The sequence below is a fragment of the Mytilus galloprovincialis genome, chromosome 7, assembly GCF_965363235.1.
Source record: "Mytilus galloprovincialis chromosome 7, xbMytGall1.hap1.1, whole genome shotgun sequence".
NCBI classification, from domain to species: domain Eukaryota; kingdom Metazoa; phylum Mollusca; class Bivalvia; order Mytilida; family Mytilidae; genus Mytilus; species Mytilus galloprovincialis.
This window is the reverse complement of record NC_134844.1, coordinates 30911844-31043702: the sequence shown is the minus strand read 5'-3', so window position 1 is coordinate 31043702 and position 131859 is coordinate 30911844. Positions and strand designations below refer to the sequence as shown.

General features: G+C 31.9%; 3 protein-coding genes and 1 long non-coding RNA gene across 4 annotated transcripts; 3 read left to right on the top strand and 1 right to left on the bottom strand.

Moving 5' to 3' along the window:
• Positions 1 to 14721: 14721 nt before the first annotated feature.
• LOC143082753 (uncharacterized) lies at positions 14722 to 77950 on the top strand. The gene is made up of 46 exons (XM_076258594.1): positions 14722 to 14865; positions 19718 to 19934; positions 21343 to 21504; positions 22597 to 22945; positions 23877 to 24171; positions 24639 to 24762; positions 25230 to 25454; positions 27816 to 28016; positions 29094 to 29368; positions 30616 to 30754; positions 31747 to 31965; positions 32253 to 32409; positions 34276 to 34556; positions 37339 to 37539; positions 37883 to 38012; positions 38322 to 38356; positions 41222 to 41363; positions 42571 to 42800; positions 44646 to 44804; positions 45068 to 45263; positions 47486 to 47737; positions 48550 to 48770; positions 49136 to 49241; positions 49724 to 49840; positions 50846 to 50981; positions 51746 to 51926; positions 52451 to 52727; positions 53392 to 53578; positions 53859 to 54070; positions 54578 to 54810; positions 56363 to 56516; positions 58889 to 59067; positions 59484 to 59627; positions 61263 to 61431; positions 66439 to 66580; positions 68336 to 68461; positions 70961 to 71099; positions 71534 to 71681; positions 71934 to 72137; positions 72513 to 72719; positions 73167 to 73949; positions 74949 to 75161; positions 75410 to 75505; positions 76043 to 76374; positions 76724 to 76934; positions 77662 to 77950. The coding sequence occupies exons 1-46, from the start codon at positions 14759 to 14761 to the stop codon at positions 77946 to 77948; spliced, it is 9300 nt and encodes a 3099-aa protein (XP_076114709.1). The 5' UTR covers positions 14722 to 14758; the 3' UTR covers positions 77949 to 77950.
• An 8106-nt stretch (positions 77951 to 86056) lies between these two features.
• LOC143082751 (uncharacterized) lies at positions 86057 to 109165 on the bottom strand. The gene is made up of 17 exons (XM_076258593.1): positions 108370 to 109165; positions 105203 to 105340; positions 103873 to 103941; positions 103449 to 103478; positions 101899 to 102084; positions 100583 to 100678; positions 98554 to 98674; positions 97812 to 97920; positions 97373 to 97466; positions 96624 to 96728; positions 96072 to 96186; positions 95272 to 95396; positions 94568 to 94655; positions 94044 to 94113; positions 92144 to 92211; positions 87334 to 87503; positions 86057 to 86531 (listed from the first exon to the last, which is right to left on the bottom strand). Exons 1-17 carry the CDS (start codon positions 108613 to 108615, stop codon positions 86493 to 86495), a joined length of 1869 nt encoding a protein of 622 aa, XP_076114708.1. The 5' UTR covers positions 108616 to 109165; the 3' UTR covers positions 86057 to 86492.
• LOC143082752 (uncharacterized) lies at positions 105569 to 108237 on the top strand. The gene is made up of 2 exons (XR_012980465.1): positions 105569 to 105629; positions 108019 to 108237. It is a non-coding gene; the product is annotated as an uncharacterized LOC143082752 (long non-coding RNA).
• Positions 109166 to 126284: 17119 nt separating the features above from the next.
• LOC143082750 (large ribosomal subunit protein eL32-like) lies at positions 126285 to 130628 on the top strand. Its single transcript, XM_076258592.1, has 3 exons — positions 126285 to 126442; positions 128912 to 129064; positions 130447 to 130628. The coding sequence occupies exons 1-3, from the start codon at positions 126350 to 126352 to the stop codon at positions 130603 to 130605; spliced, it is 405 nt and encodes a 134-aa protein (XP_076114707.1). The 5' UTR covers positions 126285 to 126349; the 3' UTR covers positions 130606 to 130628.
• The last annotated feature ends 1231 nt before the right edge of the window (positions 130629 to 131859 follow it).

Sequence of the window (131859 nt, the reverse complement as noted above, 5' to 3'; positions counted from 1 at the left end):
TAAAAAAACCTGTATAGGGGTGATGTGAAATAATAATTATTGTATACACATAAAGCACTAGAAAGACATTTGAGAGAAATAACATTAGTCTATTTTCTCTTGTTTTTTATGAAATTATTTTCTAACAATTTCTCCCAAACTAGCTCTGAAACTGATGTCCTTATGATGTTCTATATTGTCAACATATTTATTGCGTTTGAAAACATGATTTTTTAAAGAAACAATTGCTATTCCAATAAGACACAGCGTGCTTCTGTTCTGGAAAAAAATATTATTTCATGCATACGATACAGACTTCACATAAGGAAACAGGCATTATCCTATAACTTTACTTTCGGCAAAAAAGCGGATGTCTTGTCACAAATATATCCAAACGAAATTATTTTGAACGCATCTATATCATTTAACTTGAAATTAAGGAAACCAAGTTACACATGTGGAGCAGGATCTGCTTACCCTTCCGGAGCACCTGAGATCACCCCTAGTTTTTTTGGGGGGTCGTGTTGTTTATTCTTTACTTTTCTATGTTGTGTCATGTGTACTATTGTTTGTCTGTTTGCTTTTTCATTTTTAACCGGATTTTTGTGACAAAAATGTCGGTTATTGATTTGGGGATGTACGGCGGGCGGGCGGACGTGCGGGCGGGCGGCTATCAAATGTTGTCCGTGCATTAACTCATGAACCATTCAACCAAAGCTTTTAAAATTTTAATATGTTGTTACTGACAACTAAATGAAGGTCAAGTTCAATAATGGCGATTTTGACTTTTACTGTTCAGGAGTTATGGTTCTTGAAAGATTGAAAAATGGAGTTTCCAGTCATGTCCGTGCATTTACGCATGAACTGTTCTTCCAAAGCTTCCCAAATTTTAATATGTTGTTACTGATGGAGGTTAAGTTCAATTATGACGATTTTGACTTTTACCGTTCAGGAGTTATGGTTCTTGAAAGATTAAAAAATGGTGTTTCCAATTGTGTCCTTGCATTTTGTCATGAACCATTCAACCAAAGCTTTTGAAATTTTTATATGTTGTTACTGATGACAAAATAGAGGTCAAGTTCAATTATGACGATTTTGACTTTTACCGTTCAGGAGTTATGGTTCTCGAAAGATCGTTAAATGGCGTTTCCATTCACGTTGTTACATTTACTCATAAACCATTCAATCTAAGCTTTTCAAATTTTAATATGTTGATACTGATGACAAAATGGAGGTCAAATTTGATATTGACGATTTTCACTTTCATCATTCATCAGTAATGGTTCTTGTGATATTGCCAGGACACAAATAAATGTTAATAAATCCGGTTTGCTGTCGTTGTGACAGCCTCTTGTTAGCCATGACGTTGTCAGTTTATTTTAGATTTATGAGTTTGACTGTCCCTTTGGTATCTTTCGTCCCTCTTATCTTAAATTTAAATCTAGAAATTGACAAACTTGGTTAACTGACAGAGACTAACATTTAAACAAAAATCAGCTTCACCTTCACAATTGTAAACTTTTATTTCTGTGTTGCAACATTAAAGTAGCACCTGTATGTAAAGTAATTATCTTCCAGTTGATACGGTATACCAGTGGCTGTGTTTAATATCACGAATTCCTTGATTGCGTGCTTCTGAATTCGTTGAAGCTAATTGACTAAAGGGAAAGTTCATGTCATTCCTTTGAAAGTTTCACGGACATCATTTACCAGTTTGTTGACCGTTATGGAATAGCTGTGTCAAAATGAATATGTTATAATTGCGGTTACCACAATCCCGTCATTTTTTTATATCTTAATTCTTACTTACAAATAAACAACACGACAGTTGCCACTTGCAATGTTGGTCTTTTTCGTCGAAAAATGACTTGTTTAACGGTTTAAAAAGTCTAAATGTAGTTTTCCCTTTTTCGCGGGAATAGTCTATAAAAAATGAATTACATACTCTATATATTGAACATTTTATTTGAAAATATAAGATTTGGCAATTATAACCTTTCGTTCCTTTATTTTCATTGATAAATAAAATACAATATAATTGTCCAGTGCCCAGTTTGAAGGTCATTGAAGTTACTGTACACAGTCTATGGAAGAAGCGATTCGATAAAAGCTTTTCTTATATCAACGAGCGATATTGTCTTATATCAACGAGTTGCATTGTGGGAAATTTCAGACGAATGTAAGCATTTGTACGAAGAAAGGCAGATTTCTCGGTATAAAGTAATGACTATTTTCTTAAAACAGGGTGACATTTAACATGACATACGTCTGGTGTATAATTTTCATTAGTTATTTTATGTAATAACAAGCAAGGTGTATTTAAACGAGAAAATTGAATTATTGAATAAATGAAACATAAATGCACGATTTATCATTTGTAGATGTACACATTCTATAAATATCATGTAGCAAATTCAGTGGAATGCAATTGAGATGAATTCAATTGTTTGCTACGCCAAAATCACATATAAGTCAACGATACTGCTATATTTTAAAATACCAATGCGATGTTTGTCTTATATCATAGCGATGATTTTTTAATATAAAAAATTTATGAATGCGATACTTTTCTAATATAATTGCTATAGTTTTCTAATATAGAATTAATACGATGACACGTCACAATGCATGTCAAGAAAACTGCAAACATAATTCACAAACTTAGATCATGACCAGTTCAATGTTTTAGGATCAACATCACTAAAATTTCGTAACTGTTACACAATTAACGCTTACATGAACTTATCATTCCGAAAATGTTGCTTGACCCTATTGATAGTTGAAAGTGTTAACAACCTGTTCAGTCTATTGTTTTGAATCACATGGTTTAACCAACTACCTAACATGTTTAACCCCGCCACATTATTTATGTATGTGCCTTTCCCAAGTCAGGAGCCTGTAATTCAGTGGTTGTCGTTCGGTTATGTGTTACATATTTGTTTTTCGTTCATTTTTCTTTTATATAATAAGGCCGTTATTTTCTCGTTTGAATTGTTTTACATTGTCTTATCGGGGCCTTTTATAGCTGACTATGCGGTATGGGCTTTGCTCATTGTTGTACACCGTACGGCGACCTATAATTGTTAATGTCTGCGTTATTTTGGTCTCTTGTGGACAGTTGTCTCATTGGCAATCTTACCACATCTTCTTTTTTATAATTCTATTTGAAGTGATGATGCAATGGCAGAATTTAAAAGCGGTTGCAAATTTAAATGGCTATCCAGGAATGGAGTATTTTTTAATCAACAGCATTGTCCTATATTAGTTATCTTAGAAAGTCTTGCTGATTGCTGAATAAAACTACAATAGGGAACAATTTGACAATGATTGAATTTAGTAGAGTCAGCCCTTTGATTATGACCCGTGTATATAGCAAAATCCTAAATACACCGTTTGGTGGTGCGCCTGTCAAATGCGGAACGTACAGATAAGGTAATAGCTAACAGGTGAATATACTATTGGTATCGGTATAGGATTCGACCCGGAACTTGTTAATTATTGGCAATATTAATTATGTGGAAAACAAAAGGGTCTGGAGTGGTGTAATTTTTAATCTACACCATTGTCCTATATTAGTTATATAAAGAGTTGAATTCTTTGATTTGTCGTTTTTACCCGATGACGGCTGACAAATTGGACCTCGTAATTTTAGTATTATAGATATACGTGTTTCTCGTTTCTCGTTTTTTTATATAGATTAGACCGTTGTTTTCCCGTTTGAATGGTTTTACACTAGTAATTTTGGGGCCCTTTATAGCTTGTTGTTCGGTGTGGGCCAAGGCTCCGTGATGAAGGCCGTACATTGACCTATAATCATGGTTTACTTCTTACACGACCGCAAAAATTTTAATTTTTCGTCGTATATTGCTATCACGTTGGCGTCGTCGTCGTCGTCGTCCGAATACTTTTAGTTTTCGCACTCTAACTTTAGTAAAAGTGAATAGAAATCTATGAAATTTTAACACAAGGTTTATGACCACAAAAGGAAGGTTGGGATTGACTTTGGGAGTTTTGGTCCCAACATTTTAGGAATAAGGGGCCAAAAAGGGCCCAAATAAGCATTTTCTTGGTTTTCGCACTATAACTTTAGTTTAAGTAAATTGAAATCTATGAAATTTTGACACAAGGTTTATGACCACAAAAGGAAGGTTGGGATCGATTTTGGGAGTTTTGGTCCCAACAGTTTAGGAATTAGGGGCCAAAAAGGGGCCCAAATAAGCATTATTCTTTGTTTTCGCACCATAACTTTAGTATAAGTAAATAGAAATCTATGAAATTTAAACACGAGGTTTATGACCATAAAAGGAAGGTTGGGTTTGATTTTGGGAGGTTTGGTCCCAACAGTTTAGGAATAAGGGGCCCAAAGGGTCCAAAATTGAACTTTGTTTGATTTCATCAAAAATTGAATAATTGGGGTTCTTTGATATGCCGAATTTAACTGTGTATGTAGATTCTTAATTTTTGGTCCCGTTTTAAAATTGGTCTACATTAAGGTCCAAAGGGTCCAAAATTAAACTTAGTTTGATTTTAACAAAAACTGAATCCTTGGGGTTCTTTGATATGCTGAATCTAAAAATGTACTTAGATTTTTGATTATTGGCCCAGTTTTCAAGTTGGTCCAAATCGGGGTCCAAAATTAAACTTTGTTTGATTTCATCAAAAATTTAATAACTGGGGTTCTGTGATATGCCAAATCTAACTGTGTATGTAGATTCTTAATTTTTGGTCCTGTTTTCAAATTGGTCTACATTAAAGTCCAAAGGGTCCAAAATTAAACTAAGTTTGATTTTAACAAAAATTGAATTCTTTGGCTTTTTTGATATGCTGAATCTAAACATATACTTAGATTTTTGATTATGGGCCCAGTTTTCAAGTTGGTTCAAATCCGGATCCAAAATTATTATATTAAGTATTGTGCAATAGCAAGAAATTTTCAATTGCACAGTATTCAGCAATAGCAAGAAATCTTCAATTGCACAGTATTGTGAAATAGCAAGCAATTTTCAATTGCACAGTATTGCGCAATAGCAAGAAATCTTCAATTGCACAGTATTGTGCAATAGCAAATATTTTCAAATGCACAGTATTGTGCAATAGCAAGAAATATCTAATTGCACAATATTGTGCAATAGCAAGACATTTTCAATTGGAGTTATCTTTCTTTGCCCAGAATAGTAGTTAAATCAACTTAAATCATTGTTTTATACAATATACAATGTATATTCACTTTTACTACCAACTGATAAATTAAAACAATCTTTACCATTCAGTGATAACAAGCACTTTATTTTACATTTTAATATTTTATGATGTATTTAAATGAGTAGTTATTGTTGCAAACTCCATTTGGAATTTGAATTGAGATCAGTTTTGGAAAAAGGGAAAGGGGGATGTGGAAAAAAAATGGGGGGGGGGGGGTTTAAATTTTTCTCATTTCAGATTTCATAAATAAAAAGAAAATTTCTTCAAACATTTTTTTGAGAGGATTAATATTCAACAGCATAGTGAATTGCTCAAAGGCAAAAAAAATATTTTAAGTTCATTAGACCACATTCATTCTGTGTCAGAAACCTATGCTGTGTCAACTATTTAATCACAATCCAAATTTAGAGCTGAATCCAGCTTAAATGTTGTGTCCATACTTGCCCTTACTGTTCAGGGTTCAACCTCTGCGGTCGTATATAGCTGCGCCCTGCGGAGCATCTGTTTTTTAAATTGTTATTTAGATGGAGAATTGTCTCATTGGCACTCACACCACATCTTCCTATATCTATATATCTTTTCTATATTCATAAATTTAGATTGTTCAGTTGGAGGACTGGAAAGCAGTTATTTATAAGGGGAAATTTTAAAGATTTATAGATATAAGAAGATGGTGCATGAGTTCGAATGAGACAACTTTCCATCAAGTAATAATTTGTTTAAAGTAAACCATTATAGATCAAAGTAGGTCCTTAAACATGGATCCTTGGCTCACAGCGAACACCACGCTATATAGGAACAAGAACATTGCTAGTGTTAAACCATTCAAACAGGAAAACCAACGGTCTAATATAAAAAAAAAGGAGATTCAAAAGTACAGGTCAATCATTTTGATACTTAGCTTTTTGATTATTTGATTACGGCATTGTTTATTAAACTCTTATTTGATTAGATTTGCTTCCAAAACCAATTGAGAAATTTGTAAGATGTTACCAAAAACAATTTGAATTTAAGCATTATGGTCTTAAAACTGCTTATTTACATACAATACTACTAAGAAGTAAAATTTAAAAAAATACTGAACTCCGAGGAAAATTCAAATCAGAAAGTCCCTTATCAAATGGTATAATCAAATGATAAATCACACCAAACGAATGGATAACCACTGTCATATTTCTGACTCGGTACTGGCATTTTCAAATTTTAAAAATGGTGGAATGAACCTGGTTTTATAGCACTTCACCTCTCACGTGTATGACAGTCTCATCAAATTCTGTCATATTTACAACGATGCGTGAACAAAACAGACATAATAGGTAAAATTGTCAAAATATTGGTACAACAGTCTAATATTAATACTAATCGGTACTAAAATTGATATAACAAAAACACCGCTATGATATTTTAAAAGTATCGCATTGATATTTTAAAATCATCGCATTGTTTATTTATGTATATGTCGTGTACAAGTTGCGATTTTGTACAGGTTATAACATGTACAAAAATATTGTCCATGTTATAACTTGTATAATGCAAAAATACAAGTTATAATATGTACAAAAGTACCTCGTACATGTTATAACCTGTACAAAATATTGCTTAAAAATGGTTTTAACTTGTACAAAATCGAAAAATAAGGATATGTTTCTATTATCGCAACAGTTGTTATTGACCTCAATAATATTTTCATAACGTTTTTATTATTCCTTCATGTTAGTGTGTTTTGTCCTTTTTTGATACAGTTAATGTCCAGGGGTCGGTATTACGAAGCATTCCTAAGACTTGTCATAAGATATATCTTCGGACATGTCTTATGATCCTGTAATGACTATCTATGGACATATCTTTATTTGATGAATTATAATTGTGAGTGTCCACTTTGCGGGCAATAGTAAAATACTTTCATTCTAGTTCACACTAAAAGACATAAGAGGATAGCCATGACAGATGAGTATTACCCAAAATTTTTAGGCATCGTTCTTAAAATTATTGGAAGCATTTAGTTACTATTTAATGTAATTGTCATTGAGGAAATGCAAGCTTTTAGTAAATAGTGTCACTTATTTAAGCCATGATGGACTACATAAAAATACAATTGCATGAAAACACATTTTGCCAACATAATTCATGAAACATATATTTTTGAAACTTTGTGATCATTGTCCTCTAAAGAAAAAGACACGTTCTGGTCTATTTATTGTTGTTCTTTATGCATTGGTAAATTTAAATGTATATTTTACTTCATTAAGATTTATCTTAAATTTTGTACAAGTTAAAACCATTTTTATGCAATATTTTGTACAGGTTATAACATGTATGAGGTACTTTTGTACATGTTATAACTTGTATTTTTGCATTATACAAGTTATAACATGTATAATATTTTTGTACATGTTATAACCTGTACGAAATCGCAACTTGTACACGACATATATAAGAAAAACACAGCACTTCAAATTTTACACTGACATAAACGTAAGCTTCTAACTAACTTCTGCATGTATATTTAGACTCAATTGTTGTTTATATTTGAATAATAAGTTTTAAAATTAGTATTTTCTTAATTTTTCGTTGCCGAAAACAACATTTTCCGCATGGAATGTCTGCATATTTACAATTGATATTGGACAATATCGCTATGTGATATAAGAAAAGTTTTTATCGATACGCTTCTTCCATAGACTGGTACATATCCATTCACTGTCTGATTTCATCAATATACACGAATAAAAAAATAATAAACAGTTTTCGGATCCTTTTATCATATAGAAAGTTGTGGCGTTAAAAGTCCACATAATTATTAAATTCATATAGAACTTTCTACCTTTGAAACATTGAATGATTAAGAAATAAAACATGTATGCAAAGCAAAATCATTTCTTAAAACACAACAATTGATTGGTTTAGTGATATTGATGTCCGTTGACATAAACCGTGGTATAGCAAACACCGAAATCCCTCACAAAATCACCATGATCACACGCTATAGCTGAATAATTTTTATAAAGTTTAAGATGTCACTATCATTCATTTTGCTTACATGTAAAAAATCTTCATTCATATCTTAAATAAGTTACGATTAATGAACTTTTTTTTATTTCTATCAAATATGCATCTTGCTATACTTTATATAGACAAAATTTAATCAAACTTTTTTAAAATGAAAATCTTACAAAAGTCAAAAGATATAATAGGAAATGACGTATTACATAAAAAAAATAAGTTAAGAATGCAGTTTCACACATTCACCAAAACAAACACTAGAAGTTGATAAAATCACTGACTATAGCTTCTCTAAATTGTTCATGAGAGATGGAGGTTACCCAACGCAATCAGTGGTCTTTTAGTTTATTGATCACATTGAAAAAGCTATACTGAAACTGTTGGTTAATTCAGAGCATTAATTAATTTGCAACAATCAACTTTTTTTAAGTTTGTCCATGGATTGACCACTGCAACCATAGACGATGCCATGGATACGATGACAACCATTGTGTATATTGTGAAGGATCGGTAATTGCGAAGAAAAATTGGGAAGCATACACTTTATCGTCTGATAATAAACATTGTAATAGTAAGTATGTGTTAGATAAAAGGAGTGGTTTAATTTATTTGAATGTATACCTTTATAGCTTGCTGTTTGCTGTGAGCCAAGGCGTCGTGTTGGAGACCGTACTTCGACTTACAATAGTGTACCTTTACTAATTGTTACTTGGAAGGAGAGTTGTCTCATTGGCATTAATACCACACCTTCGTATATCTACATTTAGAGAGTAACCTGTGTTAGGATTGTAAATATGTCTTTGTAAAAAATCATTTTATTTGATAAGAAAATCTATATTCTTTTTTTTTTAAATTTCCTCAATGTCTCCCGTAATTTCAGAGGCTTGTTCATGGAGATCTGACAGCACTAGATGCTATCCTGGGTACTGTGACGAAAAACTGGCCTCAAAATGCAGATGTACAAGAGGCTTTTCGGGAATTCAGTGTGATGAAAGTAAGAGTTTTAGAATTATAATTTTTAATGCGTGGCAAAGTGTGTGAACTTTTCTGGTCTGTCTGATTCCTATATCCTATTTGCCAATTCTTTGTATTTTGCAATATGTTGAATCACTTTAAAACATTTTTCTTCGCACTTTTCTCACAAACTCATGAACGGTATGACTTCATATTTAATTGTAATTCAGCAGTGTTACGAATCTTTTCGAATTTCCAGAAACATCCCGTCTGCTTTCCGATAGATGCATTATAAGTAGTTAAGTGCTGAGCACGAACAAACGTGCATTCTTGTTTTGAAAGTATAGTTTTTTTTTTTTTTTTTTTTTTATCAAAAGCATTTTAAGTGTGTTCTCTATATTGTTCAATTCGATATCATTTTAAGGAAAATATTAAAGTTCAAATGGAACACTCAGGGTCATTTGATAACCCTGACATTCAAAAAAGAAATAAGTATTGCAAAATTAAATCACACATAATTTACGTAATAGTCTTGAATTAAACCTTTCTGAATAGCGAAAGATGTACGTGACATTCGATATGGCTGTAAAAGAACAATATGTCGATGAAACGTATGGAGGGCTAAACAAAAGTACGTGCGGCTTAAGATCTGACATCAATACCAATGCACGCGAGAATTGTTAACGAAGAGTTTAGTCTGATCATGGAATCCTTTCTTTGTTAGTTAGTATTATCACATGAATAACAATCCTCATTTTGCAACACTTCTCCGTACACAAAAAGATGCTTAATCGATTCGACAATTGGTAACTGCAACACCATATGGTTGCAATGCAAAATTGATGCTATAGACCTTCTATGTGGTCCTTCGTGTAGATCGGTGAAGGTGGTTATTATTTCTAATTCTACTTCTCGGCGTTGATTTAGTCATGGTCATTGTCATTACACATCAAATACTCTCCGTGCCGTCTCTTCCAATAACCTTCTGCTGGTTATACGAATTCCGTGGGGGTATTCATCCCATTCGCACGAATTTTTATTTATTAACCCTTTCAAAACGTAATTATCCCTTCAACCTGTGTTTGGAATCCACTGTTTCAAACCGCCATTCAAGCCAATACAAATTTACAATTAGTGTCTTAGATATTGCAAGTCAAAGTCTCTTAAAACCAGTTCACAATGGAAAAGATAAAGAGAAGAAAAGATTCTTGTTTAAACTTTCAATCGATAACATAGGTCTCGATGCCATCAACTTGGACAGTGTCCTTAATCATAAACCAATTCACTTGAAACACCTTCTTATTTTAAAGATCAGTTTGAACCTATCATTTTTAATACCTATACAAAACTAATTGCAACTAAAATTTCAATTACAAACACGTATTGCAAGATCTTTCTGTTGCTGAGTTTAATTCGGAACCTCCTGATTGCACCTGCTTTAGTTTTCTGTTCGTGTATAATCCAGCTGGCCACGTTATTACTATTGACCTACACATTGTAAATAACTCTTCTCTATAAAATGAGTTATCCAAATCCCCGAAATATCGTAACCCTAAATCCGTCAATTTTGAAATACTGGTGGTTTCGGTCGGGGATTATACCAGGCAGTTGATTTAACGTGAGAAAGAAGACGAATATATCTTCCCTAATGGAATAAGTATAAATCATAATTAAAAAAAGTTATTATATGCTCATGAATATCCGTTCTACAGAAATCTTAAAAGATATTTATGTTTCAAAACACCTGTCCTACCTCAAAGACAAATGTGCTGTTATCCTCGCAGATATTTCTCAAACTGGAGAAAACAAATACTAGTAACCTTAATTGGTTTCATTAAAATTCACATTTGCATTTGTGCTTAAATATTACAAATAAATCAAAAACAGTCCTTTTAATGGAATATGAAATTAGTGACTTCCCAATTAGTATTTTGTAGTGTTATCTTTCCATCTGTTTGATTTTTTGTTCATCCTGCATATTGGATATATGATGTTTATTGAATAATTTATAGTTTATTTGCCAAATATTCAAAGGTTCTAGCTTTTAATATTTTTTTTAGTCAATTCAAATTTGTTTTCAGTAACAGAGTATGTAAAAATTATGCATGCAGAGGCTAAGCTATCAGACGAATCAAATACGATCCTTACAACACCAGATGATCCAAATGTTCCATACAATCAACCAGTCAAATGGTCAAACAACAACAAATGGAAATTTTTAGAGCTAGATTTTAGTCTAAAATACCATACCTTTGAAATGCCACCTAAACCAGACCCTACTGGAGATAAACATTTTGTAACATATTTTAAGTATGACATTGAAAAGGCTCTCCTTGTGATTGAACACAGAAGTATGGGTAAGTATTATGTATCATGTATCACTAAAAGTGTGGTTGGACTAACTATTTTTACTTTAAACGAAATTTTGTGGCTAAAACCGATAAAATCAACACTCAATAAATAGCATGCGTCCAAAGCGCTTCCACAATACTATAAGTAGCATGCAGACCATGACTGACTTGCTAGACTAGCATTGCTAAAACCATGGTTGCACTCACGTCATGTCTTTTTGGTGATTAAGTGGTTCTAATTTTACTAGTGGAAATCGTCTTGCTGCTTGTGACTTGTAACACAAATCCTAGTTTTAGGTCGCCCATTAGTGTGAAACAATATCAAGCAATTATCATTTATTTAGTACACCCACCAAACTCGGCAAAAATGTGTTGTTGATTTAAAAGGTTATCATTTTGATTGCAACGTCCCCCATGCAATTTGTTTTTGAAACAAGTATGGTTCAAAATGAAAAAAAAAAATCATCAAACAGGTCATAACAGTAAGATCTCTTTTCGTTTTGTTAGTGTGAATCAAAATTAACATTTGATCTGCATGTATACTGTGTCTGTTGTATTATGTATTTAGATGCGATAGATATGATCAACATATTTTTCAAACGTCGACCTTGTTGTTCAAATAATATCGTCTATGTAGAGTCAATATAGCCTCATTATATCAAATTAAGGGTAATGATATCTTTATTCCTTCTTTCAAAGAAGCCTTGACTAGGGACTTTCCATTTTGAATTTACCTCGGAGTTCAGTATTTTTGTGATTTTACTTTTTTTGTAAGAATCTCATAAAAACTAATGAAGAAATACTGATTATGATACGCGAAATATGGAGCAGAGTAGTTCGAATAGCATCTCCGTTGTATTTTTGAGGAAAACAACTGTCAAATGTAACAAAACGGTAACGTCGGTGGTATTAGTTTATGATTTAGTAATTTTCTTCTGAGGAACCATGTATAGTGGGTTAATGATTATAAGTACGCAGGGGTATCAATATTTATCCATGGAGATTATTTGGCTCTACCCCAAGTCATAGTCTGTATCCTTTTAGTGTTTTATAAACTGTTCCAGCGAGGTATGTGTATTGATTCTGTTTACCTTTTAGCGTCTTAAAAACAATAATATCCTTTCTGGAGAAAAATATTTAAACTTTTATGAAAAATGTGAATTTTGGAACATATGTTTTGTTCATCGTTACTCAGCAATTCATATTGTTAAAACTGATAAAATATTCCATCTATTTTCCCCCTCAAATTCTATAATAATCCCTTCCTTTCTGTGTTCCTAAAATAACCAACTCCACCCGCGCATATAATTCCTTTTTATGGGTATCAAACAGACTAAAATTTTGTTGTTTGACTTATGGTTTTTATGGACTGGCGTTTATACTAAAGTAAAGGATAAGAAGACAGAATAAGACATAGAACTACATTGCAATCTATCGCAAAGGTCATCACGAAATATTATTTCTATAGTAACATTCAGATTTTGTTTTCAACCTCTTTTTGCACATATTTGCATGACAGGTCACATTTCCGTAGAGTTTATTTCTTTTTTGCACGTATATCTCTGTCTTTTGCTGTTTGATTCCAACGATGACCGTATTTAAAATCTATAGTGTCCCCACATTCATTATTACAAACCTATAACATTTCATAACATGCAAGTTAACTTTACGAAAATTCAACTAAAATGCTTTCCTTAAAGCTATTGAGGGAAAGGGGACTTTTTCATTTTTCACAGGAGGAAAATTTTGGAATTTCATGTAGAGTTTGCCTATTTAAAGATTCAAATGGAAAAACCAACGGTTTAATCGATATAAGAAACGAGAAACACTTATGAACCACATCAACAAACAACAGCCACTACACATCAGGTTCCTGACTTAAGACGGTTGTAAACAAATGGAGCGGTTTAAATGTTTTAATAGATACCAACTGTCGCCCTTACCTGAAACAATAGTGTAACATCACAACAAAGAACGACACATTATAAAATATCAATTGAAATGGCGTAACTCAATCAAAAGACATATATGATCACAAGTTATTATACATTGAAGGAATACATTTAATCTAAGTCACACTGTTAATATAAACTCAATGAATTAAGGGCTGAGATGCAAAACAATTTCAGATAGTCAACCGTAACCTTAAACAGAAGCCACATTAAACATGTAAAAGAAATGTACACAAGGAAATGAAAATAACTTTGTTGTACGGTAAACAGTAAAAATGGAGAACGAATGTACGTTTTACAAAAAAAATAATTTTGTTGTTCATTATATTCATAGGACAATAATAGAAGTGAAACTTTATAGTCATAAGAAACGCTTATCAAAGCTGGTATATATTTAAAATAAAGAGAAAAGATATAACACTAAATAAGTAAACATTAAATAACAAAAAAAGCATTACAAAATTAGCAAATGGTCGCATTACCTGTACAGATCAAGCGCCCTAATTGTAACCTTCATCCCCAATATATCTTAATTCTAATATTAGTTATATTTGGGAAGGTTACACCTCTGTTTATCTTATATTTATTGATAAAACAATCTGTTCAATCAGTAGTAATCTCCCTTGTGAAATCGATAAAAAAATACACAAACATTTTTGGAAAATAATTAGAGAAATATAAGTTTAATGTATGCTGTAATCAAGTCTTTATTTTGCAATTACATATTTGTTATTTATTCCTTAGCACACTGTATTTTGGTCTTTATCATCGTTATATTTTACTGCTTCTTGTTTATTACTTTTCACCCTGTAAATTTTATTTTGATTCTAAACTAAATTTACTTGAGAAAAAAATTTAGAAACCAACTATTTTTATCGCTCTAAAGAAAAGTAACAATTACGAAAGCTATATTTCATTGTCTCTTGGCCTTTTGTTTCGTTACTTTGTGATAAGTCAAGTATGTCCAATCGACGAACATGTTTTGATTTACCGTTATCACTGGCCCTTCTATCAGTCGGCGTTACTAATTGTTTTTGCTTCAGGGGATTTATTTCAAAATGAACGAAGTTATACAGGATGAAATTGAATAGTTGTGTCAATCTTTTGACGATGTTCACTTTTCTTATGTCATCAGACATGAACCTTTGTTAAATGAAAAATAAGGAATTTACACTCAAGTTTGATATTTGTATACACTCTTAACTACTATAGATCTCTCATGTATTGGTCGAATAGGTATATAACAAGGTACATGCCCAAATGATATTCATTTTATTCAACTTTGTTTCTTTTGCAGGAGTATCTAGAAATAATCGGATGTTAAATTGCCGTAACGGCTATCCATATCCAATATTTCATATTACAAATTGTGGTAAAAAGAAAAAGTTCGACATACAGTCTTGGGGTTTTCAACATTCAGATACGTAAGATACATTTAACTGGTATAATCAATTAAAATTTCTAAATTTCTTGACAAAAAAATGGCTTTTATAAATAGCCATATACAAATCTTATTATTTAAAAGGAAACCCCACCGACGATTCATAACTCATTTGATACAACAATGCAGTTTCTTCCAATAAAGTATAAGAAATTAATTTCCATAACTGTAAAAAGAATGATTTAAAAAAAGAAAAATTTCGTCATGATATATTTATAATCATTCAATTTCCAAGTTTTTTTAAAACATTGTTTCGAATTATAGAGTTGCAACATATTTTACACAAACACATTAGACCCAAGAACACAGATATTTCGTATTGCGTTTCTTTCAGACAATAACTCAAATGAAAAGTAACCTGTTTAGTAACTGATAAGATATGACAAAGGCTATTTATTCAATCCACTGTATTTCAAGACTTTGTGAAATTTTATTTAGTCGCGTCAGTTACGTATATTTTACTATAAAGTCCCTAGTGTGGACAGTGTATAACTTGAAAATTTTGTTCATACACCTTCCAATGTATATCAAAATTATAGAAAAATATACCTGGTTTAACACAACATATGGATAAGTGTATGTGAAAGGAGTCTGTAATTCAGTTTGACAGCCGCATACCTACTTATTTTTTTACCTTTTCAAACTAGGTAAATTCCCTATGTTACATAACAAATAATACCCCAAATGGTTTTAAAAGTAATTAAATCATCTAACTTATAATTTTATGCATTAAATATAAATAAATAAATTTGGAAGGTGTATTAAAGTCATATGAAACTTCAAATTAAAACAAATGATGCACATGTTTTTTATGACAAAATGCATAGTTTTAATTATAAAAGTTATGTACATATACTTTTTTCTGCAGAAAATTCTTTTATTTGTTCATATTTAGAAGAAGTTTATTTGCTTGCTTCCAGGAAGCAATTCGCCGACATATTTTCCATATGCAAAGTAACCTTAGTGTGAACCCTCTCGTAAAAATCCGGTGATCGCAATACGCATGGATCTGTCACTGAAATAAACTATTATCTGATTGTACATGTTAAACAAGTTCTCAATATCCATGCTTTATTTTTAATTGTTTACTTTAAGGTGACAATCGGTAAACTTCGGAATCAAACCACGGCATTTAATGAGCTGCCATATTTGTTAAATCATAACAGACATGTGCAGACAGAGAAAAAAATTGACGACTATACGATATATTTGCGTAAAAAATGATAAAATCGTGCACAGAAGACTAAGTTAATGCATTGGTTCAAGAATTGGATAAACATTTTTTTTCACCAGTCACTCGTTTCATATGACTTTTAAAAAAAATGAAAGTTATACACTGTTCACACTAGGGACTATGCAGTTTAATATACTTAACTGTTACTATTAATTAACATTTCACAATTTCATTACGTACAAAAATCAAAGGACGATAACTGTGTCCCCGTACCATTATGCAGTGTTTTTGCCAATTGAACAGTGGGTTCCTTATTCTCAATATTCAAAACATATTTTAAATGTATTAGCCTAAAATGCCGTGATTAGAATTTCATGATCATTGAGTGACCTGCATCACAAAATAACCGGTAATCTTCTGTGCGCCTAACTTTTACATCGTTGCCTTTACACCACAGATCTTGTTATGGTAAAGATTCACCAATTTGGTCAAATAGAAAGTAGAACACGAACTTAATATATATATATACATACATACCATAGCTGTCACATTGTTAATAACAAATATTTGGGTAACTCAAATGAATGCTTATGCACTTTGGGTCACTGTAGAACCCTTGCAGACTGTTTCTCACTTGAATGATAAAACAGTTATGCGAAGTTGAAATAGAAGGGCATACTTGTCTTGTTGCTCAGATTAGAAGTACTGCTAATGGTCTTCTTAGATTTCACAATCAATGCACTTTAATATTAATTAAAAGTATGTTGAATTTTCGGCACAAGTCATGATAAGGTATAGTTTTGACATGAAATGACTGTCCCTTTAATTGAACTTCTGTCAAAATAGCTGTGAATGCTTGACATTACATAATGTATACTAAAAGGAAAGAGGCTCTGAATTAGTTGTTTTATACCTCGTAGGATAAACTAGAAAGTGATAACGTTATGTCATTTAGTCTCTGGTGTGTGTAGAGTTGTGTCATTCGCAATCATACCATATCTTCTAATTTTATACTAAGTGAAAGTGGTAAAGTCAACTTTAACATTTAATATTCAAAACATCAACAGGTGTAAGCACAAGTAGTTCACAAAGCAGTGACAGTTTTTATATGTCAAAAACTGTATCCGATACAAAAAAGGATACAAAATGTTAGAGACGATTCATAACTCATTTGATACAACAATGCAGTTTCTTCCAATAAAGTATAAGAAATTAATTTCCATAACTGTAAAAAGAATGATTTAAAAAAAGAAAAATTTCGTCATGATATATTTATAATCATTCAATTTCCAAGTTTTTTTAAAACATTGTTTCGAATTATAGAGTTGCAACATATTTTACACAAACACATTAGACCCAAGAACACAGATATTTCGTATTGCGTTTCTTTCAGACAATAACTCAAATGAAAAGTAACCTGTTTAGTAACTGATAAGATATGACAAAGGCTATTTATTCAATCCACTGTATTTCAAGACTTTGTGAAATTTTATTTAGTCGCGTCAGTTACGTATATTTTACTATAAAGTCCCTAGTGTGGACAGTGTATAACTTGAAAATTTTGTTCATACACCTTCCAATGTATATCAAAATTATAGAAAAATATACCTGGTTTAACACAACATATGGATAAGTGTATGTGAAAGGAGTCTGTAATTCAGTTTGACAGCCGCATACCTACTTATTTTTTTACCTTTTCAAACTAGGTAAATTCCCTATGTTACATAACAAATAATACCCCAAATGGTTTTAAAAGTAATTAAATCATCTAACTTATAATTTTATGCATTAAATATAAATAAATAAATTTGGAAGGTGTATTAAAGTCATATGAAACTTCAAATTAAAACAAATGATGCACATGTTTTTTATGACAAAATGCATAGTTTTAATTATAAAAGTTATGTACATATACTTTTTTCTGCAGAAAATTCTTTTATTTGTTCATATTTAGAAGAAGTTTATTTGCTTGCTTCCAGGAAGCAATTCGCCGACATATTTTCCATATGCAAAGTAACCTTAGTGTGAACCCTCTCGTAAAAATCCGGTGATCGCAATACGCATGGATCTGTCACTGAAATAAACTATTATCTGATTGTACATGTTAAACAAGTTCTCAATATCCATGCTTTATTTTTAATTGTTTACTTTAAGGTGACAATCGGTAAACTTCGGAATCAAACCACGGCATTTAATGAGCTGCCATATTTGTTAAATCATAACAGACATGTGCAGACAGAGAAAAAAATTGACGACTATACGATATATTTGCGTAAAAAATGATAAAATCGTGCACAGAAGACTAAGTTAATGCATTGGTTCAAGAATTGGATAAACATTTTTTTTCACCAGTCACTCGTTTCATATGACTTTTAAAAAAAATGAAAGTTATACACTGTTCACACTAGGGACTATGCAGTTTAATATACTTAACTGTTACTATTAATTAACATTTCACAATTTCATTACGTACAAAAATCAAAGGACGATAACTGTGTCCCCGTACCATTATGCAGTGTTTTTGCCAATTGAACAGTGGGTTACTTATTCTCAATATTCAAAACATATTTTAAATGTATTAGCCTAAAATGCCGTGATTAGAATTTCATGATCATTGAGTGACCTGCATCACAAAATAACCGGTAATCTTCTGTGCGCCTAACTTTTACATCGTTGCCTTTACACCACAGATCTTGTTATGGTAAAGATTCACCAATTTGGTCAAATAGAAAGTAGAACACGAACTTAATATATATATATACATACATACCATAGCTGTCACATTGTTAATAACAAATATTTGGGTAACTCAAATGAATGCTTATGCACTTTGGGTCACTGTAGAACCCTTGCAGACTGTTTCTCACTTGAATGATAAAACAGTTATGCGAAGTTGAAATAGAAGGGCATACTTGTCTTGTTGCTCAGATTAGAAGTACTGCTAATGGTCTTCTTAGATTTCACAATCAATGCACTTTAATATTAATTAAAAGTATGTTGAATTTTCGGCACAAGTCATGATAAGGTATAGTTTTGACATGAAATGACTGTCCCTTTAATTGAACTTCTGTCAAAATAGCTGTGAATGCTTGACATTACATAATGTATACTAAAAGGAAAGAGGCTCTGAATTAGTTGTTTTATACCTCGTAGGATAAACTAGAAAGTGATAACGTTATGTCATTTAGTCTCTGGTGTGTGTAGAGTTGTGTCATTCGCAATCATACCATATCTTCTAATTTTATACTAAGTGAAAGTGGTAAAGTCAACTTTAACATTTAATATTCAAAACATCAACAGGTGTAAGCACAAGTAGTTCACAAAGCAGTGACAGTTTTTATATGTCAAAAACTGTATCCGATACAAAAAAGGATACAAAATGTTAGAGACGTCAAGAATAAACTTCATTTTGGAAATCTGTAATGATATGCCTAGTATAGCAACCGTTTTTTTGGGGGGGGGGGAGATTTCCATAGAACCTAACCTATCAGATGTAATAATTTTTTAACAAAAGGGGCAACGTTGGGTTTTACAAATTCCCTTTATCATAGATCGATTACGGCAAAATCTGGTATAAATCGAAGTGGTCAATTTCAAAGGACTGTGCATTTTTAGGCGAAAATTTTACTGTAATATGTATTTATTTTAATTTGTCATATAGGTTAACAATAACGTGTACTGCTGAAAATGGAGGTTTCCTAATATATCGCGATAGGGAACATGGTAACAGAAAAATCAAAGTCAGACTCAAAGGCAAAACAGTTCAGAGTAGCTTAATCTTCCGATGGGATTACATAAAACCATACCAAGAATGTATAAATGGAAGTAAAACAGATTGTAACCAACCACCAGTTGATTGCAAGGACGTATCTAAACAGGTTTGGAGAGGAAATCCTCTATAAAGTCGTTAACCGTAATAAAATGCAGAATCTCCTTTTAATTGTATTTGTGCATTTGTCTGGGTTTTTTTTTATATTAATATTAATTTTAATAAAAACTATCCAATGTTTTTTATACGACTTATCATACGTATTATTACTGATGCCGTAGATAATCAGTTTAAAAAGATGTTCTTGAATAATTAAGATAATTCTTATACAAATAATTGAACAGTTATTGTGAATTTGCAAAAAGAAATAACTTTACAAAGTATCTTGATTAGTTGAAGCCATTGAGAAAAAAATCTATATATATTTGGTATGTTTTTAATATGTGCGCTAGATATGTATGTGCTAGAACAATATTGGTTCTAAACTTCACAAATGATAACAGTTTTTACTAACATAACATGATAAGCAACACGACGGTGTCAAATGTGGAGTGGGATCTGCTAACCCTTCCGGATCACATGAGATCGCCCTCTTTTTTAATAGGGTTTACGTTGCCGAGTCTTTATTTTTGTATGTTGTGTTTTATGTACTATTGTTTGTTTGTTTCTCTTTTGTTTTAGCCATGCCATTGTCATTTTAATTTTGACTTTTACGAATTTGAATTTCCCTTTTTGTATCTTTCCCTTCTCTTTTCCATGCAGTTATTCGGTTTTTTTTTCTCGACTTGCCTTGAAGAAGCATTATATGTTGAATAAGCTTAAGATAAGAGGAATCCCTTAATCAAACATTATTATATTTTAACTAATCCCGACCGCAATTCATTTGATCAACATAAATAGAACGTATATAAAACATGCTGACTGAATATCGTTAATTTGGAGTGTTTAGACTTAACTGCATGGGAAACGATTTCGAAAATATCTTTTACACATAAACTATTGTAAATAGTATCAAGACGTCAACGTATGTATAAAGTAATATACTTCGATTTTTTTCGCCCTCAAGCTTCAGTTAAAAGGCATTATTTATCAAATTGTAAATATACTACAGCATTTATAATATTATTATCAAATTGAGTTTTTTTTACAACGTTTAGGTTTGTGTGTGGTGTTTTGTGGACCGTTGTTTTACTTTTTTCTTGTTTTTCCCCTTTTTAACTGTTGTATTGTCTACTTGCATTACTAATAAGTTTGCACTCTTTTATGCTTAATGAAAACACGACTGGATGTACAAGAATTTAACGCTAAATGGGATTTGTTAAGAATCAGATTTCACTATAGATAATTCAATTTAAGAACATACTTTCACATTGCTAGTACTCAGAAATGCAACAACTGATTCCACATTGGAGCCTCGAAAATGTTGATCACAACCGGTCAATAATAAGAATAAAAGATAGTTTTAATCGTTATTAGGAACATAAATCAATTATTTGCATATATTTATTACTTTTTAGCCAGATATAAAAGTTGGTTGGGGAGGATGGAAAGATGATCTTTCCGGCATTGATCATTTTGAACTTGAACTGTACGAGCTTGTGTCTACTGGTAGACATTTGAATCATATAAACGGACCAGCCGTCCATCGTGATGAGAAAATATCCGTTCATACCTCAGAGGTATGATAACTATTTCTTTCTATATATGTTCATGACATTGACTATCCATTTACATAGACAGAAACTTTTTCATATGAATGTCCTTTGTTAGGTTGTATACCAGTGAAAATTTTCTTTTGTAATAACTCTGAAAATTGTTATTGAATATAAAAAAAATATGCCCCTACTGAGAATAAATATCAAAAATACCGAATTCAATTTCAAATCGCAAAGTCCCTTATCAAATGAAAAAATTATAAGCTGAACAAATCAATCAAATGAAACACATATATCATACTCCTGTCTTGCTGAAGTGTATTTTAAAGGTTGCTTTTCTCGGTATGATATTCAATTTTGACAAACTAGCACATTCACAGTGTTAAGCTCCATGTCTGTACTATAAGGTCCTATCCATTATAATGTTGGTCTTTTTCAAAACAGCAAATTTATTAACGCCTTACGATGACTCAAAACTGCAGTTTTATAAGTTGTGACTTGTGAACTGTTGTTTGCCTTTTCGTCGTTTTTTGCCATGTCATTATCAGTTTGTTTTAGATTTCAGAATGAGTTTGAATATCCATTTGATATCTTTCCCTTCTCTTTCCGTTCACCCCAAGTTATATGTTGGGTTCGTTTTGCTCATTTAATAGGTTTAAGGACTATTTTTTTACTTTTCATCGTCTTTTACTGCCGTTGCAAGGCGTTGTCAGTTTATTAGCCTCTTTTTGAACAGTGTGGGAAAATTTACTAACATTTAATAAGCTAACCTATACAGAAATGAAAAATTTAGAACAATTAATCGAAAGTACCTATCGTTCAGTCGGAAAACAGTCCAGGGTATATACAGATGCGTTCTCTGTCCTTTCTTCTGTTCTTATGACACTAAAACAATATTTACATGGAATAACCATGCAATAGTTATTATGTAATGTTTATCAAATGTGTCTGTATACATATTGATTAAGAAGAAGTGATTAGCCAGACAAACTCATGCCTGTATAAACCTACGGGCTTCCATTTTATTTAAATCGTTTGTTGACCTCTGTATAATATTTGGAGGTTATTGTGTTCTTGGGATATTGCCATACAGAATTTTTATTTATTCCATTTTAGAAAATTTTAAAACTACCGAAACCGGGTATGTATTCCATGATTCTGACGTCGATTGACAAAGCAGGAAACCACCAGTCAGCAAGATGTCTAGTTTTCTATGACGATATATCTGTTATTGACATCAAACATACTAAAAGAATAAAAGTAAATGAGGCTTCTGCTAAAACAAACTATACATGGGTGTCAGTTGATGATGTCGAATTATCTGTGACATGGACAGATCGTTTTTTAAATGAGAGACATGAAAAGCACGGCTGGTTGTACGGAGTAGCAGCTTATGTAGGCGTTCAAGAGGAATACGATGATTTATATGGACCTCGAAAGGTCTCTCCTATTGACAATATACATGGTATGTAACTGGATGGTTGTCTTGTTAGTTAGTTTCAATCATCAATCATTAATTGTAATGTTTACCACTAAATAACCATAAGTTGTTGGAAAACAATTACACAAAAAATAATAACAAATAAGAAATATTTGCCTGTTCCTTTGACAGTAATCCAGATCAAACGAACCTTATTGTGGCATAAACGTGTTACGGTTTAAACAAACGCCTCAATAATAAAATATATTCCATTATACCATAGTTTGGCAGATAATAACAAAAATGTATATTTGTGGTCCAAATGAATTGAAAAAAGTATGGCTTCCTATGTAATCTTGTTATTGTTTGAAACACCAATAAAAAATGTTGCAGTGAGATAACTTAATGAGTTTCAGTTAAGAACCTTAGTTTTCTTAGTTTTCTATTTGTTTTACATTGAGTTTTAAACGGAATAAATGCAAAACAAAAAGTATGCAGTCACCTTCAAAATATTTGTTTTTGATATGCCTATATCAATTGAACACTTTAAAACCATGTAATATTACATATATTCCTAACATCAATGTATCAGACAACGTATACTGTTAGACCATTAAACATCGAATTCCATAACAGATTAAACATTTACCGTACACTATTATATTAAATTATTCCATTAATAGTTGGAATCAAATTTCTATGTTAGCCTGATTAGTAAAAATAACGATCAGGTAATTTTGAATAAGAAACAACAACAGTTGATTTTTTATAGTTTGACCCACCATTTTCTACATACGAAAATGCATGTACCAAGTAAGAAATATGACAGATATCCATTCGTTGGAAGTGTTTGAGCTTTTGATTTTGCCATTTGATTTGGGACTTTCCGTTTTGAGTATTTCTTGGAGTTCAGTATTTTTGTGATTTTACTTTTTTCCACTGATAATATAACAAAATAATTTTTCTTCCTTTACAGGAATTGTAAAATTTGAAATTAAGTATGAAGTATATGGACCATATCTAAAAGCAAACCAAAGTTTCACACAAACAGCAGATGTATTAAGTCAAGCTGAATATTTGAATATAACTTGGGAAGATGGCTATAGACTTGATATCACCATTAAAGCCCTTGACATTTTAGATAATTATAAGGATGATATTATATCAGTTTATAAAGATGTTAGTTCTCCAGTAATACAAAACTTGTGGTTAACTAAGGGAGACAGAGTGAATATATCAGTACACAGTATGGAAGATTTCTCTAAAATGACGTGAGTATTGTCACTTTTAAGTACGTTTCAAAATATTAGTACTACATAAAGTTTACAACTAGATCATAATTCATTTGAAAGAAACTATAAGGAAATATGTAAGGATTCAAAGGTTCCTTGTCATTTTTATTTCTTTCAAATTCACAAATATTGATTTAATGTTGTGTATAATTTATGAACTACCTTGCTTAATAAACATTGGTGTAATATGGATAATTTATAATTGCAATATGACAGTGTGAGTAAAAGCAATTGTATTTTAGGCGTTTTTTTTTTTTGTTAATTACCAAGACAATTATGTTCTCAGAATTGTAAACGTCATATTTACCCTTCTAAATATAACCTCTTATATTTTCACAACAAAAAAAAAACTTTCGTTACCCCGTATTCTAATCGTAATTCAAGTCTGATGAGATTTGAATATCGGGAAACTATAGTTGCCATAATTTATTTCCCCCGATCAAAAGCATAGAATGGGAGGCATTTGATTATGCCAGTGGATTGGACCAAGTGGAATGGAGACTTTATAATAATCATACTGGGATAGACGAACATGGTAAAGCAACACCAACGACACAAGGTGAGGCTGAGGTAGGTATGCAACAAAAGTTCTATTCCATATCATATTACTCAATGCACTCGTCGGAATTTTGGGTTCTCAATGCCCCTTTAACTTTATACTTCTTTGGCTTTATAGCTTTTATGATTTGAGCCTGACTGGTGAGTCTTCTGTAGACAAAACGCGCGTCTGACGTATTGAATTATAAACCTGGTACCTTTGATTCGATTGACTGTTTTACCAGTTTGTAATTTGAAAGACATTAGCTTATAATTAAAATATTTCAAAATTGAATGTCGCTTTCAACTTCGCCTTCCCTGTTCAAGATATATAATGATTAATATTGTAATTTTATGGTTTTTAAAAAATCGTAGTACATTCTGAGAACCAATTAAAATGCATTAACGTACGATATACAAAATATATTTCGACGTTCTAAAATGTTGTAAAAAAAATAGTTTGTGGGTTTTTGTTTACTTTATTCCGTTGTATGTTACAGACATTGGAGGATTGCATCAATAAGTATGGTTCAGCACCAAAAGGCCCATCCTGTTACTGTACAATGTTTCATGGTTGCTTTCACAAACATTTTCAAATTAGACCAATTATTGTTAAGGATTCAGGAATCACTCCTGGGAAGGAGATTGGGTTGCATGATTCTGATTACTTCATTGAAGTGACAGTTACAAACAAAGCCTTATTGAAGACGAAGAAGACAATTCAAGTAAGTCTTTGTATCTTCTTTAAATATATCGACACTAACACAGCTCCCCGTTTTCTATGTTGTGTCATGTGTACTATTGTTTGTCTGTTCGTCTTTTTTTATTTTTAGCGATGGCGTTGTCAGTTTATTTTAGTTTTATGAATTTGACTGTACCTTTGGTATCTTTCGTGCCTCTTATTAATAGGAAAAACAGACCAATCTTAAAACTTAATTCTTTCTAGATTTGATAGGTTGCCAAAACAGGGTGCTTTTAATATTATTATTTCTATAGTGAGATGTTGTAGACATTACTGATTGGTCCTATAATTCTGTAATATAATTTGAATATAAAATGAGCTAAACTTGTCAAATTATATCGCTTGTTTTTTAGTGAATATTATTGTTATAAGTGGCAATCGGATGTTAGTATATTTAAATTATCTTTGTGGTCATAACATCTACCTCACTCTGTAGTAAATGGATTATGTAATCATTACTTACTATAAATATTCAATTCACATTTTTGTTAATGATTTGACGAATGTTTTGCGCAAGAATTCCTGAAAATGTCATTGTTCGATTGAGAATAAGGAATCTATGTGAAATAGAAATATCTGTTATGAAATGTTTATGTGAAAATATATTTAAGAAGATTTATAGAATTCAAATCGATTATGATTTTAAAAAAATACATAAAAAGTTCTAATTCGGAAATAGTCAAAGATATTGTATATACACATCTCCCAATTTAAAAGACAGACGGCCTTGATAAAGTATTTTCCTCTCGGATTTGGAATAACAACAACAAAAACAGACATTTAATTACCATGTAGGTGAATTTGATAGCCGAATATAGTTATGGTGTTTCCTTTTTTTTTAAATATCTTCACAAGCCTATAGTTGTTCGAAACAACGTTATGTCAACTTTGGCGTATAGTTGACTCATTTGCAACCATACCTTTTTTCTATATATTTATATTGCTAGTAAAAAAAAAGAAAATTGAGAAAGAAAATGACTGTATTCAAATACCTACAGTTTCTATGCATCCCCCTTTGTGTTATTGTGCTCTGAGGATTTTTTTCTTTCTTTTTTGTTTATTCGCTTTGTCTTTAAAGTGTATATAACATTGGTTTATTCTGGCTATTACCCTAATTTGATGTTTTATAGGTTAAACAGTAAGATTTTATGTTTGAGATCCCAATATTTTTTATGTTTACAATGGGATAATGTAGGATTATGTTCTAAAAGAGGGGCGAAAGATACCAGAGGAACAGTCAAACTCATAAATCGAAAATAAACTGAAAAAGCCATGGCTAAAAATAAAAAAAGACAAATAATAGTACATAAAAAACAACATAGAAAACTAAAGACGGAGCAGCAAGAACTCCATCGAAAATTGGGGGTGATATAAGATGCTCCGGAAGAGTGAACAGATCCTGCTCCACATGTGGCACCCGTCGTGTTGCTGATGTTACAACAAACCCGGTAAATAGTCTAATTCGGTAGGTCACATTCATGAAAAGGGAAGGGGATTGTAGTAACGACGTAAGAAACATATCTGATAGCATATGTGAAACGGTTATTCCATAACGGTCAACCAAATGATAATGGCGTCCGTAAAATTTACGAGGGAATGATTTCACCTTCACCATTTGGAACTTTTGGTTTAATAGCTTCCTTCTGAACAGCAACCCTCTATTAAGGAAATCATGATAAATTTAATACAAGTGCGGGAATACCGTATCAATTGTAGCATCATTTAACGAATAAACGAAGGTAAATCCAGGTAAATCTTGCGAATAAAAAGAATTAGAATAGTTCATACTAAAATAAAGGAATATCCAGAATAGTAAAATATAGCCAGAAGACACCGTAACATTTTTGTTTCCTTTTGTTGACATAGTTGTTTGTTTTTTAAAATGATTAATAGAGGTAACAGTCGTATACTAGTGTTCAAAAGTCATAAATGGATTGAGAGAAAATGAACTCGGTTTACAAACTAAAACCGAGGGAAACACATCAGTTATAAGATGAAAACAAAGGAACAACAGGAACACTGAAGTGAAACAAAAATAAAAGCCAACATGATAGAAAAAAACTATGTATACGATAACAATTGCAATATTCTCGCCTTGGTACAGTACTTTTTAAGAAAATAATGGTGGGTTGAACCTGTTTTTATGACTTACCGAAACTCCCACTTATACCGATCATTATACTTTGACTGTTGTATCCCAATTTTTGACATGATCTATATATATTCATATTTTATCATCAACTCTTCGACCAGTTTTGCCGTAAACTGTGTTTCAAGCTATTCGGTTTAGAACATTTAAGTATTGAATCGTAATAAAAAACTTTGTGTTATTTATTAATTCTAGATATCTCTTGACTTGTCACCGCCTCATGAAGGATACGTTCATGATGGTCTTAAAGGAGACTCTGAAGTAGACTTTCAGCAAGATCTGAATATTGATGCTCATTGGGAAGGATTTTTTGACAAAGAGAGTGGGGTTGACTTTTACCAGTATATCTTCAGCGACCATTGTCTCAGTAAAAATGAGATGGCAATAAGCAAAGAGGTATTTCGTATTACAATGAAGTAAGATAAAAGAGATAGTAAAACCCCGAATTATTGTCCTTCATTTACATGTTGGATTTATTAACCAATCTAAATTTTATTTAGACCTCATAGTGTGCAAAATAAAACTTGGCATAATTGATTCTGAAGGCAGCCAGATAAAATTTTCTTATTTTTGTTCCTGTCCGTCTACCATCATGAGTGTAATTCAGATCTATTAGCATACTGTTTGACCTTGAATGATTCTATCTGCTGTTTAGTCCCTGGTACCAGATAAAGGCAACAGTAGTATACCGCTGTTCAAAACTCATAAATCCATGGTCAAAAAAAATAAATCGGGGTAATAAACTAAAACTGAGGGAAACGCATTAAATATAAGAGGAGAACAACGACACAACATTAAAATGTAACACACACAGAAACAGACTAAGCATTAGACAAAATCCTATGAGAATAACAAACAGAACTGACAATAGCTTTTAATTGTTTTAGAACTTCGTTCAATGAGCTTTGAAACTATCAAAGATAAACAGAAACTGTCAACAGCACAAATTATCACCAATACAAGATCTACCAAAAACGCCCATATGACTTTAAAAATATAGATTGGCCCTCATAGGAGAAGTTGCTCTAATATGAAGGTTTTTGATGAAATTCAACATGTCCAGCTTTTATGTTTGAAAGTATAGTAAATTGAGAGAAAAATTAGTTAGTAAAAACCATCAGCGAACCAAAATCATCAAACCTTCAACATGAGTCAAACAATGTATTGAGTTTTGTAGGAGCTACTGCCATTTACCGAATTTTGTTTACCCATTTTGATCTTTTGTTTCGTCTTAAAACTGTAAATAGAAATCACTAATAGCAAGACAAGATATACAAAATAGCAAGTATGACTGAAACCAAAACATTACATTACAATATGATTAATTATAATCCTTTGATAACGATTTTTTCATCTAAATCAGTATTTTGAATTCGTATTAGGATATTTTGCTTTTTGTTGAAAATATTTTTCCAATATTTCAATTATATTATAAGACTTTCCGATGATTTCAATGACACACTTCTGTTTTAGAAACAGATTACCTACAACACTTATGCTACCTACAATGCGACTTCGGAGGGTATTTACTTCATCTCAGTCACAGCTGTTAATAGAGCTAGCGAAAGTTCAAAGTTGGTATGCTCTGATGGAGTTACAGTCACAACAACTATTCCGTTCATTAAAGACTTTGTATTCGAAGATATCAAGGCCAGAAATCAGATTTTACAAATTCAGAATGACACATGGTGGTTACTAGATAGTAATTTAATACGACATAGAATTACAGATTTGTCAGGATTTAACAAGTAAGTAAAATAGGTTTTTAACTCCACTGGCTAAATGTCATGCATATTAATAATTGCCACCTCTTTATGCATCTCAGTTCGGTCACGACTTATTTTTTATCATCTTATTGCGAATCACCACATTGTAACTTTGAACCAGTTTATCATCAAATAGGTTTCAAAATACGTTTTTACTTGTGTAACTTTAGGGCGTATAAAACTTGACAAATATATGTGTTTATGGGTATTTAAATACTGTAAAAATAAAAAATAAAATTAAGTATTTCACATATTTATCTCTTCCGTAAATTGATAAAGTTTGGATTAAATCTCAAAGTCTATTACAAATTACTAAATCAGTATTAGCAGCATAATATGTCTATTTATGTCGAATTTAGTCATTAATGCATTTGCAGGTCACAACACGTCTCTTGATGAAAATTGTGTCCACTTATATAATGATGTTAAACATTTATTGCATTATATTTAATATTTAGCATATACTTAGACTAAATAACATGATTTTTACTGTATGATAATAGCATTAAATTAACGTAAATTCCATATTTTTCGAATTGGTGCTTAGCGGGCTGATATGAAAAGTTTATCACATGCTTCGAGTGTTATCACATGCCTTTCCGTAACGTTATCGCATGGCATTCCGGTGAAACTCGGCAAATTCCGGAAAATACATCTCAATGCTACGTTTTCACTGAAAAACATTACAAAGTAGTGTACAAAACAATTATTTGGAAAGTATATTTTGTAAAATAATTAAAAAAACAAAAACGAAAAAAACAATCAAATTATTAAATAAATGCATTTTTTAAAAGTTTCAAACATAATTTTAAAAGTTTCTTTTAAAAAAAGTTGACTTTTCCAAACAGTGTTCATAACGTATATTTTTGAAATATGTTTTTGTAGTTTCGTCAAAATTTAAATGTATTTCTTCTTTGTTGAGGCATATGATAGAAAGATTTCAGATAGAATGTACTAACTTTGGGGTCCGACGTCCGTGAACGTTTCGCTCTTTGAAATTCTATTTGGAAACCACATAAAAGGATCAATATATGAATCTGTGATTTTTCTCCATCGTTGAAGCATATGATAAAAGATCATGACATGTCATTTTTCATATCGCATGTATTATCAGCCCTTGGTCAATATCAGCCCTCGAGCCATGCGGCTCTTGGGCTGATATTGAACCTAGGGCTGATAATACATGCGATATGAAAAATGCCATGTAATAATCTGATAATATTTTACAGTAATTCAACGGAGATGTCTCAAAACAGTGGAGATTTAATGGCGTTCCCCGAAGGTCGTCCAATTGATAAGATTGAATCCGAATTTCTGAATACCAAATCAAAAAGTGGAATCATAGGAGTGTTACCGACACATCAATCAGTTAGTATTAATAACATGTTTTTCATATCATACTGGGACTGACGATATTTAATTTAAATTCTTTATACTACCATTGTATATAACCTTAAGCCACATTTTATGCCTGCTGTGATATAATACTGTAAATCGTTCAAAATTGGAAAAAAATGAAACAAAATTCAAATTTTAATTTTACTATCAAGGCGAAAATACACAAGGAATAATTCAAATGTATACATACGCGTGAATCCCACAATAACATAATGGCATATATAAAAAGAAAATCAGAGAAATACTGAACTCCGAGGAAAATTCAAAACGGAAAGTCCCTAATCAAATGGCAAAATCAAATGCTAAAACACATCAAACGAATGGATAACAACTGTCATATTCCTGACGTAGTACGGGCATTTTCTTATGTAGAAAATGATGGATTCAACCTGATTTTATAGCTAGCTAAACCTCTCACTTATATGACAGTTGCATCAAATTCTATTATATTCACACCGATGCGTGAACAAAACAAACAGACATCATAGGTAACAATGAAAAAAATACAGAAGTCATCGTTGTGTTATAGTCTTAATCACAAAAAAAAATATGTAACAAAGAAGCACAAAATGGCATATAGACCAGGCATATTAGCAAAAATTAAAGACAAGAATACACAAATTTACTATAGTACAACAACATAATTTCCATATGAATCAGTAGGCTAATTTAACTGAATTCAACAACACAAACAAAACAAAAAAAAGAACGGCGATGAAGGCATTTGCACTGGCAGGACCCACATTTTGTACTCCACTTGTATGGAGTATTACATATGTTCAAACTCTTCAATGTGTCATGTCTAATAATTGAGCATCCCATACTAGTGAGTTGGAAGATGACTCTTATAGAATCATAATTCATTTGCATATTCATAAACTATCGGTAGTGTAAATTCTCCTACCCTAAAACTTTTGTTTGAAAGGAAATTTGATTGAACTGTTTATAAGTGTATTAACTAGTTTCAGATAAAATGGGAAAGTGGTGTTGCAGAAAGTCTAATACATGATTACGCAATTGGAATATCTTCAACTCCAGGCAGTATGGCTCCTGATATTAACAGTTTCCATTCATCAAAGCATCAAAACCATTTCAGAATTCGACATAGCTATCTTGCAGAGGGTGAAGAGTTTTATATTATCGTCAAAACTACAAGTCGATCTGGCATTGATGGATATCAGGTGGGGCTTTTATTTGAATCGACCTAAGTCAATTAATACGTGGTCGATGTTTGAATATTCTATATAAACACATAACAGACATTTTGAATTTAAATCAGATAGTGTTTTGATAATAGAAAGCATGAACTATCCAACATTTGGGATGTCACTGCTTGTTTCAAGTTATTACTGTTTTGACATACTTTTACTTACTAGTGAATTCGTTTTTCTATTTAAGTAATTATGCTGCAATACGATATGGTTCATATCTTGTTTTGATATTGTTTTCTTTGTCATTTTTTTTTTAGAGTATTGGACCATTCATTGTCGATAAAACTCCGCCAAAGTTTATAAATAATGTGATAAACGTTCACAATGTAAATGATCATTTACTTCTTTCGTGGCGAGATAATACTGTATTTGACGAGAAAGACCCGTTTCCATTGTACTACGAATATGCAGTTGGTAACTATCATTTTATTAGCTCACCTGGGCCAGAGGGCCAAGTGAGCTTTTCTCATCACTTGGCGTTCGGCGTCAGTCGTCGTCCGTCGTCGTTAACTTGTACAAAAATCTTCTCCTCTGAAACTACTTGGCCAAATTCAACCAAACATGGCCAAAATCATTATTAGGGTGTCTATAGTTTAAAAATTTTATCCAGTGACCTGGCCAACCAACCAAGATGGCCGCCATGGCTAAAAATGGAACATAGAGGTAAAATGCAGTTTTTGGCTTATAACTCAAAACACAAAGCATTTAGAGCAAATCAGATGAGTTAAAATTGTTTATCCGGTCAATATCTATCTGCCCTGAAATTTTCAGATGAATCAGACAACCCGTTAATAGGTTGCTGCCCCTGAATTGGTAATTTTAAGGAAAGTTTGTTGTTTTTGGTTATTATCTTGAATATCATTTTAGATAGAGATAAACTGTAAACAGCAAAAATGTTCAGCAAAGTAAGATTACAAATAAGTCAACATGACCAAAATGATTTATTGCCCTTTATAGTCAGTTTATAACCATATTTCGTAAATCTTAGTTATCTTTTACAAAAATCTTCTCCTCTGAAACTGCTGGGCCAAATTAACCCAAACTTGGCCACAATCATCATTGGGGTATTTAGTTTAAAAAATGTGTCCGGTGACCCGGCCAACCAACCAAGATGGCTGCCATGGCTAAACATAGAACATAGGGGAGAAAAATCTATCTGCTCTAAAATTTTCAGATGAATTGGACAACTAGTTGTTAGGTTGCTGCTCCTGAATTTGTAATTTTAAGAAAATTTTGCCGTTTTTTGTTATTATCTTGAATATTATTATAGATAGAGATAAACTGTAGACAGCAATAATTTACAGCAAAATAAGACCTAAAAATAAGTCAACATGACCATTTTCCCCTAAGGAGTTACTGCCGTTTATAGTCAATTTTTAACAATTTTCATAAAATTTGTAAATTTTTACTAACATTTTACACTGAAACTACTAGACCGATCATTATTGATAGAGATAATTGTAAGCAACAAGAATGTTCAGTAAAGTAAGATCTACAAACATATCACAATCACCAAAACACAATTTTGTCATGAATCCATCTGTGTCATTTGGTGAATAGACCAAGGTGAGCGACACAGGCTCTTTAGAGCCTCTATATATTATATATATATTTATGCATCTAATTGATGTTGTTGTCTATGACCAGGTATGAAAACAAGCTTTATGTATCGTTTAAAAATACACATATAATTGAATAAGTTATTGTCGTTTTTGGAAATTGCATATTATACTACAAATTAAACACATAAAGTACCAACATAATTGCCTTTTAAGATATTCCAATTAAGACGAACTCATTGAGATCTCAATTAAAAAACATATTTATATGTTTTAAGAAATACAAAGATTACAGTGTTGTAAATCATACAAAATAAATGAAAATGGTGCATCTGGAAAAAGATATTTCGGGCAGCATGCTATTTTTTTGGTATGAATTCGAAAAAAATGAATTATTCAAAATTATCAAAATATTAAAAACAAATTACCATTTTTAAGATTGCTTTTAGAGAGTAATGAAAATTACCAAAAGTTAAAATCGTCATAGGATTTGACGCTGTAGGCAAAACAATGGATGTATACTAATAATTTTTGGTTATCTTTTTTGTCGTTTATTGGCCTCAAAGTTTATTTTCCTTTCTTTAACTTAGATAGGTAATCCGCTTTTATATTCAGGATACAATCCGTCTTTATGGTTGTAGAATTGAAAATTAGGGGACCTACAGTAATTTCATTTTTGTTAGGCCTATATAATTTAACTTGTACAAAATATCTCTTTCAGGTCATACTTCTTCCAAACAAGATGTTCAAAATTTTACGAGTATTAGCAGTGTTGGACCATGTTCTGTTACCTTTCCTCCAACTTGCTCAGCCGTTCTGATATCAGACTTGCAGTGGCCTTTACATGCTGATCATGATTATTATATCACATTAAGAGTTACGAATGTCGCAGGCTTATCATCAACATCAGTAGCAGCACCTTTCAGATATAACATACAGCTTCCATCTAAAGGAGTGGTTTTTGATGTACTTCCTGAAAACATAAATTCCCATGGAATAAAGGTATCAATCGCCATCAATACTATTAAGTAAATGAGGTCCAATTTTTTAGCCGAATTTTCAGAAGGATTCAATTTTGAATATAAATAATATAGTAGTGATTAAGGATTACACCATTGTAGGTCCTTTTGTTTTCAACATAATTAATACTTCCAATAATTAACAAGATCCGGGTCGAGTTCGATACCTATACTAATAGTATATAGGTGTCATACCACCAATTAAAAGTCCCTATCTGTTCAACCAAATTTTGCAATTTTCACAGCTTACTAAATATTTTACCTTAAGTTTAACTTCATAGAAACTAGGTATATCCTGAATTGTACAGGTGTCACCTTTCTGCATGCCAATTTTCATCATACATTAAAAATGATATAAGAAAGAAGAGAGCTCCCGAAAGGAAGTACCACTAAAAATAACCCCTGGTTTTCTGGAAATCTTAAATTAGTATACCATGGAGCGCATTAATCCTCAATTTTAAATTCAAACTCCTAGACAGTTAAAATTTGGCTCAAAATGGTCTTAATATATTTCTCTTTCAACAAAAGTTTCATTTCTACAAATTTGTTGGTTAATTTAGTTGAACTATGACATCCAATGCACTATTTTTTGTCCGAGTAGTCCTACTTTCACATACGTTCTAAATTTGAGGGAGTAATTGGTGGTATGACACCTATATAGCACATGCGTTTCCTATTGTATGTTTGTTATGAGTTTTATTTTTTGCTAGGAGCACCACCATATGGTATGGTGTAAATGAGGACACACTGTACCGGTACAGATATAATGTGAGCATATGCCTTCCCAGTTTCCAAGCTTGGTCGTGACGAGTTAACCTTCCACGAGATGTATAATGCAATAAAACATACAACCATACACTCAACTGATTTGCTCAATCCTCAAAATGTAAAAAAAATGAAAAATTAAAGAACAATTATATACAAATTAAGCCTAGGTATATGGTTGTAGTAAGAAAACCTGGACATTTTCATGAATTTATTACATTACCAATACTTAAAAGTCAGGTTTAAATAAGGCGAGAGTACTTTTATTTTGTCACGAACCCGCATGTAGTAATTCTAGTGCTCACTTAATTACAAACAATATTGTAAACAAATACAGGTTTCCAAGATCTAAATATTCAATTTTGTTAGTTGTTCAGCCGTTGTTATTCTGTCATCTTCTCTGAAATTGTAGCATTATCTCTTTTTGAATCTGTATTAAAGTAAATAACATTCAATATACAAATAAAAAGATGTTGTAGAATTGCAAATTAGACATCCTGCATCAATGTGTATTTCTTTAAGAACGTCCAATCAACGCTGGAAAATGATAAATCCTCTAGGAGGCTATAGGAACTGCAAGAATGTTTTGTGATATACATATGTAATGTTTTTTGCTATCTTTTTATATATTCATATATGACAAATGTATATATAAATTATAAGAATGTTTACTTCCAATTTGTTTCGAACAAAATTTTGATGCAATTTTTCAAAATAATTTAAACGTTTAAATTTAGTATCTCTTATTAAATCCTTAAAGATAAGTGCCAATGATTACAAAAAAGGTATCGCTTAATGTGTGTTGAACCAAAATTTAAGGACACATGTGACATGTTCATCTCCTTTTTCAATATGTTCTCGCAACCAAACACACAAGTTGCCATTTGGTATTTCATTTTTAATCCTAGTTTGAAATAGATTTGATCTGTAGAATGCAAATCATCTAAAAGAAGTTTTATCTAATGATTTTGAATGTCTATTAGGTATCTATTGTCACTGTTATTTAAAAATTTCGATAGACTTTTGTAAAATGTAGACAATTTGACTAAAAACTAGTTCACAACGACCAATTATAATCATAACTTTGGGAAAGAAATGAAACTGTTAATATGCCAATAAAAGTTACTACATTAATATAACTGCATTGGAAGCATTACTAGCCTTACAAATAAAACTTTACCCAAGTCTTAAAGATAATACTGTTTGTACAGTTAGGTTCCTATTGATATGTAGAAACAGCAACTTTGGATGGCTCAATCCACACATTGGCTAGTGCTGATAATGACATTTTGATTACGTAATATTTCTAATTGTTGGACGTTCTGTAAAAGCCTTTTAGGTTCAATAATCCTATTTTCTCCATTCAGTGTGCTCAAACTCAAGATCCTTGAAAGCAAGTTTAATTCTTATATAGATCCTATTGAAAGGTCCGCTATTTACCTTTTTACATTGGGTTTACATATTGAAATAGTCGTACAACACTTGACATATATTGTGAAAAGTGTAGGTGATATTGCCGCGATGTCAAATCAGTAAGGGTAAATCAAAGATCTTGTATTTTCTTTTGTCAAATTTGAGACTAAGTATATATATATATATATATAGTATGGAGTGAGTCCTGAATATTATTTATACATCACTATGTTACAACACTAAGTAAGCCGACGAGGAAGAACATTACATGACCAGCTTAAGATTAAATTTTCGGTAGAGTGGTCGATGGCGCTTGCCAAAGTGCAGGCAGTGTGTCATTGATGTAACAGAAGCAGGGGTACTAGGGTACTAAGGTAGCTTATCTCGCTAAAAGTGGAAAATAAGTTTGATAACGCAATTTGCAGATCGATCATTTATGTGTTTGTTTTTTTGTTTTTGTTTGCAGTTCCATTGTTTGAATTAACTATGTTTGTCATCGTAAAAACTGTTCCAATTAATTGAAGTCGAAAATTGAATTTCTAAATATAACATTATATATTTAATATAATGTATTGTTTTTATTTCAGGACATAAGAGATGTGGATTTTACCTCTAACAGAAGAGAAATCGGGGTCGTATGGTCGGGTTTTACACATACTCATTTAGATATCATATTTCACATATGCATTGGAACTGAAAAAGAGAAATGTGATAACAACATTGTTGTAATAAGGAACTCTTCATTTAACTACTATGTGTTCAAAGGCTTGAACTTAAAAGCATTCCAGGTACATGCATATCTTCAATTCCCTGCTTTTTAGCATTATTTTGCTATTAATCTATATTCTTTTTACAGTAAAATCCGATATGATTTATTAGAATCTGTATTAATAAAGTTAAATTTGAATTGATTTGAGCTATAGCACTGACTCACCATACAGAGAAATTACCTGAAACTTTCATTTGTGGATTTTTGTTTTTTGATAAAGCATATTCAACAAGTATTTTGAGTAGTAATGTTTAAAATATATTGCATTTCTGAATAGATCTCAATTATGATTACATGTATACTCTTTCAAACATTATATCTAAGTTTCCGTGCAAAAGTTGAAATGGATATATATGTTGTAGAAATATTTCGTCACTGTTAAAGCAGAAGCAACAACTGGAACAGTTTCAGTATCATCTGATGGTGTAACTTTTTTAGATATTACAAAACCTCTGTCTGGAATTTCAGTTTTCGATGGTACAAACTGTACAGGTATGTTTCAATTAAAAGAGTACGCACCGAATTTGTTTTTATCACTTATCAATGTTCTGTACATTTGGCACCGACCTATTTTTGTACATTAGCTGTAGAAATGGATTTTTAATAATGATTTAGTTATATTATTTTTCAAATTTGTAATAATATCTTTTTGTATGTCTTAATAATCTTCATTATACGTAAGGAAGTGTAATATTCAACTGGTTAAATGTGAAATCTTTGTTATTGTTATATAATATCATATGAATTTGTAATGATGTTTTGATAATTTTCATTTTTTTGAACGAGCAAATTTTTTTGCAGGTGGTCAGAAGTTATTATCCAATCATCACCAGTTTGTAAGTTCCGTTAATTTCCATATTAAAGGGTCAGAATGATCTTCTTTTGATACATTGATAAAATAATGCAATTCATTTTAAAGACTTTTCATTCAAACGAAAATAATATGTTTTATAATTTTATTAGCTTAACTGGATTTGCAAATACAGAATTAATTCAATGAATTTGATTAAAAAGAGAAAAGTACTCAAATGATTTAATTTTTTAAAAGAATGTACAGATTGTATTTCTATTTTGTAAAAAAGCATAAAAAAAATACAATAACCACATTGTATTTTAATTTTTCTAACATCATGGTTTGAGGACTATTATCTTCTAAATTCAATTTGAATGTTTAATCTTCAAGTTTGATATTCTTTAACAAAATAACACGTACCTTATGTATAAAAATGACCTCATACATGTTAATTTATCACAACTGGGTATTGAAAATAGACTTGTTTACCTAAAGGTTTTCTTTTGAAATTGTAAACAATCCATGTTGTTTACACCCCATACTTACTTGAGGTGGTACCTAACACTACAGGGAGATAACTCTGTAAAATCAGCTAAACGTGTTAATGACGTTGTGTAGTTAAGGGAGTATTAAGCTTCTCAATGATCAAAATTAGTGTTTATCAAACTGCTATATAACCAGTGTAATTTTTCTGATAAATTGGTTTGTTCAAATTTTTTGAAAATTTAATATTTTTGTCGAAGGGTTAGAGTAAATATTTTGTCAAAATTTTATGAAAATTAAACGAGCCAAATAAATTTTAGTCAAGGGGTTGGGTACCATCTTATTTTTATTAAATTTGAAATATGTTTTGTGTATTTGGATTGCAGAAAATCCAAGGAAGCATATACAAGTGTATTCCTGACAAATGTATACGGCAGACTCAAATCGGTTACGTCGTTTTAAGAAGTCACACCACTTTTGTGCGAGTTAATTCAGGTTGTTTGTAGAGATCCAAATATCATAGAATTTAGCATTGACTAGTGATCAAGAACTGTTATGTTATTCCCTTAAATATTTTTCCTTTATGGTGACTTGAGTAACACCGGTATCACTCAGATTACAATTCTACCTTGACAGGTAAGTTTGTATTTGGCCTATGAAATACTCATTTAGCCTTGAGAATTGAAAGGTCAGTTTATCCCATTCATACAATAGAAAAATACCTATAAGGGTCAGAATGGGGTTTACAGAATAGAGAATACGTGTAATGGCAACAAAAAATAGAGAATAGAGAAAATGATCAACAAAATAAAGAAAAGAGAATAGTTTAATGCGGTTCAAAAGTAAAAAAAAATAACTGCAAAATAAAAAGGTAACTTAGGTAACTGTAATGCAATACTGATAATATAATCATGATCAATGTATAGAATTGATAAATTATCTTGTAACAGAAAGACTGAATAATAAAATCATTTTCATGAGAATTTTACAGAATTAGAGTTATTTAAAGGCTATTAAAAGAAAAATGCCCTAAAAAATTAAAGAATACAGATATTAAAAAACCCATGCAGGTCCTCACGTCATTTACATTGTCAAAATATAGGACAAATCTAGTCAAACTGGTTTTAAACTAGACATCTAGTCAAACTGGTTTGGTATAACTGACTGTTTCTTGCCCTAGATGTCTATTTCACAGTAACCTTATGTGTTTGTGCTAAGAGTACATTGTACTGTCATATTTATTGATTTTCTGTTGGGACATGACCTACATTGTTAACATGCAAAACAGTGGCTTGAGATTTCAACTAATATTAGTATAATAAATTAAAATTTTAAATTTTATATCCTGGTTGATGATGTTTTTTTGAAACCAAGATGTTTTCTTCATTCTTGTTCACATTATGATTATTTTAACCTTCAATGCACATTTAAAGATAGAAAAAAATTCAGCTCTCATTTAAAATATTTTGCAACTAAATAATAATCTGTCAGATTTGGTATAAACAAAAAACAAGACAGTGTAATAGATAACCTGCAAGCATAGTATATTTCTATAAAGTCAAGCAAATAGTTTTTTTTATATCTGAAAAAAAAACTACCATGTAAAGAAATATGCAATTAAATGGCCGAAAATAACCCAAAAACTCAACATTAACAGATTTTTAACAATTAAATCAAGATGCACAAAGTTTTAAGTATTGATCAGAATATAGGGTTATTTTGTACTTTAACAATATCACAATAACAATAAAGTGACCTTAATTTTGGACAAGGTAAATGGCATGAAGCCAAATTTATCAACTTTTATTGTATGAATGGGATAAACTGACCTTTCAATTCTCAAGGCTAAATAAGTATTTTACAGGCTAAATACAAACTTACCAGTCAAGGTAGAATTGAAATCTGAGTGGTACCGGTGTTACTCAAGTCACCATAAAAGTGTTTGGATCATACAACTGCTACATGTGGCATATAAATGTATCCATGAATAATACATATTTTTCAGAAATCATTCAACCTTAATTGTTAGCCCTAAACTTAAGTCTTTAGTAAGCCTTTTCATATCTGAAAGTGATGACCAATTTAAATAAAATGATATCGGTCATAGATTTTCCTAAACTGGAAAATATTATATAAGAAAACTTGACACAACAGCCTTGAAGTACACTTTCATATTTGACGATAAAACTACTCATTGGATACCAAATAGCGTAAAGGTAAGCAACTTCAGATCTTCGTACAGTTTTCAACAATAAGCAAACCCTATACATTAAAGTAAGCTATATAAGACATCGACATGTCGATATATAACACATGCAACTATTAAAATGCAAAATAACAATGACCTGATTTATTTTTAATATCAGTTACTGGTCCGTATTTATTTTATTTTTCATATTACTTAATGCTATTACATATCAATTAGGATACGCGACCAACATGTGCAGTAGATATAAACTGTCAATCTTCAACGTCGTCTGTTTCTGCGTACTGGACTGTGCCTAATCAATATGTTGACTATACACGAGAGAGTTTTATTGCAGTGGAAGAAAGAGCTCATATTGGTGGTGAGTGTCTATACATATACATCTTAAGCATTAGTCACAAACATACACCATTAGATGAAAACAAGGATTAATTGGATAAGTACAAACATATTTAGCGAAATAATTTAGAAACAACGTATCGACATTATCGGGTACTTGAAATTGCTATAACCTAAGCTTTATCAAAACATTCTTCAAAACAATTATTAGACCATGTTTATCAAGTTTAAATATCATGCCAACAACACACCTACATAGTCAGAGTAAAAATATAAGGAACAACAATAAACCGTACTATGAGTTAAAAACTCAATAACAAAATATATTTATTTATGTATTTAAGAAATGAAAACAAATTTAATCTAAGAACTGTTAAAGACGATATTTAAAGATCTAACCACAATGTTGAATAAATATCATTTAAGAATAATTCAACCGAAATGACTTATAATTTTACGTGCATTGATTTTAAATAATGAGCTCACTGATTAACTATTTTAGATGTTCCATAAGAAATTAGCTTTCTTCATATTCATTATAACTTCCAAACTTAATATTGCGATATATAAAAGAATTTAGGAAAGGATTCAAGTAATTTGTTATAACAAAATATTAAAACTATTAGTTAACGTAACAATTTTTACACAGATTACATGAATTTAAATTGAATTCATTGCTACAGATACGTACATAGCGAACAACTTGAAAATATACGTTCCGTAACAGTGGCATAAAACATCAATGTGAAAACGTGAACACCAACGATAGAACAATTGTCACATTGGCTCTTAATATTAACATGTAGTTCTTGTTTAAACGCAAATATAAACACCAAGGAAAGGAAATTACTTTTCATGTAAAATCTATTTATTCAGTTTCCATCGTCAATGAACTACGGGGAATTTATGATTATTTTAAATCAATGATATTTCGTAATTTGAGCCCGTAGGAATGCATCAAACATACCAAAAAAACTTAATTTGAGAAACGTTCCTCATTCTGTCGAGCATAAAATCAATTGCTTAAACCATTTCATCTAAGTTACAATAACTATATTTATTTTTTTTTCTGTTAACAAGTTAAGGTTGCTGCAAGTATTTCTTTTAATTAGTCTAATAAAGCAACGTTGTCCTTTTATTGAATCAACTACAAGTTAATCACAAAATAAACCAAAGTCGGGACACATTGGTTCAATCAATCATTCCAGCTACCTCTTTCTTTATTACAGAATTTTGGAAGTTATTTTGGAACTACACGTATGTTGGAAAACATGGTTCCTCTACCATTGGAAATCTTAACCTTCAATCAGGAAGATTCTATCGTACGAGTCTAAGATTTTGTGCAGAAAACTACTGTTTTCCACCAGTGAAAAGTGATGGCTTTATAGTGCTTCATAGCAATCCGAAAATTGGTGGGATAGAGGTCATCCATGGAAATGTATCAGGCGATTCTGACCAGGTAACAATATGAAAATAATACCTTTTGAAATTCGTACATGTACGTGGTCAACGATTCTCTTTTAATATTTATAATCTGAAAACTATGGAAACAATTCTATAATACCTATTAGAACCTTAAATGAATTACCATATTCAGCAGAGGTCAGCTTTGCCTGAGTACAGAACTTTAGTTTCTTGATAATATCTTAATTTCACATGAGATAATTCAATATTTGTTTTAAAGCAGGTCACGTTATAAATTGTGTCCTAACCAATTTTCTGGATAGCTCTTTTCTAAAAGTTCAAGTACGGATGTATAAATACTAAAAGGCATATTTGTTTCCAAACGTTGAATCAATTTTTAAAGTAATATAATGGAATTTAATTATGAAAATCAGTAGAAATAATTTGCGTTTAAAAGAATTTATTCTAGCATAGGCATCTAGCATCGATTATCAAACTCGACAATGCTTGTTTTTATGGTATATAATAATTTTGTACTGTATGTGGAATTGTATTGCAACTTTAAGATTTACCAAAAATTATCATCTTGCAATTAAAAAGTTAAATTGCTTTAATGTAAAGACTCTTATTATTCGTCATGAAAATTACTATGAATATTCGTTTCACCAATGATAGCGAATATACTCCTGTTATCATAGCTAAAATTCACCTTTTCACCAATGGGACCTACCAAATTAGACTTATTACCGGGTTTATACATACATGAGCAACACCATGGGTGCCATATTTGGATCAGGATCTGTTATTCCTTCGCAGCACCAGTTTTATGGTCGGGTTCGTGTTGCTTAGTCTTTTGTATTCTATGTTTTATGTACTATTGTTTGATGTTATTCATTTTCTCTTTTAACCATAGCGTTGTCATTTATTTCAAACTTATGAGATTGAATATCCCTCTGGTTTCTTTCGCCTCTCTTTTGAAAGCAGTAAATTTATACTGAATTAATGTTGCGTTTTTCAACAGTTCAATGTTCGTGATATTTTTGGTATTTATATAATGTTCTTGTTATCATGTTTCAATTGTATACACATTAGTCGGTTTTGAGCGCATTTTGAAATAAATATATTAAATCTATATATTCTTGTGCTTTATTATGAGAACACCAACATGACCAAGACATTTTATATATATTGTCATTTTCGGTACAGACAGACTTTGATATTAGATTACTTTATATTGATTGCTGTACAGTTTATATCTAACATTTTTTTGTTATATGTATTTCTATTTGTGTCCATCTGATGAGTTAAGTCTTTTTCAACTATTTTTCATAGTTAATTCTTATGTTGCACTGTTACACCACTGCCCTAGGTTATGAGGATGGTTGTGATCCCGCTAACATGTTTAACCCCGCCACATTCGGTATGTATTCTGGATGTATGTGTTTGTCCCAAGTCAGGAGCCTGTAATTCAGTGGTTGTCGTTTGATAATGTGTTACATATTTGTTTTTCGTTCATTTTTTGTAGACCGTTAGTTTTCTCGTTTGAATTGTTTTACATTTGTCATATCGAGCCCTTTTATAGCTGACTGCGGTACGGGCTTTGCTAATTGACGAAGGCCGTACGGTGACCTAAAGTACTAAGTCTTTGGTCTGGTTGATTTTTGTGTTTTGTGCTTATTTAACGAATCAATCCACTTTCAACTTTTTTTACAGTCTGTTTTTCTGTGGTGCTTTTACACTCATGTCCAGGGTTTCTAACTCTTCCACATTCTGTGTGTCTCCAGATCGAACATTTATTCCGATGGGTGTCGTTTGTTGACATTTGTCTAATACGTGCTATAGTGATTTGTATAAATATATAGGTTTCTGTTAACCAGACTATACTGTTTTACTATTCTAGATTTTGATAACATTCGAGCGAATGTATGATCCTGACGTTGAAGACAAGGAAGAAGCATTGAGTATGGTTAATCAATATGAATGGGCAATAGGGAATGATCTTAGCGTTCATACACAATGGACGCATATAGATGTTTTGTCTTTTTCAAATTTCACTCATGTAAGTAATTATTTCGTAAATATGAAATTGATGAGGAGAATTAATACAGTAGACAATAAAAAGATAAATAAGTCATGAAACCGTCAACTCTTGTTTTAGAGTAATGAAATTTGAAATCTTGGTATTTACTCTATGCTTTAGATTTGAAATGTTGTGTAAAGGAATGTTTTGTTCGACAGGCAATTTTTTCAGTTTATTTTTTTTCAGTAAACATCTGTTCAATTCATACTACATTTTAGTTTATAAACTTTGAACTTTTTTAGGTGAGTTTTCAATTACCCCTAAATGGAAGCATAGATTATTCAAAATGTAGGAAAATTCATGTGCGAGGATACAACAAAGCTGGCATGTGGTCCATAGTGTCATCAGATATAAAGAACTGCCATGTAACGGACAGCGATTCGTTTATCATCCCAAACCTGGTTGTTGATGCTATTGGAAAACCGGAAAGAAGTGGAGGTAAATGATTTTATCACACATTAATTTTTGTAATCAAGAAATTGAGAGCAATGAAAAAGAGAAGTATCGTGCATGGAGTTTGCTGCTTTAGAGACATATGGCAACAATCAGTGCTTTCATTATTTCAATAATAAAAAAGAATTCATACATCAAAACGTTTTGTATTCAATTATGCAAATTTTCATGAGGACTGGTTATTTCATACATGAATCAAAATAGCATCAAGTCTACTTCATACTTTATATTTATATATAAAATATACTCAAACATCATAACTAACAACAATTTTAATTCAGTATCATAGTATAATTACCTTACATATATATTTCATTTTTAATACTTTATTTTGATTGGCTAACAGCAATCTCAGGCCATTCTGAAATAAACCTTCATTTCAAAATGAAATGTAACATTCACAAGCTTTTACAATAAAGTGCACAGTTAAAAAAAAGAAAAAAAATAGAAATAGTGTTTTCATGATCCTAGTAAAACAAATATAAGTATTAGTATTGAATGCTTCTTGGCCTGAATGGTCAACGAAGAAAGAAGTACATATAAGTGTATACGTAGAAGTAAAAAAACTCAAAATTATAAATAAAATAGTTCGCTTTGTACTATGTTGAACTGTGTTTTGAACGATTCATTCAGAAATTTAGTTGAAATTTTTAAAATAAGCTTCCTTCTTAAAAACTTGTATGTGCATCTTTAAAATTCTATTAAACAAGCACACATGCAACTATGAGAAATATCAAAGAGCAGTCTAGATCTGCTTTTAATTAAATTAATATGATAGGTATTTAAAAAAAAGTAGTTCTCCGACTTATGTTATCTAGCACTTGTCCTCTGATTGGCAAGGGATGACTGACGATAGCATACTAAGAGTGAATTCAGCCAAGAAAGACTATACAGTTTCTCAAACAAAGTAACAGGAACACAACCAAAAATATATAGTCTAGCATAGTTTCCATTCATAAGAAACAAATAAATCACTTGTTTGACTTCAGTCCAAAAACATCTTCGTCATGAATATAAAACAGGATTTGGTTAAAATTCTGCATGCAAGTATAAATGTATCATTCAAATATAACTAAACATCACTTTATTGTTTTAAAGTTATTCTCAAGTTAGCATTTCCAGATTAAAGATCAAGGCTCCTGATCTTTTTAAGCAAAATATGTATATTTCCTCATTCCAAATGATTTAAAAAAGTATAATCACAAAAATACAGAACTCCGAGGAATATTCAAAAAAAAAAGTCCCTAATCATATGGAAAAATCAAAAACACATCAAACGAATGGATACAAACTGTCATATTCATGACTAGGTTCAGGCATTTTTTTATGTAAAACATGGTGGATTAAACCTGGTTTTAAATCTAGCTAAACCTTTCACTTGTATGACAGTCTCATCAATTCCATTATATTGACAACGATGTGTGAACAAAACAAACAGACATAATAGGTAAAAAAAAAAGTTACAAAAAGAAGGACAGCATTGTGTAAAAATCTTAATCACTATAGAGACAAACCATATTTGTTCATAGTGTGTTAATTTACGTTTTTTGATTGAGTTAAGCCCTCCAATTGATATTTTGTCGTGTGTTTTGTATGTTGTGATGTTATACTATTGTTTCAGAAAAAGAGAGAAGGTTTGATACCATTAAAACGTTTAATCCCGCTGCAAATGTTTGCACCTGTCATAAGTCAGGAATCTGATGTACAGTAGTTGTCGTTTGTTTATGTAATTTATACGAGTTTCTCGTTTTTCGTTTTTTTTATATAGATTAGACTGTTATTTCCCCGTTTGAATGGTTTTACACGTCTAGTATTTTTAAGGCCCTTTATAGCTTGTTGTTCGGTATGAGCCAAGGATCCGTGTTGAAGGCCGTACATTGACCTATAATGGTTAACTTTTCTAAATTGTTATTTGGATAGAGAGTTGTCTCATTGGCACTCATACCACATCTTCCTATATCAATATGTAACAAAGAAATAAAAAGTATTTAAAGCAACTATGAAATTGAAGAAAATAAAAGAACACAATTTAAATCCCATGAAATCTCTACTATTTACGATTTTGGAAAGTTTTGGTGTATACTTTTAAAAACAACACCAATAATTAGATTCTGAAACGGAGAATAAGTAAGTAGCCTTTATTTGATGCCCTGGAATTAATCATGATATCTTTTTATATAAATTGTTTTATTGTTTACACATTTTAGATGGCCATGTTCGAGAAGGATATGGACGGGATATATTCTTAGAACAAAATGCTGTTTGGAAAGAATCTGATATCGATTACATACCTTATATAAATATATTATCTGCTGCCTGGCCTACTCTACGACATAGATCTTACACATGGGCAGTTCTTGAAATGATCAATTTAGATATAACCATGTATTACAGGGAGGAATCACCAAAGTTATCTGATCCATGTTCAACTCCTCATGCTATTAAATGTGGCAAAACAGGTGAGCATGATTGTGCTAATTAGCTTTAAATTGTGCATATCATTTTGTGTATTCAATTCAGTTATTAGAGAGCTTACGGTCTAGAGATTTGTATGGTATCATAAAGATTATAAATTGATATTTGCTCTGTGTTGACGATAATTACATCAATCTTATCAAGATTGGCTGGTCAATTTTTTTAGAATTGAGATGTCTTATGGTTATGTTTTTGTTGTAGTTCAGTGTTTTTGTTGTTCCGTTGTTTTCCTCTTATGCTTCCTTTGGTTTAAGTTTGTTACATGAGTTTGTGTTTGATTAATCGAATTATGAAAATTGAACAGTAATATACTACTGTTGCTTTTTTCATAGGATAGTACATAAAAAGAATAACATCAATCGAAAAAAATATCAAACAGCATATCCGACCATAACAACCAATAAAACTCCGACAATGTTTGTCTTTCGTAAACTGTTCGAACATGAATTAGGCCGCTGGTTTTCTCTTTTTTAACTATTTTATACGTTTTAATGTCGGGGGCATGTATAGTAAGCTATACGGGTTTCTCATTGATAAATGGCAAAAGTTGACCTACCATTACTAATATGCCTGTTGTACTAACTCTATTGGATAACTTCCTAAATTGCATTCCTACTTCATCTTTTTTTCATATACAAAATCAATAAGTAACTATCAGTACATGGTCAAACAACAATGTTAAAGTACCAGCACAGCATTGTGTGGCCTTAACCTAGATTTACGTTAGCTAAACCTTAAGATAATTTTGACTTTTGTTTTACTTTTCATGCACATTCATTTTCTTTTTTTGTCTAAGAAAAAGAATATGTAAATGTACTGTTCGGAGAAGGAAACGAATTAAAACATGGAGAGAGATATATGATATGTATACATGCACCAATAACAGTTATTACACATGAAAAATGGATTGAAACAATAGAAGACGTGTCAGCATGTAGTGATGGTGTAACTATTGATTTAACTCCACCAATACCGGGGAATGTGTATATTGGAATAGACTCTGCAGATCATTATCAGGTAAAAATTCCTAAGCAGATCAAGATTTTTTAAAATATAGAGAGGTCTAGAGAAGAACTAATCAGATGTTCATGAGTTTTACTGGAAAAGAAAAGATTTAAAGTCCTTGAGATGTTCTGTCTTATCGGCTGATTTTCTTTCGCTTAAAATTTTCGACTTTATTTCACAAGTAATTTTACTTGCTAAATTATAATCACAGATAGTTTGCCAAAACAAATATTTGTTTTCATTCAGTACAACAAATTCTAAAATGTTTTGTATAAGAAATATTTTATAATATATACTTTTGATCCACAGATTCGGTATTCTGCGTTATGAATTTTGCTATATTTTAGATAAAAAGAGGAAATCTGTTTTTCTTGTAGTCATCGACATCAGATCTTCATGTAAACTGGGATTCCTTTCTTGATGTGGAGCAAAATGTTAGAATCAGACATATATCTGGAATAAAGGAATATCATTTAGGAATAGGTAAAGAGCTACTAAACGATAATTGAATGATGTGGTGTGGTTTAATGAAGTATTTACATCTTGTTGTAATAAACTATATACAATATTAATTCAATTGATCAGTATGTCTACTTTTAGCAATGGCTATTAATCAAAGGATTTTTTATTCCCTTCCGAAATCGTTTCTTTAATTTTTACCTCACTTTACCGCATTTATTTATGTAACATCCTCTTCGACTGGTCCGATTTGGTTTCGATTATATAAACAGTGGCTGCTGTGGAAATTTAATAAGATAAAACATGTCTGTGAGAGGCAATCTTTTTTCTGACTTTCTAAAATGGTTACTTTAACTACAAAAAATCAATTGTGATGAAAACTTTTATAATGAAAAATTAAAGTTATTTGATCTTTTTTGATTGAGGTTACTTTTTTGAACTTATTTATATTAGATATTACGTAATTAGTTTCACTGAATTTTCATTTCTTTGTTTCTGGACAACAGGTTCTACAATTGGTGGGTCAGACGTTGTTCCATTCACAAACATTGGGATAGCAAACCACTATACTCTGCATAATCTCAGATTACAGAATGGACATGAATACTTTGCTTCGGTCAGAGGTTAGTTTTCTCTTTTTATGTATTGCAATCCTTTCTTTCTCAATATCAGTTGGTCGGCTCATTTTTAAGTGGCAGTTTTATTTCATGAAATATTAATCTCGTTAGTTAAAACGTTATGTTGAGTATAAATCATTTGTTGAAATTATAATATGTGTAATGTTTTGTATTGTTTTCGTAGTGGAACAATGTTTTAAAACTTTATCAAGAAATACATCAGTAAATAATTGTCAATTTTCATAGTGTTGAGGTTGTGTGATGACAATCTAAATCAAACAATCATCTGGTGTATGGCAACTTCCAGTTGCATCTCAACGTCAACAATGCCCCTGTCAGTTTTAACAACAACGACTCGGGCAGTAGGCATTGATAAATAACATCCCATGACCAGGTTAATTTAGAAACAACGCGTTGCATCAATAATATTTCATTATACACCATCAGTTGTGAGATAGATTAAAACTCCAACGTCAACTGCAATCAGGAAAAAATTTCCAGTATACTTACATACAACATAATCCATGCTAGAAAACTATCAAAAAGTAAACAGTTGAAATAACCTCATTCACGTCATTGACAAAACAACAACAGACTTGAATGAGCGAATCAGAAGCTTAATCAGTAGGGATATAGATAATTTCAACCATCAACACACAATACCACAATGAAACGATTGTCACTTTCATTCATTGAGACGTAGTCTACAAGTAGTCATAGACTATGGCGTGGAAACATGCAGTACTCACACAAAACGTTTCAAGTGCACAACACGCAACTAAAACATTAACTGTGACGTTTTCAATTTAGTTTTAGAGTTAAAAGTATTTGGCAACTGTATGTGTATACTAGTATATATGTATTTAAAATTATGGTATACACATACAGTTGCCAAATACTTTTTGATAGTTTTCTATATGGTTTATATGAAAATAATGAAAAGATAAAACAGTGTTGTTTTGGTTTTTTTAGAAATCTGTCGGTATATTTGTTTTTCTTATTTAATTTCAGCTTATGATTTTACTGGCAAAAGCACAACAGCCACTTCAACTGCTGTCATAATTGACAACACACCACCGGAGAGAACAAATAACCAAATACATATAATAGAAAGACATATCAAAAACTTAACTGCATTGAACGCATGGTATGTTCATATTGATATTTGCTTTTAATGAGAACTGAACTCATAAAGTATAATTTTGCATGTAAGTTGTTTTATACATTGAATATTGATGCTGATATTGATTGCATAAAGATACATACATGAGATATGATATGATTGCTAGTGAAACCAATACCCACAAGGCCATATGACGCTGAGACATTGTTCAAGCATACAATTTAAATTCTAAAATTGAAAAAGAAATAGCAAAATGGTAAAAAAATATATAGCTTTCTTTTTCGATGCCTCAAGGCAATGCATCAAAGCGACAGTAGCATATGTTTAAAACTCAAATAATAACTTAGCATTTAATTAAAGATAAAAACAAAAACAGAAGCGAACGAGATCGAGACTTAGAGCGTAAAGAGCTGTAGCACCCACAACCTACGGACTGGTATAGAAGTTAGAGGCCCACATGCTTCTAGTAAAATTAAGTTACTAAATGTGCTTCTAAGTGCATGTACGAACAGCTACACTTATTCCGATAAAGGGCCAAATTTTAATTCGCACTGGCTTTATCGATTTTATGGACCAGTTGAAGGTATGCAAAATAACAGATATCGTTCTAATATATAGTACAGATTATTAAGAACATAAAAAAATATATATATTCAAACGAATGAGTTATAAGCAAAATTTTCAAGAAAGATAAAGATTTTTGTGATAACACTTTTTTCACAGTAGAGTTATGAAATTTTGTTAGACATTTACCATAGAACTGAATATGATGTGTTTTTGTTGCTCAGTTGGAGAGATGTATTTATAGACAAAGAAAGTGGAATCGACTACTATATGTGGGGCGTTGGGTCGAAAAGAGGTCATGATGACATCATCACATTTACTAAAACAAACAAAGACTGCGAAGTATCAGCTATACACAATGATTTTGAAATTTACGAAGGTCATAGTTACTTCATAACAATCAAGGTATCTCTTAGACCTATTCATTTCCTTGTCAATGTTTACAGATTTGTATTGGTTTTAGAATTGTTATCTTTTATCTCTTTTCATTCAACCTTTTAAACAATACATTGGTCATACCTTTAATATATAAAGATACAGTACATACTGATGAAAAAACTAAAATCGCAAAAATACTGAACTACGAGGAAAAATCAAAGCAGAAAGTCCTTAATCAAATGGCAAAATCAAACGCTCAAACTCATCAAAAGAATGGATAACAACTGTCATTTTTCTGACAGGGTACGGTCATATTCTTATGGCGAAAATGGTGGATCAAACTTGGTTTTATATCTAACTAAACTTCTTACTGGTATGAAATTCACATAAAGTTCCATTATATTGACAACAATGTGTGAAAAAACAAACAAACATTTTGACTAGCGTTTCAGTTTGCAAAAAAAATTCTTTTAGTTTTGAAAAAAAATAATATTAGGAATAACGAAAAAAATGATTAAATTTGTATCATATGTCAATCTCATTTCCAATAGGCAATAAATAGAGCCCATCTTATGATATCAAAGTCATCATTAGCATATAGAGTGGATCAATCAGCACCTATAGCCGGATATGTATATGATGGATACCACCAGAATGCAACGGACTTCATAAGAGACATAGATTATCAAGTTGATTCCAAGACATTATACAGTTACTGGGAGGGCTTCCATGATCCACATTCTGTTATTAAAATGTATTATATCAGCATTGGAACATGTCCTCATTGTCAGAATGTTTTAAACGAAATAGCTGTTGGGGTTATATACGGTTATTATGTTTATTTCTATTTTTCCTATTAAGTCAGATTGAATGAACAATATCTACTTGATATTATGTATAGCTAGTAAATCATATTTAAACGGTTGTAAAGAAAACGTTGAACCCATATATAATGATATAACATAATCAAAACATAGTAGATTGATTTTGAATCAAATGAAATAATATTTTGGGAAATGGAAATATAATTCATCGTACAGAAATGTAGGTTTCAATGTATTATAGACAATTTTGCACTTTTATTGCATTTCTGAATGCTCGAAACTTTTATGATATATTTGTACAAAGTTAGGATCTCGTATCATATATAATAAATAAACTCATTAAACCACATTAAAGGATACAACATAAAAGGGAAAAGTGAATATATAACCAAAAAAAAAGATGTCATGTTTAGTTCTGTGGATTTGTTTGATTGCTTCCATAATTTGCATAGTATATTATTTATTAATATACATGTAAGTCATCAACAATGCATTAACTAGAATTATCTTCAGAAATACCACGAAAAGATTTATGTAAGGAATACAAATGTGTAAATAGAATATATTGAGTAAACGTAAGTTAAAAAGAGATTATCAAGTTCTATACTGTAACTATGTTTTTTATTATTAGTAACAATTTTTGAAATTTAAAAGTAATTTTTTTTCAGAATTTACTCTGCAAAATATTCATTTGACAAGTGGTTTAAATTATTTCACAACTGTCACTGCCTGCAATACTGCTGATTTATGCACATCAGTGACTTCAGATGGAGTACTCCTTGATGATAGTCCTCCTACAGTAGGAGTTGTCCAAGACGGGATTGGAAAAGACGATATGCACTATCAAGCATTAAGGTGGTAATTTGTTTAGTTTTGGGATTTTTTTGTAATTGAGTAACTACAGGCAGAACACAAATAGTTTTTAGTTTTTGACAGAAAAAAAGTTTAAAAAAAAATGTAAAATGCTTATCAGGACAATAAGAGACAATAAGCATATGTTGATGAAAATAAATTATATATTTTTGCATCTTTTGAATAGATTTTAAAAAGCCATGCCATTCAATAGTGCTAACAAACGACCTATTACTTCTATTTTTTTTTCAAAATGTTGCATTTATAAATTTATTTATTTGAGGAATTATATTGCTTGCCAATGGTATGGGTTTACTGATCCACAGTCTGGAATAGATTATTTATCATGGAGGGCTGGAACAAAATCTGGTTCCGATGACATTGTCCCGTCGACAGATATACCAATTACCAATCCTATTGTACATGTGAATCTTACTTCATATCTTCCACTGCAAAAGAGAATATTTGTAACAGTGAGAGTGTATAATAAAGCAGGTAATTGAAAGTTTAAAAGTAATATGTGTAATCACATTGTCCTTGTAAATGACAGTTATCCAATTATTAGAATGTTCAAAAATGATACTTTACAATATTGACTTTTGATGAGCTAACCTTGCTTTTACGACTGTACTCATGCAAGTAATTTTCCCTTTAAGAATACCACTGAGCCAAAACAAAAACATTTGTTTCTGGTACAGTTTGAATTCTTTCAATACCTCTACACTTTCAGTTAAATTTTAGTTTTTCAAATTCAAAAAAATATTGACCATTTGTTAGATAACGGTGGTTTTAGATTTTAACAAAAGCCGTTGATGGATTTCAAAAGAATATTCAATAGCATAAGTCGAAAATAATATAAATATTATATATCGTTGACTGAATGTAGAGTTATAAGCTTTTAAAAAATCAAACTATTTTAATTAGGAAATAAGTTTAAAAGATGACACTGATGTAAATACTTCTTACATTTGTGTTTATGTTAATGTTATTGTTTTATTACAGGTTTATATTCCGAAGCATCGTCTAATGGCTTCATTGTTGATGTAACACCGCCGATATTCTTTGAAAAACCGTTTTTGGTTCAGGATTTTGGGTCTTTTTATAAGGATTCAATAGTATTCAGAAGTACTTTTAAAGTGAAATGGAAGGTTCAAGATAAGGATTCATTTATTGAACGTCAATATATTTCAGTTGGTTGTCATATCGGTGGAAATTTCAGTTCTTCTTCTATTCAGGTACACTACTTTAATTGTAATATCATTTTAGATATTTTCAAAATTATATTAATTTAGATAGTTTTATTTAAACATCATCTATTTTCTAACTAGAAGAATAGTAGCATTTCGAGAAAGCGCATTTAAGTGTATTAAGTATAAGTGGGAACAAAATGGTGCAACTTGCATATTTTAGTCTATTTGTGTGCCATTGCAACTCGAATAATATAATATGTTGTCTGTTTATACCGTGAAAAAACATTTGTTATTTTTCAAACCTGAATCGAAAATCTAACTTTAATTAAGCTAGACTTATCAAAACCGTGAATAAAAGATAAGAATGGCATAAATAAATGTATATCATCATTTGTTGTCCAGCAGAGAAAAATCATAAATGTAGGTCACATGTATCTCTGTGCAGGGTTTAATTGTTCACTGTTGATTTCTTGACTTGTTGGTGTTTGCTCAACGCCTTTACTGTAAATAATCAATACAAAAACATATTCTACAACTTAAGACGCAACACAAATAAGATATTACAAATATACGTACTAATAATACGAATGATACTTGTTTTCACCTCCATCCAAGTAGTTATATATAATTAATTTTAGTATATCATAACCATATTGTTATATGTTTATCTACAAAACAATACGAAACTTTAAGCAAGCCTACTTTCGACAACGATTCAAAACATAAAAGTACTAAATCATCACCACCAACTATCATGACGTCACTTCATACATGTATGAGAAATGTACACACACATTTGAGGCTTTGCAAAAGGACATAGCCTTAAGTGTTGTGCCGCCACGTAACACATATTTGAGGTATGGACACATATTTGTGGCTGGACATTACAAATATATGATCACATCATCCAAATGCGTACTTGTGAGATTTAAACTGGACTGATAAACCTTATCAGACATTTTCATGTGAAATGTCAGTATAGATAGCATATACGCATCAAATAGTGTAAACATGAAGTTTCGAAGAGCAATGTTTTGTTTAAAATTGTAACTTATGATAGATAACACCCTACTAATTCCAATATAATATTGTAACTAGGTAGTTTTATAATCTGGAAAAGAATTTCTGAAACCGATATTATTTTTTTTTAAATTGTATTAAGTTTGGTTATGTATTGAAGTATCGCAATGAACCAAAGAACATTTTCAAATCTCTGGTTGTCCGCTAACTGTTACAGTAACTGCTTATTTATATGAAATAAGAAGATTTGGTATGTTTGTCAATGAGACCACTCTCTCACAGAATCAAAATAAAGTTGATTGAACGGTAGTATTTTATTTTACGGCATTCGACAATGAGCAAATTCCATTCCGTATGGTCAGCTGTAAAAGTCCCAGAAAAAATTTGAAACCATTCAAACGAAAAACAAAACGGTCTGATTAATAACATAACATTAAACAAAAATCAACAAATAACATATACTGGATATACCGGCACTAACTGAATGACTTTAGACGAGCACAAGTGAGTTTATATTATTTATCAAATTTTATATCCAGTGTCATCATCTAATAACTGATGGATCCTTATTCTCCAGTTGAATGGTATAGTACGAGAATATACGTTTTCAAGACTTGATCTTCATGATGGCGTTAAATACACTGTTCACCTGATTGCGTGCAACAGAGCAAAACTGTGCACAGAATCCAAATCGGACCCTATTTTAGTTGACAGTTCGCCTCCTACACCAGGTAAATAGCATTTTCTTTTGATTAAGAAACATAGACGTTATGTACAGCGTAATAAGATGAGGTATAGAATGTTCAGACGCCAGTGCTGCGTCATAGTAAGTTCTTATAGTTTTTATACGCCCGTATATGGTATACAAATGTCCCGGGTCCGTCTGTCTGTCGATCCGTCTGTCTGTCAGTCTATCTGTCTTTCTGTCTGTCCGGCGTTCACATGTCGCACTGTAACTTGAGGACAACTTATCCAAATTTGATGAAACTTAACATAGTTGTTTCTTATGAGGTTCTAACGATCTGTTTATTTTTTGGAGAAAATAAGATTAACACTTTTTGAGACACGGGATTTTGTAACTAAATCAGGGGTGTGTTTTTTTTTCACATGTCGCGCCGTATCTCAAAAACGGTTTATGATTATTGTTTAAAACTTTACACACTTCTAAATTATATTAATCAAAAGATCTGTATACCTTTTGATGATGGTTCAAAATTTCAATTTAGAGTAATTAAGTTTTTGGTATTTTAAGGGGGGGTTTCACATGTCGCGCCGTATCTCAAAAACGATTTATGATTATTGATTATTGCTTAAAACTTTACACACTTCTTAGTAATATTAATCTAAAGATCTGTATACTTTTTGGTGATGAATAAAAAAAAATTTAAGAGTTATTGAGTTTTTTGGAAAAAAAAGACAAGGGGTTTCACATGTCACGCCGTATCTCAGAAAATATTTATGATTATTGCATAAACCTTTTCCTTATTCATTCTATGGTGTATCTGAGATCATTTGTTGTGGTTTTAAAATTTACATCAGGTTTAATGAATTTGTACTGACTTTATCGTTTGTCTTCTTATTTTCTACACTAAAAGTGGTAATGAAATACCTTCATGTATTATTGTATGCGACTGTAATACAAGTGAGAGGTTTAGCTAGCTATAAATCCAGTAATAATCCACCTTTTTGAACATAAGAGAATGTCTGTACCAAGTCAGGATTACAACAGTTGTAATCGATTCGTTTAATGTGTTTGAGCTCTTTTTTCCATTTGATAAGGAACAAAAACTTGTATTAAGAATATCTTGTGATACATGATACTTATTCTATATACCTCTTCAAACGTTTGAAAGGAAAAATCTCGAAAATTCTTAAATATCACATTCATATTTCTTCTTTTTTTTCTGTACACAAATTGCGCAATTTTGTTCACTATATTTTACATTTCATGCGTAAAGTTTTCATTCCTAAAATTCTATGGAAAAATCTGTATTGTCCTCATTGTGGGATCTCCAGTTACAGAACACTAAAAATGTTAATTCATCCATATATAGATATATTTCTAACGGACCATTCACTTAAAGGCTTCTTACTTTTTGTATTGCTTCTAAGTAATTGTCTATACAACTTTTGACCAGCAGTTCGAAATTTCTTGAATGTTTCCATCTTTCTTTTTATCTGTGTTGAGATACTCAGCCCTGTTTAGTTTCGGTCTATATAACTTTGGTTGTTTCAAAAAAAAATTCAACACAGAGAATAAGAAGAACAAGTCTTTCTGATTCAAAGCACTATCGCTCAGGCCCAAAATCATCTGCATACTGACTGATTGTACACTCAAAAGTTTGGATTTTCACCACTATTGTTGTTGTCATTTATTAAAGATAAAAGTTTATAATAAAACAAGCAAACCTGGAATGTCTTCCGTATCGACATTTTTATAGATGATATATAGGATGTGAAATTTACCAATATATATGCCCGTCATAAAACCGGTGTGAATCATGATTCAAATTAGAAACAGTATCACTAAAAAAAAAATACATTTTCTCATTTAAACAACATTCTTTCAGTCTCCTGAATTTCACTAATCAGGTGATCAAGAAGTTTGTTTTAATTCTATTTGATGTACATGTTGAAGTTATTTTATAGTCTATATTCAGAAGTGGAATAAGTCGCCAGTATTGTTATAAATAACTAAGTTAAACAGGTGATAACTCCTTATTTTTATATAACTTCGCAATGTGCCTTCTTGAAATGCTCTTTGAAAGATTCAATATGGTGCCAAACAAATCTATAAGTCAATCGTAAAACCACCAAATCCTGGATTTTTCTATTTTCATATCTTTCAATGCATTATTTTTTTCTAAATTTTCGGTTTTTCATAGAGAATTTTTATAATGGTGTTATACAAAGAAAGAAAATAAGCCTTTGTATATTAGTTATAAATGTGTTCTTAGATCTATAAAAATGTTCATTAAATAATTTATAGGTTTCCTTCCCCTCCATCAAACACTGGGTACGATAAATAGTCATAAAAATCACAATCATGTACCCGTGATTAATTTGGTGTAACTGAGTACATATTTTCTATATGTAAATTTAGGTATGTTTGCTATCAATACGGATCATGTTTCAAAGCTTGGTCGAATGATCGATGGTTGGATGATATGGTCAGAGTATAAATTGTGGCTGTCCTGGTTGGGATTCACTGACTTGCATACTGGTATAGAAAAATATTTGGTGAACGTTGGCAGTAAATATATGCAAAGTGATATCAATAAGGTATAACTAATTGTTCCATATATTAATGTCTTCTCATGACATACCAGTACTTAGCAATTACTCTTGTAGATATTACGAAGAACATAGATATCAGGTATAGTTTTGATGTAATAAATCAGATTTATAATATGCAAATTAATTAAATAGCGGCGATTCTGAAACATCTTTAAACAAATTATCAATCCCAGCAATACATTTCAAGAAATAATTTGATTATCCTGTTGTCATAATTAATAAGATTCATCGAAGCTCCTAAATTATTAATAGATGTCAAGAAGTTGTTTGTACTGATAGTTTATTTAATATGTTTTATACCTTATTTATGTAACGAATATAATGCCAAAAAATATGTGTTTGTCGGTATGAAAGAAGAAGTTGTCTCCATATCCTATTAATTATAGAACTATATGTTACAGGTTAGTGGGTCTCCTGAAGTTTTTCTTCACAATGAATCTGGAATTGACAAAGGAGATGAAGGATTTGTTCAAACATTTCCTATTGAAACAGTCAGTCTTGGTCCGTATGAACATATATATGTTAGCGTTTGGGCTGTTAATAAGGTATGTGTAACAAAATTGTACACATTAGTACATAGATATCAGTACATATCATACTATATATAATGCACAAGGCATGATAGTTTTCCCGACTTTTTATACTGTAAAATATTCGCAAATTTTTTTAGTGTCATCTATGAAATCAATTCCAGGACATTTTTAGTCTTACTTGTACGTTTTCTGAAGGAACATATTTGTTGAAGTGTCCTCCTTATTTGACATTCCGCTTGTACAGGAATAAAAGGTAGAATTTATGGATTAATGTGTCCTTCTTTGCAAGATTAGTATCAAAGAAATCCTATCTGAGTGTCATAATCATGCTTTTTTGTTGTTGTTTTCTTATGGGGATTGTTTTTCACCTTTAGCCTTTCATTATGGCACCCTCAACGGAGTTGGGGTGACGTATTGCTATTCTACGTTTCCTCTTTTTTTTTCTTATTTTATACATCTTCGTAACATTGACCCTATGGGAAAATACATGAAAGCTTCATTTTTTTTTAAAGATTATAAGTTTAAATCCAATAAAACTTTATGGATATGTAGCATGGCATTTGCAAATGTTGCATCTGTCTTTGAAATTTTGGAAAATGAAAACTGCAAAAAATGTAAAAATCTCAAAAATGCTCCAAACTGTCTGAAAATTTACAGAAATGTTACCTGGCATGTGCATAATTCAAAATGGCCACCGTTACTACGTAAACAGCAAAATTTCAAAATGCTACCAACTTAATAAAACTTTACAAAACAATAATGAAAATGATAATTTGCATGCGTAGATTCACTGTTTGACGTTAGAATTTCCAAAATGGCTGTCGTTACTCTGGTAATAGGGGACGAGGGGACGAGGATGCAACCCGTTATTGCTAGCAATTACAAATCCAGTTAATTTATCTTTTTCAAATTGCTGGACTGGTTTTTTGGAATATAAAGACAGATGATTATTTTCACCTTCTAAAATGTAATTATTTTCAATGTGTTTTATATTCTTTATGTTGAGTACTGTGTTCAACTACTCTATCATGGACTTAGGTTTAAGAAAGTAACGACTACACTTTCCACTTTTAATCAGTTAATATTTGTAGTTATTGTTTTGGTTTTGATGAAACTAAGTTGCTTTTGTTAAAAAAAATAAATATGTAATGGCACAATTCTAAGGCTGTAATACAATTCCTCCGGTAAGCTATGGTGTGCTGGTTCAGGACATTTTGCGCCGCTTTAATAAATCTAGCAAAAACTGATTGTGTATGTCGTATAAGTGTAAATAAATGTTGCATGTTGTAAATTAATAAGATTAAGAATACCACGGGGCCCATCGCAATCTTCGTTCAAATACTTTACATGATTTAAGACGAATTATTATAGTGAGCTGGACTGCTTAACTTACTTTATTAACATTTATTAAAAACTCTCTTTGCACACCATCACTATACCCATTGCTGAAGCGGGTCTTAGAAAAAGAATAAAATACTGATATACCAAAATAACACTATACATCAAATGACGAAGTAAATACACAATTTCATAGCTAAAAAAGAAGAAAAAAACAGTGGCAGTAGATGAGCCACAAAATATTATACATAGATACTTGTACACTCACCTCGCAAAATCCGGGGATCAAAAGCTCATTATCTTATGCAGGTTGGATTGTCTAGTCCAATGATTCACTCACAGTTCAGACTGGTACCTGGTGGTTCATTAGAGTTAGTTCGCCGTTGCACTGTTAAAACTTGTTTAGGCCATTGTGTCTGTTCTACACAAGATGGCCGCTGTGCACTTGACGACAAACAGTGTCATGACGTTTCAAAGGGTATGAATAATATTTTTTTCATTTCATGTATAATATGAAATATGTACATCTGAATACAGTAGTTATTGATATAAAGAAACATTCTGATTTTGAAATATAATCAAAGAGGTCCTTTTTGCTAAAACTGACTTTGACTAACTAGAAGTTAATCTATAATCTAGTTTCATGTAGAAGGTATTGGTAATGTATGTATTACAATACACATAGGCATGAGGATTTGAATTGCACTGCTTCCAATATTGTATACGGTATTGAATGTACTCTTTGTGGATTGATCTACGTCGGGGAAACTCGACAAAGACTCAATTTTAGGATGAATGATCATCGGTCTAATGTAAATGATCCTAATAATAACAAATTTCTCTATAAACATTTCAATCAGCCTGACCATTCTATTGTTTCAATGAAAGTCCGGATTATAGAGAAAATATATCATCCAACAAATGACCCCATATTGAGTACACCATATCGTTTACAAAGAGAAGACTTTTGGATAAGAGAGTTGGGAACAGCCATTCCCTATGGATGCAATGACAAAATTGATGGTGTAGGTATTTTGTCTAGTCCCAGGTGTAGTACCGTCAATACATTACAATTATTTAATACTTCTGCTCGACGAAATAGAAGTCATGGTCACAGAAAATATATACCACCTGCTGTACACACCGTGACAATTGATAGTCTATCAACGTCTGTTCAAAAACCTTTAGGAATTCATCATATTAGAACTAAATTATACTCCATTTCATTGTCAAAACTTTCTTTACTATTTCAAGATGCCCAAAATACTTCCGTTACTGATTCTCGTTCTGTTTTGTATAGATTAGTTGCAATTATCATGGACATTGCTAACCATAGACTATTCAAACCCGTATCGACTACATCCAATAGTGAGGAAAAACGTTATTTTTTTAAGGTAGAATTCGCCAGTAAAGGTTTAGATGCTGTAAATATTAGCAATATTTTCCATCTAAAATCTGTACAAAAAATTATACCTGATTACTTCAAAAATAAAGCTACATCTGTTATTTCTTATACTCCAAGATTTTCAACCACAAGAGAGTTTTAGATGCTTTTAACCTCAAAGATACAAAATCCAAGCCTCCGGATTGCTCATGTGCATCGTCACAATACAATTACAGTCCACCTGGTCATATTATTACTGGTGACCTTGGCATCGTTACCAATGAACAACTAAGAGAGTTGTTAGCCAAGGGACCAAAATATAGAATCCCCCAGCCCATCAACTGGAAAAAGAATTTCAAGTTACTGATGGATGTAGTTGAGGACTATGCAAGAAAATGGGTAAAGCGCGAACCAGACGAACCAGAACTGGACACTTTGTCTGAATGGATCAAAGCTATTCGATCATGCATTCAGAGGCGCATACAAAAACTACGATGTAATATGAGTACTAGAGTTTCTAACCCTTTCAAGAATCCGGAGGTTGGGGATGCTTTATCCTCTTTGCATGACAAATATGTCGTTGTTCCAGCAGATAAAGCCTCCAATAATATTGTCTTCATATGTAAAAAACATTATTTGCAATATCTCACTACAGAGCTTGGAATTGATAAAACTACTGGTAATCCTACATATTCTTTAACATCATTTACCAAGGACGAAATTTTACAAAATCATAAATCTGTCCTTCTTTCTTTTGGTATCAACATCAAAGAAAACGAAGAAAACTTGCCTTCATTATACTGGATACCTAAATTACACAAAACTCCATATAAAGAACGATACATAGCTGGGTCTTCAAAATGTTCGACTAAACATCTTTCTAAAGTACTGACTACTATTCTTTCTACAGTTAAAGATGGGCTTCAAAAATATTGTGATGAGATATATTCTACCAGTGGTGTTAACCAGATGTGGATTCTCAAAAATTCGAAAGATCTACTGCTTAACGTTCGATCACAATCTTTGCAATTTTGCAGCAACATAAAAACTTTTGATTTTTCTACGCTATATACTACTATTCCCCATGCTCAGTTGAAAGATCGACTTCACCATCTCATAAAACAGAGCTTTTTCTATAAAAATGGGAATCGTAGATACAAATTTTTTGTTTTGGGTTACAATAATTCATATTTTGTGAAGAATCACACTGAATCTTCAAGAAAATATACTGAAGATGATATTATCAAAATGCTAGACGTTTTGATCGACAATATATTTGTTGAGTTTGGAGGATTTATATTTCAACAAACAGTCGGTATTCCAATGGGTACTAATTGTGCACCCCTGCTGGCTGATTTGTTTTTGTACTCGTATGAAGCAGAATTCATTCAGAACCTTCTAAAAGACAAAAAGAAAAAGCACCTTGCGAAATTCTTTAATTTTACTTTCCGATATATTGATGATGTTCTATCATTGAATAACCCATATTTCAGCCAGTACCTACATCTCATATATCCCAGTGAACTTTAAATTAAGGATACTACTGATACTAGAAGGACTGCTTCGTACATTGATCTTTTCCTCAATATTGACGTAGATGGACGACTTCACACGAAAATCTATGATAAACGGGACGATTTCAACTTCCCAATTATCAATTTCCCATTTCTCAGCAGTAACATACCCTCTGCCCCTTCGTATGGTGTTTACATATCGCAATTGATACGTTATTCTCATGCTTGTTCACACTATACGGACTTCGTATACAGGAATGTGCTCCTTACGCAGAAACTGCTCCAACAAAGTTATGAGGAGGACAGATTAAAATTGACACTCCGTAAATTTTATGGACACCATCACGAATTGGTGGATCCATACGATGTATCTTTGACCAAACTAGCTAAGGACATTTTTACCACATGGTAGATTGTTGTTTGTCATTATGTCGTCTAATCTTTTAATTACCAAACGTGACTTATTCCCGATTGTGACTGTTTTGCTGAGTGTGAATTCGCATTACTATAAGACGTGTTACGGTACTTGTCTATCCCAAATTCATGTATTTAGTTTAAATGTTTAATGTTATATTTGTAATTCTCATCGGATTTTGTCAAATGTGTTGATGTCTTTTCTATTATATTTATGTGTTATGGTAAATAATATCAATCACCGCATTCATTTATTAGACTTCATTTTGTTCAACGTAATCAGTACGATATTTTACGTTTGAAGTCAGATTCAAAACAAACCGGACATAGCTTTATAATATAGTTAATTGCTACCTTAGTTTGCTAATAATAAATATGAAAATGTGCATTGTTATTAAATGCAATATCAGTATTTAGTTCAAATATAATCTTAAATCAATCCTAATTCTATCTTATTCATTCAAATGACGTCATTTTTCATTTTTTGATGATCTGTTTTACAATTTCAAATATGACGTCACTGGGCGTTGGGGTTTGGGCTTGTTCGGATGTGTCTACATTTTGTGTTGCAAATGTCTGGTTATGTAATGTATTTCAGTTGTTTCCTGTAATTAGTTAATATTTCAGTTCTATCATGTACAGCTTTTGGTTAGTAATTTTATAAATTTACTGTTTGCAAAAGTATAAATTATTCTAAATAATAAGGATGTTCTGGTAACTAACAGAAAACCCTGGAAGTTTTTGACACAACTTTTTTGATCTTTTGGTCGTCGATGCTGTTCGACTTTGTGCTTGTTTCGACTTTCAAACTTTTGTATCTGGGCGTCATACGTGGATCTTGTGTGTATAAAATGCACTTCTGACGTATTAAAATTTTCAACATGTTGCCTTTTGTTGGCTGTTGTTCGTGTGTTTCTTTGTCAATTGTATTCTCCAATTTATTTATATTGTAGTCCTGTGGTGTTGAGTTGTCCTTTTAATGTTATATTTCACATGGCTATAAAAGGGGAGGTTTGGCATGCCACAAAACCAGGTTCAACCCGCCTTTTTTTCTTTAAAAATGTCCTGTACCAAGTCAGGAATATGGCCATTGTTATATTATACTGTAGTTCGTTTCTGTATGTGTTACATTTTAACGTTGCGTCGTTTGTTTTCTCTTAATTTTGAGTGTAAATTCACATTGCGATAAGACGTGTCACGGTACTTGTCTATCAAAATTCATGTATTTGGTTTTGATGTTATATTTGTTTTTCTCGTGGGATTTTGTCTGATGCTTGGTCCGTTTCTGTGTGTGTTACATTGCAGTGTTGTGTCGTTGTTCTCCTCTTATATTTAATGCGTTTCCCTCAGTTTTAGTTGGTTACCCCGATTTTGTTTTTTGTCCATGGATTTATGAGTTTGAACAGGTGTATACTACTGTTGCCTTTATTTGTAACCTTCATATAAAAAAAGAACGTTCCTTTTATAAGTAAAGAACCCATATAAACTGCAACAATGCAGATTAATAGTAAAACATTGACATAAGGGTAAACATATGTTATTCTCATTGACAGACGCAGAAATTAAAGATGAACCAATGACGCATTCGAATAAAATCAAGATGATGCAGTTTAATTTCCAATGAGACAACTATCTATAACTACTAAAGGGTGAACTTTAACCCGTCACCGTTAAAAGTAAGATCAAAACCTAAAGCGTACAGCAATCTATAAAATACCCCAGGATTGAAACTATTGTGAAGCAATTCAATCGAGAAACCAAACGACATGATTCTAGCTTAAAACATAATAAGAAAAAAAATTCGGACAGCAATGAAATCAACCACTTGACAATAGCATCTAGGTTTTGTACATGCACATAATATTCTAACTGGTTAAACCATTCTCTAATCAATCCCCTGCGTATGTTGAACAGTGTTGTAAAGGTGAAATTTGAAAAAAAAATATTAAAATCACTTGGAAAAGGCTCGACTCAAAGATTGGAATTAAACAATATAGATAATTAACAAAAGGGTAAATGAGACAAAGTATCTATCTAAGAATACTTGCATTTCTAATGAACATCGGATATATCGAACTGCCACATTTTTATGGAATTTACCGGTTTGTTGAAAGTCGTTTTTGTTTGTTTGTTTTTAGCATTTGCTTCGTTTAATTTTTTTTATCTATTCAAGGAAATCCAAACAACGTTATTGGAGTTTATGATGTAACTAATTTGCACGAAGTTCCCTTGTATGATATTCAGTACACCCCTTCTGTATTTGAACTGGTGGCAAAATGGCAAGTAATTCAAGTTCAAGGATTGCCTCCACTTTGGTGAGTAGCTCTTTTGGCTGAAAAATGTTGTTTCTTATGATTGTTTCTTTGTTATAACTGGTGTTGTTAAAATGAAATGACAAGATGCTGGTAAAGGAAATTTATTTATTCTGATTGATTCAAACATCCTAGTTCCTACTCGATAAACTGATATAAATAAAAAGTAAAAACACAATTAAGCTGTTTCTATTTGTTCATTTAATCCTGGACTCCGGACAGAACTTGACATTGCAGTGGAAGGAATCTAACATATGTATATGAGTATAAAAAGAATTGGTTTGACAAGTGTAAGTGTTATTTGTTGTCTGAGAGAGCAAACAAAGGCACGTGAAAATCACAGGAGCGTGAATTGAAACATTCAGTAGTTAGAAGCAATAGACCACTTTCGAGTTCATCCGTCACCGGAAAAAAATTTGTCAATTATACGCGCCTTTGTGACGTCATTTGCCAGATAGAGGGGCTCACCTGTATCCCTGCACTATAAACGTTCATCAAGCGTTTTAGTGATCGTCATTGTGCAGGATAAGCTAGAAATAAAGTTTTTTCAGTAGGTACTTAATCACAATTCCCTAATGACAGCGATGAAGTACGTCAATTATGAGAATTTAATTTGCCGAATAATTCGTGCAGTATAGCTTTATAGTTTTTCAACCACTCGCTCAACATTGAAACGGAAGTCACGACGCACCTTAACGCACGAGTGACGTTCACTAAAACCGAAGTTTTGACGGAAATGCATCGAACTTGAAAGTTGTCTTGTCAAATTATATCGCCATATGTCGTTCAAAGATGAAAACAACACAAAATCATATTTGATGGACTAGATCCTTGCAATATGTTTTGGTTTTTAACCGGATTTTTGTGAGAAAAATGTCGGTTAATGATTTGTGGATGTACGGCGGGACGGCGGGCGGGCGGGCGGCAACCAAATGTTGTCCGTGCATTTACTAATGACCTGTTCAACCAAAGCTTTTAAAATTTTAATATGTTGTTACTGACAACAAAATGAAGGTCAAGTTCAAGAATGACGATTTTGACTTTTACCGTTCAGGAGTTACGGTTCTTGAAAGATAAAAAAAATGGCGTTTCCATTCATGTTGTTGCATTTACTCATTCAACCTAAGCTCTTTTAAATTTTAATATGTTGATACTGATGACAAAATGGAGGTCAAATTTGATATTGACGATTTTCTATTTCACCGTTCATCAGTTATGGTTCTTGTGATATTGCCAGGACACAAATAAATGTTAATAAATCCGGTTTGTTGTCGTTGTGACAGCCTCTTGTTTATGTCTTTTTCGGTAGGATGTAATGACATCGAACATTTAATATTTGAAATGTCATTTCATCGAAATCTATCATACAACTGAGTACAAGCCAGTGTTCTTCTGTAGAAAGTGCAAAAACGTTAATACTTATAGAATAAAGTAATCTGAATATATGTATAATTCAAAGTAAGAAAAGCCGATATTGAGGAAATAGAATGGAAAATTCATAGAAATGGTGAAAATTGTTAATAAACACTTTCTAATCAAGTTTACGATAAAGACTTATAAAAATACCAATTAGATATTGATGTCGATATTCAAAATCTTCTCGTCATTTGAACTGTAAATGTAAATCAAACCTAATTTTAACCTTACCTTAATGATACTTTCATCGTTTATAGGTAACAATTGAAATGTTGCTCATTTTTATTAAATTAACGAAAGGTTAACTAAAAAGGTTAATCACTTACAAAATTGTTTTTCAAGGTACGAATGGAGTGTAGGACTATCTACAAATGATGAACCAGAAGGTGTATTTGACAATGATAACGATGTCATTTGGAGGCAGGCTGGGCAAACAAATCAAGCGTTTCTAAGTATTGAAAGAGGCAAGTTTATACATTTGTTCATTATCTTAGTTGTAATGACGTTTAAAATTACAAATGGCAAAAAACACGATTAATTTGTACTTTTACTAGACACATGATTTATATAGATATAGGAAGATGTGGTATGAATGCCAATGAGACAACTCTCCATCCAAGTAACAATTCATGAAAGTAAACCATTATAGGTCAAGGTACGGCCTTCAACACGGAGCCTTGGCTCACACCGAACAGCAAGCTATAAAGGGCCCAAAAAAATACTAGTATAAAACCATTCAAACGGGAAAACCAATGGTCTAATCTATATAAAAATGAGAAACGAGAAACACGTTTGACTACATAAACAGACGACAACTACTGTACATCAGATTCCTGACTTAAGACAGGTGTAAACATTTGTAGCGGGATTACTTGTATCTCTACATTTAAAATAACGCATTAATCAATATATAAAACAGAAAATAAACGGAATCGCTAGATCTCCAATCGGATAAAGACTTGGAGATGACCATCTCATGCTCTGCATGTTCCTTCCAGGCTTAACATAATATTAGCGGTACTTGTCTGTCAAAGAGTTGAAAATGACAAATCATCTGGTTTTAATTTCAAACTGATGGAACATTCTTTCCCAGTTGGAGTACTATATTTTTATATACGTCTGTTATTGATTGATTGATTGATTGATTGATTGATTGATTGATTGATTGATTGATTGATTGATTGATTGATTGACTTATTGATTGGTGAAATCTAAATATTAACGGATACAATCTCTGTCGTGTCATATCAATTGAAATTTGTAAAAGATTTAGGCTTGGGCAGATTTTACTTTTTTACTCAAGAATGGTAAATTACAACCTAGAGCAAGAAATCTCATTCGCCATTAGAAAAATAGAATGAATATTCTCTGTTAAAAATAGAACACAGATATGCCGGTGTTAAAAAGTCGTACATCGATTTAGAGAAAACAAATCCTGGTTACAAATCAAAATCGAGGGCAACACATTAACTATAAAAGTAAAACAAAGGACCGTTAGGAACACCGAAGTGCAACAAAAACAAAGGACCACTAGTAACACCGAAGTGCAACAAAAACAAACGTCAACACACATAGAAACGAACTATTTGATAACAACTGTCCCATTACTGACTTGGCACAGGACATTGTTAGAAAATAATGTTGGGTTGACCCTGTATTAATGGCTAGTCTAACCTCCTGCTTTATGAAAGTTATATTATCGTTTAAATAACAACTCTACAACATGCAAACCGCATAAAAACAACGAACACATTATATCAACTACAAACTTCACATGATATCAAAAACAGTGACGTGCTTACGTAACTAACATGTAATCGCGAACTTTAACAATGATTTTTACAATAATCGTCCAAACAATTTTCAGGACAATGATGTTATAGAAAGGTAATTTTATAATTATTTGGACTACAAACGAAAAGACATAACGTATTATCCAACTGAAACCATAATAGAAACATCAAAAGAAATACGTGAATGTTGGTTGTACAAAATACCGAGACACGTCGTGTATAAATGCAAATTCACACTCGGTGTAAAAATCATATTCGGGAATTTGACAAGGATGGTATTGAAAGACAGTTTTATAATTATTTGGACAACAATTGGACAACAAAAACGATAAGACATAAAACATGATTCAACCGAAACCATAAAAATCATCCAAAATAAATACATGAATGTAAGATGTACAATATACCGAGACATATCGTAATGCAATGCTAATTCACACTCGGGAAAACAGTCATATTCGGGAATAGGTTATGTTCTACGATAACAGTATGTAATCTAAAATGTGAGTACTAGTAAATGTTTTGATAAAGTTGAAAATGTTGTTGATTATGAAATTCTTCCAAATCGGTTCATTTCATGAAATATGCCATATGATTGGCGATGTGTGTAAATGACATATGCTCACAGTATTGACTGTATTGATCATGAATAAATTAAATGGCTCAAACCCATAGCATTGAACATCTTTATTATTCCTCTATGCAATGTTATTCATATGAAAACTTGTCGTTTTTGACAAGGTGCACTAGTTTACACGATGTATTTTCATTCGCTACTTTTGATTAAAAGAAGGTGCATTTATAGCAGTAAATACTTTGTCTAAGGTCTTGCTCCTATACCGTTACGTGTTTTCTTATCACAGTCTCAAATTTATGTGAAAAAAAAAATATGTTAACATTTTTTTCTTAATTATAAGCTTTATTATATTGCAATATTTTTTTAAAGCATTATCAACTGTCATATCTAGGTCGTCCATATTGAGAATCGACAAGAGATGCTAAAAAGTAATATAACAAAAATACCGTACTCCAAGAAAAAATTCAAATGACCAAATCAATAGCTCAAATAAATCAAACGAATTATCAATTCTAGCTGTGTAATTGTTTTTTTTTAATTAAAAACCACACGAAACATTTAATATCTTATTTCTTTTTCTATTCTACATGTAGGCAGAAAACCACTGAGGGAATTTATCGCCTACTCATTTTTTGTTCGAGCATGGTTTAGTGATAATACTTATGCAGTATTCAAAACAAATGGAGTGACTATTTTGTCGGCACCATTAGCTATATCTAAATTAAAAGGATCTACAGTAAGTTGATAAGTTAACGTAGAGCCATTTTCATTAGTGTTATGTGGTCTGATTTTTTTTTAAAGTTTGCGAAACGGGACCAAATAAACACTTGCAGACGACAGTTTACTAGTATGAGACACATTTATAATAAAAATGGCAGGTTATGCATTCATAGCAGGAGCTGTTAATTCTGTACACCAGCTGTTCTCGTGCCTTTTAAAGTTGATGCGAGTTTTTGTTTTTTCGTTTGTGAGATTTGAATTTGAATTGACTACTGTTCTTAATTCTTAACGGGTCTCATTTCAAATACCACTAAAACAGGATATGTGTTTTCAACATTGTTCTCTGAATAATTTAGACAGTATGAAATTGTGCATGAAAAGCCGGATGTTAAGTGAATTAAAATGTAAATGTCGACTAACAATAAGTAATTATATTGTTTATACTTTGAGGTATGTGAACAAAGACCTGGACATTGGAAGAAGGATATTGATTTCATAAGACCAGGATTTCCTTTTGCAATCAAGTGGAGCAATATTTTCATTGACGCAGATGACATAATTGAACGATTTAACATTTATCTCAGTACATTTCCAGGCGGTAAATACCAGAATCAAATTTTACAAATATTAAAATGAAATTATTGTGTACTTCACTAAAGTTCCTTTCGTAAATGTTTTTTAATCCACTTTTCGATGCATATCATATTTCATAACACATAAATGCTATTAGAACGTTGAGTATTTACATTAACTTTTCTAATAATATGTTGGTGTATTTTTTAAAAGCTGGTTTTCGAAAGTTTATTAGGAATATTAAATATTCATTGACATTTTACATATTTTCTTTTAGGATATGACGAGCATATAGCTAACATAGATTTACCTGGGACAGTTACATCATACAATGTCAGTCGTATACCTCTAACACCGGGCATTGTTTTCTATAGTAATGTTGTAGCTTACAGCTTTTCAGGGATACATTCAACAGCAACATCTGATGGGATAACAGTTGACATTGTACCGCCATCAGCAGGGAGTGTAAAGGATGGAACAGGTTATATGATAAGAAGCATATTCATTTTTTTATATCAAGATATGTGTTGATGCCATGCCATCTTAACATGAATAAAAAAAAAACATTTATTATTGATTCTAAGAAGACTAGGTGTAATTCTTTGTAAATCAATATTTTGATATGTCAAATAAGTCATATTTCTTCATAACTAAACCATAAATTTATCAAAATACTTGAATCAATGTTTTTGTTGCATCCATAGGGAATAGTTGACCCTTAATGGCTTTATTTTGCAAACAGTTACCACTTTCTCAAAGAAAGAGGTATGATGTTCGAAGTATAGGGACGTTTGTTATAAGAGTATACATATATATGTAATAATAGACCAACGATTGCCATTGTCTATTTGAAAAGGTATCTATGACTGTGATTATCAAGACGATCCTCAAGTCATAAGCGCATCGTGGCATGGTTTTTCTGACTTAGATTCCGTCATTACGCATTATATGTGGTGTGTACAGACGATTTCAGAGCTTACTGTATGTAACATCAGAGCCTGGGAAAATGTTGGTATCCAGACCTCTGTATCTCGAAAATTGAATGGTACTTCTCTTTCATCAGGTATATTAAATAATAACTGGATTTTTTTTAATAAAGTTGCTGCTATGATATAAAGTACAAAAAAGTCACCGACATATACTGATTGCTAGTTTTTTTTTTATATGAGATGAGTTATTATCACAATTTGACATATCTTGAAAATAAAGTAAAAACGATTCAAAATGGAAAAAAAATGTTGCAAAGCATAAGTATTATTTAGAATGCCTGTACCAAGTCTTGATTATAACCGTCGGTTTCGATTCGTTTGATACATTAGAGCTTTTGATTTTCCCTTGATAAAGGACTTTTCATTTTGAATATTCTTAGGTATTTTTCCTATTATACCGATTGGGTGTAGGTAGCACCAACATTTTGTACAGACTGTTATATAACTTTGTCTTATGAGTCGACTTGCACAAAGGTATTTTGTTGTGACTTGACTCTTTTGGTGACTGGTTGTTATTTTAGGAATGAAAATTCAGAGTTTAGTATATGCAGTGGATATTGTTGGACATGAGTCTGAAACGGTAAAGTCAAATGGTGTAATCGTTGACATAACTCAGCCCATTCCAGTTGAAATGATACATTTGGACACCAATCTTGCTTCAAATCCATCTTTTGAGCTTTTAAAAGGAAATTACGTGCTTTTGGAGAATGTTACAGATTATAGCAGCTTTTGTGTTATGACTGAATACGTTCAAATACTTAATTGGACAAAGGAGTCTGATTCCTGTGTAACGATGTTGAAATCAAACAGAAATATTGCTTTTGATGGACGATCGTTTGTATTTCTAAACGGCGTGATATCTCAGAAGGTGTCAAGTCTTGAGGAAGATCACCTGTATCGTATTACATTTGTTACATCACATCCTTATATGGAAGGGACAGATGGTGCCAATAAAGAAGGATTCGTTCAAATTGGAAATGAACGACATGTATTTTTGGTTTATACAAAGCAGGACAGACATACAGCACAAACTTATGATATTCCTTGGCATCACCATACTTTTTATTTTAGAACAGTCTTAAAAAATATGACAATTAGTTTAGGAAGTTTATTTGGAAATACAGGACTTTATTTTGATGATGTAAAAATTCAAAGGATGAACAAGCTAAAAACGGACAGCAATCAAACATTTGGTAAACATATATTTAACCATATTGTAACGATTCATCAATGGTCATCAGTTCATGCCTCGTGGCATTTCGTGGACCCAGAAAGCCCCATTGTTGAGTACACGTGGGCCATAGGTAAGTTTATATACTTTATTTATATTTCTTTAAAAAAAAAAAAAGAAATAAAAAAGAAATACTAGTAAAACGCATTTGTGAATTTAAAACAGGTCTTTAAGTTCAATTATACATGTAACTTACATCCATTTTATTAGCAAACACGTATTACAAAAATACAGAACTTCAATTGGAATTAAGGGGCAGTCCATAATTTTTGTCACGGATAGCTTAACACGTCCTGGGGGAGATGCATTCATATCAACATCAAACATGCTCCAAATCAGTAGGACTAAAATAAATGATAGCTGTAAATTCCTATGGATACAAATGAAAATAATAGGCATTAACAACCTTTATGTAGGTTCATTCTACCGACCTACAGATGTAGATGACACGGAATACCTTGCTCATTTTCACATTAGCTTTTTGAGAATACCAGGAGCATATGTATGGCTTGGAGCCGATATGGAACCAGATTTTTATAAATCACAGGTCGGAGTGAGTCTAGACGTTGAAGCATCTTTGGTATAAATCTTCAAAATAAGTCAAGTATAATTTTGATCTTCTTTTCACGTTTATCAATCAAAACATCTTGTTACATATTTGGTATGTGGGTTGCAATTTTTTTTTTCTAGATTAACGCTTCAATGACGCTCATATCATTTTAGTTGGATGACTAAATTAATCAATAAGGTGAAGGTTGTTGAAAGATAAATTTCAAAAGGATGTGTTAAGTACGACTAAGATCATCCATCATCTATGTCTGTTGTTGATAAATCTTAGTCGCCACAGTTACTTGACAAAACAGTCTGATATGTAAAACGATAATGAACATGTATTATTGAGTGCTGAAAAATATGAATTACCGAAAAAAAAATAAGGCATTTCATTTTTAGACAAGAGAAGAACTGCACATAAAATTGAGAATGAAAATGGAGATTGTGTCAAAGAGACAACAACCCGACCTAAGAGCAGAAACAGTCAAATGTATGCTAAACATATCACCTTCTATTTCAGGATATACAGAAGGAAGTACAGAGGTTCAAGGTTTTCAAAGTGTTGGTCTCAGCAACTTTGCATATAACTACAATGTATCTTTACCTCATACATCAACGATACACGTAACTGTTATAGCTACGAACGCTGCTGGTTTAATGACAAAGATACACGCAGCAAGTCTTCTTGTAGATAAAACTCCACCGGAAATAACATATGTAAATGATGGTATAGGTAAATTTTAATGTTCTTAAAATATTGCTAAAATTAAATTGTTCGCAAAAGCAATGTTGTGTTTACGTATATTTAAGAATAGACGTGTTTATAGTTATAAGCATTAGCTTATTAATAATTCATTTGTATTTATTTAAAATTAATAAGATATTTTTTGCCTGGTTATATAAATGGTTATAGGAATTACAGATTGCAAATAATTCCCAAATTGATTTCTTAACCTCATCAAAGCTTTTTGTATTTTTAAGGTGAAGATATAGATGCACAGTCAGAATCTGAAATATCTGCTAATTGGGAAGTAGACGATTTAGAATCGGGATTAGAATCCTGCGAATTTTCAGTTGGTAAGTTCTTTATCACAAGGTTAACACACCAGCGCTTTCGTCTATCTTTTGAAAAAATTGCATATTGTCAGAAAGCAACACAAATTAAGATGTAAATGACTGGATATCTATGTTTTCAATTAAGGGTTTATCACGTTTCCTTTGATATTTGAAACAACATAGTGTAGTGAGCACTCAAAAAAGAGATCCTGAGTGTTCGAGTGTTGGAATAATATACACAACATTGGACTACATTTGAAATTCATTGTCAATTTACTGTAGCATTTGTGTATGCGAGTGTACAAATTTGCTCTGTTTGGAACGACTGTCAGTCAAACATGTGCTCGAGATCTGCAAAATCACTGCCATTCATCATGAATAAAAACAGAATTATGAACGATAAAAAAAAATATCGTAAAGCTTAGAAGTATTACTAATTTTAATCTGATGGTCAGGAGGATGCCATCTGCCAACAAGCCATTACATTTGTCGGGTAAATTGAATCTTTTATGTCAAACTAATCGAAAAAAAAACTTCTCTTATCTTTCTTTTTTCCAGGCTACCAGTTATACGGCAATGAACTTCAAACATTTCAGAAAATACCTGTTGAATTAAGACTATTGTCGAAAGTGTTTCCCTACGATCTCTTGTTTATGCGGAGAATATATGTAACCATTAGATGTAAAAATAAGGCTGGACTGCAGTCATCTCTATCAACTGATGGAGTTATTGTATCTAATCTTCCTCCAGTCAGTGCTAGCGCTCAAGTGAATATCCTCCCTCTGTCAAATACGGAATATATGGCTTATAATGGATATCAAAAGAATAAACATACAATGAGAATTAAATGGTCAGGTTTTAATGACATAGTTGGTCTGGACTCTTATCTGGTTAGTTCATATTGATGATCATACAATTGATTTAAATGTAATATGTAGTACAAAATGTATGTTTAATATTCGTTTTTGTTTTGTTGGTTTTTGCATTAAGAATGTCTTGTTTATTGTTAACGTTAATTCCATGAAGTCGAAATTAGCAAGTCTCAAAGTTCCTTTCTATGTCCATTTATGTGCTCCCTATAGCATATCAGATACTAGTGGTTTAATATTTTTTTTTGGTCAATCAAATTACTGTAAACGGGTCATTTGAGTCGGATTCAAGCAAAAATTCAAAAATGCAAAAATTCAAAAATTCAAAAATTCAAAAATAAACGCAAAAACAACTAAAATTTAATTTCAGGTTTCATTTAAAATGGACAATGAGGGAGACGCTATAATCACACGGTCAATAACAGCTGAAAAACAAGATATTACATACTTAGTGTTGACTGGACTTGACCTGAAGGACGGGAACTACACTGTTGCGGTTCAAGCCATTAATAAAATGTATATCCGAAGTGACCAAGTTAAAGCATCTATTACTATTTCGTCATTGCAGCCTAAGGTGAAAAGTAAGTAGATTACTAATAATTGTTTAAATCCATTCTGTTGAAAGAATCTTGCATTTGATTGATTGATGCAAAAATAATCTTTTTTCAATATGAGTTAAATCTATGGTTCATGACATTTGCTAAAATACTTTGTCAAGTAGTACTTTATCATACGAACACCAAAAGTAATCCTATATAAAGATAATTAAGAACATAACTTTTGACAGGTAAATCCCATAATCATCTAAATCGAATCTGGTCTGCAATACATAGTTCATGACATATTGATACAATAACAAAATATTAACAAGTGTTAATCATCCAAAAATCAAGAAAATCTACATTTTTAAATGCAAATTACATTAAAATCAAAATTGACTTGCATGCTATGGCTCGTGACTTGGTGGATCAACTTCAAACAAGTTGATCAAACCTTAATTGGATTATTACCCTCAAATCAAAAGTGTCTGAAGGTCAAATGTGCAAATGGGCATGTGGATCACTATAATATAAATATTTGAATAATCCGCTTACATCGTCAAATCATATTCTATTCAAACTGAAGTATGATGGTCTATAAACTGAAACCAGATAATGACTTCAGCCTAATTTTTGTTTACAGAAATAAATATGTTATCGGTGAGAAAATTGGACATGAGATAGTTCATATTAAAATCGTGGTAATATATTGATGTGAATTTGTGTATATCCTTATGTCTTTATAATTGAGGTTGGGTTTTATTGGTAGGTTCCTCAATTTTACATGTCTCTATTAATAATCGTACAGTACAGATATCATGGAAAGATTTGTTTTCTGAAGATAAAGACATATTTTACGAGGTTTCTGCAGGAACTTTTGTTGGTAGTGCTGATATAATACAGTGGCAAGAAACTAAAAATACATTTATTACATTTTTCATTCCACCGAGAATCAAATCAATTAAAGGTTTAACAAGTTGCATAACTGTTCGCGGGATTTATGCTAATGGAATGTTTAATGTTGTCAATCATAGAATAAATTTAAGTAATATTTGAAATAGCTATTCTTTATTATTGTAATTCGGAAATTACCATTATAAAAAAGTTACCAAAGTCATTTAAATCTGGTATGTTAAGGTATAGATACATGTAGTAGAATATAATATAGTGAGGAATGTGTGATGTTTAAAACGAAATGAGAATAAGTGTGTACACTAGAATAAAGTTGGTTACACTTATGAATTTATAGTTTCATTGAACTTAATATACCTTGTCTAAAAGCAATAAATCCCTTTTCAACCTTTGTATGGTTCCAATTATCCAATAATCCAAAATGATCAGAAATCAGATCAGTAGACCTTAAAATGGAATTTGTGAGTATTTATTGCAGAATCATTACATTAGAAAAAAAATTACAAAAATACTGAACTCCAGGGAAAATTAAAAATGGAAAGTCCCTAATCAAATGGCAAATTCAAAAGCTCGAAACACATCAAACGAATGTATAACGACTGTCATATTCCTGACTTGGTACAGGCATTTTCTTATGTAGAAATGGTGGACCAAACCTGGTTTTATAGCTAGCTTAACCTCTCACGTGTATGACCGTCACATTAAATTCCATTATATTGACAACGATGTGCGAACAAAACAAATAGAAATAATAGATTAAAATGTCAAACAATAGGGTACAGCAGTCAACACTGGTTATAATCTTAATCACTATAAAAAAATATGTAACAAAGAAGCACAAAAAGGCATATAGACAAAGCACATTAGCAAAAATTAGACAGCGATGCAAAAATGTACCATAGCACAATAACACAATGAACGGATGTATAAGTACAGAGCCACGGCATATGTATCAAAGAAACAGAAAAAGGTATATAGACAAAGCACATTAGTAAAAATGAAAGACAAGAATACAAAAATTATCTTAGAACAATAACACAATGACGGGATGTATAAGTACAGAGTCACGTCTAATGGATATCACAAAAAACAGACTAAACATTAAAATTTCTATTCATTAGGACAAATAAAAGAATACTTTAAGACGTTATTAAGATGACAAACAACGTCAGTACCCATAATATATACTTCAAGACCATGATGTATTAATTGTGGTCAATGTGATACCAACCCTGCATGACAGTTACGTTCAGATAGTTGACCTTTTGCTTAAAGTACTAGTATCTGAGAAAAAAATATTAACAAAAATATCAAACTCCAAGGAAAACGCAAAAATAGGGAAAGTCTGACAAAATCAAACGTTTGAATATATCACAAAACGGAACGAATGAAAAATAAATGTCATATATCTGACTTGGTAAAGGCATTTTTCGATTCAAAACCAGGAAGGCCCAACGAACTTTGTAAATAAGGTCAATGTCGAATAAACCTTTACAGACAAACATGTTTACATAATTCCATAATACTATTATACACCAAACATAGAAGACCTGTCGCTTAAAGTATTTTAGAAACGGTGTTGACATATGACATGAGATCAGAGTCAGATCGAAATTAAAAATAATTATATTTAAGACTTATTCTACACGATCTGCAAACACTTGATGATGATTCTACATACCAAATTAAAGTATCATACAATTACTCATAAGCGAAAACATGGTATCAAACTACATTTGTATTTTTAAGCAATCGCTGAACTCTTAAGAAAATAAAGCATATCTGCATACATTTTCTTCTACCTTATGAAATATAAAGCTTCATACAAATAGTTTACTCTGCCGATGCCAACCCCATTTCTCGCAATACGACAAAAAATATAACTTTCTTGCACTTTTTGAAAGTTAGTTCTATCTCCTCAATATCAGTGCATAAGAATAGTCCACGTCTCCATCATTCATGCTCACTATATATCAAATAGAGTAGACCTTGCCCAGAGAAAGCGGTATGATAATGGAAACTTAACTTTGATCCATGATAAAAGAGCAAGGTCATGTGACTCATGTCAATCTTATTTATTCCGATAAGGTGTAACACCACTAATTCGGGCCCGGCCAGAAAGCACATACCAGAAAGTAGTACATATTTAACACAAAATAGTTCCTACGCATGAGTGTAACTTTCAAAATATGTAGAATATTTAGGTATTGTTGGTATCAAATGAAAGATTAAGGACTGGTGAGCATTGTAGAACACTTTTGACTTTTAATTTTGAATATTAGAAAAACTGCATCAAATTTTAAAAAGAGGGTACATTTTGTCTGTTTGTCAGATCTGATGTACCTGTTTTGGTACATCCTAATTTCCGGGAACCAGTTCTTTCTTATATGCAATTATGTTGATTTTTTCAGTACAAGACACCATAAAGTGTTGCTTTGAAATGGAATAATTGCCACTTTATTTGAACTTAAAACAAAAGAGGTGTGCTTGCTTGAAATGGAGGAATTTAACATAGAAAGCAATGGGACCATGAATTAGTGGTGTACTTCCATAACTGAATGTTGACCCAAGTTGAGTTAGTAAGTGAACCATTAAAATGCCATACGGATACAAAGGATAAGAGGCCGTCAAAATACAAAATATATGAACGTATAGTTCTTCCATTTTCTTTTATATAAAGCTCAACAGAATAAGAGAATTCGTCAAAGTAAATTTGAGGTATTGTACAAATTGTTTAATAACGGACAGACGGATTAGTGGATATCCTCTTATATATGTAAGCGAACAAGGAACCATTATATAACCACAAAAAAGAGGCTGTCAGAGTGACAACAAACTGGGTTTTCCTGCAGAGGTCAAACCATGGACAGTTGAGCAAGTACGGACACTACATATAAGCTTTAAACAGCTCCTTCGATTGAATATTTGCACATCATAGGTTTGTGACACAAAATGAATGAGGTCAAAGAACTGAAATATTTGAAATTGGACATTTAGTTACCTATTATGATCCATTATTCAAAATCACTCAATACATGGTAAGATTCAGCATTTAATAGAACCCCATACATTTAATTTTTGCTGATGATGCCCACGGGAACCAATAGTTCAAAAGCAGAGGTATCGACCCATTGCTGTAAACATTTTAACACGTTTAAAATCTGATATTCATGGTGAAACATGTTAAGAATTCTGGATTGTCTGCAGTCAAAATCCTTGAATGCTTTACTGAATACGTTGTTGTTATGAATTCTTACTATACACCTGGAAAAAAAGTATTGCAACACTTCCTTTGAAAACAATGCAAAATGACATGATTGTAGAATAAGTATAATCTGGCTTCTGCTAAATACTTTTGATCTGTTAAAGATTTAAAATAGAATTTATGGTATTAACTAACTTTTCATCTTATATTAATGCTACATGGTTATGACACAAGAGCTGCACTGAAATAGTTTTTTTGCGCTTTTCACAAAAAATACAAATTTTGCAGGACTTATTTTTTTCCAATATTGGTTCTGCAACAAATAGATGTTTTTGCATACAACTCATTCAGAAATTTTTGAATGTAACTTAATAACACAAGTTCAATTTTAAACCATAAACGGATCAAAAGTATTTGGTAAAACCCAAATTATACACATTCTACAATTGTTATCAATGGAAGTGTTGCAATACTTTTTTCCAGGTGTATATACATGATTTTGTGAAGGTTATATAGACCTTGCCAGACATACATGCACAATCATTCTACTCAACAAACATAGTAGACCTTTACTTAGTTACTGGTGTGATCACAAAAACAATCTTGATAAATAAACATTGAACATGAAGTCAAGGTCAAGTAAAATCTCTCAGAAAGATGTATTTTCAAAAAAATTTCAATGGACCACATAAACATCCTTGTGACTATACCTGTTTTTGCTGTTGTCACAGGCTCAACACAAATTGGGGAAAATTATTTCTAAAATTTCCTATAGATACTATCTTTTGATTGTAAGAAGCTTCTGTCCAAGTTCGGTAAAAATCCAGGATGCTTAATGAACCTAGTAAATGTTTTTAAAAATTTTAACCACAGAGTGAATGTAATGCTAACTGGCAGAAGAAGAAAAAATCCATTAATAAGTTAAATACGGAAAAACAGGATTTGTTTTTACAAAATTCACTTCTGGATACTATCTTGTAGAAATACAGGATAGTTTTTGAATGTTATTAAATTTCAAAAACTTTAACCCGAGTGATTTTTGTGGAAGCCGACGACAATGGAAAGTAGGATCGCTGTCTTGCTTTTGCGACAAAAGTCACAGGCTCAACAAAAAATCAATTTAACCACTGGAGCATTAAATCAAGGCCAGTCACAAACAACATATCAATCAGATATTTACTCCTCTTAACCAATCAACATACCTTATATTTACCTAAGGAAAAGACCTGACCTCCAACTCCATGCTGCCTAACTTTACTTTCATTTCGGGTGCGATAAATAAAGAATATCATATTAAGGTTTACCAGAATTGAAGCACAAATCAGACCACTTACCGAGTTATTCCATCAAATAACTATGACAAGAGTGCACACGCTGAAATGTCTCGCCTTCTATACTAATCATTGATATTATGTTGATAGTCCTAAGTATAAAGCTAAGCTTTATTACAACTGTCACATAAACTTAACATTAACCAAGATAACTAAACAAAGACCAATGAACCTTGAAAAAGAGGTCCTCGTCAGATGAACCATGCCAGGTAGACAGGTGCAGCTAACAATGCTTCTATTCAACATATATAGTTGACACATTACTTATAGTTTAAGAAAAATAGACCAAAACACAAAAACTTAACACTGTGCAATGAACCGTGAAATTGAGGTCACGGTTAAATAAAACCTGCTCGACTGACAAAGATCATAAAATATTTCCATACACCAAATATAGTTGACCTATGGCATATAGCATAAGATAAAAAGACCAAAACTCAAAAACTTAACTTTGACCACTGAATCATGAAAATGAGGTCAAGGTCACATGACATCTGCCCGCTAGACATGTACACTTAACAATCATTCCATACAACAAATATAGTAGACCTATTGCATATGGTATGAGAAAAACAGACCAAAACACAAAAATTTAACTATAACCACTGAACTATGAAAATGAGGTCAAGGTCAGATGACACCTGCCAGTTGGACATGTACACCGTACAGTCCTTCCATACACCGAATATACTAGCCCTATTGCTTATAGTATCTGAGATATGGACTTGACCACCAAAACTTAACCTTGTTCACTGATCCATGAAATGAGGTCGAGGTCAAGTGAAAACTGTCTGACAGACACGAGGACCTTGCAAGGTACGCACATATCAAATATAGTTATCCTATTACTTATAATAAGAGAGAATTCAACATTACAAAAAATTTGAACTTTTTTTTCAAGTGGTCACTGAACCATGAAAATGAGGTCAAGGACATTGGACATGTGACTGACGGAAACTTCGTAACATGAAGCATCTATATACAAAGTATGAAGCATGCAGGTCTTCCACCTTCTAAAATATAAAGCTTTTAAGAAGTGAGCTAACGCCGCCGCCGGATCACTATCCCTATGTCAAGCTTTCTGCAACAAAAGTTGCAGGCTCGACAAAAACTAAGTTGTATAATAAATAACGCAAACAAGTGAGTAACTGTTTAACATTCATTTAATATTGATGATAATCATATAATGATATGAAGACCAAACAATATGTTCAGTCTATAAACACTCCAGTCTTCGTTTATACAAAAGTTACTGTGTTTTACAGATATCTATACAGGAACTCTTCACACTGATTCAGGAATGAAGCATAAATAGAGTTAGATATATACATATACAGTATTTCATTAGTATTATAGGGTATTTAAAATAGTGATTATGGAATAAATACATATTGTCCCTCTAAAAAGATTGAAATGTCTTCAAAATATGATATACACATGTCAGTTTTCTTGTTTCATTTGCTAAGGAGTTGATAGTTATCTGGTGTGTTGTCATTTTGAGTGTTTTGGATTTCTTGAAGGTTGATATGCAATTTTTCATTAGATGAAATTTAGAAGATGTGATATGATTGCCAATGAGACAACTTTCCACCAGAGATGTAATGTACCTAATACCTGCCAAAATTGAAAATTGTCAAACCATTTTTGCAAGTGTCTTGCATTTTTGACTGTCCTATTTGAATTACATGTGCATGTCTAAAATAAAATAAAATATGGGTTCCCCAATTGTTGTCTAAACTCATACATAAATATCAATTGCAACATATTCTACATGGCAACACTCAGGATTAAAACCAATAGAACCTTTTTCAAGTCTTCAAAAACAAACAAAATACTTAAGTGTAATTTATCATTTTGACAATTTTCCATTGCGTTTTTTTCCCACAGAATTGCAAATCCTCTTTTAATTATTTGAAATAATTCCTCTTCTTGTTAAGATACTGTATCAACTCATATTAAGTGAAAATTTTCATATTTAAAAGATTATTTCCAGATAAATACCCAATACTATGTTTACCCTATTACATATTTGAATAAGCAGACCCCATATAATATTATTATTATAATAAACAAGAATCTCATGTACAGTTGTAACTTTGAGAAGATAAATATATCTAGAGTGTTGAGCTCTGTATTCTCGTAAAACATCAGTAACTTTAATACAATATAAAACTGTCAATTAAAACAAGATAGGTACATTTGACACATCTCTAACATAAATAAATATCACAAACAATTATATCTATTTGCATTGTACAAATGTCTTGAATCTCTATTACGATTCTATGGTACAATATCACTCTTCAAGTGTATTATGTTGTATTAGTAGCATCACAGTTGTCGTTCTTCTCGGAGAGTCCACAATGAAATAAATAATCCACTTCTAATGTTTACACCATCACGGTTTACGATCACAAAATGAAGCTTAACAAAGACAGGACACAACATGCATGTACAATACTGAGTTCAGCAAGGAAGATTTTAGGGACCATCTCAAAACAATCAAATTCCAGATGATATTTTGACAACAAATTGATGACATTCATGACATAACTAAGTACAACAAAACATTCTTCTTTCTATCAATATTTGTTTTACTTTTTATTTCTTTGTATTTTAGGTTGGTAAAATTTTACGAATTTTACCTGTCATTGAAAAAAATTTCTAACTTATTGCATTCTATGATGAAGCAAATTGTTCAAAAACTGCATTTGTTTGTCAATAAACTTAAAATACTAAGTACAATACTGTGCTGCATCAGGGAGAAAATAAAACAAGGTGACATGGCTTTTGAAAAATTTTACTGCGTGCCCTATAAATCACTGACTGCTACCATTACTTCACAAGGATGCAGAGCCCATAGGATGCCATGCTCAGCTCACATTATATTTCCATGTTAGGTGAACCTCGAAATTTGGGTCAGAAATTATAAAAATCCTCATCATAATGAACACTGTCATGTGTATATTATTAAGTTTCAAGATGAGCGACCACAAATGCATGGCAAAAATTACCTTGATCGAAAATTTTAACATGGTAAAAAAAAACCAGACAAACAAACAGATGGACGACAGATACACAGACTGGAAAATACAATGCCCCCTATTGTAGGTAGCACTTTACAATCAATATCAAAATGTTCCTCCTATCCATGATTGTGATAGAAAGAAAAGTAAAAATGTGTTGACATGAGTAATTATTGCAAAAAAGTAAAAACAACAAAACAAAATGAACAACAATATGGCAACATTTCATGATAAAAAGCACCAAATAAGTAAAATAAATGAACAAACTTTTAAATCAGGCAACATATTCAGCTATAAATATATATAGCAATTTTGTTCTTTAAAGAACTTTTAAGATTTAAGCACAATTTTCTTGCTATGTTCTATGTAAATCAAGTTTCTAATAAGCCAGCTTCTCTTCAATATAGTTGTATTATAGCAAACAAAATTCACTGTCACATCCATTTTTGAAATTTTCTATTAAAGCAATATTTATGAACAGCTTTGCGTTTCTCCCTTTTAAAATGTTTCGCTAGATCTGATCCTTTAAAAATCAAAATAGACAATAAGCTCTCTCATCAGCCATCATGGATCACTACTAGGATGGAAGCAGGAAAGGCAAACTGTAATAAAACTTATTGTGTGAATAAAAACAAACAAGTCGACACGTGGGTGATGTGCTTTGATCGTAATTTTTTTTCATTTTTGTAAAACTTCAAAGTTTTCATCCGAGTTCAAATGATGTGGATGCAAGCAAAAATAGGTCACCTTACGGCCTAACATAATGTGCCTAAAAACAACGTATCATGCTGTATGCTTAATAATTCCGAAAACGTATATTTCATTAGAACAAGCCCTATACATATTATAACTGAAAATTGAAGGTCTTGACACAGATAATACTGCCATCAACATATGTATTTAAAACCCAGAAAAACAGGTCTAAACTACCATTCATAAACTTAGTACAATATTATTGTATAACCACACACCACAAGCCTCTATCTTTCAAAATATCTTTGAAAACTATATTATTTTGCACCAAGTTTTGAGATGGTCCCTATTTTCATCACAGTTTTTATATATAAAAACAAAACATGTACGATGTATCCCTCAGAGCACCACATGACCTTGTTGATCATTGACATTACATCTGACAGCTGTATGGACTCTGTATACGCAAGTACTGAAAAAGAAATAGAGCTAGTTTTTAATATCATTTAAATTTGTTATAATTTATCTGGATATAAAATGATCATTCAGTAATTACCTTTATAGTTCATTTTCTTCACACTTTATCCCTTACATAATAAAGGTTTTAAAATTATTATTTCATTAAGGTTGAAATTCTTTATGTTTAACAACAGCCATTGAAACTGATGGAATAAACAATATAATGTATCATATTATCGAATGAATTCACTAATTTTTCCTTGGAAAACAGTATTTGTAGATAACATAGGCATGGGTGTTAGTGGATAGCATGGGCTTGAATGCAAAATTTGACAAAACAATGAAAATCAAATAACCATGAGAATACAATTTTTCCAACCTCAAATTCATATCATTGAAAATAACTGAATTAACAGTATCAAGAGACCTCATGATTTATATACATAGTTATTATTTATGTCTTAATCTTTTTTTGATTTCCTGAGCAGTTTTTGCTGCATTTTTAGAGCACTATTGTAAAGTATTTAATTGAGAAAAGTAAACTTCAACCTGAATTCAGATGGAAGTTGTGTAATTTCTTAATATATTGGCTGTGAACTGTTTTTCTAGAAAGGTTTACTATTTAAAACCATAAGTATCAAAAAATACAAATATTGAAATTTCTCAAGACATTAGTTGATAACGATTGAATTAATATTGAAGTTTTTAAAAACAGATATCACAAACTTTTTATGTGAGAGTGTCGTCAACAATATGAGAGAGTGATGGACACTGTCAGATATACATGTAGTCCTTACTTGTGAAATCTGACTTACCTGTATGACCAGTGAGGGACCTTTTGCCACTATTTCTGGTGGAATCTGACTTAATGGACAATTCTCTATACTCATTATCTGTAGATTTCCACATAACACCAACTCGAATGGTAAGCTGTGAAGATCTGGGTTGTCATTAATGTACAGTGATTCTAAGTTCTCTAATGACCCTATAAATCAAAGATAATAAATATAAGGCTAAGAATAATCATTTCAGGCAATTGATTGAAGTTGGGAAGTTGGGAAACATAATTTTTCTTCACTACTAATCTCTAGCTATAAAACATATCACTTTTATCAAGGTATATTTGACTTGAAGATCTTGTCTTTCTACTGATGAATTCAACAATTAACAAGTTTAAGAATATTATAAATGATTAATCTCCTTACAAAGAAGTTCTCATTTTTGCACTTGATATTACAACTGAACTTAAGATTATTCATCTTTATTTTTTTACAAATATGAAAAAAAAAATATATAAAAAAAAACAGGCAATCCTGCTGGAACTAACTGTACCATGGGAAGAAAGAATAGAAGATGCCTACGAAAGAAAGAGACTGAAGTACCAAGATCTACTTGCAGAATGTAGAGACAATGGATGGCGGGTTTGGTTATTTCCAGTGGAAGTGGGAAGCAGAGGGTTTGTTGGACAGTCTATGTGGCGAGCATTGAGAGCACTTGGTATTGTTGGAGGGGAAAGAAGTAAACTGATAGGGAACTTGTGTAAAGAGGCAGAGACAGCATCAATGTGGTTATGGAGGAAAAGGTCAGAACAGTGGAAGCAGTAAAGTGTAGAGGCAGGGATGGATAGCCAAGTGGTTTCGGGCTGGGACTTGATCACCCCAGTCGGCGCACCTCTGGAGGTTGTAGTGGACAGCGCCGAAACAGCCGAGGAAGGAGGATTCACCTGAAGACGGAACCACGCATCTTTCCAACAGGATGTATTAAGGTAATTTAACCTGGGAAACCAGTGACAGCCAGGAAAGTCTGGATGACAACTGAGAACAGAACAGTGACAACCTGGAGAGACAGGAGACTTTCAGGAGAGACTGGGATCAAGGGGTGCAGAGGCTTGGCAGGCCGAAGCACATCTTCTGTGAGGAAGAACCCACTTACATCTAGCTATGGAACGATATATAATAAGACACCCCCAAGGTTGTGCGAGAGCGGGGGAGGATGAGCAACCTACAGGATTGGTAACACCGGAAACGACACAGGAACGAACAACGACTACGAATTTGAACAACGGAAATGTATGCATCTGTGGGAAAGTTTGCAAGAACCAACGAGGTCTGAAGATACATATGGGAAAGATGAAATGCAAGCCAAATCAGAGCATAACACAACGCACAGGGCAACCTGGTGAGACGGAGGAGGAGGTGGTTCAGGATACAAACCACAGCGACCACAGCCTCCATGTGTTGTACAATGAGGAGGACAGCATGGTAGAGGGGAATCAACAGGAAAAGGAGGGCTTAGACAACAACAGACAGCCACAAGAGCCAAAAAGAACACCAGACACAAGTGAGAACATAAGAAGAAAGAAAGTAAAATGGCCCAACAATAAAAGTAAAAGTGAATGGCAACAGTTTGATGAGGATGTGGATGCAATTTTGAACACAACATTGGCAGGTAACATAGACAGGAAGATAGAATCAATGACATCATTTATTTACAACATAGGTATGGACAGATTTGGTGCAGATGAGAAAGAGGTGGTGAGGCGAGAGGGTCAAAAGAACAGAAGAGAATCCAAAATAGCAAAGATGAGGAAAGACCTAAGGCAACTTAAGAAAAGATATAATCAGGCATCAGAGGATGAAAAACCAGCATTATCTGAGCTGAGGGACACCATCAGGAAGAAACTCAAGATCACAAGGAGAGCAGAGAGAACTAGGAAAAGGAGGAAAAAGAGAGAGAAAGCAAGAGCTCAATTTACATCAGATCCTTTCCAATTTACATCAAGATTGTTGGGGAAGAAAGGATCAGGACAACTAAAAGCTAGTAAAGAGGAAGTAGAAGAATATTTAAGAGAAATGCACAGTGATCCAAAAAGGGAAGACGAACTCCCAGATATAGAACAACTTATACGCCCGGAGGATCCAGAGCAAGTTTTTGATGAATCACCACCAAAGTTGAAAGAGGTAGTAGATGTTATCAAGAAAGGAAGGGCAGCATCAGCACCAGGTCCAAATGGAGTACCATATAAGGTATACAAGAACTGTCAGAGAATTACAAGACGTCTATGGAAGTTAATAAGAGTCATCTGGAGAAGAGGTCGACTAGCAGAGAGTTGGCACAAGGCAGAAGGGTGCTTTATACCAAAGGAAGAGAAGTCAGAAACATTAAAACAGTTTAGAACCATCTCACTGTTAAATGTAGAAGGAAAGATATTTCTTGCTATTCTTGCTAAAAGGATGACAAACTACATGCTGAGCAACGAGTACATTGACATTGCAGTACAGAAAGGAGGGGTACCAGGTGTATCAGGCTGCATTGAACACACAAGCGTATTATCACAGATAATCCGAGAAGCGAAAGATTCAAAGGGAGAGCTCGCAGTTGTCTGGCTGGATTTAGCGAATGCATATGGGACAGTACCACACAAGTTAGTTGAGTTGATGCTGGAGAGATACCATGTACCTGACGGTGTAAGAGAGCTGATAAGAGAGTACTTCAACCATCTGCAGCTGAGATTTACCGTTGGGGATTTTACAACATCATGGCAACGTTTAGAAGTGGGAATAGTGACAGGATGCACGATATCTGTCATCCTTTTCTCCGCAGCAATGAATATGATTGTGAAGTCAGTAGAGAAGAAGAGCAGAGGTCCATGGATGAAGTCAGGAGTACGGCAACCACCAGGAAGAGCATTCATGGATGATATGACAATAAGCACAAAGACAGTTATCGAAGCCAGGTGGACACTACAAGAGCTTGATAAGATGATCACCTGGGCAAGAATGAAAGTGAAGCCTAGCAAATCCAGAAGTTTGGTAGTGAAGAATGGTAAAGTCAAGGAGGAAAGGTTTAAAATAGGAGACGAAATAATACCAACAGTCTCAGAGAAGCCAGTTAAGTGTCTCGGAAAATGGTTCAACAACACCTTGTCAGATAAGTTGAATGTGGAAGATACATATAAGCAGTTGGACGACTGGTTAAAGGCAGTAGATAAGAGTGGACTACCAGGAAAGTACAAGGCATGGATTTACCAGCATGGGATATTGCCTCGGCTGCTGTGGCCACTTCTTGTGTATGATGTACCAATGACAACGGTAGAGGGAATGGAAAGAATATCAAACAGTTACTTACGTAGATGGCTTGGAGTACCATGCAGTTTCAGCAGTGTGGGCCTATACAGTTTAGGAACCAAGTTACAGCTACCACTCAAGTCAATCACTGAGGAATTCAAGGTGACCAAGGTTAGACAACATCTGACGTTAAAAAACAGCAGGGATGAGAAAGTACGATCAGCAAAAGTAGAAATAAGAACTGGAAGGAAGTGGTCAACAAAGAAGACGATAGAAGATGCTGAGTCACGATTAAAACACAGTGAGATAGTGGGCAGAGTTGCAGTTGGAAGACAGGGGCTGGATGTTACACCTACAGCAAAATGGAGAACAGCAACAGTGGAAGAAAAAAGACATCTGGTACAGAAAGAGGTACGATCAATGGAAGAAGAAAGTAGAATGGTAAAGGCAGTGAGCATGAAGAAGCAGGGAAGCTGGTTAAACTGGGAGGGAGCAAGACAGCAGAAGTTAGGATGGAATGAGATCTGGAAGATGGAGCCACATAGGTTGCAATTTAAGCTGAAGTCAGTATATGATGTATTGCCAAGCCCAACAAATCTAGCAACATGGGGATTGATAGACGACCCAAAGTGTGTTCTTTGTGGTAAGCCAGCAAACTTGGAGCACATATTATCATCATGCTCGAGTGCTTTGAAAGACGGGAGGTATACATGGCGACACGACAAGGTATTAGGGACACTAGCAGACACCCTAGAGAGAAACATCAGGAAGCCAAGGAAAAACAAGGAAGGACTTACTTTTGTCAATTTTGTTAAGGAAGGAGAGAAAGGTCAGAAGAAGAAGGTGGAAGGAAGTGGTTTATTGGTAACAGCAACTGATTGGCAAATGTTGGTAGATCTTAAACAGAAGTTACAATTCCTTCCACAGATTGCAGTAACAAACCAGAGACCTGACATCGTCATTTGGTCCGCCTCAACAAAACAGGCAATCCTGCTGGAACTAACTGTACCATGGGAAGAAAGAATAGAAGATGCCTACGAAAGAAAGAGACTGAAGTACCAAGATCTACTTGCAGAATGTAGAGACAATGGATGGCGGGTTTGGTTATTTCCAGTGGAAGTGGGAAGCAGAGGGTTTGTTGGACAGTCTATGTGGCGAGCATTGAGAGCACTTGGTATTGTTGGAGGGGAAAGAAGTAAACTGATAGGGAACTTGTGTAAAGAGGCAGAGACAGCATCAATGTGGTTATGGAGGAAAAGGTCAGAACAGTGGAAGCAGTAAAGTGTAAAGGCAGGGATGGATAGCCAAGTGGTTTCGGGCTGGGACTTGATCACCCCAGTCGGCGCACCTCTGGAGGTTGTAGTGGACAGCGCCGAAACAGCCGAGGAAGGAGGATTCACCTGAAGACGGAACCACGCATCTTTCCAACAGGATGTATTAAGGTAATGAAAGTATTATTCTCTTTATTGCATTTTGGGAAATCAAACTTTGTAGAAATTAATTATTATGACAGAAGTTGAGTAACAACCAATTCAAGCACCAAGCATACTTGACCTACCTATTTCTGCAGGAAGAGAAGTGAGATTATTTTCTCCAGCACCAAGGTACTCTAACTTGGACAGGCATCTAAAATATGAAAATTCAAAGTCAGTCATCAATATACTAGTGATGTAAATACAGCACAATTCTTACAAAATACAGCAAAAAAGTATCGATTTTATACAAAAAGAGTGGACATGCTGAAATGTTTCCCCTAATTTTTTTATATAACTTAATGCATCTTTTTAGAAAGTATACAGTTTTTCGCTATAAGTCTACCTACAAGTAGTTACTTCATTTAAAGTAAAGCTCAAAGTATGCCATTCAACAGCATGTATGAGGAGTAATAAAAACATATATATTTTGTATTTATATTCTATTTTAAGAGACCAGGCTGATAATTTTACTTACTGTAATTTTTCCCACTCCTATAATTATGTCTTTCCACTTTTCTGTGGAACTATTGTATTTGTTCTGATTATTATTTTATTTTTTTTCTCGCGTTAAAATTTTGTTTCGCAATATGTTGCTAAGATATTTCTTATACAGTATCATAGTTTATGCACTTTTTATTTTCACCTATTCTAAGCCTAACAATTTAAATTGTAAAAGTTATCTCCCCAAACACTGTTTTCCTTGTGACTAAATCTCCTCTGTAACCGCAAAAGAAAGTGACAAATTTATTTTATAAATTGCACAGTATATCCTTTGCATGATTTGTCTTATTATGACTGAAGCGATATGAACACTCCATATGCGAGTTATTTCCCCTTATGCATGTGATATAAGTGATATGCATTTCTTTCTTGTAAACAATAAGTGATAGAGACCTAGGATCTTTTGATTTGAAGTTCTTGATCCAAAAATAAGAAAGTAAGGTAAAAGTCAGAGGTCAAGGTCATCTTTTAAATTTAGATTTTTGCTTATTTTCAATTCTTTTCAACAACCGTATAAGATAGACAACATATTTTTACTAAATTGTAAGTTGCGACATGTCGTAACACATGAATTTTGGTTGAAAAGCTACGCTTACATTAAATTGGGAGTTTTCTCCCCTCTTATATTAAGAATTAGGCATATAGTGATATAACTCATTAACCATATATAATTAAGACATATGGTCTTTTGATTTATGACCTTGAAATTGAACTCAAGGTCATGGGTTAAATTGACGTTCTAGATTTTGACCTTTGCTAATACCTTATATGTTTACATGATAAAGCCATGGGTCTTTTTGCATTACGTTGCAAGACACTTGACCATGGAAAAGCCAACCAGAAGTGACCTTGTGTTCACCGGAAGTAATTATATTTTGTACTTAATTGATATAAAAGTATATAGAACCAGATATTTTTGGTATCAGTGTTAAGTAATTTAAATAATACCGGAAGAAACATTTTTCAAACCGGAAGTAACAAATTATCTCCATAATTTAAAAAATATTGTATACCATTAATTTTTGAAATCAGCATACAATAAGCTATCATTTGGACACTGGAAAAAAAACATTGTAAACAGAATTCACTTTTTTCATATCAAAATACATGTTTTTTTTGTGGAAAGACCTTCAATTGTTCTCTGAACAATTGGTTTTTAATATGATATAAAATGCTTAAAGGTCATTTTATTATAAGATACATATGTGTGTAAGTAATACTGTGTATACTGTGTTGACAAAAGCAGAGCCTTATCAGACCAACTTATTGATTGATTTATGGAGAAATGACACTGCATCAGATCAAATCAGTAACATTTCTTAAATTGACTATCTTAAGAGTAGACATTAATATTGACCTATATAGATCATGTAAGCTACATGTACATAGTCTGAATATTTAACTCACTACATTTCTTTTTAAATATCTTTCTAATTTTATGGTCTATGTTTTCTGACAGGAAAACCAGAACAAATTACTTACCCAATAGCTCTGGGTAAGCTCGTCAGTTGATTTGACTGAACAACTAATCTTGTCAATTCTTGTAACTGACCTACAAAGTTATATCAAGATTCATTAAGTTCCATTACAAAACAATAAAAAAGAAAACATGACATTACAAGTGAAATTATTTTTTATCTACTAAAAAGAGGATATAATAAGAGATAAATATTGACAATATAGTAAAACCTGCTTTGAAGGTCATCTCTATTAAGCAAAAACACTGCTTTGTCAGTTGTGATCCGTAGTAATGTCCTTTTTGGTAATTCATGTTATCTTTTTTTAACATCTGCTATTGTTAACTGATTTTGAACTGATTTCTTGAAGTATTCATTTTAAGTTAACATACCATAAAATTATTCAGAGGAAATCAATAAAGATTTTTATCTTTTACGGCAAATATATTCTTGGCATTTTTATTTTTTTCTCTTTAAATAAAACAATTGAAAGTGATTTTTTAGTCAATTTTATTCCAATAAATTGATAGTACAGTTTTTACTGCTCACCAATTTCTTGAGGTAGTGATTCTAGCTTATTCTCTTCTAAATCAAGGACCCTCAATCTTTTTAAGTTGCCTATACTTGGAGGTAATCTCTGGAAAAAAATTAAAACAATCAATTTTATATTTTTATGATTTCTTTAAAAACATATGCAGTGAACAGAAATATACCATGCTTATCTTCCTGAACTTATTCTAAATCCTTGAGATTCATTATTTTATTGTCAAATGGATTATTTCTCTCTTTTTTTTTGGTACTAAGAATCCTACTTTCAAAAATATAGCAGCCCTTTAACTTGAAAAATACATGAAATTATACTTATCCCGACTTTTGGCAATATGCCTGTAACCATTGAGTTGAATTTGGGAACTTTTTTAAATTTTGTTTGGAGAGTTACAAATCAAGTGTTGTTTTGTTTCCGATTATCTACTTGGTTTATGTTTAACTTAATTTTTTTGTGGTTTTTGTGTTACTAAATTCATAGTTTTTTATGTAGTGTTTGTGAACTGTTGTATGTTTGGGATTTTAAGTTTGTCCATAGTGAAATTAGTTTTTGTCCACCAAAATTTTAAGATTGTTCTTTCTTTAAAACTGTCTTCTCACATTTCATGAAATGTTTACCTTGTTAATTATCTACATATTTTAAAAATGTTCAAAAATACAATTATTCATATTTTAATGAAATTTAGAAATTGTCGTGAAAAACTTACCCTTAATAAATTATTACTAAGAATGAGGACTTCAAGTTTCTCTAGATTCTGAATGTCGTCAGGAACTCTTGTCAGCTGATTTGTTCCTAAATTCAGTTCTACCATATTTACCCAAGTACCAATATCTGTAAAATAGATAAATATTCACATCAATATCTTATTTAACACATTTGTTATAGAGTAACAAAAGATCTATTAGCAACTAATTATTTAAATTATATCCAATATGATATAAAAATTTTCAGATGTGGTATGATTGCAAAGTTTTCTGTTTAAACTTATTCTGCTGTCATTATGCTGTGTCTGTATGAAGGGAGTCTTTATCCTTCCCCGTCTGTTAGTTTAAGGTAAAAGTTAAGGTTTAAGGTAATTTACCACAAATTTGTAGTAATTACCACTCAACACAAAGTTCACACTTTCATCATGTTGGAACCTTTAAGAATAAATTTCAAATTTTGATATTGACCAATGCTTGCTTGGTTCATTCATTCGGCATGGAAACAGGATCAAGTTAAGTGAGAAGGGCATTGTGTCCTATTATTTTGGTTTATAAGTATTAAAATTTAATCTGATATTTGCATTGTGAATTGAATACAGGAGCAGTCTCTCAGACATATCTGACTGTAAATGGTTTTGATATCTATACCAGTCAATTCACTTCTATCTTTGTCTGAACAAAAATTCATATTACATGTATCATATATTTTCTGACTGATTTTTTATTTACAAATCTATTTTTAGTCACATAATCCCCTCAACTACAATGTGTAATTTCCCTTTGCTATAAATAGAATACTAACCTAATGGCAAGAATGTAAGCTGGTTATCCTTCATGTTGAGCTTCGTTAAACTGGCTGCTCGTGAAAATATTCCTAGTGGAATTTTATTTATCTGGTTGTGTTCCATGTTTATTGACTGTAAACAAAAAAAGAAATTGATTAAACATATTTCACATACACAAAATGACCAAGTTTAAAAAAACAACATTTCAAAAACTTTTCAAATTCAATATTGCTACAGGTATTTTTAAATCCTCACATTTAGACCCTACAGGTTATATGTGTATTTTTTTTTTCACATCATGCATATATCTTATAGACAAAAAACCTAAACAGTTCAAAGATAATTCAGTTGCTAAGAATTGGCTTCCACATAATTTCAATGATAATTATCCACAACCTTTTTTTATGACAAATACAATATACTTCTAACAGCTGTTAGATAAATGAAACAACCTATATTTGGTTTTAACATTACAAAAACATTAAAATATTAATTAATTTTTCAATCCAATACCTTTCAAAAAATATAAGCATGTTCATGCTCTTTAAAGCTTAAATGTCACAACTTACATAAACAGAACAGAACTGAGCTGGCCCTCCTGAAGGATAAGACTGAAATGCATTTCTTGACAATGTAATGGAATTCAGTCGAGTCAAATTTGACAACAGTCCCTCCTGCAAATAGAACACATCCATAAATTTAATTTTATAAGCCAATTAAATACTTGTCAAAAATTTCAGGAATAAATTAAGGTACATAAGTATTTAGATAATATGCCTCATGAAGCAATTTTGTATGCTTAGATAGCTGACCAGTTATTAATTAGACCCTTTCATTTTCACATTTTGACTTGGGTGGACTTTTATAAGTGAACTACAATTTTTTTGCTCATTGTTGTAGGTCATATGGTGACCAAGAGATGCTTACATCCACATCATTTGAACTAGTGTATGGTGGACAGTTGTCTAATTTGCAATCATACCAAATCTCCTTATTTTTACACAGTTGCAACCAATATTTCTATCCTATTCAAAATGCCATTTTTTCAGCAGACTGAATTTTCCATTAGTCTTGTGGATGACCAAAAGCTAATAAACTATCATTTGATTGTAAGTTACTTCGTCTTCCATCTGAATATAAATGCTTTGCCAAAGATCAGTGGTCAAACAACAATTAATCAATCTAAAACAGCATTCCGCGTTAGGATTGAACAGAAATTATATGATATGAGTATGCAGGACAATAAAAACATGATCTCAACATAATATCTATTAAGATAAATTTCAGGGGGAAAAAAGTAATCTACAAGTTTACTTACCGGTAACTGTGAAATTTTATTTCCTTCCAAATTGAATTCATCCATCAGAACACAATTAGCTAAGGACTTTGGAATACTACTTAAATTATTATATCTGAAATGAAAGGAAGAAAAACATTCAATACTTATGCACATACATGACATATACCTCACATTACAATTTCTTGGTCTACCATTTACTGTATATAAAGTGTCAGCATATTCTGATGGATAACTAGTATTGTTTATATATATATATATAATTTGAAGAAATGATTCTGTTATTGTTTTTCTTTCTCTTTATTATTGGGTCTTTGTTTGTTTTCATACTCAGAATATACAATTTTAAAGATTCATAATTTGATTTCTGCATTTTTACATTTTAGAGATTGACAAGTACGAAAGGTTTTTGTCCTTTCTTTTATGTAGACGATGTCAACAAAATACAATGGCTCCTTACCTTAAACCTAATCTGGATAAATTCTTCATATTTCCTATTGTTTCTGGAATATCAACTAATTCATTGTGTTGGAGATCAAGGGAACTTAGATTTACACAATTACCAATTTCTGCAAAATAAATCATATATTGAAATTAGCAACAGCAAAAATGGAACTATACTAAAGCATAAAACTAGATACCGCAACTACGACAAGAGGCTCTCAAGAGCCTTAATCGCTCACCTGTTATTTTTTTTTTTGCTTAAATCTTTCATCTATGATTATTTTTGCTTTTTACCCATATGTTCCATTTTAGCCATAGTGTCCATGTTTCTTGAGGTACACAGATAAAATACAAAATTGATACTAGATTCATTTGAGAAAACAAAATCTTAATCATGTTAATATATGCCAACTTTCGGTACATTTATAAAATTAAAAATCTAGCTTAAAATGTTTTGGAGTAAGTAAAACAAACTTTTGTACAATGAATACACAAACTGATTTGGTTTAACCTATATTTTAATCATCAACAGATGCTATACAATCATGGTACAATGAATACACAAACTGATTTGATTTAACCTGTATTTTATCCATCAACAGATGTTATACAATCATGGTACAATGATACAACTGTACTGAGCAAATCTTTTATATCTAATTGGAAGTGTTAATATTGTCACCTAAACAAAATTACTAAATTGCGTTAATACTTTTTGGTTATATATTTGAACCTTGTTAAATATACAATTAACTCACCTTCTGGTAGATGTTCTAAGTGATTATGTGAAATGTCAAATGTGACTAAATTGACTAATTTTCCTATTCCTTGCGGAAGCTTTGGTATTTTATTTTCTCGTAAACTTAAAATCTGTAAATTCTGAAAATAAAGTCACAATGAATTACTTCAACATTTATAAATTTGGATACATCATAACCTTAACACTTTCAAGCTGTTTAATCCCTACTGTGTGGTGGCCATAATATAATGACCTTGACCTAAAATAGTTTTTTGGCCCTTATCAGCTCTCCATGCAATTAGAGGTTCACCATATAATAATTTTTTTTTATATTGATGCATGTTCAATCAATATAATCATGGCTTTTTATTGTCATGTTTCTCAGGTTTCAGGTGCAGTTAGAGCTAAAACTTTTTTTTCTGGAGATAAGGCTTCTTCTGATAAAACTTTTTTTCTGGAGATAAGGCTTCTTTCTTCGCTTCATGGCTGCCTTAAATTTTGTCATCTGGTGAGAAAAGCATCAATTTTGTAGAATTTTCACTCTACTTCAAGACCAGTTATTTCATTTTTTTTGTTGCAAATACTCAATCATATTTCTTAATTACAGCTCTTTTCATAATGCTAGCAAGACAAAGATGTGTTTGACTTGCTTGCTTTGTTTGTATAAATGTTTGTTCAAGCATCGTAATTACGATGAACATCTGCAAACAATATAAATATCATAAATATGCGGAGTTAAAGCTGTGTATAGGTAAATTTGATTATTTGATTACGTCCAATCAAATTAAAATAGAAAGTATACAAGTTTAAATCCGCCGTTTGGTATTGTTTTCAGATGTCAATCTTAACTACATCGCTTGAGCAAACTTTGATACAAACAAAGCAAGCAAGTCAAACAAACCTTTGTCATGTTAGCATTATGAACAAGAATGCGTCAATAGTACATGGATGCCCAGCTTGCAATATCATTTTCTATGTTCAATGGCCATTTTAAGTTTTAAGTTGATTGGACTTCCAACTTCATCAAAAACTACCTTGAACAAAAACCTTAAACTGAAACTGGCACTTTCATTTTTTCTATGTTCAGAGGACCGTGAAATTGGAGTAAAAAATCTAATTGGCATTAAAATCAGAAAGATCATATCATAGTAAACATGCGTACTAAGTTTTAAGTTGATTGGACTTCAACTTCATCAAAAACTACTTTGACCAAAAACTTTAACTTGAAACTGGCACTCTCATTTTTATTTTCAGTGGACCATGAAATTGGTGTCAAAAATCTAATTTAAATTAGAAAGATCATACCATAGGGAACCTGTGTACAAAGTTTCAAATTGATTGGACTTCAACTTCATCCAAAACTAACTTGACAAAAAACTTTAACCTAAAGCGGGACAGACGGATGGACAGACGAACGAGCGAATGCACAGACCAGAAAACATAATGCCTACTATTGTAGGTGGGGCATAAAAAGCTGTAAGAACTTATCGTTTCAACTGCTTTAACTTGCCCAAGTCTAAAGATCTATTCGTATGTAGCTTTTATTATGAACATCAGCAATTTAAAACACGGTTTTCTTGCTTTAAAATTTGCCGTGCTCAAAATTTTAGGCTGTATAATATATATGTATACTTTAAAGTAACTTTAGTTGGTACCAATTTTCTAGGTTTTTTAGGGGAAAACGTATATTTATGGATACTGGATTTCTTTCCTTTTTGTTTGCAAGCTGTTACCAAGAAATCCAAGTAAACTAGAATCCCCAAAAAATTATAATGAATTGGGGTAAAAAAATCTCTAATTTGGCATTAAAATTAGAAAGATTATATCATAGGGAACATGTGTACTAGGTTTCAAGTTGATTGGACTTCAACTTTATCAAAAACTGCCTCGAACAAGAACTTTAACCTGAAGTGGGACAGACGAATGGACGATCAGACAGAAAAACGAATGGAGAGATGGACAATCGGACGCACAGACTAGAAAACATAATTCCCATAAATGGAGCATAATGAGTTATTTATTTCATTTGTAAAAGCTCCAGTACTTACTGTTAAATTCCTAATAGCATCATCTACATGTCGGATTCTGTTGAATCGCAAAAATAATGTTGTTAACGATCGTAATTTGTAAACAACTTCTGGAATCTGAAAAACATAAGGTTTTAATGTGTGAGACTTCTAAAAATATAATTAGATGAAAAATTAAACAGGTTAAAGATGACTAGTTTGGTGTATATCATATAGCAAATTATAGAGTTGCATTCATGACTTCTTTGAACAATCAGTTTTACTGTGACGTTATAACATAATAATTGTGACTAAGGACAAATGAAGGAAATGTATGGGTAAATGCAAAACAATTAAAAGTCATATATATCGCTTCATGTATTTCATATTAGGTTCCAGTATTAAACATACCTTTTCACATGAAGTTTGGCAAGAGTCACTTCACATTCTCAGAGAATTGATACATAGATATAGATAGATGTGGTGTGAGTGCCAATGAGACAACTCTCCATTCAAATGTAACAACTTATAAAAGTAAATCATTATATGTACAATAATATACATTTTTCATAGCTTTATTATTAACCATAGCTTTTCTTGTTTAAAAATGTACATGTACATGTATTCAGATTTGCATCTGTACTACTTTTTCAAAATGTTGCCTTATTTCTTCATATTCTTTGGGTAACTGCAGTTGATTGAAATTATTTAAATGAAAAGACGTAAATAGTAACCAGAATTTTTTTAAAGGAAATATGGAATAACAATACTTTCGTAACAAAAAAATCAAACTAGCTTAGAAACTGATAGAAAGACATGGCTCACCATGGAGGTTTTATGTGATGATTGCAAATAATATATAAAGAGTTAGTATATCTACACCACTTGCAACCTATTCAGGTCAGGATCAAATATTTAGGTAACCTGTTATCTTTTGTAATGTCATATGGTTGTGTCTTGTCTTTCTGATGAGCCATTTACAAATATTTTTTTTGTTGCTTCTTATGCTGTGATGTAACATCAGTATCCAAGCTAGGGAAAGGTAAATCCACAAACATGCTTAAAACCGCCACATTCTTAAAAAAGTCATGAGCCTGTTGTTTATTGGTTCTTTTAGGTTTCCATCAGTCATATTATTTTTTGTTTATTGTTTTGTACATAATATCAGTGTTTGCTTTCTATCTTGGATTTCTTTCCCATTTTGGCATGATGCTGACATAAAGGAATGGGTTTTGCTCACTTCTTTTCCTTAATCCTTTCATTCTGAATGTTCTGTGAACAATAAAAAAACAATATCTGTTAATCTGATCTTTCAATTTAAATTCTATAATGCTTGTGTCTAACAAAATAATTCTTACCTCATTCAGCCTATTGTGTCGGAGATCAAGAACACGGATCAGTTTCAGATTTTCAAGAGTGTCCGGTAAATTTGTCAATGAATTTTCACTTAGTCCTAACTTGGATAAATTTGTTAAATATCCTATTTCTGATGGCAATGTTCCTAATTTGTTACCATACAAATAAAACTCCTGGAGTTGTGTTAACTGAAAAGAAAGGATGAATAAAACATTAACACTTTTTTTTTACATTATATTTATTTATCATGTAATGAATTATTCAATATTTACTCAATGAATTATTCAATATTTACTCCAAAAAACTAAATAGCTTTCAAGTCATTTTCTTCATGCATGACAAAACTATATAAAAACAGCAGTCTTTAAATATTCAAATTAACATTCCTTACATTCCTTGTACATGTAGTGATTGGAAGTAATAAATATGAGTTGCCACAATATCTCTCAATTTAGGTGCTATTTCAGTAAAATGTGATTTTCAAAAGTTTATCCAATGTAGAACCACATACTTCATGATCATATATTAAAAGCTACAAAGAGGAGAATATATTTTATCATCTTTAGATTTGGATATCAATATAATTATATAAGATGTATGTTTCATTATAATACTTTATTCTGATTGGCTAACTGCAATTCACATGTTATTCCGTAAGCAGTTGCATTGCTCAATACAACTTTTCATTCATGATAACACATGGTCCAACAATAAAGTGCACAAGTGAATTAAATAAAAAATATATAAAATTCGTGTTTTCATGATCATAGCTAAAAAATGTAATTATAAGTATTGAATCCTTCTTTTTGTAACTTTATAGGGTTGTAAAAGCGTTGACCGCGCGCACCTTTTTAGAATGAAGCACGGAACAAAATGTACTTCAGTCAACGCTTTTACACCCCAATAAATTTACAAAATGAAGCATTCAATTCTTAAATAAATGGTCTTTATCTCTCATTTGCAGCTCTAAATGAAATTTATATGGTTTCTATAATTTCTAAATACTTGGCATTCATGGGTAAATAGGCCCATAAAAATACTCTCTGTCTATCATAGTTTCTGCCACAACAAAAAAAAATCATATTTAAGGGGCAATAACTCAAAAAAGGATGTCTTGTTTTTTGGGAAAATTCAACACGAGAAAGGCATTGACTTTTTATTTTTACAAGTCTCAAATTGGCTTTGACTGCTTTAGTTTTAGAGATGTAAGACAGATACTGCATTCTACCCCCCTTACTTTCTAATTTTAGTAACAGGAGCCATGTTGGAAGACATTAAATCCTAGGATACAGTTTTTAAACTATCCAAATAAACATATAGGTAAAGTTTGGTTATATTTTGCATAGTTTTATTAGAGAAGATCTTTTATAAACATTTGATAAAGTTTACAACAATTGACATATGTAACGATGAAGACAACAGATGCCAAATAATGGCAAAAGCCTTTTCAGACAAAGTGAGCTAACAGGGGCTCAATAAACTGTTTTATTTCATAATCATCTTCGCAAAGTTCAAAAACAGACTAGACTAATATTAATATATATATACTCACCTCTTTAACTAAGCTTGGAATTACTGTAATCTGTAAAAACAATACCCAAAAGTCAATTATGTTACCCATTTCTTTGTTTCATAGCTATACATGTACTTTGTTGGTAAAAAAAAGTGTGGAAAACTTATTTGCCGGAATGACGGACAGACAAACAGACTGAAGAAGTGCAGACCGAAAGTCATATTTATCTTTGTTGTTAGGGGACTAAAATATTCATATTGCATCTCTGTCTATGGACAGTGAAATCCATAGATTTAACTCTTGTAAAATCTAATCAAGACTTTTCACAAATCAGTTATTATCTTGTACCTGTACATGTAGAAATTTCGTTAAGTGCAATTTAAGTGCAAAGTTTCTGATCATGATTATTTATACATTTTATAATGAAATATTATGTCATCAACAAATTTGTCTTAATGATTACCTGTGACTTGCTTAAGTCTAATCTCTTAGCCTCCTCTTCTTTGCATTTCTTGAACTCTTTTGCAACATCCTACAACATAGTTACAGTCTTAACAATGGTTTATAGCCAAGAATATTCAGCCACAAACAGGCAGACAACCCTAAACCCTTGCTTCTCATTATCATTTAAAAAAAACTTCAAGGTGATTCATGAACAAAGATTTTAACACATATTGACCACCTTATATTTTGTTCTGTGTCCAACTTACTTTAAAAAGTTTACTTTAAAATGGGGCTACATTTCAATCAGATCCATGCTAGTCAATTGAATAAAAATATTTAGGACTTGAAATAAAATAAAGGTAATTAAGTACAGACTGTCACCCATGTATGTCTTTCCACTCTGACCCAAACTTTCCAAAAGTTATACAGTCAAACCTGATTAAACCGGACCCTGAATAAACCGGTTTCCTGTCCATTCCGGCCGAAAATGGAAGTCCCTTATTTTTCCATTCAAAGTCTTTGTTAAAATACCCTTTGTAAACCGGACCCTGTGTATTCCGAATTCCGGTCTAATTATGAAGTCCCAATACTCTTAATTACATTAATTATTACCTGTCAAAACCGGTTTGTCTAATTAATTTCAATGATCGATATGCAATCAAAACATATTTGTTTATACAATATGGCTTTTCGTGATAATCAATTAGTCAGGTGTCAGACTGTGAACCTACAATCGTACAGTAGTGAGCTGTATTATTTATTAAAACATTATAAACGGGTCAATTAAACAAAAATACACACCTAATATATCTCGGATTGAACTTACGTTTTAACTTGGATAAACAAATTAAAATTGCGGAGTAAGAAATTCACATCGTGATTTCAAAATCCTGGGTTCCCTGTTGTGAACCCCTAAACAAATGACCTTGATAATGAAAAACACCCGGATGACAACAATCAATGGATATTGTACACTGTACGACAACGTTTCGAAAGTGATGCAATTACTTTTGATAATATTCTGGCTTTTTAATTGGCCATTCCAACATTTCAAATTATTGATCATGGGAGTAAATCGAAACTTTCGTCTTACAATTCAAACAACGCGAGCATTATGATGCAAATGTAAACAATGAAAAACGAAGTGAAAGTATTTTAATTTATAGGATATAATTTACAATCAGAGAGAACTTTTACATACAAAATGTTGGACGTCACAAGTCATTAACTTCCGGTCAAAACGGAAACCTGAATAAACCGGCACACTGTCCAAACCGGCCCTTTTTCATAGTCCCGTAGCCGGCCGGTTTATACAGGTTTTACTGTAAAACCCAGAGTTGTATACTTACTAAATCAGCTTTTAGTGTAGCTTTCTTCACAGTAGGCTTGGGATTCTTCTGACCAGGTGTTTTTACTGTAACCTCTTTCTGTCGAATAGGATCTAATGAACCAATACTTCCAGAACTTGCCTTTTTATCTTGAGGATGCTGTAAATGCATAAATTTAGAATGTAAATTAAAAGTTTGTTGTTTTTGACAGCAATGCATGCCTGCATCTCTTAATGCAATCTGAAAAGTTTTCAGACATAGCACCAAATAACATTTTTATGACAAAAATTACAGGGGGAAATTAAAATGATCTATATTGTTAATTCATGAACTTGTTTATTTGTTGACCTTTTCCATATAAGTCATACCAGGAAATATTAATCTATTTCAGTGAAAGTGCATAAACCTCATTGGAGTTGATTCATTGGGAAAACATCCTCTTTTCCTGGTAAGCAATGTTTTCGAAAATTTATAAATTCTAAGCAAAACCTACAACTAGAAAATTTATTTATTCATATTTTGGCATGCACTGTATTAATATTATAATCTGATTTTTGTGGACATTTGTTTTAAATCTTCCTTATCTTATTGCTGGTATATCTAAATGGATATAAGTATATATATATAATATTTTTTTATATAGTATACATGTATGTGTATTGTAAATTCAGAAATTATTGTGTGCTTTTATTATTGCAGTTTTTCAAGAATGGACAAATATGCAAGTTTAATTATAGTGATTTAGAAAAATCTGTATAAAGGACAGGTCTATGTTTCAGTTATTAAAATGCAAGTTTTTATTATTGCAATACTGACCCACTCACATCATTCGCAATAAAACAAACCTCGTAATGATTTCTTAATTTAAATTTACAGTAAATCTCATTACTCATCTGCTATTACTCATGTTCTACTTCAAATGATAAGTACATGTATACAATGTATGTAAAATGTTTAATTATGCAATAACTTTGAAAATGCACTTTAATCCATTATTATCTTCACCCAAAGGGAATATAGACATTTAAACCATGTAGTAAAAAATAAATAAATGGGGAATGTGTCCAAGGGATGTTTAGCTTCCAAACAACATTATAAAGGGACATCACTCAAGAATGGTTAAAGTGACCCTACCCAAATTCATACTTGATCTGAGTTTTGGGGTAATAAGCTTTGTGTATAAGTTTCATAACATTTGGTATAGGCAAACTAAAGTTAGAGAACAGAAACCAATTTTGGGACACACATACATTATACAGGACAGATGGACTAGGGTAAAACTTGATATTCCCTTTGCTACGGCAAGGGCATAAAAACGAACATACTGAATAGAAAAAAATACTTGAATGAACTTTAAACATGTTAAAACAGACAAATAAAACATATGCACCAAAGACACATTCAAAACTCAAAAGTTAGAGTGACTGGCAATGTCTGGACAAAAAACGAGGACTTTGAACAGTCTACAAAGCGGTAAAAAAGAAAACTACTTTAGACATTCCAACATGAACCCCACCATAACAAAGTATTCAGTAGATGTGTTCTAAAAGTGTAAGCAGATCATGCTCTATATTGTGGTACCCTTGAAGTCTTGGACCTCAAATTCAAGTATCCAATTAGAGGTAATGCAAGCATATTTCACATATTGATTTTAGATTCCCTTCTTCATAAGCAATTACAAACTTTATAATTTGCTGGGGGAAACCCAAAATATATACATGTACATAGTTAAAAAACATGTTTTAATTTATTTAATAAGACATGATAAACATGTCTGTTCTAACTCTTTTCGTCATGCTTGTCTGATTACCGCTGCAAATTAATTTACATGTATGTGTGATCATGTGTGCTCAGCAATCTTTTGCTTGCTTGACAATATTTAATTAGACATCAACACAGTAGCAATTCAGGCTATGTAGTAGGTTTTGTAATTCAGTTGCTTTATGTTTACAGCTATTTACTTTGTTAATAGTAAATACATTGTCACTAGCAAAAAAAACAATTAATCAATCATTGTCACTAGTTTTAAATAATTAAACGATTTGGTCATCTGAAAAATTAAGATTCTTACAGATTGAATCACTTAATGAGAAATAATCTAAACTTGGCTCTTTTTTTTTCGTTTGCACTGAAAAGAGGGACAAAACATGAAGTGATTGTGGTGTAAACACCTTATCACTATTTGGAAATTTGTCCCGTTTGAACTTTTGATGTCATACAACATTCATTTTTCCATTGTGGCGTCAGATACATGTATTTTCTATCAGGACCTCAAAATTTTAAGGAAACTTTTGTGATGTCCAGTAATGGCTGACAAATACAATAAAGTGTATTGCTCACCCCTCCATTTATGGCTAATGATTAAAATCTGGATAATTACAAAGGCTGATCTGTTCACTCATGATCAGGGTTCAATATAAAAGGTTGTCTTATTCTGTTATTATTTTGACATTAGACAACCCTACATGTATGTTACATGTAGCTGCAGTGCACTTTCAAATTGGACAATCATTTTTTTTCCTCTGAAGCTAAGTGGAAGTATGGAATTGCTCATAAACACTTATGCTTTAATCAATGATTAAATTCATGTGTTAATGACAACATAAACAAGTTACAGTACAAGTTTATCTATTTTTAGTAGTGCATGTATTTTTTTCCTACCAATCATACGGATCTATATTATTTTATTACTGATATTAAACAATCAAAATACCTAGTGTGCTTACAAATATTTAAGTCATGTGTTACATGAAGTACTCAAATCAGATCTCTCTATTTATGATGGTTAATTTATGAATCGATTTTAAATGTTTGTTTACGATCATACTATTTTTTAGCTGCAGTGAACATGGTGAAAGAGGAAGCCAAATTCAGCTGTTGAATACCTATGTACATTGGAAAGAAAACCTTTGAGCTGAATAATTTTTATATCTACAATTTTCATCAACAAATGAAAGAAAGAGCTGAATTTAATTCACGAGAGCAACATCTACTTCTGAACTAACTATTATTATTATTGCGATAAATTTCTTAATGGAATAATTAACCAAAATGTATTTAAACTGTTCTTTTCTTTTTTATCATGACATGCAGAAAGCATTATTAATACATGAAAGACTTTAAAACAATTATCCAAATGCTTAGGGTACAGAACAAAAAAAATATATGTACATCTGGCCTTGTTATACCTTTGATATGTCTCGCTGAATATCCATTTCATCCAACGATGAAGACATGTCATCTAAATCATTGGTATCACTAGCAACACTGACCATTGTAGCTCCAGCATGAGCATACTCCTCATGGTCAAACGATCCTGAACCGGAGCCTGAGGACCCCATTCCAGGGCCTGGAAAAGGCATTGCTGTTTCACCAGTATAATCTGCCAATCTCTCAGCAGCAGCAGAATTTCCTGGTTTACTTTTCCGTGACATGTGCTTCAAGTCATCACAATTTAAGCATTAGTTGAATATTGTCCTGTTAAATGTTCTGTAGAAGTGTTTTGGAAATGAGATATATAACGTTATAATGTACGATTGTATCAATTAATGACCTTGATCATGCAAACTATTTGCAGAATCCAGGAAGTTAGAAAGCGACATTTGTAAAATATTTCAATGCACTTAAAAATCACATGTTTCTCACAGGTTTAGAGTTTCATTTGGAGAGTTCAATGTCAAAATAATGAATATAATCTGTGCTAGAAGAAAATTGTTTATCCTCGTTTTTTTAAATCCCTTCACTCAGAATTTGTAATTGTACTGTCAATTAAAAATTCTGTAAAAATTATCTGGATGGTACAGTCATCCGATATAAGTGGGCAAAACTTCAAGGAATGATATCACCATGAGATCATCAACTCTATTGTAATGGCATTTTTTTACGTTTTACTATCATAAACAGTATGAGATACTGATTAAAAATGTCGATATATACTTTGACACGTTAAATTTAAACTATCATGTGTGCATATAGGTAATAATATGTTTACAATGTAACATTTATGACTGACTATTATGTGTAAAATAAAATGACATTGTCATAAAAAGTGTTTTTGTCCACATGATGGTTTCTCACGAAGACATCCATAGATACGAAAACGAGGTTGTGTCCTACTTTCTCTGATGCATTTTTACTTGTCGGATCGGTTCGTCTTGGAACGATGTTTTGTTTTTGCACTCAGATTCAACATTTTGCAGTGACTCACTAGAATGTTGGAAAATGATGTAATGTTATTCTTTTTGCAACAAATCGAAGGCAACACTTATTGTTATAAAATTTGCTGTCAAGTTTACTTTCGGTTGCAGTCGACATAAATATACTGGGTTCCAGATGCGTGACCGAAATGCGCAACGGTTATTTCGAAAGAGGATGTGACGCATTGTCCGCAAATGTTGGGAGATTTTCAAATAGTGAAATATTGTCAAGTCCCACATTCAATTTTACACAAATAAAACATCATCGGTTTACTCAGCATTGTTGACTGCTGTCTAAAAGAATATACATTAATGTCCTATAGGTCATAATTAACTCTGTCACAAAATGGGACATTAGATAACTATTATTCAGTCTGTTGTATAATTTTACAGTAGTCTCAGTTTTTGTCTGGAACTATTATACAGTACTAACTTTATTATTCTAATAGTCCCAGGTTTTGTCTACTCTTATATTTTTGCGATGAGTTTTGTCTACAGTGTCAACGAGTCTTCAGTAAATATAAAGACAAATTTCAGTTGAAATCATTGAAATATAAATGATCGCATTAAAAACAGATGATGATGCTCAAAAGTGAGCAAACTTAAACATGGGACTATTTTACTTACAATATATATGATGCCCCACCTTCGACCCCCCTTAAGGAGCAACCATTAATCTTCAAGTGGAATTTTTATCCGCTGAGTCAGATTTTTTTCCCGCGCAATGTTAAGCTAATTTAGTAAATAAAAAAAATAAAATAAATGTATTATAACATGTATAATGGGAAATAATTTCACAGATTATAATAGACAAGACAAAAGACAATATTTTATTGGCACAAACGCATTTACAATAAATGGTAATGACCGAATGGATAAACAATTTGCTATACATGGCAGTAAAATACAAACAATTATGTATATATATACGCGAATAAACGATTAAAGGTATAATGAAAATCTATTACAACAGATTACTTCTTGCATTTAAACAATTTGTTACGAAAGAGGAAGATAATTTTAGTGCCGTATAAGATGTATTATTAAGTATCAGATTTATTTTATTTTTATCGCACAATGACTTATGTGGTTATATTTTTTCCTGTAATTTTGAACATTTTTAATACAAAAGTCTCTCTACTACTGGAGTAACCTCTGCAGTGTAGCAGCATGTGCTGTTCATTTTCAATTTCGCCACTTTTACAGATTTCACAAATTCTTTGATCTCTGGGCATTTTTAAATATCTTCCTCTTTCAATAGCAAGGTTATGAGCACTAACTCTTAATTTACATAATGATGATCGATCTGATCTATTTTTTTTAAGCATCAACATAATTAACCTGCCCGTTCACTCATTTTGTAAACACTCTGGAAAAATGTTAATTTTGGAGATGCTGAAATATTTGCATGTTGTTCCTGGAAACCCTGGTCAATTAGTCTGTTTTATAAAACCAAACAGAGGTTTAATAGTAAGGTTATCATCTGACAAATAAGATAAACCTAAGTTTTGAATACTAATATATAACCTTTTAACCCATGGGTTGCTTTTTTTTGTAGCATTATATATATTTGGTGAACTAAACTTCCTTCTGAAGTGATTACATGGTCCCAGAATTTAATGCTAGATAACATTATCCTATTTTTCAATGGCAGTCTTGCAAGTTCGAAACGACATGCATCATTCGAGGCCTTACAGTGTACTCCCAAGATTTCTTTAATAAATTTTATAGGCAACTTTTCATAGGCATCACTGTCTTTAAATGTCGAAACAACCCCCCAGATTTCGCTACAATAAAGGAGAATAGGGGCTACTAAGGAATCAAAAAGTTTTTCCAGAAGTTTGCAAGGGTTATCTAATACTATTGTTTTCTTTATTTTAAAACATGCTTTTCTAGCTTTTTCCATAACCGAAGTGATGCGACATTAAAACTGCCATTATATCTAATATTAATACCCAAGTAACAATAAGTATTAACTGTCTCTAAGGATTTGCCATTATAATAAAATTCGTTCAGAAAAGACTTTCCGTTTGAATTAAAACCAGTTACTTTTGATTTCTCTGTATCGACTTGCAATTTCCAAGAAGAACAATAATTACTTAATGTATTGAGACAATTTTTCAAACCCTCTTTGCTATCAGATAATAATACAATATCATCGGTATACAAAAGTGCATTTAACGAAACATCACCAACTACAACTGGATCTGCATTGATATTTTCCAAGTCTTTAAGTATGTCGTTTATAAAAAAAATTAAAGAGGGCATTAAAGAGAAGGGGACTCAATACATCTCCTTGTTTAACACCACAGTTTGATTCAAATGATGGGCTAAGACCATTAGAAAATTTAATTCTACATGTTGTATTAGAGTACATTGAAAATATATTAAAAATATGTTTTGGTATATTACTTTGAAGTAGTTTATGAAATAATCCTATTCTCCAAATTGTATCAAACGCTTTTCTAAGATTAATGAAAGCTGTTAGCAGCAAATATTTTTTTTGTTTTTGGATTTATAATTGCTGACAATAGATTTCAAGGAAACGATGTGGTCTGCAGTTCTACTATCTTCTTTGAAGCCAATCTGGTTATTACTTATTAATTTGTTTACATTTATATTAGCAAGTAATCGAGAGAGGATTATTTTATTAAACAATTTTCCCAGGTTCGAAGTAATGGATAATATCCCTCTGTAATTACCAGGGTCACTTTTACTTCCCTTTTTAGCTCACCTGGTCCGAAGGGCCAAGTGAGCTTTTCCCATCACTTGGCGTCAGTCGTCGTCCGTCGTAGTCCGTCGTAGTTAACTTTTACAAAAATCTTCTCCTCTGAAACTACTGGGCCAAATTTAACCAAACTTTGCCACAATCATCATTGGGGTATCTAGTTTGAAAAATGTGTGGCGTGACCCGGCCAACCAACCAAGATGGCCGCCATGGCTAAAAATAGAACCTGGGGGTAAAATGTAGATTTTGGCTTATAACTCTGAAACCAAAGCATTTAGAGCAAATCTGACTGGGGTAAAATTGTCTATTAGGTCAAGATCTATCTGCCCGGAAATTTTCAGACAAATCAGACAACCCGTTGTTGGGTTGCTGCCACCAAATTAGTAATTTTAAATAAAATTTTGCAGTTTTTGGTTATTATCTTGAATATTATTATGGATTGAGATAAACTGTAAACAGCAATAATGTTCAGCAAAGTAAGATCTACAAATAAGTCAAACATGACCTAAATTGTCAGTTGACCCCCTAAAGAGTTATTGATTTCGTATTGTTGTATTGAACACATGATTTGATATTAGAATACATATTATATATAACGGCCTTCAACAACGAGCAAAGCCCATACCGAATACTCAGCTCTTAAAGGTCCCGAAATGACGATGTAAAACAATTCAAACGAGAAAACTAGCGGCCATATTTATGTCCAAAAAATGAACGAAAAACAAATATGTAACACATAAACAGAGACATATAATACTTTTATATGTCTCTGACATAAACAAACGACAACCACTGAATTACAGGTTCCTTACTTAAATGTTCATAACATACTAAATGTATGTTCATATTGAAATTGATAGAAAACCAAAAATTGGGAATTTTGGAAATGAAGAAGGAGGGGTAAAAAAAAAAACATTTTCCTGTCCCCAATAACCTATGACTTATGATACATTTGCTGAAATTCTCCAGTCATTCAATATTTTACAAAATTCTTCCAACAACACTTTACATACTTTAAACTACGGTCTGAATGCCCGCGATTTCGCGGGTGTGTTCTATTATCTCTGAAACCAAAGCATTTAGAGCAAATCTGACAAGGAATTAAATTATTTATAGATCAAGATCTATCTGCCCTGAAATTTTCAGACAAATCAGACAACTCCTTGTTGGGTTTCGGGTTTCTGCCCCCAAATTGCTAATTTTGAATAAATTTTTGGTTATTATCTTGAATATTATTATAGATAGAGATAAACTGTAAACAACAATAATGTTCAGCAAAGAAAGATCTACAATTTAGTTAAACATGACCAAAATTTTCAAATGACCCCTTAAGGAGTTATTGCCCTTTATAGTCAATTTTTAACAATTTTCATAATTTTTTGTATAAATTTTTAGAAAATTATTTTCCACTGTAATTACTGGGCCAAGTTTATTATAGATAGAGATAATTGTAGCAACAAGGATGTACAGTAAAGTAAGATCTACAAACACATCACCATCACCAAAACACAATTAGTCATGAATTTATGTGTCCATTGTTTAATATGCAACCCCCAAGGGTGACTGGGGAATAGAAATATGGTCACTTGGTCTTCTCCCGACCTGCAGTAAAACGCTTGCCGAAGTGGGGCGTCCGTTTGGCTGTGCGGGATGTATCAAGTTCGCAGTCACGTCCGGTCAGAAGGGGGACGTTAAATCCGATGCCTTGTGTAAAGAGAGTGCCACGCTCTTTGCACGTTAAGAACCCTTACAATAACTCATTGAGGGGTCCGTAGGTGGCCTGTTGCAAGGCAAAATTTCTGTCCCTATCCAATATACCCTTATTTTCCAGTGGCAGTCCAAATTTCCCCGACCATCCTCCCAGATGGCCTCTATTATATTAACTTGACCTACCTATTGTATTTATTGTGAACTTGTTCTCGTCCTGAATATGCATGAAATATTTGCCACTGGACATTAAGCAACCAACAATCAATCAATCAATCAATTTAATATGCACATAGACCAAGGTGAGCGACACAGGCTCTTGAGAGCCTCTAGTTATGTAGAAGTACTAAAAATGATTCATTCCAAACTTTTGGAAATTTTCCATTATTTGAAATAAAGTTAAATAGCTTTTGTAATGGTTTTGTTAAGACTGATATTCCATTTTTCAACATTTCATTTGAAATAAGATCAGAAGCTGTGCTTTTCCCATTTTTAAGGGACTTAATTGCCTTTACGATCTCACTTGTTTTAATGTGTTCCTGAAAGTCATTTGTCCTGTTGTTTTTTTGAAAATCATCAAATGATGTTTCAAAATTTTTGAGAATTTTTTCTTGAAATGGGTTAAAACTCTCGTCCGTTTTGTTTAGTTTTTTAAAATAGCTGATAAATTCATCTTGTGAAAAATGTACAGAATTGTATAATTGAAAGCAATATCCTGAAATATTAAAGGTGTAATGCAGGAAAAGGGGGAAGAATCTCTGTTCTGTCAGTTTGTCTCCCCTTTCCCTCCACAACGTTAATAAAGTTATATATCGAGGGACTGGCATCTTTCACTTGGGGACTACTCTGACTCGCTTTTATCTATACGGGGGTTTTAGCTTCTTTCTAGGAATCTGAGGAATGCTAGCTTGCTCATGTTCAGGTCTATGTTATACCTACTGCTGGCGTGTCCCTCATCTCGGACACTTTCTCCTTTCGAGGCCCGGCGCTGGTGAATAAAATACAATGATGTTTCAATTATTTATTCCAAACAGTTATCTACATTTAAGTGTGATATTGTGATCAGTGATTTAAATAGTAAACTTAGTTTTAACTTATATATATTAATGAAAATCTTTTATAAATTTAAGTTAAGTTTTAAATATCAAAGTTATTAAATTAGAAGATAAATTCTTACTTTAAAATTCATTTGAAAATGGTTTATACTTTAACAATTTACATACCTGGTGAATAAAATACAATGATGTTTCAATTATTTATTCCAAACAGTTATCTACATTTAAGTGTGATATTGTGATGTTGGGAGGTTGCGGTCTTCCCTTTTGAACCCCAACATCAAGTGCTGATTGGAATTATTTTATTCACCTATGAAATTTTAGCGTCAATTTTGAATTTTCTAAAGGTACTTTTTATTGGTCAACTGTTCTCTTTTTATGTGATAGATTTATATGATTGACATATGTTGTATTTAGTTACGTAAAAGCAATTAAAGGATTATCAAAATTATCAAAATCTTTGCTTACTTTACAGAATTATTAATTGGACAATAGAAACACTTTAGGTTTATTTTCCTACGGCAAATTACAAACATTTTTATTCTTTTAAAAGATGACAGTTTATTTAATTTATTTCTCAACGTCAGATTAATAGCTATGATCAAAAGAACTCTAGAAATGAGATTAACTATATTATTTACAAAAAGACGAAACTATTTATAACTTAATCTTACGTCACCTACTTTGTCTTAGAGCTTAAGCAATGCAATATAATTCCATTTTATTTTATTTATTAGTTTATTTATGAAAGTTTACTTTTTTTTATTTTCCTTTTCCAACATACAATTTTCCATCATTATAAAGGGACACTATAGCTATCAAATTTATGTTCACCGATATGACTCTAATTCTCATATTTGTTTTATAACAATGTAAAACATTTATCTAAATGATAAAATGTATTGAATAAACCATTAATTAGTGATGGTGTTGAGTCCCTTTATATAAACAAAACGGAACTGAGAAAAAAAACTTAAGGTTTCAACAGACGTAGAAATTGATGATTAATGAAATATTTAAACCTAATATGTTGCTATCGCTGGTTATTGTTCTTGTAGGATCAATGGAAGTGGTTTCTTAATGCTAACAGTATAATATTGAAGACTGGCTTGCTCATTTTGATAGATCACAAGTCTAAATTTTACACGTTGCGATAGCCGGTAATATAAACTCGTTACATAGTGTGCTAGTGACGTAATACGGTATATAAGGGGTCAGTAAATTCAGGCCATATGGGGATTCGAGCGACGATATATACCGTATTATGTCACTAGCGTGCTATGTAACTAATAAGGTCTATTTAATTTCATTTATAGCCTAAAAATATATGTTAATCATCATTTTTACCTGTAAATGAATGATTTTATTAGAATATATACTAAATTATATGTCTCTAACGCTATCAATCAATTTTTGTATCGTTCCCTATAAAACAGTTAATTGCACCAGGGACACTTAGTTTGGAGGGGAGACACTTATACCTTGTATTAAACGTGTGCTATATGTGGATTAACCATTGGAGTAGTTTCTGTCACTGTGACGTTGCGGTATTTTTTGTAAATCTTGTATTTGCTATGTTCTGATTCTGTCTATCTATATATATAAAAAAAACATCTTTCCAAACTGGATAAAATCCAATTATTCTATAAATAGTATAATAACCCGATTTCATTGACTCGTATAAGGCGTCAGTTCGTACGGTCCGTCATATTTGAAAATTACAGTTCATGGAATATTTCGCAGCAACCCGGGCCGGAATTTTATGTTTCAACATTATTTTTAGAAAAACCTACATATGTATTTGAAATGAAAGACTTGATGTCTTTGATGGTTTAAAGACAAATTGATAATAATTAAAGACATTTGGCAACTGCATGTGCTTTCTTTGATGGATGGTTGTAAATTTTTTTTCTATCTATGGAGAAATAACATGATCACAAATGTGGTGCGCGCTGAATAACACGCAAATCTATGTCTATGATCTGATAGACATAACGCAGCAGTCAAAATTATAATTATATTATACAAATGTTGCCTAGTTCACATGATATTTTGAAGAAATATCAGTTATATTACAGAAATTGTTCTGATACTGAAAAAGATCTTTACAATATTCATGATCAAAGTAAGAGCATGTCAACGTTCATAAGAATGGTGTATGGTCCTATAGGTTTGCAAAAGGTTGACTATTCACAAATAAAAAAGCATAAAACGAAACAACATTCAGTGTATTGACACATCTTCAATTCAATTCTTTATTTACACTCAGACACAAAATATGTGTTACATGAGGACAAATTACAAATCAAATACAACAAATGACAGAAAAGACAGGTAACTATTAACAAAAGTGCAGTACAGATGGGTATGTTGTATAATATTTCGGTATATATTTCTTCCGAAGTTCAGTAATAGAACTATTATTACATACATATAAATAATGATATTCATCACCAATGCATGATTCATTACATAAGGTACATATGCGATCTGTTCTAGCGATGTTGTACCATCTGCCAGTTTCCATAGGAATTTTTAGGTTACATGTTCTCAGTTTTGAAATCCAGATTCTTTTATCCTCTGGAAGACGTAATAGATAATTTTCCAGACCAAACTAAGATTTAAATAACTTATAATATTCGCCACCAGACGAGTTATCAATATTACTAGACCACTTTTGAAGAAACTGATCTTGAAGAATCTGTTTTATAACGGGTTTGATAGTTGAATAATCAATGTATTGGTTGAAAAACATATAACCTAATCCTGAGTTGTCAAATATAGATTTTACAAATGACACCCATTTAAATTCACAAATACCATCAGCATGTAATTTGAAAATAAGCTTATACATAGAACTACTATTAAAGTTTGTTTTCATTTTTAGACATTCTACTCCAAAACGATAACATTTTCAATTTTACTTTAATTTCTAGTGGAAACCTTCCTAATTCTCCATATACCATAACATTTGGAGTACTTGGTCTCACATTTAGAATTCTCTTGCAAAATTGTAGATGAACTTTTTCAATTATATCAATGTTTTCAAATCCCCATATTTCTGATCCATACAATAAAATAAGTTCGACAAGATAATCAAACAATTTAAGTTGTAAGTCAATAGGTAAATGTAAATTTCTAATCTTTGTATAAACAGCAAAAAGTGCTTTTTGCGACTGTTCTACAAGCTTTTTCTTTGCACAAACAAATGACCCATTATAATTAAGCAAAAGACCAAGATATGTATAGCTATCTACAATTTCAAGAGATGTACCATCAAGTTTAAAATCAAAATCCATTTTCGATTTTCTTTTGCTAAAAACCATCACTTTAGTTTTACCAATATTCACACTAAGTTTCCACATTTTACAATAATTTTCAAAAACTTTGAGAGCATTTTGCATTTCATTATAATTATCAGCAAAAATAACAGTGTCATCTGCATACAACAAAACAAAAATTTCTATAATACATGTAATTCATTGTAACATTTTTCTTTAATTAATTCTAGAGGTAAAACATGAAGTTCTCTAAAGTAATCTTCTAAGTCATTTAAGAATATGGAAAACAAAATAGGGGAACGATTTTCACCCTGACGAACTCCAATCATACAAGGAAAGAAAACTGATTTCGTATTGTTGTATTGAACACATGATTTGATATTAGTATACATATTATATATAACTTGGAAACATTTTCCTTTTATCTGGCTTTTTTGTAATTTAAACCAAAGTCCAGTTCTCCAAATGGTATCAAAAGCCTTTCTAAAATCTATGAATGTACAAAACGATTTTTTACCAAATGACAAATACAATGAAACAAGTACATGCATGACAAATATATTCACGGTCTGTAGTTGAATGCCCTTTCCTAAAACCGGCTTGATTTTTAGAGATCAATTCCAGTTCATTAGAAAAGAAATTCAGTCGATCTTTCGTTAATAATCGAAGTGAAAAGTTTACCCAGACAACTAATGAGTGTTATTGCTCGAAAGTTGTCAGGATCTTGTGGATTTCCTTTATTCTTAAACACCGGCTTAATTATACCCAGGAGCCAACTATCTGGGATAATACCTGTGTCTAGCACAATGCTAAAAAGTTTACAATACATTGAGATAAACTCAGGTGGGGTGTTTTTAAGATATTCGTTTAGAATACTGTCAATCCCAGGTGCTTTACTATTTTTCAATTTTTTAATAGCTTCAGCAACTTCTGTCTGGGTTATAATCCCATTTAATATTTCATCATATATAGGATTGTCTTGAATGACAGCATCTATATCGATAGTAATATCCCCAGGTTTCATATCGTCTTGCATTTCATCCTCCGAATTATCTTCAAATCTTTCCAGGGGCTTCGGTGGCCGAGTGGTCGAAGTAATTTCTACTGTAATCCGACTTGACAGATAACACTGAGGTTGTGCCTCGCTTGTGCGGGTGCACTCGACTCCAATCTTAATTGACTAAGATCCTTTTCCTCCACCAATAAAAACTGGTCGCTATTAAATAGCCCAGTAACGGTGCACAAAAGCGAAAAAAATCTATAGTTTCCGTTTAATTTTTTCACAACACTGTTATAAACTCGTGGTGATTTAGAGCTTGACGTATTATATACCATCAGTTATGTTTTATGGCTTTTATTACGTGCCTTTTGGTACTTAAAACTTTCGTTTTGACTCCTTCATATTATTAACCAACATCTCCGTTAAATAACAACAAAACACAAATTTAGTGCACAAAAAGAATGATCTAGAGCACAAATAAAGCCGGCCCGACAAATCACACTTTTATTAAGAACAGGTAAAATGATTGTAAATGATAATAGCTAAGATTTTGACAGTAGAAGTTGAAGAAAATTTAAAACAATTCCAAACATTTATGATTGCGTTGGATAAAAACCGCATTTTTTATACGTGTGCATGTAACAAATTTCGTTGTAGAAGGGTCTAAATACAGCACAAACAATATTTTCCAAAAGACCAACAGGGTGAACAACTAATGTTCTTAAACCCTGCTGACTGCTATTGGCGATTGCCAAATAAATTGATCACAAGGTGTAACAAAATGGATCTCTATATTGATTTAATACCAAGTAGAAAACGATAAACTTGCGGCAAAGATGGTAAACCACAAAATGTAGTGGTAATATATATAATTTATATATTTCATTCCCAAACGTGTCCTTTCCCCCAAACGTGTATGTTCCCTCAGACGTGTTTATTTGCCCACACGTGTTTATTTGCCCACACGTGTCCTTAAAATCCCAAAATCTCCCATACATGTCTAATTTCACTTCCCCAAACGTGTCCGAAAATTTTATATAGATCTTTTAAAAAGATTAAAGCCGCACACAAAAGATATAAATGCTGGAGTATTTTGGCACAATTACTGGAAATTAACAAAGGAACAGAGTTTTAAGAAGAAAATCCAAAATTTGTTAGAATTAGTTTAATTGTTCAACGCCGCTATTGAATTTATATTCAAATCAGTATACGCGTGAAAGAATTAGTTTGACTTGCAACATATAGATTAACTCTTTCACTGTTGATTGCCTAAAGTCCAGACGAGTTACAAATATTTCAGACATATTCAGGACGACAAAGTATAAACAATAAATACATAAGGTAGATCTAAATATCTTTCCCTACACGAGCCTAGGCCTGATGTGGACATAACAACCCCATTATGACAGGACATGGCTGCGTACGTTTACGTCCAACAGGTCCAAAAGGATGCCAAACTTTGGCAAGGATTTAACTGTGGGTTGGAAGAAGACCTAATTAACCCTTTTTCTATTCTCCATTCACACTTTCAGGTAGGACCATAGATGAAATTGTAAATTTAAAGGAATAGAGGCCAATAGAAGAACAATAACCAAAAGTTATTAAACAAAACTATATTGGTGGACATGTGGTTACATAAAGGTCAAAAATTGAATTAATTAAATGAGCATTTGAAAATATTGACAATATTAAGCATTATTTCCAAGTGCTCCAATATATTGGAGCCAGTCGGTCTACCGGGAAGAAGAAAAAGGTACCCAGATTAAAAAAAAACCATGGCAAACGCATTCATATTCGTGACACATAGCATGACCATTAAAATAGTAATTGGTTATACCAAGGATTTGTATAGTATATACTATACAAATCCTTGGTTATACAAAAACTAGTCGAGGAATCTGTATACATATGATATAGTAGTTACGAATAGTACGTGATTTGTCATGTTTTTTAGTCTCATATACTGGTTATTAGGCGTATCCCATTCGGAAGATAGAGTTGTCTTTCATACATAGCTTCCTTTTCCGGTAATATCTCAAAAGTATGTCTGTTATTGAAATTATTTTAAAATCCAAGCAAATCTGTTATTAAAATACAATGTTTGGACATAACAAATAATACAATTTAACACTTTGTTTATTGAGATGACTTTATAAATACTTACGGCACTATTGCCGCTACATTTTGATCGTATATGCACTCAACAAGAAACCCGTGGCCTACATTGATATCTAGAATTATTCTTGTAATTGGTAACATTTAATGTGTCAGATATTATAATGTTATTGTAGATTTAGTTTATACTTTTTCACAACGGCAAAGCAGAATAAAATGATTCACACAATTTTAATATCCTGCAAGCTCTGGGATCAAGAACTAGAGGATTAATTTTTGCAAGATGCAGAGAAATGTTGTATTTATATAGTTCTACTCTTTATTAAGCTCCACGCTCCGGCTTCCTCCATCTATTTAAACTGGCCGCCACGAAATAATCTAAAAGCGGTGTGTAAAAGTGGTGTTAAAACACTAAAAATCAAAACAATCTATGTGGCACCCTATGATATATCCGAAAGGGGAAAGAGTTCCATATGGCACCCCCACCCAAAAATATATTTTCCCGATTAGAAAACATTCTAAAAAGGTTTTTTTTTAAGGGGAGCTTTATAAAAAAATGGGGCATGGTGTTTTTTGGGGGGGGGGGGTTAAATTTTTTTTGGTTCTAAATTTAGAATAAAAATATTAATAGAACTTTTATTTTCTTTTGGCATCCCCATTTCCTTTGACACGTGCACCCTCCCATATTTACAAGATATTTTTACATGTGGAACATTATTTAAATTACAATATATCTAACATTTAATCACATACATATCAATATTGTGATGAAATATATATATATATATATATATATATACCTGGATACCCTACTGAGAGTCGAACCTTCAATCTTGGGATTGGTAGTCCACTGTCTAATCCACTAGGCTATGACAACTTGGAAGTTAGTTGTTTTAAAAATGATTATATCCTTAAAGGTAATTCTATATGGGGAAATCAGGGTTATTTTTGCTCTTTTAAAAAGGTAACAAATTATATTGTTAAGTTTATATAATGTAATTAGCAATACAGTGAAATGAGTATTTTTCACACTCCAGTAGTTACACTGGTCAATATTTATAAGTATACTTTTGAATTGAAACGTACTCACAATTTATTTCATTTACTTTTATATATAGTTACTTTGGAATTGATATTTATTTAACATGGGAGATTCTTCAAGTCCATGCAAGGATAATACATACATGACTTTAAGAAAACGGAAAGTTATTCATAATCCGAAAAAATGATATAAATGAGGAATTATCATCAGATTCAAGATATACAAAATCAATCGTAGTGGCAGGAAAAGACAACAGTTCAGATTCCAGTGTAATAAAAGAAAGTGTAAACGGACAAATAAAAATCATATTCCTTTGCGTAAAAATACATGGTTTGAAAATGCTAATGTTTCTTTACGTAAAAGCTTGTTACTTATATACTGTTTTGTACACAAATTTCCATATGATTTAGCTATCGGTGAAACTTCTATTTCTTCAGCATCTGACTCAGACAACGAAGGACAAAGTAATTTAAAAAGAAGAAAATTAGAAAGTTCTAAAGAAACTGTAAATGACTATTACAACTATTGTCGCGAAATTTGTTGTTATGTAGTTGAAAATATCAAGCCGCAGAAAATTGGAGGACCCGGTTTAATTGTTGAAATAGACGAGGCTAAATTTGGCAAAAGAAAATACAATAGAGGGAGAGTTGTGGAGGGAAATTGGGTTCTAGGTGGGATTTGTCGAGAGACTAAAGAAATTTTTCTTATGAAAGTGGATAAGAGAGATAAAGATACTCTAATTCCAATCATAGAACAATATGTTGAAAAGGGAAGTACAATAATAACTGATTGTTGGGCGTCTTATAAATGTTTAGGAAAACTAGGGTATCAACACCAAACCGTCAATCATTCTGAAAACTTCGTTGATCCAAATAGTGGTGCATGCACCAACCTTATTGAGAATAGGTGGTGGTGCATCAAACGACAATTGCCAACCACACATACAAGATCAAAAACTTTTGATAAACATTTGATGGAATATATGTGGAGAACACTATACACAGATAAAAGTTCACTATTTGACAGTTTCATTCAGGACATGTGCAAAGTATATCCCCTTTGTTGATTTGAAATTAGTTCTTGCACATTAAAAATGGAACAATTATACATTATAAATCTAATTTTGTTTCATTTTCTTTTATATTAAATTTTATGGCACATATACCTGTTCCAAGAAGTGACACCCCTTATTTGTTTGACACCCCCATTTTCCTTAAATCTTTATTAATAACTTGTAACATAAATTTTTTATTATTGTACATTAAATATATATCAATTACATATGTTTTTTCAACTTTTTGGGTGGGGGTGCCATATGGAACTCTTACCCAGAAAGGCGTTACATATGAATTATTTTATGACAGTTGTGTTATCGGCACACATTTTAAGCCAACAATGATGATAAAAAAACTTTCCCTCACACTGATGTATTCTGATGTGTAAGTTTTATTCTGAAATTGGCTGTCTGTTTGGGCTTTAAAACATTTATATTTATCTAGCATGACTTCTGATCAGGTTGGGTATTCGAACAAACCTTCAAAGTAATGACCCATTTTTATGAGGGTATTTCAAGTGATAAAAACATTTCTTTTATAAAACAGCTGAGTACAAAAGTGCACATATATACATACCAAAATTGAGTGTCAAAGTTCCACCCTAAATTCTCTCTTGCTTCAGCTTTATGACGTCGTATAGGAAGGTGTGGAAGATTTTTTTTAAATAGCATTTCAAGACGTCATAATTATTTGGACTAGGTCATTAGAGGGCTTTTTGCCAACCAGTTAAAGGGTGTAATTGAGTGGACAGTAGCAAATTTAATTCAGGTGTCAGTCTGCACCAAAAACTTTTTCAACTACTGGTCCGAAGACCAATATTCAGGCATTTTTCTTATTTGTCTAAACAAAGTTTTGCACAAAACTCAGTAGTCCGAATGAAATTTTACTAGTCTTGGGCATTGGACTAGTGGCTAACCATGTAGACTGAGGTGTTTGTTTATTTTTACACCACCAGCTGGATTGGAAAAAAAATGCATTTTACTTTTATGTCTAGTGGATGCCAGGCCTTAAACTTTTTCCGTCTGCACATAAGTTTTTGATGTTTAAATACAGCTATTTTTGTCAATTTGTTATGCTGAACCATAAACAATGATATAGCTTCATTTGGCACCCTATGATAATATCCAAAAGGCATTAGATTTGATTAATTTTAAATGACAGCCACATTTGTGTTATTGGAACATATTTTGAGCCAACGATGATGATAAAAAAACTTTCCCTCACACTGATGTATTCTGATGTGTAAGTTTTATTCTGAAATTGGCTGTTTGACTTTCGACGCATTATTAGTTTCACAGTGTGCAATTGTCTGAATGCAGAAATTTTATCACGTTAATAAATTCATACAGGGTGAGACAAATTTTGGAATATTCCTGGACTTCAATCTTCCTCATCTGTCACTATTTGCGGGGGATTTTCCCCATGGAGGCTCCCAAATGGAAATTTTGAAAGAGTAGTTTTGTCCACAATTTAAAGCAGAATTATTAATTTTACAATGGCTATAGGCTTGTAAAAGTATAAAGAAGCCAAAAAACAACATTAAAATAAATTTGAAGGCCCCTTAGAGGTTTTGAAAGACCAAGAGCCATCTTGCACGTAAAACCCCCATGGGCATTTTGAAAAGTTGACTGGTATGCTTCCTTGTTATGGAAACTAAGAGGATCCCTATTGTAGAGAGAAGTCCAAAATATAATGAAGTTTACCTTTTTTAAGTTAAAATGACCCAAGTTTTTCTTTTTTCTTTTCTGCAACAGCAAAATAACCTATTTCTTATGGAGAATTCCTTGTTTAAGGTATCCATTTGGGGGGTTGTTTCCAACCTGTTGATGCATGTCAGTATTTGCTGACTGGACATCTTAATTACTTTTCATGGAAAGACATTGCAATTTAGCGCCTGTCCCAAGTCAGGAGCCTCTGGCCTTTGTTAGTCTTGTATGATTTTTAATTTGAGTTTCTTGTGTATAATTCGGAGTTTAGTATGACGTCCATTATCACTGTACTAGTATACATATTTTTAGGGGCCAGCTGAAGGACACCTACGGGTGCGGGAATTCTCGCTACATTGAAGACCCATTGGTGGCCTTCGACTGTTGTCTGCTCTTTGGTCGGGTTGTTGTCGCTTTGACACGTTCCCCATTTCCTTTCTCAATTTTATGACATTTGTGTTATTACACATATTTTAAGCCAACAATGATGATAGAAAAACTTTCCCTCACACTGATGTATTCTGATGTGTAAGTTTTATTCTGAAATTGGCTTTGTCTTTTGAATAGCATTTATATTTATCCAGTATGAACCTTGTCATTATTTGCTGACTGGAAATTTTGATTACTTTTCATCTTTAATTGTTTAATAATAATCAGTATATAAAGGGGCTATATAATGTGAATATAATGGCACGATAGATCTACAAATTCCAATTTCTGATTCTTTGGCATTGACACTTTAATTTGTGAACATTTTAGAACCTGATAAATCAGTTCATCTACAAAAATCTATAATGTCGTGTTGTTTTTAAATGACTTCACATGTTCACACCAGGTATCCCGATCAGAAAATATGGGGGGGGGGATTTGAAACTAGGGGAACAATTAATGAAAAAAGTTTGTTTCGCTGTGTTGGTAAAATCTGGATCCCATCCCACCAAGTAATAAGGCTGTGTTTGATATGGATTCAGATTTAACCTTAGTACCCATTGTTAAAAACTTTTCATTATTTGCACTGTAATTTCAAATCAAGATACCAGTGTGATCTTCCCAAAATATCTTCTGAAGATTTGGAAAGCATTAGTTTATTGGAAAAGAGAACAATGCCACTTACTTTTTGAAAGCTCTGGCGTGTCTGGTGTTTGCTTATATTTAAACCTGAGTGGATGTCAAGTGAAACATCATTCTTTGGTCAGTAGTAATAGTTTATATATGCAGTTGACTACATTATTCTGTAAAAGAATTAGCTATTATTATTTTCATTTTTTGTTTTAGTTACCAAAATGGCGATCCGACCCCTTGTGAAAAATAAACAGTTGAAGAAGAGAACAAAGAAGTTCATCAGACATCAATCTGACAGATATGTTAAAGTGAAGGTAAAGTAGTACATATATATGGTGATCTAATAAAAAAAATTACTAATCCATTGTTCACACGTAACCAGGATTTAATAGGTCAGAATAACCATCTTTTTATCGAGATTGATAAATCCCTAGCAAAGGAGTAGGTCCGGTAAGGACCGATTTTGGCCTCAAATTTCAGTTTCATCTGACGAAAGATTTTGACCACTTTTTAAACACTTAAGTGTCTTTCATATGATGCAATTAATTTATGTGAAAGATTTTAACTTATTTAGTCATTAAAAACGATCCGATTCTGGCTCAAAATTAATATGAGAAATCTACCAAATATGCGAAAAAATGTCACTTTTCAGATGGTTTTTGTCAAAAACGAAAGTGGCCGCATCCGTGTTCATCCTCAATCTTTATATATGTTATGTATTAACATTAAATACAACTTCCATTTCAATATTTTGGATGAACACGAATGCGGCCACTTTCGTTTTACACGGAAACCGTCTAAAATTTAACTAAAATGCTGGAATTGTGAAGATTTCAGTAATTTAGCATGAATTAATGGTGCTAGTTCTCAATATATGTGCATTGTATTGGCAAAAAGAGCCCATATTTATGTAGCAGAACCTTTCTACTATCCAATAAATGACTAAAAGTTTGCATTTTAACAATTTTGTAAAACTGCTATATTTTGGGGCCAAAAAGGGGTCTTACTGGACCTACTCCTTTACTGTAATAAGCCAAAAATGATGATAAAAAAACTTTCCCTCAACTGAAAAATCTGATGTGTAAGTTGTATTCTGAAGTTGGCTATTTATCAATGTAATATATGCTCAGATATTCAAGTCACAAAAAGAGGCCTCAGTGGCCAAGTGGTCTAAGTAGTTGATACTGTAATCACTAGTCAGTCAACAATGGGGTTGTGAGTTCGAACCCTGCTCATGCAGGTGCACTCGACTCCAATCTCAATTGACTTGGATTGTCAGATTTCCTATAGAAGGTATGGCTTCCTTCACCTATAAAAACATGCCGCCGAAGAATAGCCTAAATGCAGTGATTAAAAGTGGTGTTAAAACACCAAAAACCAAATCAAATCAAGTCACAAAACAATGTTACACATGTCAAGAAAATTAAATAACTTTTGCAAGGTGCAGGAATCTAATATCTGTTCTAAAAATAAAATGATGTCATTGTTCAAGTCATCTTTAAAAATTTGAAGTTATCTCCCATTGTCAGGAATTTTAGGTCAATCAACTAGACAACCAATATTTTATTGACATGATTGTCAATGCAATATCTAATTTTACTTCCCACTGAGAAATTTAACCACTCTGTGCTTACAAGCACTTTAATTATACAGGTTATGTAAATGCAACTTTTGTTTGTCCTGGACAAATGAAGACTTTATGTTGAACCCTTTTTACCAAAGATAGTTAGTCTTGCAAGCTTTTAGTCACTGTTTAAAGTATTGTTTGCAAATAAATTGTGTTTGCTTAAGCTCTAAGAATGCAAATTTCAAATAAAAAGCCAAAAATGATGATAGAAAAACTTTCCCTCAACTGAAATAATTTGATGTGTAAGTTATATTCTGAAGTTGGCCAACTTTAAACATGTGTAATATTCTCACTTTTATGGTTCCCTGAGCCAAGTTAAAGTTTAAGACATCTTAGAATATTGGTACATACATGTATCATACCATTTTCAGATTTTAGAGAAAATTAAATGTATTTTCCATTCATATCAGTTTAAAGGTGTTAAAAATTGAAAATCAAGTAGAATCTGGTTTTAACAATGTTTTGAAAGTAAGACCACAGTTACATAATGATGATATCAGATAGCTTCTTTAACACATGTATATATAATTTGTCTGATTCATTTAAAGCCGCTTAAATCTGTTAAATCTTATAAAAAGTGAAGGCAGAATTTTTTTTACAGGTTGTCTTAAATGCAACTTAAGCTTATCCTGCACACATGAAAAGTCTAGTTAGTCTTGCATTCTTTCAGTCACTGCTATAAGTATTGTTTGCATATACATTGTGTTAGCTCTAAGAATGCAAATTTAGTATAAAAAAGCCAAAGATGATGATAAAAAAACTTTCCCTCAACTGAAATAATTTGATGTGTAAGTTATATTCTGAAGTTGGCTATCTTAAAACTATTTTGTCTTGAATTCCATTTATGGGGTTCACATAAGAAACAAAATTAACTTTATATCTGAAGCTTGGATAAAAGGTTGTTGACATATTTTGTTAAAAAAAAAAGACCAGATCTTACACAGTTAACTTTCTGAATTTTTATCTTCAAACTGCATTAGCTAGGTCATTACAGTTGAATAACCACATTTTAAGGGCAGACATGTACCCAAAGTATTTTAAAAGCAAAATATCCACATGAATTTAAATTTTCCTAACCATTAGTTACCTCTAGTTATTCAATGTTTGTAATAAAAGTATGCAACTAATTAACTAAATAGACATTTATCTTTTTCAGACCAACTGGAGGAAGCCCAAGGGTATTGACAACAGAGTCAGGAGGCGCTTCAAGGGGCAGTTTTTGATGCCAAATATTGGTTATGGATCAAATAAGAAAACCAAACACTTGATGCCTGATGGTTTCCAAAAATTCCTTGTACATAATGTTAAGGTAATCAAATCAAGAAATTCTTCCGTTGTATATCTTTGTTCATCCCTACTCGACTTGTTATAAGATCCCTGCCAACGTTCAAGGGGACTTAAGGTATGCTTCACGTCCATCTCTTTGACACATTCCCCATTATAATGTCTGTCTGTCCATCCCTCAGTGTTGCAAATTAGTATTCCACTTTTTTTCTTCTTGCTTCCAAGAAGATAGTGATTTGGTGTTTTGTTTTATCATGACAAGTTACTGATGAGGAGTTCGAATTTTGTGCATAGTTATGGTCCTTAAAACTAAAAATACTCACGTTTAAGTTTTCTGCACTTTTTATCATCATGATTGAAGATATTGATTTGATAATTGGTATATGATTTTATCATAACAAGTTACAGACCAAGTTCAAAATTTGTTTCGGTCTGATGATTTTGTTCAGATTTATCGTCCTTTGGCTTTTAAATTAAATTGCATAGAAATTGGGAATGTGTCAAAGAGCAGAAAACAGCCCAAGGTCACCAATGGGTCTTCAACACAAAGAGAAAACCCTACAACCAGAGGCAGGCTTCAGTTGGCCTCTAAACAAATATGTTTACTAGGTCAGTGAAAATGGACTTCACACTCGACATTGAAACATACAAGTTGGTCTATGGTTGAAGGTTGTCTCATTGGCAATCATACCACATTTCTTTAATAAGCCTGTAGACAAAAATGTTCATTCCAAAATTATTCAAATATTTTGTTGTGTAGTGTATACATGGTTAAGAACCTTCAATTCATGTTACTTTGCAATTTTAATATTTTGAATAATTAAAAACTAGATTTTTTTTATGTCCCCACCTTAGTGGAGGGGCAATATGTTTTACTCTTGTCTGTACCAACACAAAGTTGGTTTCCATTCTCTAACTTAAGTATGCTTCAACCAAATGTTATGAAACTTATATACACTGCTTATTACCACACAAAACACAGTCCAAGTGTGAACTTAAATGGGGTCACTTTGAGTGTTCTAAAGTTATGTCCTTTATTGAATTTTACCTTGCCATTCTCCAACTTGAGTTTACCTCAACCAAATGTTATGAAACTTATACACACTGCATTACCAGAAGTTTACCTCAACAAAATGTTATGAAACTTATACACAATACCACAAAACTCAGATGAAGTACAAATTTGGGTAACATCACTCGAACCCTTTTACAGTTATGTCCCTTTATAGTTTATATGATATGCAAGCTGGGGCAACATCTGTGTCTTGTGGACCTGTCCCCAATTATTTTGTTTTATCTTTGTACACATTTTTGAAAGAGCACATTTCAATGAGTTTTTATTATGATTTGGTAATTTAATGTAGAAAAAATGTTATTTACTTTAAAAAAATTATTCTCTTTTAACAGGAATTGGAAGTCCTTCTGATGCAGAATAGAACATTTGCAGCTGAGATTGCACACAATGTTTCCAGCAGGAAAAGGAAAGAAATTGTTGAGCGTGCTCAACAGTTGTCTATCAAAGTGACCAATCCAAATGCTAGACTGAGATCAGAGGACGACGAATAGAAAAATAAATATGGCTAAATACATCTGTGTCTTTGTTTATCAAATTCAATAATTTGGAATAATCTCAGTTCTTGCTTTCCAACTGTTCATGTATGAAGGGTTTTCAGTCCTTTCTTTTAGGTTCTTTTACCTGAAAATAATTTTGAGAGACAAATATCCTCATTATCACAACTCCATCCTTACATGTTTCATTGTATCTATCAGATAGATGTACATTACATATGGCATGATGTGGTTAGAATCTTCAATTGTATAGATTTTCATCTATGTCCTTTGAACTTGTGACTGATTTTGGTACTAATTTTTCATGCCACAGCTACTCATTTTGAAATATCTATAATTTTTGAGAACTGGTTAGGCCAAAAAAAAAATATGTCTGTTAAGTTGCATGCTTTAAAAAAAAATAGGGTAGGTAGGTTAGTATTTTCATTTTAATTTATTTTTTCTTTTTGTTTTTTGTAACATGATTTTGAGTGTGCGGTTTCGTCTTGTGGTCTGAGTTGATCATGGGGCGAGTTTACCTGTAATTTTAATGATTGGATTATTTCCCTTTGTTATTGATTGAAAAAAAATGGTGGCAAAAAGTTTATTTCATCATACGAGTCGTGAATTTCCTTATTACAGCTATCATATTCATGATTATGAACATTGGGATGTATCAGGAAACACTATCTTCACTTTTAACACGAGTTCAGTTTATTTTTCACTTCACGACGGAAATAAAATGGCTTTAGGTTGGTCAGGTAACCGTAAACATACATATACTTTTTTTTGGCCTTAAATAGCAGCAGGATACTTTTACTACTTGTTGAAATAAACAAAAACAAGAGTTTAAACAATGACCTGCTTAAAGTCTACAATACAATAACAAATTTATATAAGATGATGTGTTGTAAGTGTCGATGAGACAACTCTCCATCAAAGTATAAGAAAAACCATTATAGGTCAAAGAACAGTCTTCAACACACAGCCTTGGCTCACACTGAACAGCAAGCTTATGAAGCGCCCCAAAAATGAATAATGAATCTCTCTTCATCCATATTCACAATTGCTGTAGAAATTTACTTGCTGATATCCACCACCTGATCAGTCTTGAGAATCACTCCAACAACTTTTAATTAAATATGTTTCAGTTTTTCCCTTGCTCAAATTCTGCAAAAAGTGTTTTTCTTAAATAGTAGGACAATAACACCAGTTGATCGCATAACACATAGGTTGAATGATTCAACTTGCAACTTTGTATAAAACAACACC

Excerpts from the sequence above, each read along its gene's own strand:
- LOC143082753 (XM_076258594.1), top strand. The coding sequence starts at position 14,759 with ATGTTAAATTGCCGTAACGGCTATCCATATCCAATATTTCATATTACA. Across the intron at positions 29,369-30,615 it reads GATTTGTCAGGATTTAACAA|TAATTCAACGGAGATGTCTC; the intron begins GTAAGTAAAATA and ends AATATTTTACAG. Across the intron at positions 75,162-75,409 it reads ATATGTAAATGATGGTATAG|GTGAAGATATAGATGCACAG; the intron begins GTAAATTTTAAT and ends TGTATTTTTAAG.
- LOC143082751 (XM_076258593.1), bottom strand. The coding sequence starts at position 108,615 with ATGTCACGGAAAAGTAAACCAGGAAATTCTGCTGCTGCTGAGAGATTG. Across the intron at positions 103,942-105,202 it reads CTACACTAAAAGCTGATTTA|GATGTTGCAAAAGAGTTCAA; the intron begins GTAAGTATACAA and ends ACTATGTTGTAG. Across the intron at positions 100,679-101,898 it reads GACACAATAGGCTGAATGAG|ATTCCAGAAGTTGTTTACAA; the intron begins GTAAGAATTATT and ends TATGTTTTTCAG.
- LOC143082750 (XM_076258592.1), top strand. The coding sequence starts at position 126,350 with ATGGCGATCCGACCCCTTGTGAAAAATAAACAGTTGAAGAAGAGAACA. Across the intron at positions 126,443-128,911 it reads ACAGATATGTTAAAGTGAAG|ACCAACTGGAGGAAGCCCAA; the intron begins GTAAAGTAGTAC and ends TATCTTTTTCAG. Across the intron at positions 129,065-130,446 it reads TCCTTGTACATAATGTTAAG|GAATTGGAAGTCCTTCTGAT; the intron begins GTAATCAAATCA and ends CTCTTTTAACAG.